The sequence below is a fragment of the Lygodium microphyllum genome, chromosome 12 (genome assembly GCF_053477565.2).
Source record: "Lygodium microphyllum isolate KBCC chromosome 12, Lygodium_microphyllum_v1.1.10, whole genome shotgun sequence".
Taxonomy (NCBI): domain Eukaryota; kingdom Viridiplantae; phylum Streptophyta; class Polypodiopsida; order Schizaeales; family Lygodiaceae; genus Lygodium; species Lygodium microphyllum.
The window spans coordinates 70,992,514-71,136,692 of NC_141146.1; the positions used below are offsets into that span (position 1 = coordinate 70,992,514).

The 144,179-nt window shown below is 41.6% G+C and overlaps 2 protein-coding genes across 3 annotated transcripts in view; both read left to right on the forward strand.

Annotated features, from left to right (window-relative positions):
* LOC148027896 (uncharacterized) overlaps window positions 1-210 on the forward strand; it is a 3,722-nt gene extending 3,512 nt beyond the window's left edge. The window contains exon 5 of the mRNA XM_087688963.1: window positions 1-210. This exon is cut by the window's left edge and continues 867 nt beyond it. The gene's annotated coding sequence lies outside the window, so the exon portion shown is untranslated.
* Window positions 211-44,843: 44,633 nt separating this feature from the next.
* LOC148027897 (importin beta-like SAD2) lies at window positions 44,844-110,204 on the forward strand. 2 transcript variants are annotated; one of them, XM_087689604.1, is made up of 22 exons: window positions 44,844-45,172; window positions 46,033-46,168; window positions 46,305-46,386; window positions 47,612-47,770; window positions 53,013-53,175; window positions 53,395-53,579; window positions 53,767-53,940; window positions 54,818-54,963; window positions 55,119-55,242; window positions 55,354-55,534; window positions 55,658-55,817; window positions 89,124-89,165; window positions 89,250-89,368; window positions 104,233-104,431; window positions 104,551-104,682; window positions 106,096-106,199; window positions 106,296-106,475; window positions 107,980-108,119; window positions 108,199-108,347; window positions 108,592-108,743; window positions 108,843-108,966; window positions 109,672-110,204. In XM_087689604.1, exons 1-22 carry the CDS (start codon window positions 45,083-45,085, stop codon window positions 109,833-109,835), a joined length of 3,105 nt encoding a protein of 1,034 aa, XP_087545730.1. In that variant the 5' UTR covers window positions 44,844-45,082; the 3' UTR covers window positions 109,836-110,204. The 2 variants fall into 2 exon arrangements, with proteins under 2 accessions (XP_087545730.1, XP_087545731.1); XM_087689605.1 differs by having other exon boundaries at window positions 46,039-46,168.
* The last annotated feature ends 33,975 nt before the right edge of the window (window positions 110,205-144,179 follow it).

A 144,179-nucleotide genomic window follows, 5' to 3' on the forward strand; every position in this document is an offset into this window, starting at 1 on the left:
CATTCTCATCTAAGAGTGACTCAAATAGGTTTTTAATTTACTGTATATTTGTGATCAAAGATGTATTACATAGCATAACCATGGTAGTAGGTCAAAATGTGGTGTTAATTTACAACCTATGTGTCATCTTTGTGAAGGTATAACCTTTCAATTGCCACTTATGGTTTTGGATTATCTTTCAAACCAAGTGGTGATGTCAACCTTTGATTATTGGGAACCACTATGTATGTGCAAACATGCAGTCCGTTCAAAATGCCTTTCATTTGTCGCCAAAAAGAAATTGACTCGTATGATCCTCATAAGTTGTGGCATGCGTCCACCACTTGCCCCTTGACGAAATGTCATAAGGAACATCTAAGGCTCCTCTCTCTCTCCCCCATATATATATATATATATATATATATGGTAGTATAAGGAACATTAGGCCGCGCTTGACAATCCATTTCTCCTTTTTGTTTTTACTTTTTTTCTTCTCTCTCTCTTGCTCTCTTTTATTTTTTACCTTTCTCTCTCTATAATGCTCCCTCTCTATGTTCATCATCTTCTTCTCTCTCTCTCTCTCTCTTTCTCTCCCTTTTTCTTCTGTTCCTTCTCTCTCTCTCTTTCTCTCCCTTTTTTTCTTCTCTCTCTTTCTTTTAAATTTAATCTTTTTTATCTATTTGTGCTCATATTCTCTCTCTCTCTCTCTCTCTCTCTCTCTCTCAAAGATTATGAAGAACTATGTTTTAATTTTTTTTTAATGACTTTTAAATATATTTACTTAACAATATTTACTTTAAAGGGCTTTTGAAATTATTCACTTAAAAGGGAAATATATTTTTTAAAAATGTTTTAAAATTAATGAGTTAAAAGAGGAGAAAAAATAGAGGAAAGTTTAAATTAAAAAGTTTAATCTAACTAAATGAGAGAGAGAAAGGAAAACTTTGGTTTTAAAAAGGAGGAGAAAGAGACGTCTCTCCCCTTTTTTTATCTTCGCGTCTCTCCCCTCTTTTCCTCTCTCTCTCTCTCTCTCTCTCCTCTTTTTCCTCTTCTTCTTCTTCTTCTTTCCTCTCTCTCTTCATTCTCTTTAAATTTTTTCTTCTCTCTTTTTGAAACTCTACCTTTTCTCTCTATAATTCTTTATTATTATTATAATTATTATTCTCTTTCCCCCTTTTCTTCTCTCTCCTCTCTTTTCCTTCTCTCTCTACTCTTTTTTTAATTCTCTTTTAAATTTGATCTCTCTCTCTCTCTCTTCTCTCTCTCTCTCTCTCAAAGCATGTGAAAAACAATGTTTAAAAATTTTAAATTAAAAAAGGCTTTTAAAAATGTTCACTCAAAAGAGAAAAAATTACGTTAAATGGGATTTTTAAAATATTTACTTAAAAGTTAAAAATTTTAAAAAGGGTTTTAAAAAATGGAGTTAAAAGAGGAGAAAAAAATATAGAGAAGTTTAAATTAAAAAGTTTAATCTAACTAAACAAGAGAGAGAGAGAGAGAGAGAGAGAGAGAGAGAGAGAGAGGAGGGAGAGAGGAAGAGGAAAACTTTTGATTTGAAAAAGGGAAGAAAGAGATGTCTCTCTCTCCTTTTCTTCTCTTTCCCTCTCTCCCCGCTTTTCCTCTCTCTCTCTCTCTCTCTCTCTCTCTCTCTCTCTCTCTCTCTCTCTCTCTCTCTCTCTCTCTCTATGTTTCCCCCTCTTTTTTTGCCTTTTATTTTAGTTTATTTTCTCTCATCTCCTTGTTTTCTCTTATTCTCTCGCATCAAACATAAATCTCTCTCTCTCTCTCTCTCTCTCTCTCTCTCTCTCTCTCTCTCTCTCTCTCTCTCTCTCTCTCTCTCTCTCTCTCTCTCTCTCTCTCTCTCTCTCTCTCTCAATATTTTTTAAATAGCTTTTAAAAATGTTTAATGAAAAGAGAAATAAAATTTAATTAAAAGAGGAGAAAAAATAAATTAATGAAAGTTAAAATTAAAAAGTTTAATCTAATAGAAGAGAGAAGAAAAGCAAGGAGAGAAGAAAATTGACTATGCTAATGGATTACATTTCACATAAACCATGCAAATTAGAAAACTCGAAAAAATCAATAGTTTATATTGAAAAAAATGAGAATCTATAAAAAAATAGTCAAATAAAGAAATTTTTTTAACAAAAAGTAGTTTTTGTGCATTAAAAAATCATGAAAATTTAGGAGAATGTTTATGAATGTATAATGAATGTAAAGCATGAGAGTTTCCTTATTTATATATTGAAGTACGTATTTTAAGGCTTGTTTCCAAGGAAAATTACCACAAAATCTCCCTACATTTGTGCAAGCAATCTAAATCTAAACCCTAGGAGTTGTGGGACTAAAATGGAAAGACATTTGATTAAGTTGCTGATTTCTTTGTATATCTTAGCATGTAGGCCATGATTCGTATAAGTTTTAAGAGGTTCAATAGCACAGGTTATCCCGATGTTGTCTCTTAGTAATGCAACATGATGCCAGTAGAGAGAAATCATAAAAAAGATTGTTTGTACACTTCATGTTGGCTAGTTTTTAGTTAAGTTGTTTGAGCACGGAATGCTATACACTTTGTATATGTAATTTAAATATGATATCAAAATATAAAATCACGAATGCATTGCAATCGTATGTTTAGGTGACAACCAATGTTGAGAGTGTAAGATTTCCCTTTGTTATAGGTTGGCATGATATCTTGGGAGAAATCGATTAGGTGAGGAATATATACAGTCTCTTGGATCTTTATATTTATATTCTGAGAGGACTTTGTTACGTTCGTGTTCTATGTGTATGATGGCGCATCCTAGGGCCAATCCCTGAGGTGTAGGAGAGCCATAAGAGCCACATCATTTGCTGGGGGGGAGCTCTTTGTGTATGTAAATCAAGATGTTGATCACTTGTATGTTGGGATACTCCCTTTGTTAGAGTTGGGAATGGAATAACGTTGGACTACAATTGATACAAATGCATGATTTATTTAGAGTAGTGTATAGCCACGGTGACACTCATGGTTGCAAGGCTATGAGGATGGTTTAGTGAGCATTGGAGGTCCACTTACTAGAGTCATAAAGGCAGTGTCAAATCCGTTTTAGGTCCCAACAAGTGGTGTATTTTCTGAGAGCCACTAATAAGTGGCGGTTTCCGAACCTTGGTTAACAGGGGCTAGTTGTTTAGTGTATACAAAAGAACATTGAAATAGATCAATTATTTCTTGATGATGGACACCATCAAGCCGAGTTTCAATGAAAAAAATGAGCTAAAAGGACTAGACGAAGAGCTAAAATTATTATGAGGTATTCTCCTAAGTATAGTAGTCCCATATCCTTGAGAAATAGACATCTTGTTTGACCCAATTAATATCCCAGTCGGCGGTCCATCAGGGTGAGAAGGAAGCTCTTGCGTTCCACTTTTCTCGAAAAGTCAATCTACTTCGAGTGGGAGTGTAACTCCACCGATAAAAACTCCTAGGGCAAACCCGATCGTCACGATGGTACAACCAATTGTAATACTTGCTTGTAGAAATGTTAGATTTTCCTGTCTTAGATTTCCCTCTATCCATCTTTAATGGGTTAGTAGAGGAAGACGCAAAACTTCACATTAGTAAGTTTTAGAAATTAATGTTCAATTGTTGAATTCAGGACGAAGGACATCTCATTATGTTTTTCAACATGACTCTGAAAGGATGAGCTGCAATGTGGTACCATGGCTTGGAAGTAGGGACCATAATCACGATCGATTTATTATTTGTGGCCTTTCAAAGAGAGTTTTCCCTTGAGAGAGGTAGACAATATGGCTACACGTTTTAAATGTGACACGTCAAGAACCTCATGAGAATGCTTGAGTTTCTGCCAAGAAACTGAAAGAGTTGTTTTGCAAATTGCAAACCTCTATTCATATTCCATCTATTGTCTGATCACAGTACTTTTTACATAGATTAGATTTCAATGTCCAAGTGCAGTTGAGTAGTGTTGCTCTTGTTGATATAGACATTGCTATTACACGAGCAAAGGAGATAGACTCCTACACATCTAAGGCAAACCTAAATTCAAGTCTAGGTTCTAGAAATAATTTGCATTAACCAATGGAAGGAAAGATGCAACTAGTACACCTATGACCAATTTGAATGGGAGAGGAAGTATAATGCAAAATGTGCCCATGCTATCGGCTCCTCTTAATGATACTATGTCGAAGGCTAGCCAAATTGTTCCACAAAATAATGGAAGCCAAATGATGAACCCTAATGTCATGACAATTAATCAATAACCAATTCCTAATCATGTGATTAGTCCAATTGAACAGCAAGCGAATGATCACAATTATGAGTCTAGTGCATCGAATGCTCTTTGCGAAGTCAAGGATATGTTGTGAAGCATTATATCAATATAATAATGAAACTATATAGACAAATATCCATAGATGTTAATTTCTTGAAGAAGCAGCAAAACTTAATAGAAGTCAATGTCTTGAAGAGGGTGGTCCATCAAGATTTAGAAGTAAGTGGTGTGGTGATCATCACTTTTTGAGGAGCTACCCTAATGTCAAATGCAACATATGTGGGAAGTCTGGCCATCTAGCTAGTACTTGCTGGAGTAAGATTAGCTCTCTTCAGCAAAGGAGTAAATAGCCATGTCTAATTAATCATCGAGCACAAGGAAATAACCTTAAGCAAGACGAATGACCAAAGCAAATATTGCAGAGAGAAAAAGCTATGGTAGAAGAGTTGCCTAGTGGTAGTGGTGCTAACCTGTTGAGATATCGAGCTCCACTCGTGATACGCCAGGGTGACCGTTGTGCATTTATGTCACCGACGTGTTAGTTGTAGATGCGGTTGGTACACCGCCCCTGAATAATAGCTACATGATAGCTATCCTTATCTACTCTAGTTCGTGGCTCAGTTAGTATGCCACCTTAGTTAGTTGAGTTTGGTTTGAGACCCATATCTAGGGTTCTTCTATTTTTTTGTACTTGAGTTCTTTTGGCTTACACAACTAAGAAGAGGAAAAACTGTTTTCAGCCTCCACCCTTGTGTGTCTTCCCCCATTGTGCAAGCAAGAAAGCTTCAAGCGAGACTCCTTCCTTCTCACCCACATTCTTGACATGGTATCAGAGCCTTGTTCGTGGTAAGGAGCTCAAGAAAGCAAGCCAAGCTCGCGGTGTTCTGGTAAGAGGAGCAGTGTTGCTTTCATTTTCTGTTTTGGGAGCAGATCTCTGCAGGTAGCACAGCCGGAAATTGCAGGAGTGCATTGTCTCAGGTTGAGACGCCCTTCGCGCTGAAGCAAGAGGGCAGTATATGCTGCGGGAAAGAGCTTTAGCTCTTGGCGACCCTATTTTTTTTATTTGAGGCCATTTCGGGGCCTGTTTTGGAGGCGGAAGTTTTCTGCACGCACTCAGGAAAAGGCTCAGTTTTATGCTGTGCAGCCACTGTTCTACAGATCGGTGAATAGTTACTGTAAAAATTGCATTGTATGCTTGTGCGCAGAGACATTGGGAGTTACAGAATCATCCCTGTTGCCTGTTGATGCAAAATCGTCACTAGGAAGTGACTGTGTGGTCAAATACCACTTTCGCCAGTTTTGCAGATTTTCCCTTGTGAGGGTGAAGCTGTGGTTTTTGCAGTGACAGAATTTTTTGCGGTATTCTGTAATGGCGTCTAATTCTCTTTCACAGATTGTCACTGAAAAGCTTGACAAGAACAACTTCCAGGCATGGAAGTTTAGAATGACGAATTTCCTTATGGGAAAAGGATATTGGGAATTTGTTGCAGGAAATGAAGAAGAACCAGTTCTTCCTGATGTTCCCAGTCAACAGCAAATGCAGGCATTCAAAGCATGGCATGAGAGAGCCAGGAAAGTTATGTACTGGCTGTCTATCAGTATTTCAGACTCTATGATTGTGCATATTCAGGATGCAAGTACGCCAAAGGAGGCATGGGATACTTTGTCAAAAATGTATAGCACAAATACGCAAGCCAGGAAAATGCAGCTCAAGCAAGAGTTGCATAATGTGCAAAGAGAAAATATGAGCATCAATGACTACCACATGAAGAAAGTTAAAGGGTTCAGTAGCACAAGTATGCTCGATGTTATCCCTATGCAACGCCGCAAGTACGCTAGTGGTATAAAATCATGAAAAGAATTGGCTGTGTACACCCACGGTACTGATTTGATTAAATAAATTGGATGTGCACTTGTGGGCATTCACCTTTGCACTACATTCCATATACATGGTATCAAATGAGTATTAGCTCTTGGATTTACATAGCACTTGGTTGCCTAAATGTTGACCTACGTTAAGAGCATGAAAAGTCCAAGTTGTAGGTTTAGTACATTCGTTTCTTTGAGGATTAATAAAGTAAGGATACAAAGTCTCTCCTGAAACAATTGATGATAAGAGAGGACAATGTGTCATACGTGTTAAATGTTTGAAGGGCGCGTCTTGGGGCCAATCCTCGAGGTGTAGGAGAGCCAAAGTGGGCCGTAGCAGCAGTCAACCGAGGGGTCCTCCTTGTGTATATGCTATGAGGTGTTGGGCACCATTATGTTTGGGTACTCCTTGTGAGGAATTGGGAAAGGATCCGTTGGACTATAAATAGTACAAGTGCATATATAAGTTAGATCAGTGTGTGTAGCCTCCTCTAGATGCCCCTGTCCATGTGGACATGGGTTGTTTTGATTGATCATAGAGGCCCAACTAGAGCCTTAGAGCCAGTGTTAGGCCCGCTTTTGGTCCTGGCAAGTGGTGTATTTGCTAGGAGCCACTAATAAGTAGCAATGTCCAAATCTTAGTCAAATAATGACTAGTTGATTAGTGTATGCCAAAAGGCAGTGAAATAGATCCAAAAGACCATCAAGCCGAGCTTCAAAAGCAAAAGCAAGCTGAAAGAGTTAGATGGCGAGCTGAAATAATTAGGAGATATTCTCCTCAACGGAGCAACCTCGTATCCCTACAAGGGAGGGGTCTTAGCAACCCTAGTTCTACGAGTAGTTCTTTAGGGGGAGGAGGAAGCTATAGTATTTCCTCTCTCCCAATCGGTCAACCCACTTTGAGTGGGGTAATAGTTCCAACAATTCAGAGACCCTTAGCAAATCTGATTGTCGTCATGGTGCAATCCATTGCAATCCCAACATGAACACCAAATTTGCCAGCGTTAGGATTTTCTTTGCCCATTTTTAATGGGTTAACAAAGGAAGATGCAAAGCTCTACATTAATGAGTTCCAAAATTTAATCTTTAATTGTCAAATCCAAGATGAAGGAGCATCTATTACCATTCCACCTATACTTCCCAACTGTAGTACTTCCTAAATGGATTAGATTTTATTATCCAATTGTAGTTGAGTAGCGTTCCTCTTGTTAATAAAGATACTACCATTACATGAGTGGAGGAGATAGAGTTGCAATTACAAGTTGCCTATGCATCTAGGGAAAACCTTTGTTCAAGTATGGGTCCTAGAAATTATTTGGCATTAACTACACCTATTGGAGATCAAGGTACAATAAGTATACACATGACTAACCCTAATGCAAGAGGAAGTGTGATACAAAAGGTACCTATGTTGCCAGCTTCTCCTAATGCCACTATGCAAATGGCTAGCTAAATGGCTTTGTTAAATAGCAGAAGCTACATGATGAATCCCAATGTTATGTCAACTAATCAATCACCAATACCTAACCAAGTGGTTAGGCCATCGGAATGCCAAGTAGATGATTACGATTATAAGTCTACTGCATCAAATGCTCTTGGTTGGGGAAGTCAAGGACATGATGAAGCATTCTATTGATATGATATTTGAATAATATAAATAAATAACCGTAGATGTAAACTTCCTGAAGAAGAAATAAAACTTAGTGAAAATTTGACACCCTGAAGAGGGTGGTCTGTCGTTGAGGTTTAACTATAAATGGTGTGGTGGTCACTTCCCTCAAAACTACCCTAATGTTAAATGTGACATATGCAAGAAGTCCAACAACTTAGCTAGCACTTACTAGAGCAAGATTAGTTCCCTTCAGCAAGGAAGTAGACATCTAGGTCCTATTAATCATCAAGGAAACAGTCTTTAGCAAGATGAGGGATCGAAACAAATTTTGTAGAAAGAAAAGGATATAGTGGAAGAACTACCTAGTAGTAATGATGTAAGTTTGATAGAAGTAGTGCATGTTAATGGCAGTAATGCTTCTAATTTACGAGTAATTATGAGAGGTCAAAAGACCAAAGAGGGAGATAAAGATAATGTAAAACCTGTTTAGAAAATCCCTAAGTGGGATTATAAGGGGAATACCAAAGCCATAACATACAAGGTGATCCTTTGAAGGCTAATAATGACAAAGAAGACCTAAATAAGGAGCCAAACGAAGAAGAAACTGAAGGCTAAGAAAGAGGTGCCTAAGGCTATGAAGCAACCAAGAGAGCAGATGGTTTGGTGAGAGAAGAGGACTATTGCTAAATTTTAGGAATTTGATCTAGCAAGTTCTCTTTGTGAGGTCAAGCTTAACGTTAATCTCTTGCAGTAACATCTTCGTTCAATATTTCCTAACTGACTAATTAAACTATCCCTTGGAGTGCATAAGGAGCTTAAGAAGATCCTTCACACTGGATATATTGTTGAACCCTTGGGTATAACTCATGCAGGTGATGACTGATTTGAGCATGTCGAAAAACATTGCCCAAGGATGCCAACTAATGTTGATAGTATATTGGAAAGATTCTCGACAATTCTAAGGATGGATTATGATAGTTTGAGACAACTAGAAGGTTGTATTACCAAGGTTTATGTAACCATTGTTAACATTGAATGTATCTTGGATTTTAGGGTTTTTAGGTCTACATGAAGAGTGCTATTAGGAAGGCCATGGATCTTACAATCTGACTGTCAAGTTGACATACTAGTTGGTTGTTTAATCTCTAGCAGAGGTGCTAGATGAGTTATAATCAATGGTTACCCAAAATCACCTCAAAGCGAGAGAGCATCCATATCCTCAATGGAATAAGATGTGCTAGAGGGGCCTTCTAGTAGTGAGACTTTGTCGAGTGATAAATCAAGAGAGGAGTGCACTACGAAAGATGTTTACCAAGTAACTCTAAATGGATCTATAGAAGCTCAGGATAGAATCCGAGATGCAAATGTGATAGAGATAGACCTTGGTATGTTGAATGATTCAAAACCAACCAAATTAGAATCTATACTCAGAATGGAAGAAATGAATGATTATGTGTCCTTTATCTAAGAATTTTGTAATATGTTTTCTTGGAAAAATTGAGAGGTATTCTTCTAGTTTAGTTGTGCATATTATTTCCCTAAAAGAAGAAAGTTGACTTGTATAGAAGGTGAGGTGCATACCTTTTGAGTTAAAGGATGGGCTATTCAAAGAGTTACAAAAATTATGTAAGGCTGACTTGATATTTCTCTTGCAGCACATGAACTAGTGCTCGTCACCAATGATCATCTGGGAAAATAATAATAATCAAATTGGGCTTTGCATTGATTTCAAAGAACTCAATAGACAAACAATTAAGGATTATTTTCCATTGCCATTCATTGATGAAATCTTAGATTTGCTAGTAGGTAGGGATATATACTCCTTTATGGATTGTTTTGTTGGCTATAATCAAATGGCCATCACAAAGGAGGACATGCCAAAGATGACATTCTTAACTATGTTTGGAACCTTTGTGTATGATGTCATGGCCTTTGGGTTATGTAACACACCTAGTTCTTGGCAACATACGATTGTTAAAACCTTTGATACCATTTTCCTAGAAGAGCTAAAAGTTTTCATTGATGATTTGAGGGTAGCCACCACTATGGAAAGGTAATTGATAATTTTACATGTAGTAAGCTTCCAGGGTTAATTCCAGCTGCTTGAGCTTGAAGAATTCATTCATCTTCAAAGTATGGTAGGTTGGCAGAAGGTATCATCCGCATACATCATCTTTCAGCTGATCCCAAGTGACAATGGCTTCAAAAATACCTTGATCTTTGCACCATTGCTTCCAGCATAACCGAGCCTGGCCAACTAACTTAAGTTTGGTTATCATTGCTTGATTGGTAGAGGCAGTTCGTGAAGCAGAGGAATAATCATCCATCGATTCAATCCATGTCTCTGCCTCTGCTGCGACATCTATCCCTTCTCCATCAAACTCGGGTACCTTAATTTGCTTAAGAAGAAATTTCTTCTCTTGCATGTGAGCATTTGTAGGTGCAGAAGGTGCCTGACAATCAAGCCATACCACTTAGATTATTCAGTTTAAGATATGTCTATGAACCATACATAAATCAATTGCATATCATTACGAAGTTTCGCTCCAATACCAACTGTAACGTGCCTGCATATCGGCTATCCAAGCATGTTTTTGTGGTCCATCGAGAAATGAATCTAAGTGTCGCCACCCGACACTCTATGGGAATGTTCCAGGGGTTTGTCGCCTAGGGTTTCCTGAGTCCGCCTCGCCACGGAACGTTCACACCCAAACCCACTAGGAACAACTTGAAATATGGATTCCTAGGGCCAAGGTCTCCTAACAGTATTCTAGTGTCGGGTTTTGGACATCCTACTTTATGCAAAGATGCCCACTTTGAAGTAGACCCATACCGCACTTGGTTCAAAGAGAATGGGAAACGAGAGGGATGTGCCACTCAACCTCTATGCCCGTAGGACATAGTCCCATTCTAGTCCCCTAAAACGGCATGAATCGGGTTCTAACTTAACAATACCCAAAGTTGAATGGTGATAAATCATTGTGAGAAGCCTCCCAGTTCTCTAGGACCACCCTGTCATAGGACAACCCGTCGGGGATTCCGTCCACCTGCTTCCCTTGATAGCTTTAGTTTTCTAATTAGATCCTATCACATTTATGTGTGACATTTAAAATCAGCTTCATTAATTAAGCCTTTTAGGGCACAGGGTTTGTTCGTGTAATTTACAACACAGACACGAAAACAAAACAAGTAGTCCTTTTGTCAAACAAGTTCCTTAACTTATCTTCAAGCTAATCTTTGTCTCCTTCCCATACAGGAGAATTATATATCCCTTCTGTCCAACAAAAGTACCTGGTCCAAATCACATGGCACCAAAATTTACATCCTTTATCTAGAATAGGATCTTCCAATGCCCTAGATGTTGGGCTCACGGCAGTCTACAATTCCGTTCGGGTCTGGCAACAAGGGGTGTCCAGAGCTCCACTGACCCCAAGTGACCTAGGAGTGAGACACAACTTCTGTGGTTGGCCTTTTCACCACTCGACCTTCGGCCCATGAATTGAGCAATGCCCTCTTGGGGTAATCCACGGTGCGATCTTGGAGATGATCCATCCATGCAAAATATCATTTCTTAATTAATCCAATTAAGAATCAAGCACGATCAAGGCAATGAGCCTAATATCATCCTCCAGTGAAACATTACCTTTATTTTCCATGGCTACTTGTCATTATTAACCCTTTCCATGCCTTTAACATCAAACACAATCACTTGGAATATTTATCCAAATCACAAATGCAACAATCACTTGATTGAAAAAAAAACATTTAGGGTGTTGTTCAATCAACCAACAAAACTAATTGTATTTTTTCCAAACAATACAAGAATAAACGTGATAATAATTCCATCACATATTCGCTCTCCCCCTTGGGATCAAAGAGCAATTCTATGCAAAATTTACTTAATACTTATATGCACAATTCCTAATGTTATTCTTTTTACAATTATGCTATTCATAACCCCTGACCAATTGCTCTATCAATGAATAAGCCATATGCAACTAAGTGCAATTAACTTCCCTTAATACATACACTTTGCAAACTCCATCTTTCAAATATGTGAGAAGAGGCCTATCCCTTCCCATAACCTATTCTCGTACATCATAGTATGGAGCCTAATGTATCTCATGTGAGAATCAAAGCAAGCATCTATCAATTTAGAAGTACATTACTTACGACCGGAACCGCAATTGGATTGACAGTGATGCCTTCGCCCAAAGCTTCATTTTGTTGGTTCTAGGATTGCCATCCGCACGCAACATTCCTCGCTTGGAAGCCATCCTCCTGCAAGTAGACTCAAGAGATTAAGAAGGTGGAATAGATTCGAGATGGAAGAGTGTAAGAGAAGATGGCTAAGTCGAAGATCGAGATAGAGGGAATTGAGCTAACTCTCCCCCTTGCAGCCTCTCGAGGTAGTTATTCTCTCTCTCTCTCTCTCTCTCTCTCTCTCTCTCTCTCTCTCTCTCTCTCTCTCTCTCTCTCTCTCTCTCTCTCTCTCTCTCTCTCTCTCTCTCTCTCTCTCTCTCTCTCTCTCTCTCTCTCGGAGGGGTATCCTTCTCTCTATCTCTGCCTCTCAAGGTTTCCTTATACTCCCTTGTGCCTCCCGATGCCTCATATTTATAATGAATTAGAGAAGAGGGGATGAGGCTGAGAACAAGAAAGGCATGGCCGCTTAATAGTTTGAGTGGGCTGTTGCGATACCTAGAAACCCAGAGACCTAGAGGTAACCCATCGAGCCGTAAAACCCTGATCAAGCCCAAAAGAAACGCCAAGGCAACGTAGCCGAGAGGCCCTAAATCCCTCCTAGACGGCCATAGAATCGATCTACCAAGCCTATCAGGCCGCCTGGTCCCTATGTGGCCCATCTACCGAGTGACGCTCCAGTCCACTACGTGGAAGAGCCAAATGAGGAAGAGACTTACTTGTACCCTTATGTCTCTCACGATGAAGAGGGTAACACCGTCCTCATGGACTATCGACCAGTACCAGTGATGGCATTAGGAAGGGGACGAGGTAGAGGCCTAGGGGAGCATACGCAAGATCCAATCATCTATTGGACCTATGGACATCCAGGCCATGTCTCATCGCATTGCCCAGAAAGGGAGCAGTAGAACAGAGACAAGGCTGACCTAAGGTGTGTAGAGTGTGGAATCACCCACCTCTTCATCGATTGCCCAAAGTGAAAATCTTCTACAAATTCAACTGAAGTACCATCTGTCCCATTGGGGTTGTTCGGCGTCGAGAACCTTGATGGGGAGGCCACGCCCATCCCATTGCGGGTCATGACCCGTGCCCAAACAAAGCAGGCCGGCATATCTCTACCGGGGTCTAGCAACCTTGATGCAGCCTTGACGGGAAAAAAGAGCCACAGGTGAAGGAAGAGGAGGCCAGAGGCTAAGATCGCACTGAAAGCTAAGAGTGCTACAACTCTACCTGTTGGAAAGAATGTCGAGGATGCAGAGATAGAAACTTCAGCCCCCAAGATGGTCAAAAAGGGGAGTGCCAAGGTAGGGGAGTATCCACATCCGAGGAACCAACTCGAGGCCATAGAGAAGGTGAGGGACTGGGTAAAAGAGGCACAAGTGCACTTAAGAGACATTGAGCCCATCCTAGAGGATGGGAGCGAGGATCTCATTAGCATGACCATGCAGACTCACCCCCTCAACCAAAGCCAGGAAGGGCAACTGCACCCCTTAGGGCAAGCCTTGATGCTGAAGGCCCACAAATTAGTCACGGCCATTGGCGAGGACAATTCGGCACAGGAGAGGGATAAGCAATCGACAACCTCTTCACCATGCTAGCGACCACCCCAGTGACGTTAAGCCTAGGAGACCTGCTTAAGCAGCACCCCATCCTATGGCGAAACCTCAAGCAGTGGGTCAAGGAGTCACTAGAACAGGCGACGGATCTGCAGGATCAGGACGCAGAAACACACATACCGAGTCTAACACTACACTCTGTGCCAAAATCCTTGCACATTAACACTTTCTAGGAAGGCACCGAGATGCATACAGTGTTACTAGTCCTAGCCTTAGGAGACACAATAAGAAAGGGGATCATAGACACGGGAGCTGGGGTTAGTGTGCTAAGCCATGCGGTATTGCAAACCTTGGAAAACCCACCCGTTGAGACCGCTCGGTTTAACAGCACGCTAGCAAATGACATGAGGGTGAGGCCATTCGGGGTACTTAAAAACTAGCCAGTAAAAATCGCAGGTGTCCAGTTCTCGGTCGACTTTATAGTCATGAAGGGGGTGGACTATGATGTCCTGTTAGACCGGCCCTAGATGCGCAATGCCAGAGTTATTGAAGATTGGGGTAACAGCTTGATATTCTTAGGCAATAGGACGAAAGCTGTGAGGGTGGAGATGGACACTTGGAAAACCTCGCCAGTCAACTTGGATGCAATCTCCTGGATGCTCAAGGGCAACAGTCAGGACAAGAAGTCTTATGGGCCCTTGACCAAGTATATCCCATGTCCTGAAGACGAGCAAGATTAGATGCATGTCCTTCCTTGCTACAATCGACTTGCCATTCTCGGACCAAGAAGCGCATGAGCAAGCCATCAAAATGATGGATGCAATCGACAGCATCCCCACTATACCAGTGTGCATGATGAAAGGAACCCATCTTGGGAGACCTAAGCCCGTCACCTTCCAAGTGCCACGCAATAAGAAAGAACTCCAAGAGGCCCTGGAATACTTAACAGACAAGCTGGCCTGACAACTCAGCAGCAAACCTCACACGTCTCTAGGACCTCTTAGGCGAATCCGAGTGGCAATGGACCAGAGTGCATGACTTGAACCTTATGTACAACTAGGCCTTAGTCCTGGATCAGCGACAAGAGAAGTACCAAGCCCTACGGGACGATGAACCGGCTAGTGCGGAGGACTCTGACAACGAGTGTGAAGACTGCCAACCCTTCGAGGATGAAAGTGAGGGGGAGGCGGATTTGATAGAGTACGACACGGAGGGACATGAAATAAAACAAATATGGGCGGATTCCAAGCCGCAAAAGAGAAGTATCTACAAGACAAAGCGAGGACTCATGCACATGAATTGTGACCGTGCCTAGTTAGAATACATAGCAGCCATAGACCTTGAGCAAGCAGGCCTAGCTCAACCAGGGACGACACAAGTGCTTAGAGCAGAATCACCATCTAAACTGCGACCACCATGGGAGACCCCCTCTTCTAGCGAAGATAGCGAGTTCGACTCCGAGTCAGAAGTGAGCTCGGATAGCGACCCAGAAATACCTAGGCTGCCCAGGACCCGACGCACTACCGAGGACTTACCTGTCCACCTAAGGCGCAAACGATTGAAGCAAGAAAAGGCGAACCAACCCAAGGACACCCGAATAGACGAGCAACGAAAACCACAGGACTTCCCGAAACGATTTACGAAATTCAAGAAAGGCGATAGTGTAGTGATCTTGATGGGTGCCAAATGGCAAGGGCAAACGAGCGAACCAATCGAGGGACCAGCCAAAGTCAAAGAGGTGAACTTAGCCCGGGAAGGGGAGACACCCCGAGCAGTCTTCGTTGCCGATGACTTGGCTGAGGACGAGGAGGCGAGTTTGGTCGCCCTCTTGCAAGAGTATGTGGACGTGTTCGCATGGTCCTTGGAAGAGCTTAAAGGGGTAGATCCGAGTGTGGTGACTCATAACATACCCATGACATCAGACACAGCACCGGTGAAGCAGCGACCGTACCCAATGAATCCTAAGCATGCTCATGCTGTCAAGGAAGAAATTGATAAGCTGATGAAAGCAGGATTCATTTACGAAATTGAGCACACAGAGACTGGGTATCACCCATAGTCATTGTGATGAAGAAAAATGAAAAAATTAGAGTGTGCGTCAATTATAAAAAGGTGAACGCTGCTACCAAGAGGGATAACTATCCATTGCCATACACCGAGCACATGCTTGAAAGAGTGGCAGGCAAGGAGGCCTACAGTTTCCTGGACAGCTTCTAAGGATACAACCAGGTGCAAGTGCATCCTGCCGATTAGGCGCTCAATCTCTTCTTGCTGCTCCTCCACGTCTTGCTTCCTTTTCTCCTCCCTGGCGTTGAGCTCAGCCACGAGCTCTCCAACTTTAGCAGCTTTTGTGAAGAGCTTCTGATATTGCGTTATCAGGAACTTATGCTCTCTTTGCATCTTTACCAGCTCCTGTGTTTCATTCTCGAGCTGCTGCCTCCATGCTCTTCTTTGTCATCCTTAACCTTTATTTTCTGCTTGAGATCTGCAATCTCCCTTTGTTGCATGGCTATCATCCTTGTTTTGTCAAGATGGAAGGTGGCTATTGATTCCTTCTCAGCTACCAACTCAGCCACCACTACCCTTCACTCCTCCTTAGCTCTCTCCGACTGCGAGAGTAGCTCGGCAATGTATTCGTCGTAATTGGCCGACGGCGTCATCGTTGTTTGAATGGGTGTTGTTGAGGCCTCCACCTTTTGTCGCTTAGAATCTTGCCTAGACTCGGCGTCTGTGGCTGGCCGCTTTTGTCCTGTAGCCGTCGTTTCAGTGCTCGTCCCCTGGGCTATCTCCTTGTTAATGAAATATTGCATCCATGCCACAAGATTTGATACATCTGCACTGGTGGGGATGCTGGGAGTGACAGTGGTCAACTCGGTGGGAGGCACCAATAGAGTAGGGATTGGGTGGATCGGGGCCTTACCCTTGCCCTCAGTGACAGCGGGCGGCACAATCTCCGGCACCTGTGAGCTTGACCTAGGCCTTTCTTCTTTGTGTGGGCTCAAACCCCCCAGTTCATCAGCTCTGCATTGCTGTTCTATGGACCGGCGTGTGGCTTCAGCCAGGTCCTCCTCCTCCTTCCTTCTTACTTCTTCATTAGCCTTTTTTCGCCTTTCCTCTTCTGCTTTTCTCTGCTCTTCCTTCTTTTCCTCTTTTTCTTCCTTTTCCTTACTTTTTCTCTCCTCTGCCTCCTGCTTCGATGCCTTCTTAGCCTTCTGTAGTTGCTCCCTTTCCTTTTCTTCTTCCTGTCTTTTCTTCTTCTCTCTCTCTTTGGCCTCCCTAAGGGACTCTCTCTTGGCCTTCTCCAAGTTTTCTTTCTCTTTCCTGCGGCCCTCGTTATTTCTTTTTCCTTTGCACTGCCTTCTTCTCGGTCTCCTTGACCTGCTTCTTACTTTTCTGTTCCTCCCCTTCTTCCTCGGTCTCAGTCCTATCACTGGACCTCTCCGGGTGTTGATGAGGAGGTGATCTGTCGGGTGTTTCCCCCTCCCCCTCTTCTGCTTCCTTCACAACCTCCTGGATAAGTGCCGTTAAGATGCCCCATAGGTGATGAACGAGGCTTTGGAGGAGGCTCTCTTTCTTTCTGCGGCCTTCGACACTGGGGATTCTCCTCCTGCTGGCATGCTTCCTAAGGCTAGTGCTCGAGCTGCCTGGTCGATGGTCTTGCACACGTAGCCGTTCCAGTCGACTTCGTGCAGGGTATGGGCCGCTACAATTTTCAGTATTGGTACGTTGATCCGGTGCATCAACCTGTTGTAGCACTGGCTGGAAAAGAGCGCATGTATGAGTTTCCCATGTAGCCTGGTCTCTGCATTGGGAATGTCTTGGATACTGATGCAGTCGTTTGTCAACACATCCTCCTTTCTCATCCCCAGCATGGCATATACGTCCCTCTTCTGCTTCTTTTCCACCTTTGGTTCCACTCCTAGTGCCTTCTCCACCAAGGCTGGGGTTAGACGAACCAATACTTGCTTAGCATTCTGTCCTCTTCCCACTGTGACAGTGCTGCATTCGCTGTCGAGGTTAGAAGGTGAAGGGCTTTCGGCATGGAGGTATAGGGGCTACTTGTGAAGGAGCCAAGTATAGAAATTGGGGTTGTATTCCAAATGGGCTTCGTGGTCCAGGTCAGAGGGTTTAATCCCCACTTGGGTGATGTATGTGAGAACATCAGTTAGGAAGTCGCCCGAGTTGACTTGGCTAGCAATGTGTAACTCCTCCTCGGTCAACAAGCGGTTGAGGTAGGGGTGTCCCTTGATGTGTTCTTCTATAGGACGGCCCCGCAGCATGGTTAATACTCGATATGAGGTTGGCGCGATGTATGTGGGGTCATACTCTACTGTTTTGATAGCACGTCGCTGCTCAGCGTTGGTCATTATTCGACATCCTTCAACTTCCCATTGCAGCCTAAGAGCGTACCAATGCCTTAAGAACTGGGATTTCGTCTCAGCAAGTTTTAACAGCTTTGCCACTTCTTGGTCAGTGATGGCAGAAGTGGTTCGCTGATCATACGATGTGATGAGGCATTGTTTGATTGCTTGCTCTTTTGAGATCTCACTACTGACAGCAACTTAACAGCGGAGGTAGCGGCTTTTGCAAATGCAAATTCAAACGTTTCCCAAGAACAAGGCATCGTTTGAACTTCGGCTGCGAAGGATTCATCCAATAGGCCTAAGTTGAGGCGATCATAGCTCAGAGCTAGCGACACAAAAGTAGTGTCCAGTCACTTAATGCAATCCACCACGTCATCCCCTGTTTCCTCAGCTAAATCAGCTACTAGTGAGAGAAAGGATTTCCTCTCATAAGAGGCCCTAAGGCTTGTGGGTGGTTGGGGTTTGATAGGTCTTGAGCCTTTGGCGACGGAAAGTTGCGGTGATGAGTGTTCTTGAGCTTGCGATTGGGTTGCTGGGACGGAGGCTATGTTAGTAGCGGCCTCGAGTGACGGCCTGTTGCTTTTAGGATGGATTTGGAAAGTTAGATCGTCTTCGGCGGGTGATGATTTTTGAGCTGGCAGTTGTTGCTTGGGTCGACAGGCTTGGGCGACTCACGTGGATTCGCGTGTGGATGCACTTGATGGTTGCAGGTCAGGGAAGCTCTGTGGCTTGTGGTTTAGAGGTTCTACGGTTTTTGGGATGATCAAGCTTGAGGCTGGCGTACGAGTGGTGCCTCTGGCCATGTGGGCCTTAGGTATCCATAGCCAAGCATTACCCTCATAGTAGCATTGTGCGCGCAAGAGGGCCTTGGGGACCCATCTTTGAGTGATTACACATCTATTCCTATAACTACGTTTGGGCCTCTTAGGTTTAGAGTTTCTGGTCTTATGAGGGTAGGAGCGTCAACTCCTAGACGGCTGTTGCGGTTGTTTAGGCATCCATTGAAGGCGAGGCTATGGGGCCTTAGCTTTGGCTGCTATGGGTTGCGATCTATGAAGCTCGGGGAGTGGCGACCGCGCACTATCCCCCTCCCTAGACTTGCCTATAGGTGTTTCTATCGGTGGCTTGGTGGCTCATGATGAGATTGCGCAGCCCTTCCTGAAAGTTGTAACAATGCGAGCATTGCCTATTGCGAGGTGGATGCGCTGCGACGCGTAGTCAACATTGCAGTGGGTCTGCTTTTTTGAAGGTGCGCCTCAGCAGTGACTCTGTGCCTGCGTTTTTAGCATTTGGCAATACGTAAAAAATCATTGCAACAGTCTCAGACTCGATAGAAACATCTACCTTGCACTTGCCGAGTAGTGCATAGGAATGGGCGGCTTAATTTGGCAGTGGTGGGTTGAAGTTGTGGTTTGCCAAGTTGAGCCCAATGATCGTGGGTTAAGACATTAAAGTCTGCTCCCTCGTCGATCAAGGCATTGAAAGCACATGTTTGTTTTGTCGTGACCGTGATACGGAGGTATGCAGGTTCTACGGCCTCCTTCTCGTCGATTTCAGTGATTGTGGCTACTCGTACTTTGACAGGCGGTTCTAACATCGATGGCTCATACAAAGGATGCATAGGGGCGTAGTACTTCTTGACATGGCTGCCATTGAAGAAGCCTATCCCTTCACCGTTTAGGGTCTCAAGTTCGACATTGCCCGTTTGGCTGATCGCACGAACTTTGAAGGGTCCAAGACCTCTAAACTTCATTTTTTGTTTATGCCCCTTAACTGAGTAGAGGAGCACTAGGTCACCCTACTCGAACTCGCGCTACTTGACGTGCTGGTCAAACCAGCTCTTGCGTCGGGCTTTCTCACAGATCAGTGCATGGGTGGCGAGAAGACGAGTCTCCGAGAGGTGTTCAAGCTCAACTAGTCGTTGCATCCCTGCCTCCTTCCCTTCCCATTGCTCTTGAAGTGCTATTCTCAAGCTAGGAACGAAGAACTCTAATGGTAGAATCGCTTCTGTTCCATATGTCAATCTAAAGGGGGTTTGACCAATAGTTGTTTTATAAGCGGTTCGGTAAGCCCACAAAGCTGCCATCAACTTGTTGTCCCAATCGCTGCGTGAAGCAGAGACAACCTTGGTTAGGACATTGACAAGAATCTTATTCATTGATTCGGCCTAGCCGTTTGCCTGAGGGTAGTATGGCGAGGATTTGCGATGGATGATGAGGAAGGTGGACAGGAGATGCGCAATCACTTCATTGATGAAGTGCATGCCTTGGTCACTGACCAGTTCGATGGGGCAACCGAATCGTGAAATCACTTGCTCCCATAAGAACTTAGCTATCGTTTTAGCATCGTTTTTTCATGTCGCTCGTGCTTCTGCCCATTTAGTGAGGTAATCCATGGCCACTATGATGTACTTGGCCTGCAAATACTGTGCCGCAGGACTGATGAGTCCAATGAAATCAATTTTCCATTTTTCGAAGGGCTGTCGTGGGGTTAATTCCATTTGATCTTTGCAAATTGGGACCTTCGTCCCACTGGCACTCGTCACAATGCTTAATGAATCATGCTGCATCACGAAAAAGCATGGGCCACCACAGTTGAGATTGCAACACTTTTCGTGATGTCGTGTCTCCGCTAAAGTGCCCTCCGGCAATGCCGTCGTGCGCTTCTGAGAGCACATCGTGCATCTCATATTCGCACATGCATCTGTGCAACAATCTGTCTTACCTCAGTCTATAGACTTGGCCTGCAATCAGCTGATAGGGCTGGATCTTAAGGATTAATCGCCTAAGTCGGGCTTTTTCTATTGGTCGGTCAGGTAGCCCGTGCTCAAGCACTTGGACTATGTCATCTGCCCAATATGGCATTAGATCAGCCTTAAATAGATCTCTCTCGTTGGAAAGGTTAAACAGATGGGCATCGGGCAATTCATCAATAACACCTTGTCCAGCGGCTTCTCCGGTGGGAATGCGCAACATGTGATCAGCCATGTAATGATGTTTTTCCTTCCGTACCACTACAAAGAAGTCAAACTCCAAAAGCAGAAGGAGCCATCGAGCTATGCGTTCTGTAGCACAAGGTTTGTTTACTAGATAGAGTAAATCCCTCTCTTTTTGTCGTCGAGTAATTCATTTCCATCTCAGTGAGTTGTCTGTAGCAAAGCTCACTGGATAGTCTAAATTGTATTTGCCAAGCTGGCACAACACTGCCCCCACGGCAAACTTAGAAGCATCGATATGCACGTGAAAGGTGATGGTCCAATCTGGGGCTCGTAGGATTGGTGCTATGGTTAGAGCCTTCTTCAACTCTTCGTATGCCTGTTGGCATGCTTCAGTCCATTCGAAGACAATAAACAGCTACCGCCGATAGTACCCAGTATGGCCTAGGAAGCATTGAACTCCCTTGTAGTTGCTCGGGGGTGAAAGGTCAACAATGAGCCTGACCTTCGAGAAGTCAGTGGCAATGCTGTTCTTCGACACCACGTGCCCTAGGATGCATCCATGCTTCACCCAAAACTAGCACTTTAAGGGGTTCAAGGAGAGACGATATAAACGACACTGCTTAAAGACTGCTTGGAGTTTTTCTAAGTGTTCGATCCAGGTCGAGTGGACACAGAGGTCGTCGATAAAGACTTCTAACTCCTTGCGAAGCATGTCCTTAAAGATGGTGCACATGACGTGTTGGAAAGTGGCAGGGGCATTAGTCAACTCGAAGGGCATGACAATGTAAGTAAAGACGCCCCACCCAGTGGCGAAGGCAGTCTTATGCCTATCCGCAGGATGCACTTGCACCTGGTTGTACCCTGAGAAGCCATCCAGAAAACTATAGGCTTCCTTGCCTGCCACTCTCTCAAGCATGTGCTCGGTGTACAACAATGGATAGTTGTCCCTCTTGGTGGCAGTGTTTACCTTCTTGTAATTGACGCACACTCGGATTTTTCCATTCTTCTTCATCACGATGACTATGGGCAATACCCAGTCTGTGTGCTCAATTTCATAAATGAATCCTGCTCTCATCAGCTTATCAATCTCTTCCTTGACAGCATGAGCATGTTTTGGATTCATAGGGTACGGTTGCTACTTGACCGGTATCGCGTCTAGCATCATGGGTATGTTGTGAGTCACGACACTCGGATCTACCCCCTTAAGCTCTTCTAAGGACCAAGCGAACACGTCTATGTACTCTCGCAAGAGAGCGACAAGACTCGTTTCTTCTTCATTAATCAAGTCATCAACAATGAAGACTGGTCGGGGTGGTTCCCCTTCTTGGGCTAGGTCCACCTCCTTGACCTTGGCTGGTCCCTCGATTGGTTCACTTGTCTGTGCTTGAGGTTTGGCACCTAACAGAACTACCACCCTATCCCCTTTTTTGAATTTCGTAAATTGTTTAGGAAGGTCCTGCGGTTTTCGTTGTTCTTCCGTTTGAGTATCCCTGGGTTGCTTTGCCTTTTCCTGTCTTAATCGTCTGCACCTCAGGTGGACAGGTAGGTCCCCCTTGGTGCGTCTGGTCGTGGGTGTTGAGATATTGAGCTCCACTCGTGATATGCTAGGGTGACCATTGTGCATTTATATCATCGACTTGTTAGCTGCAGATGCGATTGGTACACCGCCCATGAATAATAGCTAGATGACAGCTATCCTTATCTACTCTAGTTCGTGGCTCAGTTAGTATGCCACCTTAGTTAGTTGAGTTTGGTTTGAGACCCACATATAGGGTTCTTCTATTTCTTTTGTACTTGAGTTCTTTTGGCTTACACAACTAAGAAGAGGAAAACTGTTTTCAGCCTCCACCTGTGTATGTATTCCCCCATTGTGCAAGCAAGAAAGCTACAAGTGAGACTCCTTCCTTCTCTCCCACAATCTTGACAGTGGGCGGCCTAGGGATCTCTGGATCACTATCCGAACTAACCTTTGATTCAAAGTCGAATCCTCCACCTTCGCTAGAAGAGGTGGTCTCCTCTAGTGGGCGCACTTCAGATGGTGATTCAGTTTTAAATACTAATGTCATTCCTAGCTGGGCTAGTCCTGCTTGCTCAAGGTCTATGGCTCCTACGTGTTCCAACCAGGCACGGTCACATTCCACGCGCATGACTCCTCACTCCATCCTAAAGATATTCTTTCTTTGTGGCTTGGAGTCTGCTCGTATTTTCTCTATTTCTTGTCCTTCAGTGTCATATTCCACGGTATCTACCTCACCCTCACTTTCATCACTGAAGGATTGACAGTCTTCGTATTCGTCGTTAGAATTTTCTTCATCAGACTGCTCGTCGTCTCCTAGGGCTTGGTCTATCTCTGGTCGTTGGTCAGGAACCAGGACCCAGTTATACATGAGGTTTAAATCATGCACTCTGGTCCATTGCCACTTGGATTCATCTAAGAGATCCTAGAGTGGTTTGAGATTTGCAGTTGGGTTGCCAGCTAGCTTGTCCGATAGATATTCCAGTACCTCCTGGAGTTCCCTTTTGTTGGTTGGGACGTGGGAGTTGACGGACTTCGATTTCCCATGAAGGCTTCCTACCATCATGCAGACTGGTACGGAGGTGTGTCGTTAGCCTTGCCGATTGTTTTGATGGCTTGCTCATATGCCTCGTGATCAGAGAACGGCAGGTCGATTGTAGCAAGGACATGCATCCAATCCTGCTTGTCCTCTGGGCATGGGATATACTTGGTCAAGGGCCCATAGGACTTGTTGACCTGAGCATTACCCTTGAGTATAGCAGAGATGGTATCTAAGTCGACTGGTGAGGTCTTCCAGGTGTCCATCTCTACTCTCACGGCGTCCGTCCTATTGCCAAGGAAGATTAAGCCGTTACCCCAATCTTCAATGACTCTAGCATTGCGCATCCAGGGGCGGCCTAATAGGATGTCGTAGTCCACTCCCTTCATGACTATAAAGTCAACGGAGAACTGGACACCTGCGATCTCCACTGGCCAATTCTTAAGCACCCCGAATGGCTTGACTCTCATACCGTTTGCTAGTATGACATTAAACCTAGCAGTCTCAATGGGTTGATTTCCCCAAGTCTGAAGCACTGCGTGACTAAGCACACTAACCCCAGCCCCCGTGTCTACGATTCCCTTCCTAGTTGTATCGCCTAGGGCTAGGACCGGTAAGACTGCATGCATCTCGGAGCCTTCCCAAAAAGCATTGACGTGCAAGGATTTAGGCATAGGGTGTAGCGTCAAACTCAGTATTTGCGTTTCTACCTCATGGTCATGAGGGTCTGTCGTGACGTGCTCTTGTGACCCTTCAACCCACTGCTTAAGATCTTGCCATAGGGTAGGGTGCTGCCTAAGCAAATCTCCCAAGCTAAGTGTTACAGGGGTAGTCACCAACGTGGTTAGGAGATCATTGGGTGTTCATCTCTCTCCTAACCTGGATTGTCCTGGCCAGTGGTCATGACTGAACTGCGGCCCTGTAGCAACACCGAGGCTTGGCCTTAGCGGCAACGCTTGTGGTGCAGTTGCTTCTCTTGACTTTGGTTGTGGGGGCGAGGTTGGAGTACTTATACTGGAGAGATCATCAATCCCATCCTCTATGATGGGCTCAGCATCTTTTAGATGTTATTGGGCTTCCTTCACCCATTCTTTCACCTTTTCTATAGCCTCTAATTGTCGCTTCCGGTGTGGGTACTCCCCTACCTTAGCGCTTCCCTTTTCGGCCATCTTAGGGGCTGATGTCTTTGCCTCTGCATCAGAGACCTTCTTTCCAGCGGGCAGAGTTGTAGCACTCTCCGTTTTTAGTGCGATTTTAGCTTCCGACTTCCTCCTCCACCATCTACGGCTCTTTTTTCCTATCGAGGCTGCATTGAGATTGCTAGGTCCTGGCAGAGAGATGCTAGCCTGGTTTGTTTGGGCACGGGTCATGACCCGCAATGGGATAGGCGTGGCCTCCCCATCGTGGTTCTCGACACCAAACAGCTCCAATGGGACAGATGGCTCGTTGGCTGAGCTAGACAATGGCTTTTGCCTTGGGCAATCGACGAAGAGATGGGTGATTCCGCACTCAGCATACCTTTGGTCAGCCTTGTCTCTGTTTTGCTGCTCAATCTCAGGGCAGCGTGATGAGACATGACCTGGGTGGCCACAGGTCCAACAGGTGATTGGATCCTGCGTCTGCCCTCCTAGGCCTTTACCTCGTCCTCTTCCTAATGCCATCACCGGTACAAGGCGATAATCCATGAGGATAGCATTGCCCTCGTCGTCATGCGAGACATAAGGGCATATATAAGCATTCTCCTCGTTTGGTTCTTCCACATAGTGGACAAGAGCGTCACTCAATGGATGGGTTACGTAAGGACCAGGTAGTCTAGGAATGCCTGTAGGATTTATCTCCATCTAGGAACGGCTGGTTTGTTAGGCGCAAGGAGGGCCAATGGGGCTCCCCTTCCGTAAAATGGCTGCGGCCTGTTCACTAGGTAATGTTGGCCGTATGGTTGTGAGTATGGAAGTTTCCTTGGCAATCTACAATGCATGACGTCATGACCAAACCTACCACAGTTAGCGTAAGGTCTTGACCTAGGGTCTTGACACTCGGCTGGCAAGTGGTCACAGTACACGCATTGGACATGTGGGCGCATTGGTCATCTCAACATGTCTTGCAACTTGGCTAGTTCCATCCTAACGTCAGCCAAGTCTTGGTTCGTTTCGGTGGTTTTTCCCTTATCCTGGGATGATAGGGCTGATCGCTCACTCGAAGCTGACGCTCTTTCTGAGCTTCGTGAGTTGGTCTCTTCTAGGTTCGTGCTTCTGGAGCTCCATTCCTTCAGCTAATCGTCAACTCGGATGGCTTCCTCAAAGACCCTGGCTAGCACCTCTCGCTGCAAGCTCGAGTTGCCTGCCAAAGCCTTGTATAGTTCCTCGTTCTAAATCCCACTAATGAATATAGTTGATACTGCTCTTTCAGTCGATCGCTCTCCAGTAGGGATTCTCTTGAAGAGACTCTGCACATGGGTTACGTAATCGCGAATATCCTCCTTCTCTTTCTACTTGACGTTCATCAAGCGCACTAGTAGATTATCAAAGTACCTGGCCTCGGTAAATCTCTTAATGAAGAGATCCTTGAGGCCATCGAAGTTGGCTCACTCTGCATTATCTAAGCTCGTATACCACGTCCTACCCTTGTCGCCCAAGCAAAGCCCAAATGCTTGAGAGCGTTGAATCAGGTCGTTGAGGCCGTTGGCTTCGTAGACTTGCTCGAACTGCTCAACAAAGCTGTATGGATCGTCATGGGGTTGGTACTTATCGAGTTGCTTGGCAACAATAGGGATTTTAGCCTGGCTCTTTGAGCCCTGGTTTGCTCCTAATCCTACGAGCAGCGATGTCGCTAGAGCCGTGGCACTTTGCTCTACAGCCGTGTTATCGAGCAGTCGTTTCATGAGAAGCTCACTCAGCGTTAGGTCTCCTTCTAGAGCTCTCTCATGGTCCATTCGATTTCTGCCAGTCAAGTTCAGTACCCGCTGCACCTCTCACAACTCCATGCCTTGCCTTTGGCTCCTAGCCTGCTGATCCCTATTGTACTTAGCCATGCTTTGCAATGCTTTGTGGGCCAGCTTTCTCTCCTCTTCTAGATCTGTGATGATAGCGTCTATTATCCTACCGCAGTGCTCATGCCGAGCATGAGCATCGTAACTGGTGACCAGCTACTGAACAGCATCTAGAAAGGCTTCTAAGTTGAATTCCTCGTTAGATCTGCAGTCTGAACTTTCTTTTGCCATTGTCGAGTTGTCGTGCTCCACCAAGCTATCGATCAGGTTCAGTAGACTCGTCAGATCCACTTTGTCGGCGTCCCTTGCTTGGTCCTACTTTTGCGCGTTGATGGTTTGTCTATGTATTGGGTTCTCTCCTACTGGTGGGTTCCTTGAGTGGTTTATCTGGGTGAGTTTCTTCAGTTATTTAATACAGTCCTCAATTTATGGCTACTCAATGTGTCTATCCTTGTGCACTTGTGCTCAATCAGGCTTTCAGTTTCCTTAAGTGTGCTTCAAGTGCAAAAATTCAAGGTGAGTGCAGCAACCAATTCCTAGACATCTTACACACTCTCGCGTTGTTTTGGGCCGAATAGGCTTGTTGGTCAATTTCCTGGCCGTCTTGTCAGGGTTTAGGGTTTCTGTAAGGTGTTGCCTCGTTCGTTTTTTGTCTAATCAGGCCTTACAACTCAGCGGTTTGCGTCTAAGCCTCCGGGTCTCGCAACTACCCACTTCTAGCTGCTAAGCAGCGGTGCCCTACGATTTTGCCTATTCCGTGTGCCATAATCAAGTTCTGAGCACCCTACGGGCTTTTGACAATTTGAGTTGTTGAGTTCCAGCCAGGTCAGGTCAAATTTCTAAAAATCTGGTATACTCGGCCCAACTGGTCCGAATTGCAGGGTCCGAGTGGGTTACTCGGATGGGCCGAGGCGCATGGGCTGAGAGCTGAATTTGGGACTTGGACAGGGTGGACTTGGACGAAGTCACTCGGACGGAGTCAGTTAGACGGAGCCACTTGGACGGAGCCACTTGGACGGAGTCACTCGGACGGAGCCACTTGGACGGGCCGAGTGGTTGACTAGAATAAGGTTGCTCAGACGGGCCGAGGCACATGGACTGAGGGCCGAATTTGACACGTGGCAGAGGGCCGAATTTGTCCACGGTCTGAATGATAGACTCGGACGGGCCGATTAGGATTTTGGCCGGATGGGCCAAATGGTGAGGGGCCGAGGGCCGATTCTAGGACTCGGCCCAGAAGTGGCCGTTCGGACAGGCTGAGCGCGGCGCACGTAAACAGCGCGAGCTCGATTTCGATCGTTTCTCGTGCTTCACTCAATCATACCAGGCATAACCCTCAAGATCCTACCTAAGGGGGTAAGAGAAGGGATTCATATACCTGGATGGAGTGGCGGGCTCGTCGTTGGTGTGATCGAATCGAATCGGGCGGTAGCTCTCTCTCTCTCTCTTTCACACTGAAATAGTTGCAAATGAGTCCTTCCTAGGCCTCTTGGCTCTTATACCCCTTCCCGGGTATGGTGTTGATGCCCCCAATCACTCACTTGCTTATCTTAAGCATTGCAAGCGAGCTTTTTGCCATTTTTACATGATTTTTACCTTGTTTTACCCTATTTTGCAACAGTAAACCCTACTCTTCTCCGGTGCGATTTCCTAATCCTATCCTACTCTAAATGCAACAAGAATCGAAAGCAAAATACTGAAATGATTTCTCCATGTTTTCTAATCATCAAACGAACAAAATAACCCAAAATACTTACTTGTTTTGAAGATCAAAAGCACCCAAACTTCCTACCTATCTCAAGCTCCGTTGTGGGGATGAATCCCTTACTTCGATGCTCGATATGAGGCGTGCAAGTGCTCAAGCTTGAATCCGTTGGTCCTCACAACGGAACCAAAATGTCGGAGCTTTCGCTCAACCACCAAGACCCACGGACTGCTTATTGTTTCAAGCGTTCCAAGCGAGCTCTAATGGCTATCTCTCACCTAGCCGACGCGCCGTCGATCCTACGAGTGTAGTGAGCTCACCTTAGTGCCGATATGAGTTGCCTCCTCTCTCCCACACACCAGTAGCTCCACGATCCTAGATCCTAGCTCAAGCATCCTCAATCCCCCTCCACCTCCAAGCTCCATCCTCCATAGCCGTGCACACAAGAAGAGAGAAGGGAAGAGAAGAAGAGAAGAGGAGATGGTGAAGAGCTTCACCCTCTTGATCCCTCACTCTCACACACACTCACTCCCTCACACTCTCACACTCCCGAAACATCAGCCGAGAGTTGGGGATCCAAACCATAAATGTACTTGTGAAGCTTTGCATCGTCACTAATGGACTCCACATACATTATGAGATTGAGGAATTGGTTTGTGTAGTCACACACCATCATCCCACGTTGCTCTAAACCATACAATTGCCTTGCAAGCTTCTCCTTCTCAACCGGAGATACAAAGACTTGAATCATAAGGGCTTTGAATACATCCCAAGTGTCAACAAGCTACTGATTTTTCCTCTTTATGTACCACCACCATATGTGGGCAAAGCCGTCTAAGTGTATCATGGCAAAGTGTATCTTTTGATCGTCATTTCTTAGCATTATGTCAAAGTAGTCTTCAAGCTTCGAGAGCCATTCTTCTAATTCGGCCAGGGAGGACAACTGGCCATTGAACTTTGAGAAAATGACTTTGTCTCTCAACTCCCTTTCATGGTTGGGGGGTTGTCCCATATACCCAAAGTGGGGCTGATCTATTGGGCTACCAAGAAATGACCCATTGTTTGAGTGATTCCTTCCAAAAGACAGCTGAGTACACATAGGTGGCATGTGAGCGGGTGGTGGCTAAGAGTTACTCCTCATCCCATTTTTTATGGGCTCCTCATGCCTTTGTGAGGGCTCTCCTTGCTCAAACCTGATGTTGGGAATGCCCATTCTTCCCAAAATACCTTGGGTACTTGCATAGGCTGCATTCACGGATAGGATGGTCACTCTTTCAGCTCGCATGCTTGGTCTATCCTCTTTTTCCCTGCCTTTCATTTGGGAATCCATCCACATTGAGAACTTGGCTGCAAGTGCTTCCATGGTAGAGGTCATTTGGCTCATCTCCGTTACCATTTGAGCTTGACCTTCCATTACTTCCCTATGCCTCTCCGCATGTCTAGTCTCGTGTAAATTGAGGGTATGATTGAGTGCACTAAGACTTCCCATGGAGTGAGAGAGGTCTTCCTCTTCAACCTCAAAGTTGGTGTCATCCCTCGAGGTGCGCACATCCCTTATCTGTTGTTGCTGAACATCTTCATTTGCTTTGTTTTTCCCCATGTTACCCGTCATATCTAGGTGTAGTCCCGTGAGACCACCTGTCACTGTTTTGGCTATAACTAGAGCTAGACAACTCCAATTGACTTACTTTTTTGTTCAAAATGGAGGCAGCAATGCCCTCTTTGAGATGAGCATAGGTAGGCATCCCTAGGTTTTATACATAAATTTCTATAACCAGAAATGTGGGACTGTTCTGTGCAGTCCAACACCCTGTCCACACCTAGGAAAGGCCTGTTTTGGGCTGTATGTATTTGGTATGCTTCAAGTGGGTATCCAAAACTGAGTGGGGTTCTTGGTAAGGCCTGAAGGTACTCTCCAAGGTCAGCATCTCAATTCTTGGGAGAGCCAACACCTCTGAAAATGCAAGCAGTTTGTCTTTAGCACCCTAAAACAGTCACAAGAGGGCTGGAATTGGATTCTCCTTCTATTGCATTGTGGGATTCACTGTTTGCTTGGCATCATGCATCACTTGAGCACCCCTTAGCATGTTTGGCATCACTTCAGCATTACTGAGCACAAGAATAAGCATTCCCATGACCATATCAAATAAGATAGGTTCTCATACATGCATAATCACTGCCATTACTGCATATATGACTGCATAGGTGTATCCAATGATACATACATCCATCTTCAACCCAAGTAAGGCAATGCATTCCCATACATCACTGCATACATAGCTGCATGTGTATCTAAAGATACATTTGCTAAGGTACATCCATACATCCCATGCACACAAGAGTGTGTCATGCCATAGTCATTAAAATTCCATCATACCAAGTCAATTTCTCAATTTCCCAAGAAATACCTGCACCTGCAAACGAGTTTTGGGCTCTGGATCACCAGGAGATGGGCAAAGTTCCCCCAGGCCGGGTTGTGCACCCCTTCAGGGTCTTTGATGGCAAGGGGGGTCACCCCTCTTTTGTCTTGCCACCTCGCCTAGCATCGGGCTTTTCCTCACCCGGAATATACATGGCAGACATTTATTAATTAAACACTGTGGGAGCTTTCGCTCAACCGCCAAGATCCACAGACCGCTTATTGTTTCAAGCGTTTAGAGCCAAGCATTAATGGCTACCTCTCACATAGTCGATGCGCCATCCATAATGGCTACCTCCTCTCCCATGCACTCCGATAGCTCCACGATCCAAGTGCAAGCTTCAAGCAAGCTCCATCCTCAAGCTCCACGCTCCAAGCTCCATAGTCACGAGCAAGACAAGACAAGAGAAGAGAAGAGAAGAGAAGAAGAGAGGAGGAGATGGAGAGCTTCTCCTCCCCGGTCCCTCACCCTCACACAATCACTCCCTCACACTCTCACACTCCCTCTCTCAAGCACAAGCTCAAGCAAGCAAGAAGAAAAAGAAGAAGAAGAAGAGGAGAGCCACTTTTGGCCACACACAAGAATGAGCTTCTCATTTACTTTTCAACTTTATATACAAAACCTTAAATCCCTTTTGGGCGGTCATCCCCTTATCCCCTTTTTTACATGGCCGGCCATGGCCTAGGCCCTTTTTCCCATTGTCCTTCTATCTTCCTAGCTTCCTTTCCACCGTCCATCTGCATTTACAAATTGCACGGGTGAGAGCCCGGCGCTCCTTAAATTAAATCATGATGCGCTTGCGCTCTTTTATAAAAGTATTGACTTGCGCTTTTCCTTGTGCGTCTTTTTTCTTTATTTAGAAATTTTCTACATTTCTTGTACTTCCATATTTTTCTTGGCGTGCCTTCGTCTTCCATTTCACTTTTGCATTGGCTTTTGTCCTCCGCTTTAGATTTTCCATATTTTCCACCTTGTTTATCTGACGGTTAACATTACCCCCCTCCTAGATGAGTGCCAGTCCCATGGCACTCACCGTCGTAGGTAGCAGGCTTTAGCATGCACCGAAGACATGGGTGGCAAGGACGTCTGTGGTTGCCATGGAGGAGTGTTGGTAGTGGTGGGAAGGAAGGTCGTTGGGGGCACCTTGGTGGCCTAGGTGGCTGGTGGTAGGGCTATTGGAGTTGATGGTAGGGCTGTTCGTTGTGGGGATTGCAATGATGGAGTACAAGTGGCAATTTGTTAGGGATTCTGCACATGATGATTCTAGGCGGGCTTGCAGGATGATAAAGGATACGAATTCGGAGTTGAGTATCGATGAAGAGCGAACGACACTTTCGTTGGAGTCTTCAATACCTGCAATTGAAAACCTCTCATAGGTGGTCTCTCCCTAGGGGTAGTGCTAGTCTCCTCTATTGTGCACAAGACATAGTTCAATTAGTTTGGGAGACAGGCCGAACTCTAAGCAAGCTGAGAGTATTGTTCTGCACTTGAGCCAAACTGTGTATATACTTTGGTGCAGATATTATGTGAGTGCTCATGCATACTTAGATATTACGTAGCTAGAAGACCGTGGGCTAGTTTCTCGTAACAATGTGTGGATGAAGCAAAGTTGTCCATGTTGAGAAGAAGTACATGCGAAGGTGTATGAGACATCCTTTGCATTGTGACTGCACAACGCAGCCTAATTGAACACAAGGGCACCGCACTTTTGGTAGTTGGGAGCTATTGGACTTGCTTGATAAGGACGGTGTACTTTTCATGGCCATTCATGCGGTGCTTACCACAAGTGATTGCAATGGTATTAAGGCAGAGTGCAAGAGGGAATTATGCGAATGGGTCAGGGTGACAGGTCTAACCATAAGTGAGACAAGCTCCCTAGGTATGTCCTGCCCTTGATGTGCCCTGAACAATTGTGGGTGATGCTAAAGGGCTAGGGGACTAGGGATGGAGCCAGCCGACCAAGGTCACTGGACGTGCCTAATTTGAGGACCCCTAGGTGCTGTGCTGTGATCGTGGGTGCTTCGTATCTTTTTCTTTTTTTTTCTTTTTTTGTTTTCTTTTTTTTGTACTTTTTTCTTTCTTTCTTTCTTTCTTTCTTTTTTCTCTTTTTTTTTTGGACTTGCCTGAGTACAACCATTGCAATATGTTGAGGCTATCAGCCTTTCAATGGGTTGGGAAATGTCAAGCTTCGAAGGCTCAAGAAATGGATATTACAGCGATGATTGTGCCCTAGCCTCGTTGTTAGAGAAGCAGTTGAGAGGGGAGATACACTTGAGATATTGCAACCCTCTTTGCGATATTGGTACAATTAGGGTAATAGCTGCCGTGACTGCTCGGCACAGAGTGTAACCCAGAAAGAGAAAGTGGTTAAGATCATGCTTTGGGCCATGCGATGTAGGCACTCGCACGGGTGATTTTTGCTTTCGGCAGCGTGGTTTTGTCGCGACTCTTTGTGGGGTCGGTGGTCTTGCGGTGACTTGGGCGTTGAACACTTTCGTACAAAGACCTATGTCATCCTACATCCACTTGTCACTTCATGAGAGTACATGCACGACATATGCCACAACTATACTAAACTAATGCAACGCAAGGAGACATCACTTATCTGAATTCCATGTTGTTGACCTAGATACTTATCACCTACGCTTGATTAGCTTTTTCTCTTGCTAAAGACGTGAAATATATTAAACGCAAATGTGAAAAGTTTGTACAATCGGGGAGCATGTCAACACTTAACCATTTAAATACAAAAAGTCATGGCCAGGTAGTATTTGATAAGCCTTTTACATGACATGGGGCTACTCTATTTGTACGAGGCGAGGCGAGTCTGAGTGGTCAAGCGAGTGAGGCTCTACTGGTGAGGGGATCCTGTGAGGTTGGTCGGGGAAGATGTCGGCTGGGACCCAGATGGTATAGTCCCTGGCCGCAACTGTTTCCAATATGCTTTTAAACAATGCGTCAAATTCCTACTTGTCCCGAGCTGCCCTCTCCTCTTTCGAGCACCTGGTGCCTGAGCGTCTGGTGGGAGCCTACACGGCTGGTGTTGCCACATCATGTGTGCTCCCTTGAGCCCTCGTCCTCTTGGCTTGGAGGGTTTTTGGCCTACGTCCTAGGTGGTGGCGTTTAGGGCCTCTTTTCGGCGCGTACCTCTTTAGAGTAGGCACATAGCGTTTTGGTGGGGGCGCTTGTGCTGCATGCTCCCTTCGATGGCGAATAGCGTCCTTGCAAGCCAGCTGCATTGGGTACTCTATGTCGGCTATCTACCGTAGGGGAACCTGCAATATGCGAACCGAGGATTAGGCCTTGAGGTAGGATAAAATTGTTTGCATGAAAGGGATTATACAATGGGTTATCAAGTGCACATGACAAGAAGGGGAGAGGTGAGGCATGTAGTGTTTATTGTAGAGGGATGGCCCCCATGATGATGTTCATTTGGCCTCCAACCATTAGCAGATCTTGGCTCATGCTAAGTTGCATAGACTGGTTGTCATGGAGTGGGGTAGGGCTCATCCTCGGAAGGATAGACCGGAAAGGGGGAAAGGTGTATAGAAAGGGATGGTACCCTGTCTACACCATAAGAGATGTTGGTCAAGGCTTCCTATGTCAGTAATGAGGGTTGCATGCCCTCCCCTTGGAGGCGGGAATGGTCACACAACTTCTAAATGTGTGGTGAGAGGAGGACCTGAGGAGCTTAGCTTGTCAAACCCAACTCTTTTCCCTGCACTTGACTATCATTGCTTGTGTGTGCTGATATTGTCTATACAGGGTCACAAAATTCATTCTTTATTTATGTACATATTTACAAATCCATGTCACTTCACAAGGATAAAAGCCAATTGTAGAACTCCGGATTGTACTAGAGTGTGGCACATGCATCCAGTACTCGTGGCAGCTTACTCAATACCAATAGATATTTTGCAACATCGAGTAGCATGGAACCTTGTCCGAGTCTACTGGCAACATGCAACTCCTCCTCAGTGAGAACCTTATCAGACAGAGAGTTCTCTTGGCTAGCTTCAGCTAAGTCCCTACCCCGAATGGTAGTCAGCACTTGAAAGGAAGTTGGTGCCACATAGGTTGGGTCTCTTTGAGACCACCATTTGGCCAATCACTCCTCTGAGACTGTCATGATCTGAGCTCCTAGTTCGGCCATTGCAATGCGGTTTTCACACCAACGTTGTTCAAATTGACTTCACCCTCTAATTGTCGCTTTAGTTGCTCTATCTCTAAGAGATTTGGTTGGTAGAGCACATAATTGAATGTTACAGTTAAGCGTAGTTCGTCGGCTTCCTCGTCAGAGATAAGTCGCATGCATTCATGCAGGAGCCTGTTATAGTGCTCGTCAAGATGTTCTTGCTCTTCCCAAGATAAGGGAAATAGCATGCGACTTATCTCGTCAGAGATAAGTCGCATGCATTCATGCAGGAGCCTGTTATAGTGCTCGTCAAGATGTTCTTGCTCTTCCCAGGGTAAGGGAAATAGCAAGTATTCTTCAAGCTGCTCTTTAGGGAATGCGCCCATGTTCGCCAAGACATAGACACGTGCGAATACTTTGAGCTTAGCATCCAACTCAGTTAAGCATTCTGCGACACTTCTATGTTCAATGAGGGCTTGCTCGGTTGCTATCTCATGCAAGGTTCTAGGAGTTTGCCTAGACTTTAGCATAGCTGGGGGCTCAAGCCTAGACAAGCAAGATTGGTCAACGCTAGGATTTCTTATGCTCTTGGGTTTCCATGTTTCTCCTGAGGCTTTGCTATGGCGTCATGGTTCTCCTTGGATGTGACTGGTATAAATTTGTCACTCTGTTGTGATAGTGTTGTATCCACTCTTGATTGGTCAATGCAAGTTCTGTTGTCGGTGGATTGAGTATTGCAAGCAACCGTTGACGGTAACGACTGCTTTGATTTTTCAAAGCACACGGATGTGTCTGAGGTTTTACCGCTATTAGGAGAGACATCAATGGGTTCATTGGTGGATGGATTCGATGCTTTATTCCTCAGCTCTCCAACGCTCTTGGTCTCAATGTTCGTGGGGTTCATACCCACCTGTAACTGCTGTTATTTTCGTTGTTTTCTCCTCTTTTTCTTGGTTAGTGAAGGTGCATCCCTCAACGACTCAGGACCCTGGACTAGGTCAACCGTTGATGTGCTTGGTTGGGCCTTAGCATTCTCTTTCTCTAGTTGTCCTTATGGGACATAGCCGTGGCCTTCTGAATAGCCTCGCTAGGTTGTGAGGGTATAATTGCCTCCCTTTTTGGAGAGTCTAGCTCTTTCCCTCTGTTTAACTCCTCCAGCCTAGACTTTAGGCACTTGGGAAGTGTTGGAGTTGTCAATGAAGTTGATTGTGACACCTCCTCCACAGGTAAACTACTAAGGGCACGTTCTGCAAGGGGCATTGTCACGGCCAAGGGCTGTGACTATTGTGATCCCTGATTGGAAGTAGTAGCAGCTAGTTCAGTGGACTTGCTACTATTGGTGGATTGTGGTGTCAAGTCCTTAGGTCGATTGGAAGTGGTCGTGTCTTTTGTTTCCCTTAGAGCATTCACTTGCGTAGATCGAGTATCAGTTGAGCTAGCCTCGATGGATTGCACAGTCATATCCTTAGGTTGAGAGCTAAGGGTGGTGTCGTGTCCTGCCTCTTGGACATTTGGAAGCTCTGATGTAGGTAGAGATTGGGATTGAGTAGCCGCACTTAACGACTGTTGTGCTTCATGTGTCCGTTTAGGGGAAGAGGGTATCGGAGACTTGGGACTCCTAAGTGGCTTTGACACTGGCTGGGAGATTTGCTTGTGGTTGTTAGATAATTTTGCTATTTGCTTTGTTGAGCATTTAACCTTGCCATGAGCAATGTTGAGCCTATGATGCCTGCTATCCTCTTGGGGAATCAAAGGCTCCTTGGGCACTAGTGTCTTTTGCGTATCCTCAACAATTACATCTGATATCTGCTTGTCAAGCACGCTAGGCTGAGGATCTACCCTCCGATTGGTCCTGTTTGGCTTCTTGACTTCGACCATGAGGGACTCGATCACTCCATTGTTGTTGACTCGAGACTTGGTTTTTTGTTTAGATCTCCTCCTACGCTTCTTTGCTCTTGATACAATCTGGTTCAGTCGACAAGGGAGGTTTAGCAAGGGGTTTTGGCACCCAAATCCATCAGTTACCTGCGTAATACCCTTGAGCACGTAGCAATGCTTTGGATATCCATCGTGGCGTTGTGTTGACCCTCCATCGATGCCTTCGTCTATAAGGCTTGGGCTTCTTTTGGGGTCTTCTACGATATTTGTAAGTCCAAAGCCCATCCTTGGCATTGTCTCTTGACCTTCTTGTTTCAGGCATGGCCTCACTCACTGGTTCTCGTTGTTCGACATGTGCTTGTATCAACTCTTCCAACAAGTCCTTGCTCTCGTTAGTAGGCTTGACTGTAATGTTAGCACCCTCCTTGCCTTTCCCTCGAGGTTCGATGAGGTCACCCTTACTAAAGGTTGTGACTATCCCTACACCCGGTAGTGTCAGGTGTATTCTCTGTGCTACATAGTCAGCCTCACACTTGGTCGCCCTTTTCAAGGGTCTTCCTAGGACGGTTTCCTTCCCGTAATTAGCACTATTTGGAGGAACATGAAATAGGATAGGCAAGCTTTCATTTTTGATTGTCGCAAGGATTTTGCATTTCCCTATGAGTGCTTGTGGGTGTTCCCCCATAAGGGCTAAGAGTTGCATTAGTCGGTGTGAGCTCTGGATGGCCTAGTAGGGTCCATGATTCATAGGTTAAGATATTAAAATCTGCTCCTTCATCAATCAGAGCATCAATAGTATGCTCTCTTTTCGCGGTGAGTTTGACCCTAAGATAAGCAGGTGGTGCTATGTCTTTGTCTTCCGGGTCTTGGCTTGTAAATTTAAGCCTTCTGACAAATGCCCTTGAGTCCCCAACTGCATGACCAGATGTGGATTCTCCACTGATGTCTTGGATCGTCAGTGCAGTACTATTCAAGGAGCATCTATCATCAAGACTGTCATATCTAGTCCTCCTCGCAATTGTAGCTTTGTTGATTTCTGCTTTGACTAGATGCAATCCGTATACAATACATATGTGTTTTCGCAATGTGGCCTTTTTGCCCTTGTTGGATAGATTGGCCCATTGATGTTCTAGGGTCTCTGTTTCTCTCTGTTTGGGTAGGGGCTTTTGGTTGCTCTTTTGCAAGTGAGAATCCATGCTCATGTAGAGCCATTACTACACTAGGGTCCACTTTGGAGGACCTGTCACGACGTGCATTTTCTCTCCAACCTACTTGGGGGAGGTGCGGAGGGGGCAGCCCCATTTGCAGGGGTCCGAGGGGGGGCAGTCCCTCCTGGCCCGCAGGGCCATTACGGTAAACACTATGCGCAATTTGGAGGACCGTTTATAGCCAAATTTTGGACTACTTGCTCTAAGTTTCAGCCCAATGATGGATCTGTGATGTGCCTTTAGCTCTACATAGCCTTTGGGGTCAATTTTAGGGTTTAGATGCGTCAAAATTTGTGTTCTAGATACCTGTCTAATTTTGACAGTTTTTTGTCCGATTCTCAGATGTCCGATTTTCAGGAGTCCAATTATCAGAATTGGACGTCCAATTTTGGGTTGGTCCGATCGGCCTAGTGGTCCGATTTTGGTCACGTCCGATTTCTAAAATCGGACATTCGATTTTGACAGGCGTCTGATTCTGAGCTGTCCGATTCCTTGTGACCGATTTCCAGGGTCTGAGTGTCCAATTTTGAAGTCCGATTTTCAGTGTGTCCGATTTTCAAGGTCCGAGTGTCCGATTTTGAGATAGGGTCCGATTCTCGCAGTGGTTCAATTCTGGGAATCGGATCGGATAGGGTGGTCTAATTCTAGCTGTCAAACGGTCTGACCCCGAAATTGAATGGTCCGATTCTGGGAATCGGATGGACTGGTTTGACCGCGCGGACGACGGCCCGCGGGTTGCGAACGATGCCTCAAGGTCAACACCTACTCCACGGAATCATCCCGTGCCTTCCAAATAGGTGCAAAACAATAGAAAAAACTGTCAGGCATACCTGGAATCAATGTGGCGTTCGAATCGATCAGCACTTCAACAATCTCCCGGCAGCTCTCTCGCTCTCTCCCTGGCTCTCAAGCTCACTCTCTTCTCAGAAGGTAGGACGTCAAATGTGGTCTTTCCTGGTTCCTTGGGCCTCTTATTGCCCCATCCCAATCTACTGTGACATCAGAAGTTAGTCCCTCATACTCTTCCAGCCAGAAATCTGAATCTGTGCCCCTATTTCCCTGTTTCAGCCTATTATACAGCAACAGAAAACCCTACTGTTTGTTCCAATGTTTTGCTCCTATCCTTCCTAAATGCAAGAAAAAATTATAAGAAAAATACCTACACTACTCCATCATGCTTTCCCAAGTCCAAAACAACAAACACCTACTTGCTAAGGAGATCGAATACCTCTTCAAACTCCCTCGCTTCCTACCTATCTATCTCAAGCACCGGTTCGGGGAAAACCCTACTTCAATGCTCGATTCGAAGCGCGCAAGCGCTCAAGGCTTGAATCCATTGGTCCCAGCAAATAGAACCAAAATGTGGGAGCTTTTGCTCAACCGCTAAGACCCACAGACCGCTTATTGTTTCGAGTGTTCCAAGACGAGCACTAATGGCTACCTCTCATACAGCCGACGCACCATCCATATCTACGGGTGTAGTGAGCTTACTTCCATGCCGATCGAGTTACCTCCTCTCCTGTGCACTCCGGTAGCTCCACGATCCAAGTGCAAGCTTCAAGCAAGCTCCATCCTCAAGCTCCACGCTCCAAGCTCCATAGTTGCGAGCAAGACAAGAGAAGAGAAGAGAAGAGAAGAAGAGAGGAGGAGATGGAGAGCTTCTCCTCCCCAGTCCCTCACCTGCACACTCTCACACTCCCTCTCTCAAGCACAAGCTCAAGCAAGCAAGAAGAAGAAGAAGAAGAAGAAGAAGAAGAGGAGAGCCACTTTTGGCCACACACAAGAATGAGCTTCTCATTCACTTTTCAACTTTATATACAAAACCCTAAATCCCTTTTGGACGGTCATCCCCTTATCCCCTTTTTTACATGGCCGGCCATGGCCTAGGCCCTTTTTCCCATTGTCCTTCTATCTTCCTAGCTTCCTTTCCACCGCCCATCTACATTTACAAATTGCACGAGTGAGAGCCTAGCATTCCTTAAATTAAATCATGATGCGCTTGCGCTCTTTTACAAAAGTATTGACTTGCGCTTTTCCTTGTGCACCTTTTTCCTTTATTTAGGACTTTTCTGCATTTCTTGTGCTTCCATATTTTTCTTGGCACGCCTTCATCTTCCGTTTCACTTTTGCATTGGCCTTTGTCCTCCGCTTTAGATTTTCCACCTTGTTTATCTAACAGTTAACAAACACCCAACATGAGATGCATTTTAGGAATGGAAATTTTGGGCTTTTCATGAAGTGCATGGAATTGGAATTGGGAATAGGGATAGAGAGCTTACCGGCAATGACTCGCTGCCTACTCACCCTTATACAATGGATTTCTTAATCAATTCTTGGCTCAGCCCATTCACAAGAAGCCAAACGGGTTATGGGTAAGCAAAAAAATATAATCTCAATGAAGCTTCAACATGAATAAAATCCATTCCAATGCTATAAGATCAAATGGGAATGACTGAGATTGATATTCAGCATGCATCCAATGTTTGGGACTCCTGTTACCTACTTGGACTCGTGCATCCTCTCGAACAAGTGGATAGGATTCAACAAGAGGTTTAATGGGAGAGAATGAGAGCCAAGAATTAGTTACCTTGTGTTGTTTGATGAAGAATGCAGCCACTGGTGCCAGTTCAGTCCTTCATGAGAGCTCCAATTTGATCTCGCATACTCCATAGCTCCAAAATGGTTGTGCCCCGTCAAGAAGAGATGAATTCAAGCCTGGGGGAGAAGGATTCTTCCATGGGGGAAGGGCATTGCTTGCATAGACTGATCAAGAGAAGGATTCCTTCCAAATGGGCACTCCATAATGCCTTCTTGCTTCCGAGAAGCCTTCAAATCTTGAGAATGAGCTCCAATGTGGCTGTAGCTTGGAGATAGGATGGCTCAGGACCTTCCCATGAGGAGCTCTTGCTGAAATTGAAGCTCTACTTCCATAGCCATGGCTGCCCACAAGTGCATGTCTTTGAATCTTGCTTCTAATCTTCTTCACGTGCTTCTTGATGGCCAAATCTTGAGCTAGGCTTGAAGAGGGAACCCCTGGGACCAAGAAAATACCAAAATCTTCAAGATTCTTGAGCTTGATGCCAAGCTTTCATGGTTGCCATGGACTGCACATGATCAGGGTTTCTGAGGTGGAAGAGAAGTCCAAGAAGCTGAGAAAGGAGGCTTCATTCTTGCCTAAGGGACCTGCAAGAGGCTGGGTGTGAGAGCCAAGAAGGAGAGGAGGCCTAGGGTGCGGTCAATCTGGCCTGGAAGCAGCCTGCATTTTGCGCCAGATTTTACGGGGCTGCTCCTGGAGGGTTGAAGATGGTCACCACAGCCTAAGCATTGCTTGGTTGGTTGCTCTTGAGCTCCAGAAATGCAAGGAAGAGGGTTGACACTCCATGGAAGAGAAGGGAGCAAGATTTGGGCCTGATTTCCTCCATGGAAGCTTGCAAGGAGCTTGAGAAATGAGGAGAGAGAAGGCCCTCCCTGAAAAGTAACCCCAACTAGACTTTCTTCTAACTCATGTTACCACGGTTACTAACAGTTTACCTTCAAAATGGGCCAAAAATGACCCACGAGCTGCCAAAGTTGGTCTTCCTTCCTCCAAACTTGGTCCAAGCCGCCATTAATGCTCGTACCTGTAATCCTTGTGGTCCAGAAATCTTTGGAAACTCCCCTACTGCTCCCTGTACCTGTGTACCTGTGACTCAAAATTCCATGTGACTAGAAAGTTGTAACTGGGTAAAATGAAGGACTAACTAGACCAAGAACCTAGGCTTTGATACCAATTGTCAAGGAGAGGGACTGGGAGAGAGAAAGAACAGAGAGAAGACTGTAGAGAAGAAGAAGAAGAAGGGCAGAAGAGAGCGAAAGACAGTTACGAGGAGAGAGAAAGACTAGAAACGGAGAGAGAAAGACTAGAAGGGAGGGAGGGAAGACATGGAAGCTTGGAGAGCAAGGTGAAGGAGAAAGAAGACTTGTATAATTATCTGATAATGAAAAATTAAGTCTCTCTCACCTTATATACCGGCCAGTGTAGCTAGTATTTCCCCGTTATTAAATCCCCCTCTCTTACATACTCCTCCCCTTGCAAACACTTGCTCAAAAGCTTTAGAACCATACTCACCTTCATTACGGCTCTCAACCAATAACAACCAAATGTTGAAAGGTAGATAAGACATATGATCTGTTCTTAATAAGATAAGCTCACACCTTATGCAAATAATCATCAATGAATATAACAAAATATTCTATGCCACCCAATGACTAATAGAGCATGGGACCATAGGTATCAGAATGCACAAGAGTCAAAGGCTTACCCATGCATGTAATGCCAAACTTCTTATGATCACTATGTGTTTGCTTGCCACAAAGACAATGGTTATAAGAATTTAAAAAAATGAAATCAGGAGGTGGGAGATATTACAAATGAGTATGCATTTTTGTTTCCTTTAAAGACATGTGTCCAAGGTGATGATGCCATAAAGATGCATGTGGTATGCTAGCCATAGCCAAAACATGCTCAAGGGATCTAGTTACAAATAAAGAATAGAGGCTACTAGTACTGGTATCTTGAACAAAAAACAAGGTTCCCATGGGTAATCTTCCATGCAAAATGACCGAAAGATACATAATAGCCTACCTCATCCAATTGTCTAGCTAATAAAAGGGTTTTGGTCAAAGTCGGTACATGACATACATTATGTGGAGTAAAAGAGTGGCCTAAAGGAAACTGCATCTACACATTCCCAATACCAAGTCATTTTCTTGTTCTTAGCTTGAAGTGGTATGTATTGTCGTTCACTTTCTTCCCAACTTATTCTGGCATGTTCCAAGGTTTCATGTGGCTTGCCCAAGCACCTTAGAGTGCTTCTAAAGCCTCACCATCACCAATGTAATTAGCAATAAGAGGAGCTCCAAGTAGTGTGTTTGTGTCTAATGTCCCTGCTCCTCTTCTTGGCCCACCTGACCTCCTTCTCGGCTCCTAGATGCTCCTCTAAAGGTTTGCCATTAGTGATGACCACCCTTGGTACTAATACCCAACATTGAGCATTGGTTTTGAGTCATTAGATGGACAATAGAATAAATAGTTGGACAATAGTATGTAAGTCAACTAGGAGGGAATCTTTCAACAAAGAAGTTGATTCACATGTGAAGCAAGCAAACATATCTACTTCTTGACCAATGAGTCATTGAAATAGGAGCAACACTAACCATTATAGTGAGTGTGTGATTCAAGTGTCGTGCATTCCAAAAGAGAGTCTATTGACTTTACCTCATTAAGTCATTGATTTTATTGAGGACTATTGATTGGGCTATAATTAAACCATGTATGTAATGATTACAAGCATAGAAGAACATGAACCATTGATAAGAAAACATAGCTCAACATATTAAGAGATTATAACTTTTCCATTTATTAGCACAACTTATAAGGGCATGTAGTTGTAAAGTCAATGATTCATGTGCACTCATTGGTAAAGTCATTAAGTTGCATCAAGTTAACCTAAAGTTTATTGGCACAAATCTATGTTTTGTTATTTGTTTTTTTTTAAAGTTTATTTTTCTTTTATTTTTTAAATAAAAGCACAAGTAGTTACGTGCACTTTGAACATAATTGCATCGTTTGTAGTTCTCATTACTCACAACTTAAAAGTAAGCAATCACATTAAACTTGTCTTATGCAATGCAATTGCGCACCACCCAAATTGCATGGAAAATTTGAGCTTAGTGTGAAAGCAAATTCTAAATTTGAAAAGAAGGAATTAGCACTTTAGAGACAATGGATTTTTAAATCACAATATGAAAAAAACCCTTTAAAATCCCCTCCCCCCCCCACAAAAAAAAAAGCTTGAAGGCTTTCAAGTGTCAAATGAAGTACATAAATGGAAAATTTAACACCTTTTACAATGAATATGATAAGGTCTTAAGTTTTTATCTATATCATGAAAAAAATGGTAAATTGCAAAGCACTCAAGAGATCAAAAACTCCATAACTTGGAAGTTAGCTTAGTACTCTTTTAGTGGCAGTCATTAAGTTGAATGTTTTTGCATCTGCTTTGTAAAGTTGTTTCTATGGGCTAACTTGGAAGTTACCTAAGTGCCCTTATAGTCCTTTCCATTAGAGTAAGGGGGCCCGAGTTTGTGACTTGTATTGGTTCCCCCACAGCCTCTAACTCTTGCATAAGAATTGAGTGAATTACTTTCACACAATGTTTCAAATCATAAGCAAGGTTGGAAAAACCTGAAGCTTGAAATGAATAGTAGGGAAAGATTAAAAGATGGAGTGCCATCAGTGTTATGCAAAAAATAGACCACATAGTAGTTATAGCTTGGAGCCCATTTTAGAACACACAAAATAGAGTCGAATTTGAAAGTTCCTCCACTAAGGCATATAATACTGATTTGATATGGGACCTTGTCAATCATATTACGAGTAAAAATGCAAACTAAGGCTAGATTCATACTAGGTGGTAAAAGAAAGAGCAAAAGGGGGTGTGCCTTGGATGCTTCCCATTGCTTAGGTGAACATTTTCAGAGAAGTTTCCAAACCCACTAAAAACGTGGCGACCTTCTCCCCTTAGAAATTGGTGTTTGGTTTTAGTGATTAGCTATTGTGCGGTGTTAAATATAGGCTAGTAAGAACCAATTTGGATAGAAATTTTGCTACAAGGCTCATATGTATCTAGTTTCATGTACCATGGCATTGTTGCAATAAAGGGGATAGTCAATTTATATCAACTCCCTTAAAGCCATGTCATGCCCAAGGATATGGGCTTGTGAGTGTGTTGTGAGGGCTTTAGGTCATTATAGTCACAACAGAGGAGCCAAATTCATCAACTTGACTAGAGCTTTTGTGTGTAGAGAGAGAACACAAAAGGAGAATAGAGAAGGTCTTATTGACCAATCTCCAATTAATAGGTTCTATGAACTCCACCAAGTTCATGGGGTACCATCAATTATAGAGGGTACTCTCTCGACTCTATATGTGTTGATTGACAAGTTGCACTAGTTAAAGTGCGTCAGTCACACATGCTATAAATTCAACTCCCTAAGCCGGTGCAGGTAGAATTTACATGCATGTGTCGTGTCCTATCTATTACCCTAAGTGGCCCTCAAAAATGTTTCAATGCATGTAGTGCACCGCTTGCACCCTTGTTTATAAGTTATAAGCAAGGACGAGGAGAGATTAACCCAACCATGGTTAGATGAGAAATGGGAGCCTTCGATGACATTACTAGGCTTTGCGTATCTGCGGTGCTGTAAACTGCTTCGAGACGCCATAGCCAGCCGACAGCACAAGGCACCATTAAAGAACCAGCCTCCTTCCTCATCGACATTCACTGGAGAGGAAGCTTCCGATTGAAGGCCTCATCAGTGCATACAGAGGATCGGTGGCCTTTACCGGCATTGCGGCCATGGATCTGCCTACTCTTGCTTCCGTGCTTCAGCTGGTCCTCAGTCCTAATCCAGAGGATCGCAAAGCTGGCGAAGCTCGGCTCGCTCAGGTATGCTCTCCTGCTTCGCTCGATCACGCTAATCTTCGTTGATTTTACTCGAACAAAGTGTCATAGACATGCTTAATTCGGAAGAAGTATCATTTCCTCTCTGTCTCCGTTAATTCGTGGTCCCATGCAATCGTCTGTGCTTCAGTCAGAATCTGCTTGCATTAGCAACACAAAGCGATGTTACGATCGATTTAAATATGAGAATCAATGCCTTGAGAGACAGGAAACCATGTTAATGTCACAAAAAAAGCCGTAATGTTGGTGTGAACATATTGTGCAAGCTGAACTTAAGTGCCCGGATAATACCTCACAGATCAATGGATTCAGCGACTAAATTTGCTACTTTGAATCTGGATCACCTTCTAAGGAGCATTAAGCATTGGTGTCCTAGATGCTTTATGATTTTCAAGCGGTCCCACGTTTTTAAAACTTGCAAGCATATTGTGCAAGCTGAATTTAACTGCTAGGAGTATAATTTCAAAGATCAGTAGATTCAGCTACTGAAATTGCTAGTTGAATCAGAATCACATTTTAATGGGCATTAAGGAGCACTAAGCAATGATGACTTAGCTGGTTTATGATTTTCACACCATGTTGCATTTTTAAGACTTTCAGTTCCACTCTAAAATTCTCTTAGTACTACATTTTCTGGATGATTTGGAGTTGGTTCTAAACAGCATTTGGAGTTTCTTCTACCTTATGCAGCTGAATCAGAAGAGATAATAAGATGGCATACCTGAAGTACCACCTTAGGCATGTTTTGAATGTTAAAGCTAACTGTGTATGGTTCAATATGTCAGTGATGTCATTCTTTGTAACTGACTACCTAAACATTTGGACTTCTAATCATTGGTTTTCAGTATCAGCATGTACCTGGTCACCTCGTGGGTTTGCTTCAAGTTGTTGTGACACCAAGTGCAGACATTTCTGTACGTCAAGTTGCAAGTATACAGTTTAAGAACCTTATTGCGAGGCACTGGTCTCCCACTGATTCAGGTACTGCTCTTCTCAGGGCAGCTTCAAAGTTAAGAGTATCTTTATTTTTGGGCGACCTGAACCAAAGTCTTATTAACTCTGCTTAAGGGATGCAAAGTTAGAGGGATTCTATTGACTTTTCAATTCCTTATGCTAGCTGAAAGAATATCAGCCAATGACAAAAACACAGTTCGTGAGAGTCTTTTGGAAGCCATTGTTCACGCACCTCTGATACTTAGGTATGTTTTTCTTGGATAAATTTTACCTTTTTACAAGGTTACGTAGCTCATTGTCCAAATCAATCTTATATCATTCTCAAATTTTATAGGCTGTGTTTAAAGCTGGCAGTATTTGTTGCTTTAAAAAGAGCTTGAGTCTAGGCATTCAAGCAGCAGTGGTGTAAGTGTCCCCAGCTACTGGAGGCCTTGAGTTTGAGTTTGCGTAAAACCTTTCAAGCTCTTTACTTTTTTTGTATATTGCATTCTGTTTTCTGGGGATGCAAACCTTTTTGTGCTTCTAATTTCTCATTCTTTCTGAAATCCAAGTATCAACACATCTAGAAAGATACCGACAGATAGCTTTATCACTTTTTCCATTTTGATGGCTTTCAACTTGTGTAGCCTGTGATCACTTGTTTGAGAACTGCCACATCTGCAAGTGCCCTGTGTTACTCTTTTGACTCTTGTTTGTTCTCTCGCCTTTTCTGTTTATTTGGGCTGGGCTTGACAGTCCATTTTTCTGCATGTAGGCTGTTCTCTGGCAGCCTTTTCTGCCTTGGCAGAGTGATGCATTGGTGGTGCATTTACCCAATTTGTTAAATAGAGGCTGCATTATCTTGGATTGCCATCAAAATGTCTGCTGTTCTTCAATGCTGGTGAGCTGATTTTTATGCCAATCTTTCTGTTCTTTTGTTCTCTTTTGCGCAGCTTTTTCTTTATGCCAGATAATCTCAGTGTGCAACACCGGTGGATTGTTGTATGACAGGGATCACATCACCACAGCTAAAGGCTTTAGCAGATATCCAATCTGAGAAAACATACAATTCTAGCTACCAGGCAACAAACATTATAAGACCTCCAGTTCTGTAGGCTATCTAAAGTATCATCTTGTACACATGGACATGCAGTGCAGTAGTTTGATGATGACAAATGATGAATTTGACTTTAATTCAGCTTTGCTAGATGGTGATGATAGAGTGCCTTGCGCTGCAAATGCAAATGCTTTAATACTGACTGCCATTAGCAACCTATGTAGAAGTAGCTAGCTGGACAGTGAAAAGATCACAATGTTTGATAGCAAGCTACATAGATGTAAGCTGGTTGGTGAAAATATTACAAGATTCTATATGAAAGCAAAATATTGGCATTTTGTCTGCTAATTCATTTCATGGACTTTTTTGGTACATATATAGATAGCTGTATATTTCATCCTCATATGCTTTGTTACATTTATTGTATTTTGTAGGGTACAGCTTGGTGATGGGTTGAAAACAATTGTTCACAGCGATTACCCAGATCAATGGCCTTCTCTTCTCCCCAACATTGTTGCAAATTTGAGATCTCAGGATCAGCAACGTGTTTATGGTGCTTTGTATGCGCTGAGAATTCTTACAAGAAAATACGAGTATGTATAACTTCACTAAGTCTCTGAACAGCTTTTGCAAAGCATATTGAACTTACAAAGCATACAACAGCATTGTTTAGATTTGTTCTCATATGTTATTATGATCACAGAAAATTTGAGCTGAATCCATTGTGTTGGCACAGCTAATCACATGGACACATAAGCATTCAGATATTTAGCCTATTATTATATACATGCATGAATGCATTGTGCTTCTTGCTAGGCTCTAGCTACTCATTGAATGTAGTTAGCTGAGTGTTTATCATGTGCTTATTCCCATTTATGTCAGAAAATCATTAGGAACATGAATTTGCACCTTTTTTGGTGACAAAATTATAATACTTACCTGAATTCTATGGACTTCATTTCAATAAATGATTGAAGGAGCTGTTTTGCTAGTCATATTTTATTGGAGAGAATAAGCATCTATGTGTGTGCTTTCATTTAAATTCAATTCTTTTGGCTACTATGTGATTTCTTGCTCTCCTCTATCTCCAAGGATGGGTTCAGTGTCATGCTAGGATACATGGTTGTGCATGTGCCATATGCCATTCTGGGTGTAGTATGCTATAGGCAATTACTTTAGAGAGGCATAGGAGGACAATATGTTAGAGATGCTAGTTGGAGATGGAGACAAAGGAGCATTTACCTTTGTAGATGTCTGGACTCCTATCTACCTTGAGCTACCAGGGCATGCTACCACTACCTTTTCCATAGAGTTGTTTAACCCCCTTTGTAGAATCGTAGACTTCCTTGACTAGAGATGCCTTGGGATTTTATCTTCAAGAGCTCTGTAGATATTGAGATTCACTGAGACTGGCCCTCAAGGAGTGGCTGCGAGTACACATGGCAATAGACACAAACACTAACAAGCTTATTCTCTACTATCTAGTTTCTAGGATCTCACCACCATGGGTACAGGCTTCATGAATTGCCCCATTGAGTAAAGGACCATGTGAGGTGACCCTTGATAGAGCCACAAAGTTGCGTAGTGTAAGCATGGGAAAGAATGTGAGAATGACAATACTTTGAACATACCAACTTGATCAATTATCACCATGAAAGAGAGAGAGAGAGAGAGAGAGAGAGAGAGAGAGAGAGAGAGAGTCAACACCACATTGAGAGCGGAATCGGCCCTTCCCCCTTTACAGCAAGCTATTGAAACAAACCATGGGCACTGAGTGTCCGAACCATGTATAAAAGGCTGATTTGTTGCAATTTTGAAACTCTAATTTTTGCAAACTTCGAGCTGTAAGCCGATTTTCTTCTTTAGTGCTTGGATTAGATCAATCTATGTAGAAAGTGCTTCTTGGATGAGAGATAGATAGGAGAGTACAAAGCATGTGGCTAAAATTTCAGCATGAGAGCTTATTCTAAATGAAGAGAGAGACTTTCGATATATAGGTATGGGGCTTGGATGCTCAAAAGTGGAAAGTGGAGGCTGGAAATAATAAGTGTTCATTGAAAATGACAAGTGTAGAGACGATTGTCTCTTCAAAATGACACATATACTCTTCTAGATGTCACACGTTACTTTTCTAGAGAGAGAGAAGCTTTCCAAACCTTATACTCTAAAATCCTCTCAAGTGGTTAAGAATTTAATACAGCTACTGAAGATAAAATTGTTCCTTATGAGATTTTGGAGTCTTTGATGCAAACAAAATTTCCATTTGAGCAACTTCCAAAAATAGTAGTTTAGCTTTTGGAGATTTCGGAGCCTTCTCAAGCACCGCAGGATACTAGTACTCTAGAAGAGCACTGGCTGCGATACCATGCGAAGACATGCTAGGGTTTGCATTGAGAAAACGCATGTATGACCAAGACTAAAACATAAAGACTCAACCAGAGACAAGCAAAACTCAAACCCTAAAGGCAAAATACAAAAACTCAAAACTCAAAAACTCAAACTTAGAGAGAAGAAACTTTGAAGTGAATGAATGTAAGAGTGTATAGAATGCCCAAGGGTAGAGTAATGTAGTGTTAGAGAGTGATGTCTATCGGAGACAGATCCCAAGTGTAGTAACTACCTGTCAGAGATGAGAGAGTGTCGAGGCAGAGATGTGATAACAGGACATGCGTTTCTTGCTGTAGATGGCTTGCTAGACAACAAAAATTCACGTAGTGCAGCAGTTGTGTGATAGGAGAGATGGCAACAGCTTATTGCTTGGCATTAGGTGCTGAAAACGTAGGGTGATCAGGTGCTATGATGTAGTAGATGGAGACCTCTTAACAGCAGGGCGATGGTTGAAAACAGGCCCCCTAGGCTTGGATAGTGATGGGCTGCAGTTGATGATGGGTAGACAACAGATATTAGGTGGTTGATGGCTGAAATTTGCACGGTAGAGTGAGAAACTTGCACAAAAGGATGAGGCTGAATGGTGGGTAGCCTGTCTACTTATAGATATTGAAGGGTGTTCCAAAAATTAGGGTTTTGGGGAACCATTGAGATTCTCTCGAATTGTGTACCAAATTTGCATTTTTCATTAAATAAGCACGTTTTGGGGCTGTTTTAAAATGCTAATCAGTTGTAAAGCGCATTTTAGCTCAACACCTTTAAGAGTCCTCTCTTTTGGCGATGACACTGTGTGCGAGTGGCAATAGAAGAACATGAATATGGAGAGAGAAGGAAAGAGAAAGACTGCAATGAAAGAAGAGAATGAAAGAAGAAAACTTGCATTGAACTCTGAATGAAAGCTGAATGCAAGATGGACTGATTAGTGGCATGTAGCCCAAAGGCGCTAGTGAGGACACCGGATCAGACTAATAACAAAAGGCAGCACCATAAGACAAAGGAGAGTCTTAAATTTCTAAGTGTCTTGAAGGTGTAGAAGAATAATGGCAGCCAATTGGGGAGTATTATAAATAGTTTAAAAGGAGTGAAATTGACCGATTCCATTTTTGGGAATAAAATAATGCAAATTATGAGAGTGCGCAACGGAAAGAGGAAAGTGAACATGGAGAGGAGACAAAGAGAACGTAGGTGAGAGAAGGAACAATGTGATTGCAATGGTTGGATGTACAAGGCTGCAATAGTCAACCCCAACACGCAGCTCTAAACACCAATGTGGGCACTAGATGGTAGCAGGGGGATGAGAGAATGAGGAGGATTGGTTGATCTTGATGGATAAATGATGGCTAATTAGTTACAAGAGTGTGAGGGCAGCCACCTATATATAGGCAAATTGGGGCCAAAAATGGCCAGGCCCAAAATAGGGTGCCCAGGACAGCCAAAAGCGCCCAAAAGAAATGCATGAATGTGCCCTCCATCTAAAGTGTCTAAAACACAAAATAATAGACAAAGACAAAGTCAGAGCTCCTAATGTCCTTATCTGTCTCAAACTTAGGTTCACAGGAAGGAGATGACCACACAAGACGCACAACTGCTAACATCCCCTCTCAGGTCTAGGATGTGATGGAAGGATAAAGGAGATGTGGATTAGAGAGTGGTAGAAAGAGTGCCAATGCTGATGAAGCTCGTTGATGAAGAAAGCTAGCCATGAGAGAATGAGGAGGGTTGGTTGATCGCAAAGGATCAATGATGGATAATGAGAGTGGGAGGGCAGGCTGCCTATATATAGGCAAATTGGGGCCGAAAGTGGCCAGCCTAAAATAGGGCGTCTAGAAGTACCCAGAAAGAAATGCACTAATGTGGTGTCTAAAACACATAAAAGGACAGATAAGGACAATGTTAGAGCTCCTAATGTCCTCGTTTGACTCAGATTGAGGCTCATAGGCAAGGACACAAGACACACGTGACTGCTAACACAGGTGCCATCAAAAAATGCTAATCGCAATAAAATAATCCTGATCATCCCTGTTCAATGTGAATTGGCTCTCTAGCCACTGAAAAGAAATGCAAAGGGCTGGAAATGACCATCAGCCACTATGAACACACCTAAAACCGATTGAAAAAGAAATGCAAAGGGCTGGAAATGACCATCAGCCACTATGAACACACCTAAAATCGATTGGAAAAGAAATGCATGCTCTAAACAGAGCTGCCTCCTTTGTCAAAACACATGACAGATTGAGTGTTAAGAGGTCCTAATGGCCTCATTTGAGTTGGATTGAGGCTCACAGGTAGTAGATGATCGTGCAACTGCTAACAATTACATGTGCAATTGCCTAGCATACAAGATCAGCAATGGCTATAGTAGCCTCCATCGAAGGGTTTCCTTTTTACACTTGATGAGGTTGATAGACTAGCATCGGTTCAGACTTTACTTACTTAAGCTTCACAGGCATAGAGAATTCTAGCTGATGATCCGAAAGGAGAGGCCCACATAGAGAGTCCTCACAAACTTATTTTGTCTCACAGGGCTGCTGTCTAATTTCAGCCACAGTCAGGTGCCATTGGCTGCAGTTTCTTCTCCTTCAGAGTGAGATGAGCAAAGGCCTTCGCTCATGTCCCAGGAGGCACGTCACCATGGATGGGTCCAGGACTTTTGTTATGCACTTCACAAGGTGTCCTACTTGCCATCTTTGTGAGGACACATTCACCATGCTTCAGCGACCCATGGGGGCCATCCTTAGATGACAGACAATTCCGTACTTGAGCCAGTTTCTCCCCACAAGTCTTGTTTCCCCTTGGCATTGTTGTACTATGTATATGTACCTTGATATGAGCTATCATGATTGTAGATTCAGAGTATTTGAGCATGCTTTTATCAGTTTCAGCATTTTAGCTTTAGTTTAGTTTATTTTTTCTTTGTTTAGTCCACGTGATTTATGTATTGGAATCATGACATTGTAACTGTTTGATCTCATAGGCCACTCTGGCCTCTTTAGAGACATTTATATAATCTATCAATCTCTTCTCCTTCTTATTAGCCGCCCAATGGGACCACATTTCATATGTTCTGGAATTGTCTGCTTACATGGGTGATCCATCTCTGAGGCATCATTTGGATTGCCTGCTAGATTGGATGTTATTGTACAGTTCTTCTATTAGCTGTGCTTTTGGAAATTCTCTTCAAAAGAGATTTGGTTCTCTTCTGATAGTGGTCACAACAGGATTTAATGGAGCATCTCTAATGGATACAATTTCTCTTCACAAGAGCTTTGCACCAGTTCTTTCTGACAGTTGCTTTTGAGATCTCTAGGGCCATGCTTTTCTTCAATGTTAGCCACTTTAATACATTGATAATAAATTGAATAGTCTTTTCACCAAATAATGGGTGGGCATGCATTTTGATGGCACCAAAAAGAAAATAGTTTCACATTCATACATGCTTCTCTGTAGGTTCAAAGATGACGAAGAAAGGGTTCCTGTCTATCACATCATTGATACAACTTTTCCAACTTTGCTTGAAATATTTCGGTACCTTCTCTCAATGCCAAATGCACCAATTGAAGTTGCGGATCTGATTAAGCTCATATGTAAAATATTCTGGTCCTCAATATATGTAAGTCTCCATGTGCCTGTCTTGAGTCTCTCTTTCTTTCTTTGCTTTTCATCTCTTCATTTGTCAGCAAATTTAAAGCTGTCCTAATGTCAGATTTTGTTTCTTTTTGGGTTGAATGTGATTGTCAGTATGCTTATTATATTTTAGTGACTTACTATCATGCAAACTTGATGTCATGCCTTTTTTGAGACTTACTGTTGAGTAAACTTCTCCTTGTAGCTGGAGATTCCCAAACAGCTTCATAACCCAACTGTGTTTACTGGCTGGATGTCTTGCTTTCACAACCTTCTTGAGAGGCCAGTTCCACTTGAAGGTCAGCCAACTGACCCAGAACAACGTAAGGCATGGGGTTGGTGGAAAGTGAAGAAGTGGACTGTACATATTATGAATCGTCTCTACAATAGGTATGCTCTAGTTGTTTGTTCATATTTTTGTGTCTTAAGAGTTTAATCCGGTCAGCTTAATCAGTTCAGCTTAAGATGGTGCATAATTGTTCCTTAATTTCCTGAATTTAAGCTTAGCAGAGTGTCCCGTTTTTTCAGTCTGTAATTGTTCAAGCATTCTGTCTGATAGACTCATTCTACGTTGTAGATTCGGAGATCCCAAGATGTCCAAGCCAGAAAATAAAGCGTTTGCTCAAATGTTTCAGAAACAGTTTGCAGGAAAGTTTTTAGAATGTCATTTGAGTTTACTTGGCATCATCCAACAAGGTGGATACTTACCTGATCGTGTCTCCAATCTTGCGCTACAATATATAAGCACGAGGTGTGTCTTTTGATGTCCTATATCTTAACATTACAAATTGTTTAATCGGGGGGCTTTTGAAAGTTTTGTATGAATGAAGAAATTTGGAATATAACAGTAGATGATGTTAGGAGTTCATCACTGGACAGTCACAGAATGTAGTCTGTCCTTTTTTTTCGAATCACTGGAGAAAGTAGTGATTCTTCTGATCACATCATTACTTTTTTCCAGCATGTAAGCACCAAGTGTGTCCATGGAGGCACAAGGAGTCAATTATAACATAGTTTGATATGCTAGGGAAGAACAATAAATGACAGATCAGAATAAAATTTTAACTGTTATGTGGCCCCTATCTTGGCATTCCTCTCCAGATGTAGTCATGCCATAGATCTATTGGACATCTCCACAGTGGAGACTCTTCAGGATTTGGACAGATTGTCCATACTCTGTGTGGGAGATGGAGGGGATGCAGAGTTGTTTGGAGACTATGAGGACCAGGAGAGAGGCTTTTCTCAGGACTTGGGATTTTGGGACTTTCTTTCACTGTCAGCCACACATGGTTTGGCACTCCAGACTTCCTGATTGGTTATTCACTCATGCCTTATAATAGACTTTCACTTTGTTGTATATTTTTTGATTTGAAAGTTCCCTACAGGGTTATTAACAGTTGTCCTGGGGGGGTTCATTAATATAAATTTTTCCTCTAAAAGAGAGCAATGTAGGATATTGATTCAGAGCATCAATGCTAAATGCCACCATACACATAGCTGGTTTGTGTATACTGTAGCACAAATTTGAGAGCCGTGACAATCAAATTAAATGTGTGCTTTTCAAATGCCACAACCTTGGTGCACATTGCTATGTGATGTAAGTCTTCCGTTTTGTACTTCATTTCCAGCATTTCTAAATCAGTGACATACCAGCTGTTAAAGCCACGCCTTGATGCTGTCCTCTTTGAGATTATTTTTCCTCTTATGTGTTTCAACGACACGGATGACAAGCTCTGGCATGAAGACCCACATGAGTATGTCAGGAAAGGTTATGGTGAGTCTGGCATCTTGGCTGAGTTATTATTGCTCAAAAGTATGTGGCTAATTTTTTCTCAGGTCGTTTGGACTTCAGACTATTGATTCATACTGTTTACATTTTAGCTAGAAAGATGAGATCCCTGATTGCATTGGCTTTATTGGTTTGTGCAGACATAATTGAGGATATGTACAGTCCTCGTACTGCAGCAATCAATTTCTTAACAGAGCTGTTCAGGAAAAGAGGCAAAGAAAACCTGCAAAAGTTCCTATCTTTTATAGTTGGTGTTTTTAGAAGGTAGATTTAGTGTGTCTTATCTATGTAAATTTTGTTGTTTTTTTATAAAGTGACCAGATGAAATTTTCATGTGCCTTTGGGATCCAAAGTGACAGTGAGGTTATTGTGCAGTTATGATGAAGCACCTGTAGGTCAAAAGCCGTATAGACAAAAGGACGGTGCTCTATTGGCAGTTGGTGCACTAAGTGATAAGCTGAAGCAAACTGAGCCATATCAGTCACAGCTAGAGCAAATGCTTGTACAGCATGTCTACCCAGAGTTCTGCAGTCCTGCTGGCCATCTAAGAGCAAAAGTCTGTATGATTTTGAGCACACATCATCTTCACATAATATATGAAACTGCTGTTTCACATGAATTGTTGTCCTTTCTTGATGTCTTCTCTTTCTAGTTTCTTAGCATTCTTACTACATTGCAGGCAGCATGGGTGTCTGGCCAGTATGCCGGTATTGCTTTTTCAGATCAGCACAATTTTTACTCAGCCATGCAGAGTATTGTTGCAGCACTGAAAGATCCTGAGTTGCCTGTACGGGTAGATTCTGTCGTCGCACTTAGATCTTTTGTGGAGACTTGTACAGGTACTTCGTAACTGTTATCTTTAGAACACTATATTTCAGGTTGCAGCAGTACATAGAAGAGGTTGCAAATTATTGCTGCAATTAGGGTACTAAAAAAGTACAAGAGAAGCGATTCTCCTGTGAAGCTGTGCATCTGCTTTGATTACCACTTAAAACAAACCACATCTTTAACTCAAGAGATAAAGATAGTCATTTTCACCCAATGGACATATAATTGAAATTATGGGCACACGTTGCCTGTTTGAGGAAGTAGTTAGATTCCAAGCAGATGCATGAAGGGGACAACATGGATGCCTATCTTACATGGATTACAGATTCGCATGAGTAGTTGGTGAATGTTGATGAGGAGATATTTTAGAGCTATCTTGTCTCTACTGTGTTTGGTGTATTAGACATTTGCGACCGCCTTATGACTAGTTTCTTAGGGCAATGGGCAATAGTATTCTCTTCATGAGTTGACTGCGTTTTTGTTGCAGGAAGAGCAGAGTCATTTCAACCACTTTGCTACTGCCTTGGATAATTAGGTCTTGCCTTCTCTCATCATAGATACAAAGATTAGTTTTTTCATCTAGCCATTAGAAAGGCAAGAGTAACTCATTGTCTTTTTCTTCCCGCAAAGAAGGCGACAATCAGAAAAAGAAGAGATGTAACTATTGCCGCAAGCTAGGGGATGAGTTCTTTGAGTGTCACAAGCCCAAGCTTGTAGAGGAGATGAAGAAACAAGCCTTATTGGCTGTTATGACTACCATGTTTAGTGCTCCTAGTGGTGGGAAGGATGAGACAGCTCATCTTGTAGAAACTTTCAATTCATATGCTTTTGCAATGTCATGTTTTTGTGACCCCACCATACATGATGTATGTCTTTCAACAAAGGATAGTGAGCAGCATTGGTATTTTGATAGTGGTCACTGGTGCTAGCTGTAACCGGCCTGTTCACTGGGAAGGGCGGTAGTGTACAACCAAAATAAATAAATAAATACTTTCACCCAATTTACAATCGTCCACTTTACTTGAACTTAAAGACACAGAATCAAGAAGAAATACAGGAAGCTAGAATGTTCCTGTTGCCACACAGACACCCTGTTGGCCCCTAAGTCAGGCGCCCCTTGCGGTATTTCTTTATTTTTAAAGAGAGAAGGTACAATGGGCTGTCTTTCACCTATTCTGAGTGAAATTTGGCAGCATAACAATACAATTACTGACCCAAATCAAGTTGACCAGGAGGGGAAACTCTGCCCAAGTCTGAATCTTCTGGTTGGAGTGCAGAATTGACCATTTCAGCCTGCTGTATTTACTGGTTCAGACCTGTTCTGAAACCTGTTTACAACTCTTACTGTTCCCTGTACTGTTCAGCCCACTGTAATTACTGGTTCAGACCTGTTCTGACACCTGTTTTCAGCTCATTTTGTTCCCTGCACTGTCCTGCATCATCTGGGCCAAGTGCCCCCTGATTCTGACATCAATTGGGCTCTGAAATACCCTCTGAACAGTCCAGAATCAGTTCTGGTTTAGTGCTGTTTCAGGCACTTGCTTGGTGAGGTTACCACCCTCACCTGTCCCTGCTGGGAATTGCAAACAACTGCTCCTGTTCCTAGAGAAAGGAGGCTCTTGCCTCATGCAAAAACAGCATATTCCACACAGCTGTACCTGAATCAGAAGAAAGGCCCTTGATTCTGCAGCATAACCATACTGTTAGGGAGAGAGAGAGAGTAGGAAGCAAGCTCAGCCCTTTGTGCATCATAGACAGGGTAGACCAACTCTCAAGAGCTCTCCATCTGCAAAATGAGCCCCCCATGCATTGAAACTCGTTTTTGTGCTGCCCTCTCTCTCTCTTTTGGGAATTTATGCCCAAATTGTGACACATGGCATACATGTAACAATTTTCATGTTTAAACCTTTTGGTCTAAAATTCTCCATTCTCGGTTCAAAATTTGATCTCGACACAGACCAGAGGATTAATCCTCGTACAAAAACGAAGATAATGACGCGAACAGATTCTGGGGTCCAAAAATAGTAACTTTCTAAATTTTAGGAGTTGCTTCCATTGCATCCCTACTAGTCTTCTGACCATCTTTGCAGACTATGGCTACATCCAAATCTGTAATGTAGCTCAACTGAAAGTAAATTTCCACTAATGACCCCACATGGACTAATCTCTTGAAGATTTGTCCATCTTCACTTTGAACTAGTCTCTTCCAGGCTAGTTCTTCAACACACTTGTCCATATACACTTTCACAAGTCTCTTCCAGGCTTGTCAATCTACAGTGCCATCAGCCTCTTCCAGACTTATATTGGATCTTAACTGTCTAGTCTTGACTCACTAGACATTCCTGTCCGTTTCACAAACTGGCCATGCAACTCAGGCGTTTAGATTTCAAGAGGGATCCTTCCAAAAAGAAAAACCAAATAAAATATGTAATAAAGAAATCAACAAAAAGGTAATAGTTGTCACAGTCTTGTGACATACCTTCCTCTCGAAATCGCAAACGTCCTCGTTTGCATGAATGTTATACATGCTTCCAGCTAACCCAGTGAACAAGCACGCTCACTCATGCAAGCATCTTTTTATTTCCTTGATTGATGCTACTCAAGGGGGCACTGTCACATGTGTCGACAATGCTACTCAAACAATCAAATGTAAAAAATTACATGGCGCAACGAATAGATTTTGAGCAAGAGAAAGAGAAAGAGAGTACACAACTTATAATAGGAGAATAAAAATTTTCTTTAACTCCAAACAAGCTAATACAAAGATGGCTCTGCCTACTCGTGCGCTTTCAATGTGAAGCTTAGATGGTGATCTAGACAGAAGATAGGTGAAGAGCTTAAGGCTAGTTGATATAACTTTGATTGGGTGAAAGGATGGATCTTGAAAGTTGTGAAGGCGTTTACCTTTTATAGCCTGTGAAGGGGGTCATGATGGATGACCTTCCATATGCACCGGTGTGTCTGTTGACCTTCCATGTGTACATGTGTTTGTTGGCTATTCATGTGCACCTCCACTAGTTGGCTAGGGAATATTTCCTACTCCTAGCCAAGGGCTACTTCCGCGGCCCTCGGACCCAAAATAGGGGTCCTGGATAACTTTCTTACCTCGCAACTCGATGCTGTGTGCCTCGAGTTGCTATTAGCTTTAACTGCTTTGTCTAACGCAAAGGCTAGACTCGCAATGGTCACCTTTTGGCCATTCGATCACATAGACCTTATCTGACATACAAGTTAGGACCCACTAATATCCAAGCTCACACATGGCTTCTTCTCATAATGGGAGCCTTACAACTTTGAGCACCATGGATCATTGGTGGCTCCTTACGAGGGTAGGGCATTGAGCATATCTAACACCCCCTCTCAATGTCCACCCGTAGGTGAGCTAACTCCTTGGCCCAATGCTATGTCTCTGAAAATGAACTTGAAGCAGATTCTTTGAGAGTGCTTTGGTGAAGATATTTGCTTCATTCTTCTCTGTTGGACAATAGACCAACTCCACTATCCCATCTATCAAATCATGCATATAGTGATACTAGATCTCTATATGTTTTGTGCATGCATGAAACACTGGATTCTCGGGAATGGCGATGTAATTCTGATTGTCACACCTTAGCATAGTCGGGTCTTTATCTTGCACTCCTATATGCCATAAGATTCTCCTTAACCATACAACTTCATATGCAGCAAAACAATTGCCTTGTACTCTACTTTGGTAGGAGACAATGCCATTGTTGGAGGTTGCTTCTTATTGATCCAAGAGAAAATTCTTGAATCTAAAGAAAAACAATAACTAGAAATTGACTTTTTGGAATGACTGTCTCTTACCCAATTTAAGTCACAGTATCCCACAAAAGAAGTATCAGATGTGTATGTGATACCATAGTTAAGAGTTCCCTTCAAGTATCTGAGCACTTGCATTCTAGCCTTTCAATGACTCTCACGGGGTTTGTTTGAGAATCTGCTTAAAACTCTAATAGCAAAACTAATATCTGGCCTAGTGTTGCACAACTAGATCAAGCTGTCGATCAATCTTCTATAGACATACAAGTTAGCATTTGAGGCACATCTTTTGAAGTTTAAGCTTAAAAAGAACTTATCTATCCGTTGATACCATGCTCTATGGGCTTGTTTCAGCTCATACAATGCCTTCTTCAGCTTACACTCTTTGTTCTTAGAATGAGGGGCCTCAAACCATGGTGGCTAAACCACGTACACCTCCTCCTTGAGGTCACCATTCAAGAACGCCGATTTAACGTCCATTTGGTAAACTAGCCAGGTATTGTGGGCAGCCACTGCAAGTATTGTGCGAATAGTGGTTATTCTGGTAGTTGGAGCAAATGAATCATGTGGAATAGATTGGTCACCTATTAGCTCCTCAATGTTATCATTTAAGATTAGATTATCCATATCACCCAGCTTCTTTCTTAACTTACTTACATGAAAAATTAGTTTGTTTAGGCACCTTAAGATAGACCAATTCCCCTTCCTTAAAGGAGATGCCTCTTCAGTGAGGATCTGCATAAGCTCTAGCTTGATTTTGAGCTTCCTTAATATTTTCTTGAGCAAATTTTAACATACTATTCATATCCTCCAAAAAATCCTTTGCTGCCTGAACCTTTTCCTTATGCAGTCCTACTACATGAGGAGCTCTGGGCTGAAACCCATACATTAGCATAAATGGACTATATCCAGTAGAAGAGTGTTTGACACTATTATATGCAAACTCTGCTATCGGTAAATACTCTTTTCAATTAGTTTGCCTTTTACTTACATATGCACTCAATATATCTTCAAGGATTTGGTTAACCCTTTCAGTTTGCCCATCTGTTTGCGGGTGCTCCACCGTGCTCATGCTAGGTTTAGTATCCAATTTCCTAAATACAGCACGCTAAAATTGACTATTAAATTTTCTATCCTGATTAGAAACTATATTTGCCGGAAGGCCATACAATTGATATATGTTCTCTATGAACAATCTAGCCAATTCTGGTGTTTTAACATCAGTTGAAGTTTGGAATAAACTTAGCCATTTTGGTTAACCTATCCACTATCACCCACACAGAGTCGTGCCCCCTCTGTGTCCTGGGTAATGCGGCAATAAAGTCCATGGAGATACTCTCCCATTTTCCCGAAGGAATCTCTAATGGATGGAGAAGTCCTCCCATTTTTAATCTTTCAGCTTTATTAACCTGGCATTTATTACATTTGACCACATAGTCAAGGACGTCTTTATTCATTCTAGGCCAATAGAACTGCCTTTTAATAAGACTATAAGTCTTATTAACTCCTGAATGTCCCGCACTAGAGTTATCATGACACTCAAAGAGTATTTGACGCCTTATTTCTTTATCTTTCGGGACACATACCCTACCCTTGTAGAGTAAATAACCATTATCAATGGTAAAATTCTTCCACTTGAATCTCATTTGAGCAACCCGTGATGCTCCATTTTCTTGTTGAACATCCTCAGATGTTCCTTTCTCAGTGGAGGCTCTTCCATTTGGATCCCCATTTTCTATTGCTTCCTATATGTTGGAATATGCCGGATCAACCTGGCATTTCTCTTTTAAGGATTCAAGTAAATTGGAAGTGAACTGAGTAAAACTCAATTCATTTATGATGGGCATTTTGCTGAGTGCATCCGCCACTATATTATACTTTCCTTTTCTATACCTTATCTCATAGTCGAACTCTTGGAGGAGTTCGGCCCATTTGGCATTACGCCCTTGTAGATCCGGTTGGTCATTAAGCCACTTAATACTTTCATGATCCGACAAGATCAAAAGTTTGGCACCATATAGATAGTGCCTCCATTTCTTCATTGGCTCCCTCTCATAAACGGAATAATTCCGTTTTGCACAGTCTAATTTCTTGCTTTTAAAAGCAACCGGTCGACCTTCTTGTAATAAGACCGCACCTACTGCCCTATCACTGCTATCAGCTTCAACCACGAATGGTTTATTGGGATCCACAATTAATAGTATTGGAGTTGTAGCAATAGCTACCTTAAGTTTTTGAAAGCTTTCATTTTGGTCTGTTCCCCAATTAAAACTCTTCCTTTTCCCTTTAAGTTGGTCCGTCATTGGAACAACTATTTTGGCATAATCTCGAATGAATCTACCATAAAATCCAGATAAACCTAGGAAGATCTGTAGCTCTTACAGGTTCCTTGGAGATGGCCATTCAATAATTGCCCTTACTTTTTCTAGATCCATCTTGATTCCCTCTTTAGAGATAATATGTTCCAAATATTTGACCTCTTGTGCAAAGAATTCTCATTTAGTTTTCTTCGCATAAAGAGAATGGGTTCTTAACAATTGGAATATTAATTGTAAATGTTTCAAATGTTCTTCTCTTGATTTACTAAAGATCAAGATATCATCCAAGAAGACTACTACAAAGTGTCCTAGATAGGGCCATAACACACTATTCATCAGCTTCTTAAAAGTAGTTGGTGCATTAGTGAGACCAAAAGGCATCACCAAAAAATCATAGTGCCCGTATCTAGTACGAAATGCCGTCTTAGGAACATCCTGGACCTTAATTCTTACTTGGTGATAGCCTGATCTTAAATCAATCTTTGTGAAAAATTTTGCCCCTTGTAATTGATCAAAAAGATCTTCCATTCTGGGCATAGGAAATTTATTCTTTACTGTTATTTTATTAAGTGCTCTATAATCAATACAAAGTCGCATAGAACCATCTTTTTTCTTTACCAATAAAATTGGCGAAGCCCAAGGTGAATTGCTGGGTTGTATAAACCCTTTATTAGGGTAATCCTTAATTTGTCTTTCGACTTCTTGGTGTTGTGTTTCACTTAGCTTATAAGGTGGTTTAGAAACAGTGTATATCCCTAGCTATGTCAATTGGGTGATTTACATCACCCCTATTTGGTGGAAGGCCACTTGGTAAATCAGAAGGAAATACATATTTAAATTCATCTAACAAACCACTTAATTCATTATTTACATTCAACTCACAAACATAAGAAAATTGTTACTTTATATTACAAAAAGTAAAAGCGTTCTATACAGGAAGGGACCATAACATATATACCTCACAAGCTTCCTTCCTTATCAGCTTCTAAACTTCAAGGGAATACATCAAAGGCTTATCAGATACTTCATGTTCACCTTGAATCACAAAAGTCTTTCCATCCCTTTCAAATTCAGTGTATTATAATGATAACTACGCTTTAAGGATGGTTTCAATCCCCAGAGCCACTCCCTCCCTAAAGCAATATCGGCCCTTTCCATATTCATAATTTGGAAATCAAGCTTATCTTTATATCCTTGGATCTCGATTTCCAAATTGGATACCATTGTATCCCATATTTTATTATCCTGACCTTGCATCATATGAACAACATATTGATGCTCACTCTTTTGTTGTGAAAGTTTCAACTTTTTGATAAGTGCATAATTTATGAAATTGTGGGTGGCAGAGTCATCGATCATGACTCTAAACCTCTTTCCCGCTATCAATCCATGCACTCTAACTAAATCATGTGGCCCAAAGATAGGTTGCCACATAGAAGTTGACATACAACACCTGTGTTGTACATCCTTGTGCAAGACCTCTAAAGATTTATACTTTTCATTCCCCTTTAATTCCAAGGTCTGCACTACATGGATTTGTTTCTCTTTTTCCTTGCCCTTGTCCTTATCCTTTCGCCTTTTTTCTTTGAGGGCAATTCCAGGCAGCATGGTTAGGAGATAGATAGTTGAAACACATCCTTTCTTTTTTGGCCTTATCAAAGTCATCTTGACTTAACTTCGGCCTTACATATTGTTTCTTTTCAAAGGGTTGTTTCTTACCCTTTAGGAATTGCATTTTCCTTTTGTATTTGTCTACAAATTTTGAGGTCTCAAATTCCTTAGTTTTGGGCTCTGTATTAGTGAGACTAGTGAGTGCACCTGGACGCATATTATCTTCATTGATTAATGCAAATTTAATTGCCTCTTTAAGCGTCTTGGGTGAACTCCTTTTCACTTTCTTTTTACAGGCCTTATCTAGTCCCCTTATGAATCCTCTTGTCTTTTGAAATTCATCTATTCCTTCCAATTTGAGGATTATCTCACGATACTCCTCGAGATATGTCAGCAAAGGTCTTCCCTTTTGTTTGACAAAATCCCAATCTTCCCAATTTCTTTCCATTTCATTTTTAGGAAGGAATTCTTTCCAAAAGACCGATTCAAATTGAGCCCAAGTTTCAGGTATTTTATTTGCCTCCTTTAAAGTTCTCCACCATTTATATGCTTTTGGTCCCAAGGTTAGGCTGGCCTCCAGCGCTTGGAGATGTGGTGGAGTATTCTTTAATTTGTGCGAATCTTCCCATTTTTGGAGGAAATTAAAGATAGTATCTTTATTTCTGACTTCACCATTTGCACCAACAAAGGAAATAGTACCTGTGCTCGTAGCAAGGCATTTTGCATCGTTTTCAACCATCACAGTGATGGATTCTTGTAGAGGTTGCATAGAACTATATAGACCTTTCTTGTTGGTCATGTGACTGGATGTACCACTACACAATTTTACCTATTGATCTTGGACAATGCACACCCGATTGGCCCCAAAATTGGCATCCCTTTCGGTATTTCTTTGGCTTTATTGAAGAAAAAATTGATTTACAATGGGATTCTCCCGATCCCCTTCGAAATCCAAACTCCCCTTGCTGTCCAAAGTGACTAGTAAGTCTTCAATCTGAGTTGCCCCTTGATTCAGGCAATCAATTGGCCTTCACTTGCTTTGATGGAGATGGAAAATGCCCCAAATTCAATTATTTGCTGGTCCCTCTACTTGAATAGGCTAAAAGCAGCTTCAGCCCTATTGAATCCAAGTCTTGGAGCTTCCAATTTTTGACACACTTTCCAAGGCTACTGCTAAACTCTAATTTTTGCTACAGATTAGGATTTACAGCAAATAATTCTGGAATTTCTCAGCCTCCAAGGGTCCAAATGCTAAGATCTTCGGAGCAAGCTGTGAAATGGCTGGGAGATGAGAGGGAAAGTGGTAGAGAGAGAAAATTCAGAGTTTTGTCGTTAAGAATAACTAAAAATCAGTCAAATGCAGCTACTTCCTTGCCACAACAGCTTGTAGATGCAAAGAATTGAAGAAAATCAGTCATTTACAGTTGCTACCTTGTCTCAACAGCTTGTAGATGTTGCCTCCTGTTGTTGATTGGTCTTCTCCTGTCCTTGGCAGTCTCAGAAGGTCCTCCAATGGCTGCAAATCAGACCAGCAGCCTCTCCTTCCTCTCCCTTGCAGGCTGAATTTATAGAAATGCTTCTCTCTAGCCTCTAAAGACGTTTTTCAGCCTTGCATGGGCATTTTTGACAAGTGGCAGCCTTCCCAAATGGTTTTTTCAGTATTTTTCATAATTAATTATTAATTTTCAGTCTTTAAATATTAAAAAATAATCTAATAATTATTTCGGTGCCCTGAAAAAATAATATGATTGACCAATAATTAAATTGGCTAGGCAACTTCCATTCCCAAGTGTCTCTGCACCATTTTTGACCATCAAATTGGTGTTAGGTGCCATTAAACGCCACTTCTCTAGTGTCGCCAACTAACACTTATGGCCAAATGGATGACCTAGGCCAACAACTGGCACCAAATACCACCAAGTACTTGTGCGGCATAACCTTAGCAACTTTTACCTTCAGGATCTTGTGATTTCTTCAGGTTTTGGGCTCGTAAATTTACTTTAACTCCAGTTGCACCTCACATGTGCAACATTTACTTAATCATGTGATTAAAATTAATCCACATGTTAAGTGAGGTTTTCAAAAATACATGTCCTCATGACATTACCAATCCATCAAACTTGGATGGACAGACTTGAAGATACCTTTGAGCTAGCTTCTCGCTAGTCTTTTGTATCCTAGTGCTAGCCATGTGGTTGCCCAAATTCTTAATGCGAGTGATGAATGCTTCAGCCATCTCTCCTTTAGAAAACTTCTTTGTTGCTAGTTGATTCTCCGGGTTTTGAATTCTTGTTTGATTTCGTGTTTTGTACTAACTTCTTAGCATAGTCCATGCTTCTGATGCCTTGGTTGTATACTGAATCAAAGTCAAAACACTATTAAAATAGCCTGTAACTAAGGTACACAGTGCATCTGCGTTCCTTTGTTTCCAAGTTCATAGAAGATTTGCATTTAGAGGAATCATCATACTCGAATTTGATGGGTTGGGGATCAGTTGTGGTTTTGGGTCAGTCCCCAATACTGTCTCTAGGAGCTCATAAGAATCAAGGATTATAGTGATTTTAAACTTCCACAAAGTATAGTTTGTACCCTCTAACTTGCCTTCACTAAGGTTTGGTGGATGAATCCTAAGTGTTTGAATTTCCGGTACAGTAGCATTGCCTCTAGAACTGTTTCGTGATACGCTAGAACTTCTTGCGAAAGTCGACATCGCTCCTTCGTGCTATTGAAGCCTTTGCCTCTCGTGTACTCTTCGATCCCTAGGGTCCCTTGGGCTCCGATTCCGTGTAAAAAATCACATGGTGTAGCGAATAGAATTTGAGCAAGAGATAGAGAAAGAGAGTGCACAGTAGATAAGAGGAGAGTAAAAAATTTATTTTACTCCAAACAAGTTGATACAAAGATGGCTCTATCTATCCATGCGCTTCCAATGTGAAGCTCGGATGGTGATCTAGACAGAAGATAGGTGAAGATCTTGAGGCTAGATGGAATAACTCTGATTGGGTGAATGGATGGATCTTGAAAGCTGTGAAGGGGTCTACCTTTTATAGGTTGTGAAGGGGCTCATGATGGATGACCCTTCCATGTGCACGTGTCTGTTGACCTTCTATATGCCCATGTCTGGTGACTTTCCATATGCACCTCTACTTGTTGTCTAGGGAATATTCTGAAGGGGAGTGAGAGTACCCAGGTGGCATGTGGAGCGAGAATGGAGTGTATGTTCAGCAATAGAGAGTGCAAAGAGTGAAGACTTGAGTTGGGTGTATACTAGTGTGGTACACACAAAGAATAAAACAACATATTTGTACTTAGGGTACAATACACTCACACTTGCAAGGGTGTGGTCACATATACAAGTAAATATATACATGAGAAGTGTAGCGGATGGTTTTTACACCCAATAACTGCCCAGTTAAGGGTCCTGAGTGAACCTTTAACCAATTTCCACTAGTTGAATGCAATGCTCATGTTGAGCCTTTGCAAGACTCTTAGTGAGAACATTTGTAGGATTATCTTGTGTTTTGATCTTAGTTAGTGTGACTAGACCATCATCATAAACTTGTCTGATCAAGTGATACCACACATCAATATGTTTGGTATGTGCATGAAACATGGCATGCTTAGCCATGCATATAGCACTTTGGCTATCACATCCAAGTATAGGTGTTTTGGTGGGCAACCCAAAATCCTTGACTAAACGACCGAGCCAAATAGCTTCTTTCGAAGCTTCAGTGGTTGAAATATATTCGATCTCAATGGTAGAAAGTGCTATTATCTTTTGTAATCTAGAGCACTAGGAAAGGGTCCCACCAATCAAGGCAAATATGTACTTGCTAGTAGACTTGTGAGTATCCAAGTCACTTGCCTTGTTTGCATCACAATATCCTTGCAGATCTAACGTACCCTTTTCATAGCAAATGTATTTTCTTTGTGTTTCCTTAAGGTATTGGAAGTTGCATTTCAATGGCCCCCAATGTGCTTTGCTACAATTTGATATAAACGTGCTCATAGCTCCCACTGTATGAGCAATGTCGGGTCTAGTGGCAACCATAGCATACATGAGTGACCCACAAGTTGAAGCATAAGGAACACCTTTCATTGAGCTGGCTGCCTTATCATCTTTTGGGCAATTTGCTTTGCTAAGTTTAAGGTATGGTGGTAATGGAACACCAAGTGGCTTAGCATTTGCTATAGAAAAAATGACCAAGTACTTTGCTGATGTACTTTTCTTGTGAGAGAAATAAGAGTTATTGCTCTCTATCTCTCGTCACATGTATGTCCAAAATGTGTTCAATTGCACCCAAGTCCTTCATGGAAAAGGCTGAATTCAGTTGTTCTTTTAGTGCATTATATTGGCTCTTATGCTGATCGGCAATAACCATATCATCCATATAAAGCACAAGGAGAATAAGGCTTCCATCATCAACCTTCTTTGTATATAACCAGTGATCTGCATTGCTTTTTTTAAACCCATGTGAGTGCATGAAGGCATCAAATTTCTTATACCATTGTCTAGGAGTTTGTTTTAAACCATACAAGCTTCTCTTAAGCCTACACACCAAATGCTCCTTTCGTGGTATAACAAAGCCCTCTGGTTGTTTCATGTACAACTCTTCTTTTAAATTACCATGCAGGAATGCAGTTCTAATATCCATCTGATCAAGCTCAAGATCCATAGATCCTACAGTAGCAAACAATACTCGAAGAGTGGTCATTTTGACAATAGGTGAAAAGGCTTATTGAAAGTCAATCCCCTCTTTTTGTGTATAACCCTTAGCCACAAGCTAGGCTTTATATTTGGGTTTGCCATCCACACACTTGATTTTATAGACCCATTTGTTAGGAATAGCTTTCCTATCTTTAGGCAATGTGATCAAATCCCAAGTATCATTTTGATATAATGACTTCATTTCTTCTTGCATAGCTGGCTCCCACTTTTCCTTTAACTCGCATGATGAGGCCTCTTTATATTTGAGAGGCTCACCCTCATTTGTGAGTAAAATGCAGTCCAAAGAGGGATCAAACCTCTGTATAGGTCTCCTAACATGTGTAGACCTTCTCACCCAATGATCTGTATTATCAAGCAATGGATCTACGTTCAAAGGAATGCTAATGACGTCAATATTTGGTTGCTGAATTGCATTTTCAAGTTGCTGTTATACATTTTCAGGCTACTGTAATTCATTTTCAGCATGCTGATTTTGTTACCTAAGCTGACTTTCAGTGTCCCTTTGCTGCCCATTTTCATTTGTCTCAACAATGACACGCTGATTGTCAAAACCAGCATCAAATGGAGTCGAATCTTTAGTGTGGCTGATGGCAGTTTAAGTGGTTGATCATGCTGGAATTTCACTTTCTTTTTGTCTAAATCACTAGATGTGGCATTTTTCAACAGCTTTGATTCATTAAATACTCCATCTCAACTGCGTAGCACTTTTTTCATGCTTGAAACCCAAACTCTATAACCCATTTCACCTTCATCTCCATAACCATGAAGATGCCTGTGAGGGATTTTATGTCAAGTTTTGTTCGGATATCAATAGGTACATGTACATAGCATTTGCAGCCAAGGATCCTTAAGTGGTCATATGAAGCAGGTTTGCCATACCTAACCTCTTCAGGGATGACACTTTCAAGTGCATGATGTGGAGATCGGTTGCAAATATGCATCCGGTTTGTAAGTGTCTCTTCCCAAAACGATTGCAGAAGATTAGCTGTGGATAGCATTTACCAAATCTTCTCACATAAAGTGTGATTCATTCTCTCAGCCACACCATTAGATGATGGATCATAAGGGGCTGTAAGCTCTTGTTTAATCCCATCTACATCACAAAACTTATTGAATTCTTTAGATACATACTCTCCCCCATTGTTCGTTCTTATGCATTTTAGTTTTAAGCCTTGTTGAGTACTAACAAATGCATGAAACCTTTTAAAGGCATCCAACGCCTCGCTTTTCTACTTAAGCAAGTAAACCCATAGCTTTCTAGAGTGGTCATCAATAAAAGACATAAAATAATAAAAACTACTATGAGTTTTCATTGGCATGGCACATACATTAGAATGGACTAAATCCAAAATACATGTCTACTTAGAGGCTCCATGAGAGTGTGAACTCTATATGTTTTTCTGAAACATAGCCATCACAAAAGTCAAGCTTTGAGTTTTTCACATCAACTCTTTCAAGTGAGAAAAGTGTTTGCAAGCCCTTTTGGCTCGTGTCCAAGATGCTTGTGCCATAGCTCCATGTGTGACTGCACTTCTGCAACTGCAACAAACTTTCCAGGAGGTGCTTTGTAGTGAAGATAATACAAAGTTCCCTTTTTACCGCCTCTAGTGACAAGCATGGATACTTTATATATCTTCCACATTCCATCACCAAAGGTAGTGAAGTAACCCTTGTTGTCTAACTGCCTAACAGAAAGCAAGCTCTTCTTAATACCAGGTACATACCCAACATCATGAAGAATCAATTCTTGGCCATTTTGAAGAGCCAGGTGTATATTGCCTACTCCTTCAATATCACATGTGTGGTTATTCCCTAGGTAAACTTTCCCAAGGTTACTTGTTGCATAAGAAGAAAAACACTCCAAAGATGGAGTTATATGAAATGAAGTATCACTGTCAACAATCCACGATTGTGAGACAAACCATCATGAGTAGACAACAAGGCATCTATTACATCCCTTTTAGTGATATACATGTTTTCCGCTATCATAGCATATGGATCTAAAGATGCAACAAGAAAATCGGCATCTTTATTTTCTTCTACCTCCTCAATGACAACATTAGATAGCACATTTGCCTTCTTTGTTTCTTTAGGGATAGAACTGCCATCCTTCTCATTCTTTTTGCCTTTTACATTAGCCTGCTTCTTGCATTCTTACTCCTTTTTATAGTACTTGCAATCGGGTTTTTTATACCCTTTGCGTCCACATTGATAGCAAGTGACATCTTGCTTCTTTTCCTTGCTTTTCCTGTGACTTTTGTTCTTATTTGCAGTATTTGACCTCTTTTCAGTTTGTCCTCTTACATTGTAGACTGATCCACTATTTTCTCCACTTGCCTTGCATCTGATCTCCTCATTGAGAATAGAACCATGCAAACCATCAAATGTCAAGTTGGGGTTGTTGCTCAATGGCACAACCAATGCTTCCCATGAATCTGGTAAAGTCACGAGCAAGAAGATAGCCTTTAGCGTAGGATCAAAAGCTGGCAAGTTTGCATCTTGTAACTAACTACAAATACTAGTGAATGCATTTAAGTGTTCTAAGGTGGGCTTAGACTCATCAAGCTTTAAGTTGACCAACTTTCGCATGAGATGGACTTGATTGACAAGAGTCGTATTCTCATTTGTAGCCTTGAGTTTCTCCCAAACTGCATATGTAGCGGTGAGTCCCTTGATATCAACCAAGTTATCATCTGTGACTGCCATTTTGATGTAAGTAATGGCTTTCTTATTCATTTTAGCCCAATCCTCACCTAACAAAGCAACATGCTTATGTTTTGCCAAAGCATCATCACAATCCTTCGGAAAAAATATACATTGCATACAATCTTTCCAAAGATCAAAGCCATTGCCGTCAAGTTTGCAAATCTCAAAGATTCTTTGTATTAGATGTAGATGCACTACGAGTGAATTTCAGCAATAAAAAGGAATTGCAATAAAATACTGAATACTTTCAGCCAATAGCAATGTTTGTGAATATAGCAACAAGTACATAAACTTGCACTTCCAAAAGTGCCCAAGAAGTAGATATTTTGCTGTAACTTAGTTCCAAGGGCTGATTACAGCATATAGATAAACTAAATTTGATTCGTATGCATAAAAGACAACTCCTACTTGAATAATACATCACCATAACACCCAAATGCAATAACCCAAGTGCTGTATGTATCACTGTTTCATTGCATAATGAGCATTCAACAATACATATACCGAGAGAAGCTGGCAAGCCAATAAATAGCTCAAGTAAGCTCCGAGAATCCAAGGTCAAGCCAAGACCGAGCTCCAATAGCAATAGGCTCCAAACAATGTAACTAGCATGTAGTAATGGCATAGGCTAAGCATGCCAAGACCGGTTAGACATAAGCAACATACATGCCATAAGTACATCCAAGATGGAGCATCCAAATGCTTTGCAAAGCGAGCTCAAGCTCAACCAATGATCCCGAATCAAAACCAAGCTCTATGTTGAGCCCCAAGTGTCAATACATCACCATATATGCCCGAAACATAGCCCGAAAAGCATAGGCATAAGTATACATGAGTAAAATGACTTCAGCCCAATTGTGTACAGCAGTGATTTACTGTTCAAAACTGAGAATTTTAGCACCAAAATCAGCTCCAAATGGTTGCCAAACAATAGGCATACATTCCCCTAACATTCGGGCATCAAACGGGACCAACCGGGCATCAAATGACAATGTCAAACAAGCTGTAGCATCAAATGTCAGTGTAACACTGTCATAAACTGCATGTGGACTATTATGACAGTCCCAAAACAATGTTAAATCAGTCCAAATGCTATGCCAACACATCAACCATCAAAATCAAGCAACCCGAAATGAGCCTTTCCAAGTGCCAATGGAGGGGGAGAGCTGTTGTTGTGACTGTCAATGCTGAAGACACATATGGGAGGGCCACGTGATTCCGCCAACTGTAAATGCTGGTCCTGGGGCTGCAAAAAATGGTGGCCAAGCTTTGGAGGGGTCCGGTTAAAGCCAAGGAATACCTCAAACAAGCTCCAGCAAATCTTGTTCAAAGGCAAGTGAGATATGAAGCAAGGGAGCTTCAATGGTGGGCCAAGTTCAATGGTCAATCATCTTTACCATCTGATTTAGAGGAGTGGATCTCCAAAATGGAATCTTACTTTGACATATTTCCTACAACTGATGACATGAAGATTCATTTTGCTTCCTTGCACTTGGAGGGATTTGCACATACTTGGTGGAGGTATATAAGAAAAGAGAACATACTTGTAGAGAATTGGGAACCGATGCAAAAAGCCCCAAATTTTTTGCAATAAATCTGCCCCAATTGCATTAATACATCATATTGAGTGTCAAATACGGGCAAATATTGCTGAAATTTCACAGATTCTGCAAAACCCCAAATTTCAGGGTCTAAATATGCACAAATTTTAGTGAAATTGGCTCAATTCAGCAAAATTTCACTTGTAGATGAAAAACCCCAAAATTTTTGGAGCAAATGCGCACAATGTCTACAATTTTTGGATCACATGTCTTTGTTTTGCATGAACAACATCAAATTCGGGAAAAGCCCCAAATTTTAGGCACAAATGTGAGAGTTGTGTTTACGCATGCGAACCCTCGTCAATAAGCAAGGGTTCTACTACAAAAATTTAAAAAGAAAATTGACGAAAAATGCTTGAAATGTGTCAAAAATGTTGTCGCTATCCTACCAACAGCCTCCTGTGACTTGCACTTGCTTGCCGACGACTTGTCAGACCTGCGCCTTGCTTGTCCTTGCTGCCGCTTGGCTGTCGCCTGCTGCAAACTGTGAATGAGGCTAGAAAACTGACAACCTGACCTGTGGGAGGTGATGACTTGCTGAATTGTGTATGCAAAAACTGACCCGTACGGTTCTCAAGAAGTGTGTACACCTTAGCCAAAGCTCTGATACCGGTTTTAAGAGGAGTGAGAGTGCCCAGGTGGTATGTGGAGCGAGAATGGAGCGTATGTTTAGCAGTAGAGAGTGCAGAGAGAATGAAGACTTGAGTTGGGTATGTACTTGTTATGGGAACACTAGACTGTGCTCAATAGACTAGACTAGATGCAAGATTTGATACAATAATTTTGATTATAAGATAATCCTATGTAGGGGCGCAAGGTACAATAATAACTTAACAAGATATGGAAAATCCCACAACTCGGGACTGTAGGCATAGACAACAGGACACAATAAGATATGAAGGATGCCACAAATCGGGTCCGTAGGTATGGATACAAGATGTCAGAATTACAAGATCTTCCTCAAAGGGGATGAACAATATGCAAGACAAGGTCTCGTACTACGAGATTACAAGGTGACAAGACAACAGGGGTATAATGGAAGATAAGACAAAACTATATACCATGACTAGACAGGAACTAGAACTGGAACTCGAAGTTATTTACTTGGAGGTCTCAACTCCTTGAGCTCCCAAGACCGGCATTGGCAAGACTGAGAAGCTCTATAGCAAGGTGTTGGAGGGTGACTAAAGATCTTCTAGAATGTTCCACTAAAGATCTTCTAGAATGTTCCGTGATGACATCATCGATGATGCAACCAATGACATGGCATATCTTTTAGAAGATTCTATGATGACATGGCAAGGGTGGGTTCACATTGTTTGCTCGAGGATGTCTTGTTAAGGGTGCATTCGCATGGATTGTGGATTTATATGGCATGAGCAAGAATTAATCCGTACACTTGATCATGGCATGTTCGTGACAATATGAGTGTGGTACACACAAATAATAAAAGAATGTATTTATAATTAGGTATGGCACACTCACACTCGCAAGGGTGTGGTCACATGTACAAGTAAATATAAACATGGAAAGTGTAGTGGAAGGCTTTTACAACCAACATATTTTAGGAAGTATTCCCTATCCCTATCCCTATCCCTAGCCAAGGGCTATTTCCATGGCCCTTTGACTCAAAATAAGGATCCTTGATAACTTCCTTACCTCACGACTTGATGCGGTGTGCCTCGAGTTGCTACTAGCTTTAACTACTCTGTCTAACCCAAAGGCTAGATCTGCAATGGTTACCTTTTGGCCATCCGGTCACATAGACCTCATATGACATACAAGTTAGGAACCACCAATGTCCAGGCTCACACATGGCTTCTTCTCATAATGGGGGCCTTACAACTTTGAGCACCATGGATCATTGGTGGCACCTTATGAGTGTAGGGTATTGAGCATATCTAACATCAAAGACATTGTGAAAATCCTTATCAATGCAACGATGAGTGGGGATGTTGTCACCTTAATCGATATTTTGTATGTACTCGGTATTTAGAAGAATGTGCTATCAATGTTAGTCATTGCTACTAGTGTCTTTGAAGTTCACTTTATTGGGCCACGATGTGTGGTTAAGGACACATGATGATGATGTGATTGTCATCAAGTTGCATAGTGACATCATTGATGATTGCATACATTATTCTTTCCTAGCTAAGAGTTAATTCTTGTAAGTCTATTGGAAAGATTTGTTTCTAATAGCCTTCTTGGCCCAAATAATAGGCAAAGGATAATTTAGATAGGATAAGTAGAATAGATACTCTAGATAGGATAGATGGGATAAATGGGCAAGGTGGTACTCACTCTAAAATGACAGAAGACGAAACAATTTGAAGCACATAACAAGTCTGGGATTACAAGGTTTCAAGACATTTGATACTTATGAAGACCATGATTACGACAAAATATTTGAAGGTTAAAGATTGCAAGGCAAAGAAACATTTGAAACTTAAATAATAAGTCTAGGATTGCAAGAAATATTAAGAAAATACCAAGATTAAAAACATCTTGCTATTATAATGATGGGAAACAATCAGTGGTGATTGGATTGGAGTATAATCTATAGGGGAAATCTTCACCAAGAACTCATGTGCCATACAACTTTCAATGATCCAATAGGAAATTTGAGTAGTCTTCCTTATCTAAGCTGATATTTCTCCATTTTTTCTGAGCTTCCAAAGCTTTCAGCCTCTCTTGCTTCGTTATAAACTTTGTAGTCCATTTCTTCGTGATGTATTTCATCATCTTCTTCTTGAGGTGCTTTGCATTTGTGGACTCCATTAAGCTTGTCATTTTGAAAGAGTAAGAAGTAGGGAGTAACTAGAGTATAGTTGGATAATAAATAACTTTTGAAAGAGTTTTAATCCACTCAAAAGTATCGGTAAGTGAGAGAAATGAGAGAATAGAAGCTTTTGTAAAGCTTGTCTATGGCTGCCACTAGACAATGTTTGAGCAATTAGATAGTAGGATATGATAGTTTCAGAGCACTCTTGAGTAAAGTCAAGGAACTATATAGACTATAAAAGCCTTAAGGTTAGCGCTTCGGATTATCCACACCATGGATAGCTAGATTAGCTCAAATCTCTACTGGTGAAAACTACGGGCGATTGGAAGAAAATGCAATGCCACCTTGTGTATGTACCAAACCTATTACTTTTTATGATGGAGAGGTGTCAAAAGATGACGTACCAACGAGACAGTAGGGCTTGCAGGAAGGAACAAGGAGTGAACTTGGCAACCATGGAGAAGAGAAGAGAAGAGAGAAGAAACTCTGATGAATGTAATGATGAAGTTTTAAATCATGGAGTGAATGTGATACAAGGGAACAAGGGTGTCGTAGCACAAGGAAGATGATGAAGACATCCACGAACCACGAACCGCAATGTCCTCCTGAAGGGGTGTGTTGGTAGTGGAGAGGCTGGAGAGAAGAGGTGACTGACTGAATGAATGAGCCGTAAGGAATGAATGAGAGAGTGGCCTATAAATAGGCACAGTCAGTCTAGGGTGGTGCCCCTTTTTGGGATTGCAAACCCTAAACGCAAAATGCAGAAACGCAAAAACGCAAACTGCGGGTGAAGGGTTTCTCAACACCGCCTCTCAGGCCCAAAAAGGGGAACAAGAGAAGAGTGAGGTGGAGATGCAATGCTACATGTTGAAGAATGTTCATGCAGCAGGTGCCAATTGGAGAATGTCCCTCATGGGGAAATGGTTCACTTGCCCAAGCGCCCCTAGTACAAAGATGATGAAAACATGCAATACATAGGAGGAATGTCAGACTTTGTGTGGTGCCGAGAACCATAAGGATATGCCCGTACTCGATCTTGGGAGTTGGTTCCATGCTGACCAAGAGACGAAGAAGATCCACCATGTAATTTGAGAATACCACGTGAAAGGAGACCTTTGAAGATAGCTAGGAGACTGGATGAGCTGTAGAACCCGAAACTCAACCTTAGGAGAGAAGCTACTAGCTCCGTTACTCCATGCTGGAAGGAATACGAAGGCCTAGCCACCAAGTCGCTACTGAAGACCCAAGGCCTCGATCTAGGTGGATTCTCTAGATCCTAGGTATGAGTAGAGGAAATGATTGCTCAAAGTAGAGCCACTCCTCCAAAGTGAAAGGTGGTGGTATGTGAAGAATTTCATGGCACATAGGGTCCCTCTCTGAATTGGAAGGAGTAGAAGTAGGAGCCGGAGCCCCCTGTGAAGCTGAAGAAGAATTGGAAGGCCCCTCTAAGGGTGAAGTAAGAAAATCCCCCTTTGAATCCCAATCTGAGAGAGAAAGGGAATCCAACTACTCATGGCTCACACACTGTGAAGGAGCTGATGACGAAGGAAGTGCCGCCGATTGTGCAAAAGAAGGTATTTGGGGCTTGGAAGAAGAAGCCGGAAAGCACCCAAAAGTGGCCTCTCGAGCCTGAGTGGAAGAGGGTAGGGAAGGAGGCTTAGGATGAGCCAAGGGTGGGGAACAGTCACGGGCTTTGAGGAGAGCGGACTGTGGAGGAGATGTGGGCCATGGAAGCCATTGCACCCGGAATTGGGTGGGGAAAACCTCTGCGCTGTGGGGTGGTCTCCAAGAGGACTTATCACCTCGTAAGGTCTTAAGGCCTTCGTGTGCTCGAAAGGACTTAGTGCATGTCGGGTACAACTTATTGCCTTGAGCATAATATTCTGATAGCCGATGCTGAATGATCTCTGTGGCCCAAAAAGGAGAGGTTACACAAGGAGTGCGTGGTGGAAGACGCATATACTCTAGAGGGGTGGGGAGCAAAGGTCGATGTTGATAGTCTTCGGTGAGATAATTGTTCGTGCCGTAGTAGTAACACCCAGTAGAAGGACAATCTGTTGGTGGAGACACCATGGTACCGGTGTGGCAAACTGGAGAAGGAAGGGTGGGTGGGAGAAAAAGGATATCTCCCAATGCGTAGCGGAAATGATAGAGAAATCAAATGTTGATGCCGAACTCGCCACCGGTCTTTGTCTTCTCTGATGAGGAGGATCTTTGTGGGTAAACACATCGAAGGAAGGCTGGATCTGATGCAAACGACAGTGCAAGAGAGAGAAAGACTAAAAACGCAGGTGAGGAGAGAGAAATACTAAAAACACAAGCTGTAGGAGAGAGAAAGACTAAAAACGCAGGAAAAACCAGCAATAGCAATCGATATGCTGAAATCAGCTCCTAACAGTGTGTGGTAGGTTGGAAACATGCACTAGACTATAGATGATAGCAAGGGACAGCTGAGATTGCGATGTCCTTTGCGAAAGGGGTGTGGGCAGCAAGCTGAAAACACTCGAAACTTGCAAAAACGAGATTTTGATGCAGCGGAAGAAGAAGAGAAGTGGATGCCGAACCCGCCACCGGTCTTTGCCGTCACTGGAATGGAGGATCTTTGCCGTTGTTTGAGTAGATCCAGCTCTGATACCATGTCAAAAGATGACGTACCAGTGAGACAGTAGGGCTTGCAGGGAGGAACAAGGAGTGAACTTAGCAACCGTGGAGAAGAGAAGAGAAGAGAGAAGAAAATCTGATGAATGTAATGATGAAGTTTTGAATCATAGAGTGAATGTGATACAAGGGAACAAGGGTGTCGTAGCACAAGGAAGATGATGAAGACAGCCATGAACCACGAACTGCAATGTCCTCTTGAAGGGGTGTGAAGGTAGTGGAGAGGCTGGAGAGAAGAGGTGATGGATCGAATGAATCAGCCGTGAGGAATGAATGAGAGAGTGGCCTATAAATAGGCACAATCAGCCTAGGGTGGCGCCCCTTTTTTGGGCTGCAAACCCTAAACGCAAAAACGCAAACTGCGGGTGAAGGGTTTCTTAACAGAGATGCCCTCTGATATGGGTAAGATGCTTGTAAAGCCTTGTCTCAATTGGTTTGGTGGATGGGGAGAATCAAGCCCTCCAAGTAGGGGTGGTAGTTGGTTGCCCATTCTTGGGATTGAAAAAGTAATCTGACTATGTTTCACTTCTTTCCACTATAGTGTAATTAGTGCTAATGTTGTTCAATGCAATGAGGATCCATGTTTCCAATATGGTATCAGAGCAAGTTCATCTTAGGAGCATGCATTTGCATTATCTATCTAGTTCATATCTAGGAAAAGTAATCTCTTGATCAGTTGATTAGTCCAAGAATACACAACCAACTATCCCTCCTAGCTAAAGGGTTTGATTCTCTCCACTCACCAAACCATTTGAAGTGAGATATTATCGGGACTTAGAGCACATCGAGGTACCCCTCACCAGTACAAGAATTAGCGCCATTACTTCGTGCACTAGGTGGCATTTTGAAATTTTCTAAATTTGGCGCAGATTTTGCCATCAGAGATTGAACCTGATCTTGGAGTCCATAGAGGGGATAATCTTGCAAGCTATCATAGGGCTTTTGAAGCCTATGTAGTCTATTAACTCTAGCCAAAAGGGCTCTGAGAAATTCTTATCCTACTTGTTGCAATAGTAAAACACACAATCATTGTCTACTGGCATCCATAGCAAAGCTTCTCAAAAGCTTTATCTCTTTCATTTCTACCACTTGTTGACGATTTCCGGTTGATAAAAAAGCCATTTCTAATCCATCTATATTGTGATTACTCTCTCTCTCTCTCATTTCTTAAAAATACCAAGCTCAATGGATTCCACAAATATAAAACATCTCAAGAAGCAAAAAGTGAAAGAGGCAAAACAACTTTGGAAGCTTGAAAGAAATGGAGAAATGACAACTCGGACAAGGAAGACTACTCTAATTTCCTACTAGAATAATGGAAGCTGTGTGACATAGGAGTTTCTAGTGAAGATTTTCCTTATGGATCATGCTCCAATCTAGTCACTATCGACATTTTTATCATTGTAATGGCTAGTTTTTTTTCTCTCTCCTTAACATATCTTATAATCCTGGACTTCATCAATAAGTTCTAGATGTTTCTATCCTTCGTAATCTTGGATCTCCAGTTTTGATTTTGTGTAATCCTAGACTTCATAAGTAAGTGTCAGATGTCTTAAATTCGTGTAATCCTAGAATTCATAGAGATGTCTTGTCTTTTGTCATTTAGGAGTGAGTAATACCTAGCCAATCTATCAAATCTATCCCATTTTATCTATCTTATCTTTTGCTTGTTATTTGGGCCAAGAAGGTATTTGGAAACAGACCCTTTCAATAGGCTCACAAGAACCAGCTCCTAGTCAGAGAAGAATATTGTATACAATCATTTAGTGATGTCACTATGCAACTTGCCTTGCAACTTGTAGTGGCCTATACAAGAGGCTTTGCATCTCTAGTTTGTATAAGAGCTACATGACCTAGAGTGCATCAGTCTTGCTTTTTCTAGCTTGAGAAACAGCTAATTACCCACTGTATCTTCTTGTCATTAATATGATTTCTATTTAGCACATCTCTTCATCTTATTTAAGTTGCATGTCTTATCCATGTTTCCAAATATGGGTCCTCATTGTACTAAACCACACTAATACTAGCTACAATTATGGTGGAAAAAAGTGAAGCTTAGTTATAATTGAGAAGAAATGTAACTAAATTGAAATGAAGAGATGTGCTAAATGAAAAACATATTGATGATTGGAGAAGATACAACGAATGAGCTCTTTGTCAAGGTGGAAGTTGCAAGATTGATGTACTAGCTCATATCTCTAGCTCTCATATAGCTATGTTATAAAGTGAGGATCCATAGGCCCTTTTATAGGCCATCACAAGTTGCATAGTGATGTCATTGAGGATTGCATGCATTGTTCTCCCTTAGTTAAGAGTTGGTTCTTGTGAGCCTATTGAAAGGGTATGTTTCCAATTCCTCCCCTGGCCCAAATAGTAGGCAAAGGACAATATAGATAGGATAAGTAGGATAGATACTTTAGATAGGATAGATGGACTAGGTTCTACTAATTCTAAAATGGGCTAGTTGGTACTTACTCTAAAATGGGATAAATGAGCTAGGTGGTGTTGGAAATGGAGGCACACAAAGAGAGAGAGAGAGAGAGAGAGAGAGAGAGAGAGAGAGAGAGAACAAGACAGTGAGCAAGAGTAGGGAGTAGTTCCGTACTCAAAAGATGCAAGTACTAGAATGATAGAATGAAAGAACAATAGGTCTTAGGTATGTTAGACCTATCCCTAACTCAACTAGAGTTAGTTTAACTCTAGAACTAAATCTAGAAGCGGTGACACAACTTATCAATGTAGTTGTGTTTACAATACAAACCAACAAACTAAAACATTCGGCAATGTCCATAGAATTGGCAAATTCTAATACCCAAATTCTAATACCCTCTTGCTGTGTGAATGTGGTAGAAGTATAGGAAGATCAATCACGAAACGGTAGCAAGTTCAAGGAATTTCTACAACATTCTCATGTGTAGGGACACACATCAAATTGATCTCTCTTGTATAGCATCTCTCTCTGACCTAATGGTAGTGTACCTCAATGTGTTTCGTGAGAGCATGAAACATAGGATTGCGTGCCACTGCAATAGTACTCTGATTGCCAGAAAGAATGGGTGTAGAACCCTTAAAAGAAATTTGTAGATCAACCAACAATCTACACAGCCATACACATTCCACTCTTGCAGTGAAGGTTGCCTTGTACTTAGCCTCACAAGATGAGGTAGCCACTGTTGGTTGTTTCTTACTTAGCCATGAAATGTATGAATGGGCCAAAAAGAAATAGTGTTCTCTAGTAGACTACCTAATGTCTAAATCACCAACCCAATTTGAATTGTTGTAAGCCTGTTAGTGTAAGTTTTCCTTGGGAAATAATAAGGTATATGACTAAGTATCTTGCAAATATTTGAAGATTTGCTTAATAGCTTGCCAATGTATGGTTCGTGGGTTGTGCATATATGTGCTCACTTGAGATATTGCATATTGAATGTTAGGGTGTGTGTTGCAAAGATAAATAAGGTAGTCAACTAGCTGTAAATTGCAACATTGGACATCTCTTCACCATGATGCATGGACAGCTTTAAGCTTGGCTCCATGGGAATGCACATAGGTTTGCAATCTTGCAATCTTGCATGTTAAACCTATGTAAAAGCTTGTCCATATACTATGACTATGATATGATGATACCATTTAGATTTTTGGTAAACTAAATCCCCAAATAGTAGTATAGGCAGCCTATATCTGATATAGCAAATGTATGTTTCAATTCAGCCTTGAAATTTGCAATTTTATTCTCTTTAGGTCTAGTGAGTAGCATGCCATCCATATAAAGAATGATAATCAATAAGGTTCCCCTTCCTTCTTAATGTAGTGAGTGGAAGCAGTTAGACTATTTTTGAACCCTTTGTTGGCCAAATATGCGTCAATTTTAGAATACCATGCATGAGGAGCCTATTTAAGACCATAAAGAGCCTTATGCAACTTGCAAACCATGTGCTCTTTTCCCTTGATCACAAACCTTGGATGTTGTGATATATAAACATTTCTCATGTAGATCCCCATTTAGAAATGCAGTCTTAATGTCCAACTGATGTACTTTCTAGTTGTAATTTGCAGCCATAGCAATTACATATCTCACTATACTCATATGGGATGTAGGGGCAAAAGTTTTCTCATAATCTATGCCTTTCTTCTGTGCATAGCCTTTTGCTATCAACCGTGCTTTGTACTTGTCAATAGTGCCATCAGCCTTGCGTTTGAGTTTAAAAATCCATTTTGTGCCAATGGCCTTCTTACCAGGTGGAAAATCCACAGATCGCCCCTTTTGACAAATACGTTTTTCATATGTAGGTCAGCAAGCAATAGCCCTTGCTCTCTGAATTGTATATATTAAGTATGCATTTAACATCAAGGCTGTCCACAAAGCTCTTTCAGAACATGTGCATAGGCTATGCGTCCAAACCTCCAAAGTAGTTTACTTTGGGTTTCCAGCTCCACAAATGTAAGAGGCTATTGCACCCCCCTCAAAGACAACATTAAAGAGGTGTGAAAACCAAGATATGATGCAAGAAGAGAGTTCAGTCTGATGTTTACCAATTCTGCATCTTGAATGACCTCATCAATATTAAGTAGTTGCTCACGCAAATCTTATATGTGTGTAAGGTATTCTGTCATACTATCACCCGCATCCATGTTCACATTAGCTAGCTGTCTGCCGAGATAAGATATCTTGGTCTCATTACGTGCTACAAATATGTGCTTAAGTACATCTCAAGTAGCTTTTGAGGTCTTGTAAGAACGAATGTGTGGAATAATAGTCCTTTTCACTAACAAGGCAATTAAAGATAGTACTTGTGCATCCTTTGAGTCTCATCTCCATTGATCCTCAATAGGAGGAGGAGGAGGGGTAGCAGCAGCAACTTGTCTTTGAGCATTACACTGAGGTGTTTGAGGTGTAAGACCTCTTGGTCATTGCAAATCACTAGTGACATGGTCCCACGAGTCCTTTGCACTAGAAGGTTGCGCACCATGAAACTCCACAATAGGTAGTTTGTGCCATCAAGCTTGTTCTCTTGAGTAAGTACACCAAGGATGTTGTTTTGATCATTATGCCCTTGACGTGCCATGTTGTCAATTATGCACAAAAATCAGCAGCCAAATCCTTCAATGCTGAAGTATAGAATGTACTACCAAAAATCTCCATGAGGTTAGAATGCAAGTACCAAACTCTCACAAATCTTGCCAAATGTGCCCAATGTCACACAAATCAGCATTCAGCCTGCAAATGACAGCAATGCACTGTTGTACCGTATTTGCCTTGAAATGTGTATCAAAAAAATAGTTTACAGTAATTTAATGCTGAGTCTCACCAAATTTTACTGAATATTTTCAAATTTTGTTGCCAAATCTGAGTGTCATAACAAATTTATGTTGTTGTACCACCTGTTATGTCTTGGAATGTGTGTGGAGTAAAAGCCCCAAATTTCTTCACAAAATTTCACAAAAATTGAAGAAATTTATACCTTACAATCCAAATTTTTGTAGAAATGTTGGCTTGGGACATGTGGTGATAGTAACTAGTAGCTATAGTGTGCCTCATGATGCGTATTAGAGCCATAAAATTAAAAAGCTCCAAATTTCATGCACTCATGTCAAAGAAATTGTACAATGTTGGCAATTTTGGTGGAGATTCACATACGAGAACTTCAACGGGGCAAAAGCTCCATATTTATTTGAAAATTTTTTGAGAAATATAAGAAATTGGGAAAGTTGGTCAAAAATCTCTAAGCTTTTTGGCATCGAGCGTGAGAAATTGAAAATTTCTTCGAAATTGGGTATGAGACGAGCAAGATGGATGACAAATTATAGAAATTTCGAAAAATCCCCAAGTATAGAAAATTAGGATTTTTGCTTTTTTTTTTTCTCAGATTTGCGAAAAATGGCAAGCAAGGCTGCGAAAACGGTGTGAGCAAGGCTGAGAATGATGGACAAGGTTGAGAATATCATGAGCAGGGTTGCGAGAGGCTATGTGTGTAGGGCTGCGTACAAGATTGTGTATGGGACTTCATGCAGGCTGAAAATAATAGCAACACCTTCTCCAAAACTTCTTCTCTTGAAAACTCCTCCTCCCTCCAAAGCAACAGTTCCTCTTCCTTTGTTGGTTGAGTGGACTTTGCATGGATGGCAACGACTAATTGGTGGAGAGATAGAACCCACGTGTCTAGCTTTGATACCAGATGTTGGAAACGGAGAAAGAGAGAGAGTGAACACAGACAGTGAGTAAGAGTGGGCAGCAGTTCCACGCTTAAAAGATGCAAGTGCTAGAATGATAGAATAAAAGTACAATAGGTCTAAAGTAAGTTAGACTAACTAACTCAACTAGAGCTAATTTAACTCTAGAACTAACTGTAGAAGTGGTGACACAACTTATTAATGCAGTGTTCACATTACAAATCAACTAACTAAAACATTGGGCACTGCCCATAGAATTGACAAATTCTAACATGTGGTATTGACTCTAAAATAATAGAAGATAAAACATTTGGAAACTTACGTAACAAGTCCAAAATTACAAGGTTTCAAAACATCTAATAGTTATATAAACTAGAATTACTACAAAACATCTAGAGGTCCAGGATTTCAAGGGAAAGAGACATTTGGAACTTAAATAACAAGTTGAGAATTACAAGAAATATTGGGGAGATACCAAGAACAAAAAACCTAGCCGTTTTAATGATGGGAATCAGCCCAAGATTGCAAGGGAAAGAAACATCTAGAACTTAGAAAACAACTCGAGAATTACAAGAAATATTGAGGAGATACCAAGAACAAAAAAACCTAGCCATTTTAATGATGGGAATCCGTCAATGGTGACTTGATTGGAGCATGAACCATAGGAAAAATCCTCATTGAGAACTCCTGTGCTAGATATGTTTGAATGGTCCAATAGGAAATCTGAGTAGTCTCCCTTCTTTGGGTGGTCATTCCTCAATTTCTTTTGGGTTTCCAAAGCTTTTAGTCTTATTTACTTTCTTGTGAACTCTGGTGTTCATTTCTTGATGTTATACTTCTTGTTTTCCTTATTGAGGTGCTTTGCATTTGTAGACTTCATTGAGCTTGGCATTTTGAAGAAGTAAGAAGTAGGGAGTAATCAAAGTATAGCTGGATTAGAAAGAGCTGTTGAAAGAGTTTTTATACATTGGAAAGCACTAGTAAGTGATAGAAATGAGAGAAAAGAAGCATTCGGAAAACTTAGCCATGGCTGCCACTGGACAATATTCAGGTAATTTGACTGTAGCACATAGTTGAAGAGCAATTTTCCAAAGTCCTCTTGGATGAAGTCAAGGGATTTAGGCTACAAAATCCCTAGGATAGTTCTTTGGGATTATCCAGACCATGGATAGCTAGATTAGTTTGAAGCTTTGTTGGTGAAAACTACGCCTGATTTGGGAAAATGCAATGTCACCCTTTGCGTATACCAAACCTATAGATTTTCATGATGGACAGGGGTGCCAAGCCTTGCCTCAAATGGTTTTATAGATGGAGAGAATCAAGCTCTCCAAGTGGGGGTGGTAGCTGGCTGCCTATTCTTGGGCTTGAAAAAGTTAAGTATAAATGCTAAGTGGGTGGATAGAGATTCCTTTTCTTAAATGCTATTTGCAAATGCATGCTTTTGGAATGATTCTACTCTAATACCATATTGGAAACATGGATCCTCATTGCACTAAACCACACTTGACACTGGTTACAATTATGGTGGAAAGAAATGAAACTTAGTCATAACTGATAAAACATGCAACTAAATTGAAATGATGAGATGTGCTAAATGAAAAACATGTTTATGATTGGAGAAGATATTATGGACGAGATCTATGTTAAGCTGGAAGTTGCAAGACTGATGGAGTAGCTCAGAGTTGGTTCTTGTGAGCTTGTTGGAAGGGCCTGTTTCCATGTTGGGAACATGGATCCTCATTGCACTAAACCACACTAACACTTGTTATAGTTATGGTGGAAAGAAATGAAGCTTAGGCATAAGTGAGAAGACATGCAACTAAATTGAAATGAAGAGACGTGCTAAATGAAAAACATGTTAATGACTGGAGAAGATACAATGGATGAGCTCTTTGTCAAGTTGGAAGTTGCAAGATTGATGCACTAGCTCACACCTTTAGCTCTCATAGGCCATTACAAAGTGAGGATCCATAGGCTCTTTTATAAGCCATTACAAGTCACAAGGCAAGTTGCATAGTGACATCATTGATGATTGCATACATTATTCTCCCCTAGCATCAAACCCTTTGAGCTAGTAACCAAAGCTATAGTGTGGTGTTTGTTTATATTTGGTAGTGCCCTTGGAAAGCTTTTTGGTGGTGGTTCCTATTATGCATCACATTGTAACTTGTGACCATGAGGTTAAACATGCAAGTACGATGGAGATAGACCATGCCACTTGGTCAGATCTGAAATCTGCATTTGACGTGCCTAGGATGGACATTGTTGATGCAAGCAAAAGGACTGATGGATACTGATGCTAGGTCTCTGAATGCACTTGTCTGACTTTGACTAAGGCTTAGAGCATAACATGAAATGATATGATTTCTAACACAATGTTCACTGTTTTTAGCTTGATGAACTCTTGACAACTGACTCCAATGGTCACTATCAATATTCACGACAATGTTCACTGCATTTAAGATTGCATTCTAGCGAACAAGTCTGCTCTTACTGCATTCATGATTCGATTCCAGTGATTCATGAGTGCATTCGGTGCATTCATTGAGTATCATACACATGGCTAGTTCAATACTTGTGCAACTCAGCATCAACTGCTTTCAGCATCATGTGACGAGTAGTATCTCTTTTATGTGACCAACAGCATCCTCTCATGTGACCTGCAGCATAAAAAGAAAGGAAAAACGAAAGATATATTAACGTTTTTTGAGGCCAAAAATGACCCATGGAACATAACCATGTACCATGTACAATGATAATTGTCACTAGACATCAAAGTGTGACGTGCAAAATGATAATTAGTGATATACAGTGCAAAGTAAAGGTCAAGGAATAGAAAGTGGTGTACAATACAATGCCCATATAGGGATACAACTAGAAGGTTGGGGAGGGGGGGTGTATGGAGCAATACATGGCTAGGTATATGAGTGAGTAATGCTACATTGATGACTAGTTCCATCTAGTCAAGATTGCTGGGTATAGTATGCTGTACATCCCTAATGGGTAGCATCTGAATTGATCAACTTTGTGAGGTATTGCTTGTGTCGTTAGTGGATTCCCCTCATTTGTCTTTGGTGTAGCCTCAGTGCTTGGTATCCTTGTACCCTTGGTTGTCATGCCACTATGATCTCCTCAGCCCTCTGGGCTATCACTGCTCTTTGTGTGGGTGCAGTGTGTGTGGTCACTATTTGGAAAAAAATCAGTGACATTAGATTGTTTGCCCTCTCTTTGAAGAGTGCGAACTTGGAGTAGTGATGCATGGAGCCTTTGAATCTCAATTGGCGCAAACTATTTGGAAAAAAATCAGTGAGCTGTGACTGTTTGCCCTCTCTTTGAAGGGTGCCAACTTGGAATAGTGATGTGTGGAGCCTTTGAATCTCAATCAGCCCAAATGTTATTAGTTTGGAGACTCCATGACTAGTTTGAGGGGCGTGTCTCCAGAGTATCTGTCTTCTTGGATTGTATTGTAGTCCCTGCATTTGTAGATGTAGTTCTCCTCACTATCCACCTCCTCTTGGCATAGTTTGTAAGTTCTCATGTCTCTAGGACGCGGCCTACCTTCCTAACTTAATCTCGAGTTGACGAGAGGAGACCCTAAGCTACTTGCATCTCATATGGCACGTATATATGTAGGTATCTATGTCTCTCAATGAAGCCATTTGCTGTAGTCCTCATAAAGCAGTCCATGTACTATGACATTTGTTGGGGAAGGGGCAATTGGGTAGAGATTCTTGTACGTTGCATGTTGCGGTCGGTAGAGATTCCGTTGCATAACCAGGTTTCTCTTAATGCGAGAGGGGTGTATGGAGGGGGAGTCAAGTTCATATTGGAAAGGGGGGAGGTGGTCCGGGTTGATCCCATATCCTCTGATGCATACCATGAGCTCTCATGTCATGTTTGTGCTAGTTGCTTGGAATCCTTGAAAGCTCTCCTAGACAATTTGTTTGGATGCATCTCGCGTACTCTTATGTTTGAAGCTGATGGTTTGTAGGTCTCCATCATCATGGGAGTGCAATAAACTCTGTTGCAATGATCTCATGTGGTACTGATAGTTTGCTGTATCATCCATGGGAGCATGGCGATGTAGGGTCTCTCAATGTGTGTCCCTAGATTTGTAGCTAGGCTAAGCTAGGCTAAGGTCCAAACAGGTGCTCTATACGTCTTGGCTGGTGTGACTAATGTGTCAAATAGCCATCTCCGTGTATGATGCTCATGGAAGTGCACTTGATGGCATTCTCTCTCCAGTATAGCTAACACTGCATATCCTCCTGTAACTTGGACTTTGGCTGCCTGTGCCATGGTGAATGTCTCAGTGGATGAAGTAAATGTGACCCCCAAGTAAACATATAAATCTTCTATCCTCATCTATCCTTCTCCACCAGTGAAGATTGAACTCCTATGTGTAACATACTAGGCCTGATGTGCGGAAGATGAGGATCTTCGTTTTCGCAAGATTAATTGTCAATCCATGTTGTGCGCTGAAGTTGTGTAGGGCATGGAGATTTTGCAGTAGACCCTCTTGTGGCTCAAAGACCAAGACAATATCATCATCATAATGCATAATAGAGACCAATGTACTTGCTATGTCCACATTGTCCCCTTCTTGTCTTGTGATGCGGTCCTTTATTGTGTTGATGTAGAGTCCAAAGAGTGTAGAGGAGAGAGGGCATCCCTGCTTCATGCCAATGGTGCTGGGGACCACATTTGAAAGTGCTCATGGACAGCTGACTTAGTGCACACCCTCCTGTACAGGGCATAGATGCCACAAATCATGTGTGATGGGATCCCAAGTGTTTGCAGCCACTGTAGTAGCTACTCAGCTCTGCCTCCATCACTGCTCCATATTATCTTGGCCAAAACTGGGGGGCGGGGGACAACACAGAGAGAGAGAGAGAGAGAGAGAGAGAGAGAGAGAGAGAGAGAGAGGTGTCTCTGATATGCCGGACATTATGCATGAGCAGATCTCAATGAGCTTCGCCCAATCTTACCACAACTTCTTGATGGTGGGTCTACCAGTAATATTAGGTCTATTTTTCTAATTTAATTGTGCCTTCTCTTGATGTTAATGAACGTCGTACTTGATGCAGAATTTTTTAAATTAATGGATGAGGTTGAAAATGAAGACTTGGTTTTCACTTTGGAGACCATTGTTGACAAATTTGGCGAAGAAATGGAACCTTACGCCTTGGGTCTCTGTCAAAATCTGGTATGCATTATCATAAGCTAAACAATTTGAAAGTGCAATACCAGTTTATAGGTGACTCGGAATACTTCAAAGCATGATTGAGGTTGTTGAACTTCTGTCTTAACACAATTTAAGGGTTGAGCCTGGTATGGATAGGCTGTTAAACAGCGTATGGAGTGGTTTGTGGAGGCTAATGGACATCAGTAGAATCTCAGATAGGCCTCTATGTTAGACACATTCCTCCTCTTCAAATAGATATTCTCCACACCCTGTCATGGTGGTTTTCAAAAAAGTGGGGCATATTAGATAGATGGGGATTACGTAGTGGAGTCAGAGACAGTTAACACATGAATGAGACATCCAAGAGAAGTGCTCATAAAGATTTATTACATTGCCCAAAAATTGTTTCTTCTCGTGGTGGTATAGGTCTGCATGTATCATGGACAAGGTGATGGACATTGTAGTCCATTCAAGGAATTTGTGGTATCATCTCTATCTGGGATATCATGTTTAGAACAAACACATCCATCTTCACCACCTATGCTTTACTTACTGTACATGAACATAAGTGGACATATCCTGCCAGAAGCAACTATTCTTTACTTCCATGGAGAGTTGTGCACACAAAAAGTTTGTTTGCCTCATGTATACTGCTGTTTGCAGGCTTCAAATGTGCAGTATTACTTTTTCACTGTTTTCATTTTCAAAGCACTATGCCTGCAGTGGTATTTTTGGGCAAATTCATGTTTCCAAGAATATATCTACGTTCTAGCTGAATTTGGGGACACACTCCTCCGTCTTTCCTTTTTTTACCTCTTCGGTGTAAAGGACTTCAGGCAGATTCCTGTCTCTAAACTCTCTCCACCTCCCCCTCCTGTTTCTCGGTCTAAGCACTTTTACTTGTTGGTTCTCCTGTACTCTCTTCACTCTTTTCCATAAAGAAATCCTTTAGCCCCCTCTAAAAATAACCATCAGTTTCATCTCTAATGCGTATTTGTTCACAAAGGCAGCCCTTAACCTCCTTAACATATAAGCATCAGATTCATATTGCTAAACTTTTAATGCTTTGTATTCCTCTCTGTCATTTTGGTGTGAGAGCGCCTCATCTGCACTTCTAACCTTGTCTCACACGACTCATTCTAGCTTACTGAAAGTATACACAAATGATTGCTTGTCTATGTTCTTGGTCTCATTTTCCCCGTCAGACGCTTTCCTGCTTAAGTGTGTATCCAACCTTTTGGTATCACAGTAGAGGAACCTACATGTGCACTTGTTGCCTCGAACTCTCACTGCTGTGCATCTTCTTGATGTTTTGTAGCATCTGATTTCAAAGTGAGGAGGAGGAGGAGGACAAGGGAAAGAAGAGGAGAAGAGGAAATGGGCTGCAGAAATGGGCAACTTATTGAGTTGGCATTCATTTGTCCTCTGGTTGGCTGCTACTGCGTGTTTGTGTGAACTCAAGTGAGTGTGCATAGATTCATGCAGTACATGTGCAATGCTGCCAGAGTTGAACACTGTTGACCCTCTTGTTGTTATCATTCATTTTACTAGAGCAGGCCTGTCAACAACACCCATCCCATCCATATCCAGCTTTATTGAAACCTTTAATCTGGGCCTGCAGGACTACTTCCTGCAGTTTCTACACAGACCACCCTTAAGTTGGTAAATCATGTTTCTGTTTTTTCAGCCTTGTTTTTCTTCCATGTATGTCGGGCATGCAGAAGACTTTTTGAGCGTTGTTGAGATATATAAAAGCAAAATACAGCCAGAAAATGGCTATAAATGATTCATTGGCAACATAGGCTCATTAAAATAGTTGAGGACACAAGTTATTTTATATATGAATGCATGATGAAGTCTGTGTTGTGACCAAGGGGCTTTGGGATGTTGTTGATACTATTGATGTATGCCCTCCAAGAGAAATGTGCATCTGTGTTTGGCCAAGTGGAAGTTATATCCTCTTTGCAAATACCATTATATGGATGGAAAGGACACACATACACTTCCTTCATTTCCTTTGAAGTGCATATTTGTTCGTAAGCTCAGTCGTGCAAGATTCAATCATTTTTGCAACGCATGTGTTGCTTATTTATGCAAGCAATTGGATTCAGAAAAATTTGTGGAGGTGTAATAGTATAAATGCATCTTATGTGCATTCAAAATTAAAACCAGCACCTTGTCAATATAGAGAGATTGTTGTTGAGGGTTTACTGCTATATCAAGCTTAGTTGCCAAAGGTATTGCCAGCTTGTTTACCTACGACTGAGCTGGTGGTCTACTGCAAAGGAAGAGCAGAGCTGCAATAATCACATTGCATCCATGGCAAGTGATCTGGCATTTCTCATATTCCATGAAGGAAAGACAAGCCAGTTTTTGATCTCATTAATTGATGGCAGTTGTGAATGCTGTGAAAAGTAACAAATCTGGATTGTCAGTCTTAAAGGCTTTTCCTGGTGCTGCTTAAAAGATGCGCTCAGTGATTGGGCATGCTATTAGGAAACAACGCACTCTCCACTTGCGATGTTGGAAATGATAGAGGGTAGAATCGGTGTTTTTACTCATGCTTCTAAGCACATTACCTCTTGCAGGTAGTTATTTGTTTCTTTGGCAGCTTAACTGGGCATTGAATTTGCGTGAATAATTTAATGTCATTCTCTTTGCTGGCAGTTTATGCTATTGGTTACTCAGATTGAATGCTTATAATAGAAATCCACATTGTGATACATTGGTCTTTGATGCATTGATTGCAGTCAATTGGGAGTTATGGTACGCACACTTTGGTCATGAGAGCTTTAGTCATGGACAAGATTTGGACATGTGTGAGGGATGCTTGCCGAGATAGATGCATTGATAGTTCTGTATGGAAGAAATTTGGCTAACAAAAGTGTTTTCAAAAAGTTGAAGATTATTACATGGGAATTGCTTTGATAGTAGGATCTCAGAGCTATTCGTATTTTGGAATAATTCAAGGTCTTGTGGGAAGCTGAAAAATGATAACTCAAAAGGCTGAATGCAAAGGCAAAAGTTGGAGATTGAAGCATAGGATGCTGAAACCGGTATTCAATGAGGCAGCCACAATCCATCTTAGAGATTTCCACTTCATTGTTTTTGTTAGGACTGCATTAATAGCCCATTCCAACCTATGCCGATGTTGTTCAGAGCTTCCTCACAGCCAAGCAACATCATTTGCTGCCAATCCCATCATCTAGGAGGGTCTTCCATTGTATTTCATGGCAGAACCAGTGTTATCAGCTTTGCTTTGCTGGTTGAGGCTGGTTTTTGCATTCTTTTCATCAGATGAGGCTTTCTTGGCTTTTTTGTACAAAGGCAAGGCTGATCCACTCCTATTTAGCCGTCTTGGAAGGGGAGCGAGAGAGAGGGGTAGGGGCTGTGTGAGTCTTCTTGGTTGTTGAATATCATAGGGGAAGGCAAGGAGAGGGAGGCCAACCATGGGCTATCATGTGTGCCCTCTTGCATGTAGTGACTGGGAGAGCAAGGATAGAGATAATCAATGGCTGTTAGCAGCAGAGAGATGTTGGGAATAAAGGCCCTTGTGCTTTTAAATGTGCTCGGGTGTGAACACACCCTTAGCACTTGTACTTACATATATATATTTATCTAAAAACCTAAAGTGGTACACTCATCATTGTACCCACAAATCGTGCACACTCTGTACTCTGCTCTCTCTGACTCTCTCTGTCTCTCCGCGTGTAAGGAACAACGATTGTCTCAATCTTCGTGCCTCTCGGTCACTACAAACTGGTATCAGAGCTGCGGTTGAGGCGTTTTGTACTTTTCGGAGTTCGTGCAGGTCAACAAGTCGTCACGTCTCTGTTAGGCGACAGTTCCAGGGTGGAGGTGCAGGACAAAAATGTCTTCTTTAGACAAACAACAAGTCGTTTCGTGACCTGGCAAGCAGGCGTGAATCAGGCGGCATTTTTTTTGCAACGCGATTGTAGGCGACTGGTGGGAGCTGTAGGTGTGAATCAGGCGGCACTTTTTTTTTTGCAACGCGACTGCAGGCGACGGGCGGGAGCTGTAGGCATGGCATCAGGCAACACTTTTTCTGCAACGTGACTGCAAGGCGACAGGTCACGACGATTGCGGCTGGTCAATGGGAGCAGATCCGTCATTTTCCCTTGCAAAATTTTAATTTTTCAAAGGTTTCCTGCAAACAAGCCCTTTGCCCACTGACGGGTGTTCGTGCGTGTAGGCACGGTCAAGATTTTGGGCAGATTTAGGCCCAGAAATTTGGGGCTTTTCTCGAATTTGGGGATCTTAACACAGAATTGAACAATCTGACTCAGAAATTACAAAGTCGGTGCACATTTGCTCGGGAATTTTGGGGCTTTTCACATTTTAGTGAAATTCTTTCAATTTCACTGAATTTAGTGCACATAGGACTTGGAAAATTTGGGGATTTTTCTAGATTTGGTGCGAGCAAGATAGAATAGTGATATCTGTCTAAGAAATTGCAGGAATTTGTGAGATTTTGCCTCCGACATTTGGGGCTTGTCATGTACATGCAAAAATTGGGTGGAAATTTACCAAATTTCTCGACATTGATGCACATTGGACCCCTTGCAATTTGGGGCTTTTTCAGTTTGGGCAAAACTTGTGTGCCATTTGGTCATTTTATGTACATGCAGGTTCAATTCCATGTAATTTGGACATCCAACACTTGGAAAATTTGGGGGTTTTGCTGAAATTGCTCTATTTTGTCAGGTACATGTACAACAGAAATTGCAGCTAACATTTGGGATTTCTCATGTAATGTGATGTATATGCCCTTGGAACAGTTGTAATCAATTGTGGAATGCTGTAGCACATGGTCTTGTGCTTCTGAAAATTTAATTTCAGATCTGAAATCTTTGCTTCTACGTGGTCATTTATTGCTGGTTGATACTTGTTTGTACCTTGGTCATTTGGGTGACAGTTTGGGCCTGCATTTGCTGATTTTTTGGTCACATTTGGGCTGAAAATCATGGCTGGCAGAAGTGAAGCAGTAATCTCATGCACATAAAGAAGCTTGAAGGAGCACATAACTTTGTAGTTTGGCAAAAATAGTGCTACAATATCCTGTTTGCAAAAGAAGCAGGCAAAGCGGATTAAAACCAAAAGGGCAAAGCCTGCGGACATGGAACAAGAAGATTGGGATGAGTTAAATGAGCTTGCATGCTCAACCATCGAGCTTCTTTGTGCCTTTGAGGTGTCTCATAATACCTTTCGCTGCTTCCCAATGCTTTTTACCAGGGTTTGCCATGTATTTGCTAACCACTCCCACTGCAAATGCAATGTTAATACGTGTAGCAACCATAGCATACATGAAACTGCCAACAACTAAAGCATATGGTATCTTGGCCATTTCAGCCGTCTCATCATCGGATGTAGGGCTGTCCTCTGCACTGAGTTTCACATATGGAGGCAATGGAACCCCAATTGCTTTCTCCCCTCCATATTGAAACGTTGCAAAACCTTGGAGATATACTCGTACTGAGATAGATAGAGCAATCCTTTCGACCTATCTTTGAGTATTCGCATGTCAAGAATGTGATTTGCATCACCATGATCCTTCATGTCAAAGCTGCCATGAAGACTTTGCTTTAGTGAGTCCAAGATATGAGTATCCTTGCCAGCAATTAGCATGCCATCAACATACAGAACCAAGATAATCAGGTTGCCATTTGTTGCCTTCTTGGTGTACAAGCAGTGATCCACTTGACTTCTATGGAAACCTTGAGACTACATGAATGTATCAAACTTATGATACCATTCTTTTGGTGCTTGTTTCAACCCATACAAACTTTTTTTGAGTTTACGTATCATCTTTTCTTTTCCTTTTTTCACAAATCCTTCAGGCTGCTGCATATATATGTTTTCATGCAGATCACCATGTAAGAATGCAGTTTTTACATCCATCTGTATGAGCTCCATATCTTCAGCTGTAACCAAGCCCAAAATAGTTCTCAAGGTAGTCATCTTGACTACAGGAGAGAAGATCTCATCAAAGTCAATTCCATATTCCTGCTTGCACCCCTTCGCAACCAATCTTGCTTTGTACTTTGGTGAGGAACTAGAAGTGACCTTCATCTTATAAACCCATTTGCATGGAAGTGTTTTTTGCTCTTTAGGCAACTGCACCAAGTCCCAAGTGCCATTTTTCTCAAGAGATTCCATTTCTGACAACATGGCTTTATACCATTTCTTGCTGTCCTGTATGTCCATTGCTTCCTTGTTCACCACAGTCTATCAAGATGACATAATCAGCCACATTGTTTGCACGAGGAATGAATCTATCAGGTTGTCTAGTAGCCCTAGACGATCTCCTAACCCAATGATCATTGTTTGCTGGTTGATGAGCATTTTCAGCTTGCTGTCCTGGCATTTCAGCCTGCAAATCAGCGTTAACAGCTTGCTGTCTTGATTGTTTCTGCACATTTAGTGGCTCATTATCATAGGCAATAGCTGGCTGATCATTTCCAGTATTGTTTTCTACATTTACAGGTTCATTTACAGCAGGTATTTGCTGCTGTACAACGGGCACATTTTATTGTCCAAAAGGTATTTCTTCCCGGAATAAAACCCTAAGGACCTCCTCAATCCTTTCGGGCTATTTATGCATGCCATCTTCCCGGAAGATAACATCATTGCTGCATACTACTTTCCTTTTCATGGGATCCCACAGTCTATACCCCATTTCACCCTCGTTACCATATCCTAGGAAAATGCATTTATAGGACTTTGGCTCAAGTTTGTTGCGTTTTTCTTTACGAATGTGCACAAAAGCCTCGCAGCCAAACACTTTCAAGTGAGAATATGAAGGTGGCTTGCGCGACCACGCTTCTTGGGGAACTCCCCTCTCCAAAGACCTGTTTGGTGACCGATTAATCAAGTGTACGACTATCATAGCAGCCTCTGCCCAAAAACCATGGGGTAATGTAGCATGAGATAGCATCATACGGACCTTATCTTGTATGGTCCGATTCATATGCTATGCAACTCCATTTTGGGGTGGATTATGAGGGGCAGTGAGCTCTCTCTTGATCCCTTTGTTGTCACAAAATGCCTGAAAGGCTTTGGACACATATTCTCCACCATTGTTAGAGCGAAGATACTTGAGTGTCTTATCAGTTTGATTTTCAACCAATGCCAAGATTTTTTTAAATTTGTCAAGTATTTCATCCTTGCTACGAATAGGGTAAACCCATACCTTTCGTGTAGCATCATCGACAAATGTGACAAAATATTTTTTCCCCCTAAAGATAATCCTGTCATTTGACATATATCGGAATGTACTAACTCTAGAGGAGAAGATTTCAATGAAAGAGACTTTTTATGAGACGTCTGTGCATGTTTACCATAAACACAATGATAACAAGGTAAGTAACCCAAACGAGAGAGCACTTTCATTCCAGTTTGACTCATGTTTCCCAACCGGCCATGCCACAAAGAAACACTTGGTTGCTTGGTCATGACAACAACATGATCACTCACACTAGATACATGGAGAGGATACAAGGTATCACTTTTACAACCTGTGGCAATCACTCTAGATCCCTTACAGATCTTCCATTTCCCATCACTAAAGGTGGTATGAGATCCATCATCATCTAGCTGTCCTGTGCTAATCAAGCTCTTCTTGAACTGAGGTACATGCTGAAGTGTGAAGACAGAACCATGCTGAAATTGCAATTGCACACTGCCAATACCTGCAATGTCACATGCATGGTTGTCTCCAAGATGGACAACACCGTGTCGACCCCCTGTATAGGCAAAGAACCACTCACGATGAGGGGTGACATGAAAGGAAGCACCTGAATCGAGAATCCAGGTATGCATGTCATCATCTGTATCTGCAAGTAAAGCATGTGCATCAAAGTGTGAAGAGACAAAGAGTACGTCATTCCCACTGTCACTGTTATGAGTGATTATATTCACCTCTTCAACTTTGACACTACTCTTCTTAGGTTGACCCTCTTTCTTCTCTTCCTTGCTATCATCTGTCTTCTTGCCCTTTCCTTTCTCTTTCTTCCATTTGTAGCAGTCATGTTTAAAATGACCCTTCTTGCCACAATGATGACATTCAACATCTTTGCCACGTGATTTATTGCGTCCCTTGCTATCAGATTTGCCTTTCTACTGTGATCTGCCCCTAGTGTACAAAGCATTAGAAGACTTACTAGATGTATTGTTCTGCCGATTCATTTCTTCCATGAGTAGAGTACTCTTTACATCAGCATACAAAAGAATTGCATTAGAATTGCTCATAGCAGTGTTGAATGTATCCCAACTCTCTGGAAGAGTGCACAGCAAGAACATAGCCTTAAAATTCTTCAGCAATCAAGAACTTCAAGGCAACCAGCTGGCTGAAAATAGAGTTAAACTCACTCAAGTGAGTAGACATTGCTGTACCCTCTTTCATACGCAAATCCATAAGCTTTTTTAGCCAATACACTTTGCTTGTGACACTCTTTTGTGCATACAATGCTTCCAGTCTAGTCCACATAGCATATGCAGAATCCAAACCTTCAATGTCAAACAACAAGGCATCAGAAATCGATAGCTTGATGGTTGAGCGTGCAAGCTCATTTAACTGATCCCAATCGTCTTGTTCCATATCTGCGGGTTTTTCTCCTTTGTCTTAATCGGCTTTGCGTGCTTCTTTTGTAACAGGATATTGTAGCACTGTTTTTGCCAAACTGCAAAGTAATGTGCTCTTTCAAGCTTCTTTATGTGCATGAGATTACTGCTGTCACTACTCCCAGCCATGATTTTCAGCCCAAATGTGACAAAAAAAAATCAGCAAATGCAGGCCCAAACTGTCACACAAGTGACCAAGGTACAAACAAGTACCAACCAACAATAAATGACCACGTAGAAGTAGAAATTTCAGATCTGTAAGTAAATTTTTAAAAGCACCAAACCATGTGCTACAGCATTCCACAACTGATTACAGCTGTTCCAAGGGCAAATACATCACATTACATGAGAAGTCCCAAATGTTAGCTGCAATTTCTATTGTACATGTATCCATGGGCATAAAATTTGACACGCACAGTTAAAAGCCCCAAAATTTTTGTGCTCAAAGCATTAACCATACATCTGAATTGTCTTTGACATGCATAGAATAGACCAATTTTGCCAAAATAGAGCAATTTCAGCAAAACCCCCAATTTTCACTGACCAATCTGTCCCAATTGCATTAATACATGTTCCCAAAAGCATAAAACGGGCAAAATTAGCAAAATTTCACAAACTTTTGCAAAAGCCCCAAATTTCTTGGGTCCAAAAGTCCACCAATGTCAACCAAATTGACTCAGCTGAACAGAATTTCTCCAATACAGTAAAAGCCCCAAATTTTATGGGTCCAATGTTGAGAAATTTCACTTAGATGAGCAAAATTTCAATAAGTTTGGTAAAATCCCCAATTGGAATGCACACAATGTCTGTAATTTCTGACACAGATGCCTCAATTTTGCATGAACAGTATTCAGTCTGGAGAAGCCCCAAATTTCTGGGCTTAGATTGCACGAAATTTGGAAGCTGTGCCTCCACGCATGAACCCTCAGTAGGGGAAGAGGAATTTCAAAAAAGTTTCGAAGAAAAAAAAAAGGATGATGGGTGATGGACCCATCAGTTGGCACCCGTGAGCCCCGTTGGTCCCATCCGTGCGCTCGTCAGTCACCACACTGCCACGTTGGTCATGTCATGGTCGCGTGTGCCTGGTCACTTGCAGCTGCGCGTCACACTTGCTGCTGCTCACTGTTGTCCGTTGGTCCATGTTGGACCTGTCGCCTGGTCCACGCTGGACATGCCGTGATCTTGCTTGATTGTCAGTGTCGCCTGTGTGACTGTTTTTGCTCTCTTGTCTGCTGACGGACACACCCAATAGCTGTACGCGAGCTGCCTTTATCTAGGGAAGCGTGCACTCTGTGCTCTGATACCAGTTTGTAGTGACTGGGAGAGCAAGGATAGAGACAGTCAGTGACTGTTAGTAGCAGAGAGAGAGATAGAGAGTGAGAGTGAGCGATCTTTTCGGGTACAATGACGAGCGTACCACTTTAGGTTTTTAGATAGATATATATATGAAAGTACAAGTGCTAAGGGTGAGTTCACACCCGAGCACATTTAAAAGGCACGAGGGTCTTTATTCCCAACATTGCATTTGGTCATGTGGACATGTTTGAATAGATAATAGGTGCCAAAGTTCTCATAGGATAGGCAAACTAGAAACGGCTATATTTATGGTGCATTGAACAATTCAATTAGTCCCTTGTACCTACTTGGAAGTCTTGGAAAGACTTTGTGTTATATCCTTGGACATTCAAGATGGTTGCCCACAACATTGGTCACAACCTTTGGTCATGAGTCACTTGGTATGAATGCACTAAGGGCACTTTAGGGTTAGTGTAACTGAGCCCTATAAATAGAACTCAAGGCCCATTTGTGCACATTGCTTATTCACTACATGATCACTATGCTTGGACTCTAGACCCAAAGGTCGTTGCACCCATACACTTTGACAGGATGAGTTGGTGGGATGGGATACCAATTGTTGGCTTGTGAGTGTTTCTTGATATGTTGTTGGGCCTAGGCTTGGGATTGAGCTCGTTTGGCTTTATGGTTGGAGATGAGGTTGATGTCCAATTCCTTATTATTTCCATGTTGTGAGTATAGCTTGTGTTGTCTTATGTGTAGGTTGGATTGTGGGGGGGCATTTCATGGGGAAAGTGCTACATCCTTGAAAATCAAGGATGGCTGCTCACAACTTTGGTCTGTTAGAAGTGGGTGGAACAATGGGAGTGTAGAAGATTGCTGTAATAGATTGCACAACAAAAGAGAGAACAGAAAACACAAGAACAAAGAAACATTGCAAAGAGAGAACCAAGAGATATGCTCAGAAAATGAAATCCATGTACCAAACATGAGATAATCGTATACTACAGTGAGTCATTGGCATGAGATATGCTCGGGAAGTGAAATCTATGTACCAAACATGAGATAATCGTGTATTATAGTGAGTCATTGGCATCGGCTCCCTCTCTCCAACAAGACATGTGAATGCTAATTAAGTAGAAGGGAGTCCACAAATAAATAGGCATAAAATAATACCTAAATTGCATCAAGTTGGCCAACATCATAATGGCCTAAAAATACAATCGGTCAGCCAAGAAATTCTAGAAATCATAAAAATAAGCACTAGAAAAATGCCTAAAATAAATTGCTGTGCCCAGCCCACAAATGCACATGCATAGAATCACTCACGAGTTTACTAATTTGCCAATATCCTCTCTCAGATCATGGGTGATTTGATACAATACGATGATACAATGATAATAACTCATCATAGTTCATACAACAAAGACTATCATAATAGAACCATGGATACCTTTGAGGTTCTTTTGATGATTTCTAGTTGTGTGTCCACACCTCAATTGGAGGGCATGCATTGTTTGTGTTTTATGTGGATGATCTCATCTTGACAGGTGACCATGTCAGAATGTCAAGCAAACAAAGGAGGCACTAAACAAGATGTTTGAGATGACGGATATGGGTCTTCTCCACTTCTTTCTATGTCATGAGATTTGGTAGACTCCGAGGGGGATTTTCATCTCCCAACAGTGGTATGTGTTGGAGCTTTTGACTATGTTTGAGATGGAGGGGTGTAAGGCTCTTTCTACTCCCATGGATCAGAACTGGAAGGCTATAGCCCATGCAGATTCACTAGTAGCGGATGCTACCCACTAAAGGTAGTTGATTGGGTGGTTGATATGACTTCTTAATACTCAGATTGATTGTTGTTTTCTTGTAGGTTTACTTGGAGTGTTCAGGAGTGAACCCAAGCTAGTTCATTGGCAGGTTGCTATGAGGATTTTGCAGTTTTTGAGGGGGATCCTTGACCTAGGTATTTATTATCCAGCAGGTACAAGAGATTCAGCCTTGATTCTATAAGGTTGGATGGGGTTGGAGATGTTGACCATGAGAGGTCAACAACAAGATATTGCTTCACTTTTGAGTGTAGGTGCTACCCCTTGGAGTAGCAAGAAGCAACCCATTGTTGCCTCTATCATCTATAGAGGCGGAGTACCAAGCAGTGCTTTCTACCACGTGAGACATCATGGCTTCGACGATTGTTAGGAGTGCTTGATTGTCCTCAATGTCCTATTGCATTGCATTGTGACAATGAGAGTTGTAGGCACGAAATCTCGTATTCCATGCTAGGTTTAAGCACATTGAGATACAATACCATTTCATTTGGGAGAAGATCTTGGATGAGACCATTGATGTGTTTATTGCAAGACAGAGGATAACTTGGCAAATTTGTTTATGAAGGCTCTTCCTCTGACCGTTCTTTTACAACATTGTAGATCCTTGAGCCATATGCCTCGTCCAAGATCTGAGAGGGGGTGTTAGAGATTTATTCATCCCTTGGATAGGCATTGATAGGATACTGTGTTACAATTAGCACTCTTGGGATAGTTACACATATCCTATTTTTCAGGTCGGATAGTTTGATGCAACATTGTAGATCCTTGAGCCTTATGCCTTGTCCAAGCTCTGAGAGGCGGTGTTAGAGATTTATTCATCCCTTGGACAGGCATTGATAGGATACTGTGGTACAATTAGCACTCTTGGCCATAGTTATACATATCCTATTTTTCAGGTCGGATAGTTTGATGTATTCCACAGGCCATTTCCAGCTTTATTGGATAGTTGGGCATGCTAGGCATTTGTGCAGGATGCCATGTGGCAGTTCCACTTTATTCCGCAGCATTTTAGTCATTATTTTATTCAGCGATTGTGATTTTGGCAGCAGTTGGCCAGTTTTTACTGGCTGACCTGATTATTTTATTACTATTTTTGATCCCTATTTGTAGGCAGCCTGCCCTGGTCATCATTCACTTGTTATTTCAGGTGGTCAGAGAGATTGGCTCGTGGAGATACACTGGCAAATTTCTGTGTTCTACTGTCTCTTCTCTCTCTCACTCTTCTCTCGTGTTCATTTTCTTAATGTCTGGTGATACGCTTCGCCATTTGCTGCACTCTGACATCATCGAATTGGCTGTCCCAAATTTGTGGCTACAGATCAGTGCAGTTCTGGTGAACAGGTTGGATTTTGGTTGCTGCATTTTGCATCACCATAACACAGCAATTGTGATTGGCCAAGATGCTGATCTGGCTTCGTTTAGACCTGAATTCAGCAGTTCTGTTTGTTTACCCAGCATTGTGTGTTGTATACTCCATATTGGGTGTATTTATGGCTGTCTTGTTTACTCTGTTGAGATTGTAAGCAATAGCTTATACATAATGTGTAAAACCCATATGTGGGAATGAAAGTGCATGAGTATGTTTTTGTGTTGGGGGGATGGGGGAGCAAACATGCTTATCCTCAATATAGCCATGATCAAGATTCTGGTGCATTCGTATCATGTTGGTGAGCTCAAGAGATTACTTTATATAGCATTTCTTGAGAGTAGTTAATAGAGTAACAGTTATAAATCTTTGTGTGCAATTCAATGGAAAATTATTAGGCAGTAGTTAGTCAGCCAAGATTGGAGGATTGAGATTGGCACGTGTACAAAAGTCGAAGAAAAGCAAGAATGCTTGTGACATAGAAACATGGGACAATAATGGAGGATGGCCATACCCATGGAGCAAGGACTGGAGGGACAGCATACAAGAGACATACAAAAATGTGATTTATGTATTCATAATTAATCATGAAATTCATATAGGTGAAAGGCTGTATACAAGAAAGAATATCTTTGACTTAAAAAATCAATATGTGTGTGTATCTGAGTAAATGAAGGTCTATGAAAAGGGAAAGGGAGCTAATGTGAGCATGCGTGCATGTGTGTGTATCTGAGTAAATGAATGCCTATGAAAAGCGAAAGGGAGCTAATTTGAGAATCACTCAGCTGTCTCCTAGTTGTTCCCTTCTTTAGGATGGGACAGGGTGGTGCCCCCGAAGTTTCAGGTGTGCCCTTGAAACATTTCTGCTTCAAGATGTTGTTTTGGCATTTCTCGGGCCAGTGCCCTCTGTCAGAGTCACCATGGTCTGTTGATAAGTTCCTTGTAGACTAATAAAAGGGAAACAAGGACAATTACATGCATACAGAACACTTGTAAGTGCAGCCTTCATCTCTACTCCCTCCCCTTCTCTTCCTCTCCCTACTTTTTCACCTCTTTCTCTCTTTCACTGATTCATCACGGGACCTCCGTTTCTATTCCTTGACCATCTCTGCTTTGAAGGTCATTGATTTCCAAGCATGACTATTCTTCATATTTCTCCTCACCAATAACTTGTAGGAATATGTTCTCTTGCTTGGGATCCTTTCATCTGTGGTTTTTTATTTATACTTGGGGAGTTTTTATCATATGTGCTTTTGAAACTCAACGGTTGGTATTTTTCTCATAATCATAGGGGGTGAGAGAATTTGCGATGATTATACTGGGAATGGCTATCTGTGGTATTTAATTTGTTCTGTAACTTTGCTTTGCTTTGCTTTGAACCTACACATCTGGTACTTGTGTTGATGCGTTGTTCCTCTTCAAATCAGAGTGTTAAGTTTTTGAAAGCCTTTAAAAAAATACATTGACAAGTGTGAACAATTGGCTCCACAATTTCAATAATTGCCATGTATTTTTTGAAAGCATGCCATCCTTTGAAACTTATGAGAACCAGGTTAATACACATGCACATCCAGCCTATTCTTCTGCATGTTTAGTTTCTGGGAAAAGCAGATGTTTGGAACCTTGTGGCAGTTTGTTTATTTGTTGAATAAATAGTGTTCAGCTTGCATTTGTCTTGATAAAGTGTACTGCAAACTTGATGTGCATTCAGCTAGGCCTAGTCTCATTTTGTACCACCTTTATTTATGAAGGCTGCAGCTTTTTGGAAATGCATCCGGTCTTCTGAAGCAGAAGAGGATGAGGATGATTCAGGAGCATTGGCTGCTGTTGGGTGTCTCAGAGCTATAAGCACCATCTTGGAGTCAGTAAGCAGACTGCCATATTTGTTTCCTCAAGTAGAACCCACATTGCTTCCAATCATGCAACGGATGTTAACCACAGATGGACAAGGTATATGTTCTTAGTGATGCTTCTTAAGTTCTAATTTTAGTTGGTTCTAGTATTTTATTCAACACTAATGCAGTTTTTGTCTCATAATATTTTGGCCATCTCCTGTTCACTGTTTGTAGATGTTTTTGAAGAGATACTGGAAATAGTATCATACTTGACATACTTCTCTCCAAGCATATCATTGAACATGTGGACATTGTGGCCACTCATGGTCTCAGCTTTGGAGGAATGGGCTATTGACTTTTTTGAAAGTAAGACCTCTTTGCTTTCATGTCCTTTCTGTGTGGAATTGTATATCTTGCTATATCAGTTGGTTTTTTGATAACCAAGCGATGTTCTATGGTGTTGGGATGCCAATAACCCTACACCTTTTGCACATATAATTACTGTTTTTTATATTAGGTCTGTTACCTTTTCAAAGGTTTAGTATTGGTTGTGAAAGCTTGTGGAAAGAATTAGAAAGGCATGGGTTTAAGTGTGTTTGGTAAACAGTAGGTGCCATAACCACTTGGTTGAAACACATTGGCAGTTTTTTTTGGACAAGGTTGACAATGTCAAAAATTTCAGAGCATGTCCGAAAAGAATTGATGAGCACCATTGGTCTCAAGAGACTTGCTGTAACTTAGCTAAGGACAAAGTCAATGGACTTGCAACAGTTTAAGGCTCAGCCAATGGGTGTATACATGGGTGTGTGAGTTCAAAGCTTGGTGCATCCTTGAGGCATCTTTCAAGGTTCAAGTCTTCTCGAGAAAAAAATCCACATTTGTAACTAATATCTTATATGTTTCTTAGAGTGGCAGGCTGGTCATGTAAGCAGCTCATTGTACATGGTCCTCTAGTTTAATTATCTGATTTAGGTGTGGAGAATAGACATGCATTGATATTTCAGTCAGTTGTTGAATTTCTAAGAATTAGTGAAGGGTGGCAACTTGTAATTAGTAGTGTCCTGTATACTAATTAGCAATGACTATGTGCTAATTAGCAGTTGCCTGTGTGCTAAACCAAAGGTAATATTCACACCTTAGAGAACAATTTGACACCTTCCCTCAAGTTTAGCAGCATCTTTGAATACAATCTCTTTGCTCCTTTTTTCTTGCATGTCGTAGTTTCTTGTATGCTAGCTAACAATTCTAGTTAATAGTGTCAGTTAACAGTGCTTGTTAACATGCATTATATGATGAGCCTTCCCTTAATCCTCAAACACCTTCCCTTTTAAGGACCACCTCCATCATACCAAGTCCTCTACATTTGAAGAAGAGCTCTTTTCCTAGAGCTTTAGTAAAAATGTTAGCAACATTTTTCTTACCATTGTAGCGATATTTTATTATATTACCACTATGCACTTTTTATATGATTGAGTGTTCTCTCACTTCGATATGCTTGGTCCTTTGATGCATGATCATGAGTAGTAGTAGAATACAAAACCCTCATGGCAAGTGTGAGAAGGTAGAGCTTTTCATAGAGACTCATGGATCTTTCTAGAAACATAACTCAGAAAACAACATACCATACATGCACATGTTTGTGTGTACACATATGTGCATGTATATGCATACACAATGATTGTACACATGCATACAAGCCTGCATGAGATGCACAGGTGTACATACTACAGACAAGTGCATGCAAGTATACATGCTGAATTATGTGTATGTCTCCTACAGATATTCTTGTGCCATTAGACAACTACATATCAAGGAGTACAGACCACTTTCTCTCCTGTAAAGATCCAGATTATCAGCAAAGCTTGTACAAGATGATTTCACAGGTGAATGAGCTTCATTAAACATCAACTGATACGCCACAGGTATCGGTTCCTTAAATTTTCTTTCTGTCATGGGGCTCAATTTGAAGATGCTGGTAGGTGCTTGCGGACCCCAATTTTGAGGATGGTGATATAGAACCTGCACCAAAGCTCATAGAAGCAGTATTACAAAATTGCAAGGGGAGAGTTGATGAATGGGTTGAACCTTACTTGAGAATCACCATTGCCAGACTCCAAAGAACCAGGAAAAATCATGTCAAGGACTTGCTTATGGAAGTGGTAAGTCTTATTGTGCTTGTTTTGTTGATTTAATTTAATCTGTTGTGTTCAATATTTATCTGACCTGCTTGACACATCTATCTGGAATCATGCAGTAGAGATGCCATCTGATTGAATGGCAGGGCACATTAGGTGGTTTGAGTGTCCAATAATCGCTGTAAGAAGTTTTTGCTCTATAGTTTCCAAGAGAGCTATATAGATGTGAGAAACCACTGGTTTGCATAGGATGGTAGATAATAGATTCAAGTCTACGGACACTCTTGAGGCTGAAAATGCTGTGGGGCTGGCTGCTCTGAGCTAAGCAACACGTGTGTAATGTTGGCTGTGTCAGAATGGATGGAGGTTTTACACTGTTTCTACAACTTGTTATAAAAGCCCAAAACTACAATCTTGTAAATCCAGAGATGCAACAAAGCTTGGTTAGAAGAGCACAGCCTGGTCACAAGATGACATATGAGGTTGTGAGTTCAAGTTCTCATTCTATCGATTAATGCTAAATTTAACTGCCACCATACTGATATCAAATGTGAAGCAAAAAAGTTCACTAAGGTTCAATCATTGCCTTCACACTTTGAGAGGCATGGTTTCAAGCAAATTGTGCATCTTTCAATGGATTAAGGGTAGCAACTTTTCTCAAACTTTGAGGTTAATGACATTTATGGATATCCAAGTGGGCTATTGAGGCAGTTGATGAGAACAAGCTAAAGTTTTGTACCTTGGCATAGCATATGCAACTATGCCTTCGCAAGATCTCTCAGAGCATACATGTATACCATATCTTCAAAGTATGTACTTAATAATGCCTGTAATGTACTTGTTTTCCCATTATGGTTGGTGGAATGTTTTTCTGCATGAATGAAACACAACCGAGTATTCCGGTTGGGAAACATCTGGGTGTATGGTGGCAGATAATTGCAATGTACAAAGGATGGAGTTTTTGAATCAGTGCAGTACTTGGTACTTTCACACAAGCTGATGCAGCAGTCATGTATTGTGATGGCTGAAAACCAAGGGCTTTATGTGCACATAATTATGTCTGAGTTAAATTGTTATGGTGAGATTTTATGCTAGACTTAGTGAAGTGCCACTATTCCAGTGTTGCAAGTGCTTGGGAGATTGATAGCATGATCTCCACCAACAGTTCCTTATACAAGAATTATACTCGAATGTAATTTATGTTTCATGTAGTTTAAAATCTTTCAAAGCATGATGAGGAGACTTGAAATGCCAGTTACTTCAGTGACTACAGTACAATGCTTTTTGTGCCCTTAATCTTCACCTCCACCTGGGAATGTGAAGCATTTCCTGTTCTGCATTTAACCTTCCCCTGTGTGGGTAACTTGGATTTGTGAAGCTCTATTTGTCAACTAGGTAGCCTGCTGGATACCGACCAGATTGACAATTTTAGGAACGTGGAGGAAATTTTTATAACATGTGTGAGTCCAGTAGTTCTCTAAACTATAAACATGAGATGTTCAACAAGTGTCTTTCATGCAATGTACAGGTGGCAAATGCCCTGTATTACAATGGAGGGTTGGCCCTGAGTATACTGCAGCGGATTGGGGCTACGACGGAGATATTTCGTTCTTGGTTTAGCATGCTGTATGAGTCAAAGAAAAGTGGTCAGCCTGTCCATTTTCGCAGGTACTCAGCCAAAATTTCCATAAGTGTCAGATTTTGCATTTGATCATACTAAAATTTATAGTTATGCCTTTGTTTACAGGGAGCATGACAAGAAAGTGTGTATTCTCGGCCTGGTTTCTGTACTTCCTGTTCCTGCTGATTTAATGCCACAGGAGTTGCAGTCTGGTCTTGATCAGGTTTTTAAAGCTATATTGAAGTTGTTGGTTGCGTACAAAGAACAGTTGGAAGGTAAAATGCACTTTTCTTCTGCAATGTTGTGAGAATTGGTAGTTCCTGAAGGAAAATGAATAAACTCAAATGATATTCTTGGGCTTTGTATTTTATCTCTATATACAAAGTGCTTTCTGGACATTTCTGGTGATGCATTTAACATAATTGGAAGTTGGCGCGATGATTGTGATTGGGTGTTTTATTCAAGTGTTGATTTTTTCTGTTTTTGGCTACATGATCAAGTTGGATTTGCTTATACCAGAGTCGGCCAAGAAAGATGATGATTCGAAGGATGCTGCGGAGCTTGAAGGCTTAGTTTCAGATGAGGATGAGAACTTCGAGAAAGAGATTGGGGATGATGACGACGATGATGATGCAGTGGATACTCAAAAATTACAGAAATTAGCTGCTCAGGTGTGATTTCACTGCAGCATTTGCAACACTTTTAATAACTGTACAGTTATCCTTTTGCTATTTTTTCTGATATATTTTGTTAATGTTTCAAAATGCTAGGCAAGTTCATTCTATAGGTCAGCAGAAGATGATGATAGTGATGATGACTTTGCGGATGATGAGGAGTTTCAGTCACCCATAGACAGTATTGATCCTTTCGTCTTCTTTGCTGATATGATGAACGGTATACCCTGTTTCCTTGTTTTGACTGTAGTTAGTCAATTTCAATTGAGTTGTAATAGCTTATCCCTGCGTTAGCAGATATGATGAATGGTACATTCTTTGGTTTCTTGTTCGCTGGCTTTGTTAAACTGAGCTGTCCCATAGCTTTATTCCCAAGTAGTGATTCAAGTCGCATTGGATTTGACTGTGTTTCATGGTGCTCTGTTAATTGCATGTTGAGTTGTATGTTGCTTAGCCCCCATTAGCTGATATGATGGATTGTCGCTTTGTGGTTTCTTGTTTGTTGTACACTCTTTGGTTTCTTGTTTCCAGACTTCTATTAAAATATGAGGGATTTATAACTTGTCCCCGGGTAGTCATCTAAGTTGTGTATTGGATGTGCTGTATAATTCTCTTGAAGGTTACTAATCATTTTGTAATCTTTCGAAAAGAGGGTGACATTTTTAACCAAGTTATGCTGCATGCCTCTGCTAATACTTAACAGAGTTTGAATGCAGGATAGAACCAAACACTAGGTTAATTGGGATTCACCCAGTAGCAGGATCTCATTATTTTCTAGTATATATGCATCGTTTGTTACCTTTTTGCATTAGCTATTATGTAAGTGATTCCTCAGCTGTTTAAGTATCATAAATGTGGTTGTAAGGTGTTGTAACATTTTTCCCCAGCAAATAGGGACGTTTGATTAGGTGATCTTTTCATGCAGGGATGTCTGCAACGGACCCTTCTAGGTTTCAGGCTTTGACACAATCTTTAGATTTTCAGCAGCAAGCAATGGCTCATGGTCTTGTACAGCATGCTGAAGAGAGGAGAAAAGCATTGCAGAGGGAGATGGAGGAGAAAAATGCTGCTCCTCATGCGGGGCAATGATTGCATCTTTCATGACAAGGGTTTTACTGTTTACTGATTTTATCCTTTCTTAGGTCCCAATACCACTTCATAGGCATATATATATTCTTTCATACAAGATTTGTTCATTCGATTGGGTCCCTTTTTGCAAGGGGAAGGGGTGGGGGGTAATTTTCTCCCGGAGTGTTTCTTGTGGGATTGCAACCCCATAGGTGTTTTGTCTAGTGATTGTAAAAATCCAGTTGCTTTTTGGTGACTGAGATGAGTCTGGAACATTTTTTGTTCCATGAGCTGCAGCAATAAGTGCCGGCTGTTGTAACAAAAGCAAGGGATGCTTTCTCATATTTTGTGACGAGTATGTATAATATGAAGAGGTTCCAAGGTTCCGAACTCCTCGTCTCTGTTAAGATTCCCAATTTGACCTCATCTATATTTACTTCTATTTTCAGTCTCATTTTCATTTTCTCACCCATACACAAAAGTTTCTTATTTTTTTGGTTTATCTTCCTTTTGTACTACTTGGTGAGGAACGATATATATGAGATTTTGGGATTTGTAGGTAGAGTGTGGGTTTTTTTTTTGGGGGGGGGGGGGGGGGGGGGTTTTGGGGGGGGGGGGGGGGAGAGCTTGGTGAGGAATAATATTTATAAGGTTTTGGGACTTGTAGGTAGTGGGTGTGGGATTTTTAATTTTTTAAATTGTTTTTGGGGGGGTGGGGTATGGAGGACACACACACACACACACACACACACACACACACATATATATATATATATATATATATATATATAGAGAGAGAGAGAGAGAGAGAGAGAGAGAGAGAGAGAGAGAGAGAGAGAGAATTTTCCCAAATTACACTTTGGTTCGTACCTTGTGTCGTATGCTTAATGTTGATTAGCCCATACTACTGAAATCCTCCCTACAATTGACTAATCTTGTGCATGCATGGTTGCAAGGCGGTCTCTTTCCAATAGTTTCAACTCCTTTTAGTAAGGATTGTCATGTGGGTTATATTCTATTTGTTTTAATAGTTCTACAAGGCTAGACAAAGAATGGTGAGCTTCTCACTAGATAAAACTAGAGGAGAGTAGGCAAAGGATGATGAACTTCTTCCCAAGACAACCTATTAGTCAAACTTAATATATCCACTCACCTTGAGACTAGACATTAAGTTGTATTATTTGTTTGTGGCTCCATTTGGGCTTCTTTCATTTGAAAAGCCTTTTAAGATTCTAATATCATATCGAGACTATTGACACTTCACCAATTTCTATGTCTAAGATGTTGAGTACTAAAAACATTGCTAAAAGGGATATACCATCTCACACAACCGTTGAGAAACATTCGACCAAGGAACTCAAATATCTAAATGCATTATTTTCAAAAAGTTTTCTTTCCCTTAGAAAGAATACAATATGGTCATTATGCAAGTGGACACAATGGTTGTTATGTATTAAGAGGTAAATTATTATTTATGAGAGACAGAGCGCAAGTGGAAGCACACAAGCATAAGCAATAGCAAAGCAAGAGCTATGGTTAATGGAGCAAGAGAGAGAGACACCATATGTGGGATCTTCATCAGTCAATCTTTGTCAATCTTTTTTAATTCTAGTCACTAAAAGAATAAATAATAAAGTGATAGTAATGGGCATTTGTCACATGCGGAGTGTACAAGCGTGATTATAGTGTGAAGTAAATATTGGGTGGCATAGGCACATGTGTCTAATCTTTAATAACCTCTCATTTAAATGTGAATTTGTCTCTAGGAGGAAAAGAAAAAGTGATGAAGTACAAATGTACATAAATTACAATAGGATGAGGAATAGACATCATCTCATCCTATGCTCATAATCTTTCCAAGGAAGGCGAAATGTTTTGTTGAGACTTTTAGTGAGTAGATCTACATGATTCTCATCAGTTGAGATCTCGACAAAAGCTCAATAGACTTATCCTCTATTACCACCTTGATGAAGTGATGGTGCACCTTGATATGCTTTGTCTTCAAACCATGAAGACCTCAAATTCTTATCCAATTAAATAGCACTCATAGAATGTGAATGAAGTGGAGTAATAGTAATACCAATGTTTTAGATGGCCTAACCATAGGGTCTTCTTGGAAGGCTCAGTAGTTGTAACATACTGTCTCTTGGTAGTAGATAAGGCCATACATTTTTATACTATGGATATCCAAGAAACACCTTCAGCAAAAGTAAAGACAAACTTAGAGGTGGACTTCTTACTATTTGCATATCTTGCATAGTCGTAGTCAGTGTAATCCACAACTATAATCAGGGTAGGGTAGTCATCTTAACAACGTGAGAGAAGACCTTATCAAAGTCAACACCATGGTCTTGTTTAAAACCCTTTGTAACCAATTTGGCCTTATATGTTAGCTTGGGGTGTCTAGGGATGCTCTTAAACTTGTACATCCACTTTTATGGCGAAGCATGCTTTTTACTAGGCAAAGGAACCAAATCCTACATATGATTTTTCTACAATGAGTCATACTCTGACTGCATGGCTCTCTCTAAGAGTGACTATCACCTCTCCATATGGCCTCATCATAAATAAGAGGCTCACCATTATTTGTCACCATAACATAGTCCATGGAGGGCACAAATTGATCATGCTGATGTCTATCTCTAGTAGGCCATTGCAAAATAGGTTGTAGGGCATGCACATCCTGTCCAACATCACGATCATGGGCCACTTGAATATCAGCTACAAGCTGTCTAGTTGGTTGTACGGTAATAGGAGGCTCCTTCTGAAATATCACTCTACGTATCTCAACTACATGGTCATGTTGCTTATGCATCTTCTTCTCATGGAAAATAACATTATGTCTACAGATGACCTTCCTAGCTTGCGGATCCCATAGGGAGGATCACCCATGCACATAATACTAAACTTCTTATGAGAATTATGCGTTTATTTACTATAAAGACAATGATCACATGAATCGAATATTTGTAGTGTAGGGGTGGAAGATACTACAAACAAGAAAGCATTTTCATTCCATTTAAGGATGTGTCCATTGTGACAATGCCATAAAGATACATGTGGTATATTAGCCATAGCCAAAATATGGTCAATAGACCCAAATACAAGCAAGGGATAAGAGGTTGCTAGTCTCGGCACCTTAAGCAAAGACAAGATTCCTACAACTAATCTTCCACGCGGAATCACCAAAAGATATAAGATACCCTCCATAATCCAATTGTCCACTAGAGAGTAGGCTTTTGGTCAAAGCTAGAACATGGCATGTATCATGCAAAACAAAAGTTCTACCTAAAGCAAACTGCAGTTTAACATCACTAATGCCAAGAATATCCAATGCCAAGTCATTTTCTAGTCTTTAAGAATCTGTCATGCTGTGATAGGAATGAAAACAATCCTTATGCACGGTAACATGAAAAGAAGCCCTTGAGTCAAGTAGCTAATACTAAGAAAAAACGAACGAGGCATCAGCCAATTGACTAGCATCAAGAGAATAAGCTACCAAGTTATAATCATCATCAAACTCAGGCTCCAAGGCGTTTATCTCCTCAATTTTCATGTTGGACTTGCTATGAACAATACTATGATCATCAAACTTATTGTGCACTTTACCATGGCCTTTCTCCTTGTGCTTATCATCGCATACCTTATGCTAGTGTGGCCTAATATGACCCTGCTTTTCATAATAATGGCATGTAAGAGATGCCTTATGATGTGGGCACTTATTGGGAGACTGCGCGAGACTGAGATATCTATGAGTCTCTATCATGGCAGTCATTACCGCTCTTACCATCCTGTTTGTCCCTAACAATCATGCACGAGAAGTACTGGTTGCATCCACATTCTTTCCATTTATCTCCTTTGTGAGTAAGGCACCCTCAACATCGTGGAGTTTCAAACCATCCTTACGTATATTAGAATACATGGCAATATGAAAAGTGTCCCATGACTTATAAAGTGTCACAAGCAAGAACATAGGAGGAAGATTATCCTTAAACTCAATGCCCTGTGAAGTCAGCTGGCTAAAAATCAAGTGAAACTCATTCAAATGCAAGGACATACTAGTCCCTTCCTTTATGTGAAGGTCCATGAGTTGTTTCAACAAATACATATGTGAAGTAGGACTTTGCTTGTCATAAAAATTACATGTCTTCTCCTGTAACCACCACATTAGGGAGAATATGGACTCAAAAAGGGCCCCCATATTCTTGCAGCAATAGCCACCTAGTATCCAATTGCTCTCTTTCTTCCATGGTCGAGAGTGGGATTTTAAGCCAGATAAAGGGCCAAAAGTATATCAAAATTCTTCATTTTAAAGAGGAAATGTGGGCCCAGTGGAAGCGACAGAGGTAGATCCAGTCATTTTAAGCATCCATAAAATACTTGCTTTAAAGTTGCATCTAAAGATGAACCCTGTAGTGATTCTGGATTTGTATAATTTTTTTTCGAGCAATAGGATCGATAATGTCAAGTATCGGGTAGTGTGGGAGTCCTAGATGATCAAGTAGAAGTTTTTGTACTTCAGTTTTTTGATGCCAAACATGAAATTTATGACTTAAGTTTTGATCTTGGATGTGGGAGTCCTAGATGATCAAGCAGAAAGTTTTGGACTTTAGTTTTGATTCCGGAGGTGAAAGTTGTGGATACCCATGTGAGAGGCCAAGAAAAGGTCAAAGTTTGAAAAGGTTTGGGGTGTGACTCTTGGGCCTCCCCCTCCCCTCAAAATTTTCATGTGATGGGGGGGGGGGGGGGGGGGGAGGGGGGCATAGAACTACGAGAGGAGGAGATTGAGGGGAGGAGGGGCCATGGCAGCCTATAAAGGCCCATATTAATCGACAACGTGACATTTGTCCTCATTTTACACACTTCACATCACTTGAGAATATCATCCAAACGCTCTTGGTTGTGAGGCCATGGGGGTTGTTTGTGTGTAGAAGCTCGGTTAGAGCCAAGAAGTAACAATTTTTGGACCTTCGCTAATAGAACAATCAAGAAAGAGCTGAAAGGGCTAGACGCAAAGCAGAGATCCCAAGGAGGTATTCTTCTAAGCGTAGCAGTCCAATATCCCTGAGAGGGAGAGGTCTTCTTGACCCTACTACCCCTGTTAGTCCATTATTAGGAGGAGGAAGCTCTAGAATTTCTCTTTTCCGAAAAATTCATCCTACTTTGAGTGAAAGTGTAACCCCCTTGATATAAATCCCTAGAGCAAACCCGGTTGTTATTATGATGTAAATGCTTGCGATATCTATAGCAATACTAGATTTGTCAACCCTTGGTTTTCCTCTCCATTTTTAATGGGTTAGTAAAAGAGAATGTAGAGCTCCATATTAGCGAGTCCCAAAAGTTAATGTTTAATTGTTGAATTTAAGATGAATGATATCTCATACTATTTTTTAATATGACTTTGAAAGGAAGAGATACGGTGTGGTATCATGGCTTGGAAACCAAAATGATAACTATGATAGATCTATTTTGTGTGGCTTTTCGAAGATATTTTGCTCCTGAGACAGGTGGTCAATATTGGTTGTATGTTTTGAATGTAACACATTAAGAGCCTCATGAGAATGCTTGAGCTTATGCTAAGAAATGGAAAGAGGTGTTTCGTAAATTGTAAGCCTCTATTCCCATTCCACCTCTTGCCCATGTCAGGACCTAAAACGAACCCGACACTAGCTATAGGCACTAGCTAGGCCTCTCTAACACTCACAAGACAGCCCCCCACGGCCTCGTGACCAAGAGCATCCAAGGGACACATTGCCCTAATCTCTATTGTAGATATTGCATTTGTAATGGAATATAGTCCAACAATTGTCCTTCCTTACTCCTCAGAGGGAGATCCCACACATCCTGGTGTAGTACACCAACATAATACAAACATAAAGGAGACACCCCTCTGGTTGAATGCTGTGGCCCCACTGCAGCTCGCTTACACCTCGGGGATTGGCTCCTCAATGTGCTACTCGAACATAAAAAACATACGAATAATCTTCACTCTTATATATTTTGAACGATCCAGGAGATTTGATATTTTCTTACCAAGCTTTCCCCAAGAAACCATTCATCTACCCTACAGCTCAGGTTTCCTTACACACTCCACGTAAGTCAATGTTTGGAAAATAATTGCGTCCATGTTTGATACCATGTTATGCTCAATGCAAGTGTGGATGACCATTGCGCTCAAGTATTTTATCATTAGAAACCATCTAAGTGGAGTGCAAAAATAACCCTTAAATGATTTTCTAACTAATCGTACGTGCGGCGTTGATAGAGACTAGCACCAAATTTCTTCGTGCTACTAGTCTCTTTAACTCAAATAATAGTCCATCCTATATGTTATGCATAGAAAAATAGATCATAATTTGAATCATTTTCAACAACTAACCACTTTCACAAACCCTTTTTTCCATACCGTTTAGGCTTTGCATTCATTGGGTAGGTGTAATGTTCATTTTTATGTAAAAATCGATAAAAACATACTCTAACGTAGAAAAAAGGCTTGATTGAGGCTTGATCCTCATGTTCCAACCTTGTTATACATTCATAAATATAGAATATATTTTTTTCTAATTTTCAAGGCACAGTAACTATTTTTTTAAATTTTCTCTATTTTTTCATTTATTTGTTCATAAAAATGTGCTATTTTATGATTTATGTGTCTTGACTAATTATATTGATTGAAAACTAAATTTCATCAGTTTTTTAATCCCATATGAATTCCATTTTCTAACCCAAAACAGAAAAAATCTTCATTTTTTTCATTTAAGACGCATTTCGGGTTTTAAATTATTAAATACGATTATGTATGACTACGGGTTCTTCATTTTATCATATACAACCCTCAAACATACTTCAGACATGATTCATAAAAATTTTCTTTCCATGCGCACATAATTATGAAATGGTTTCGGACAGCCAACAGACTCCTAATCAGTTCCTTGACCGCACTAGACATTGCCTCTCATCCTCCTTTTGATCTTGGAGCAATTTGGTCCATGCCGGACACAAGCATCCTTCATCACATCCTCTTCTTGATTTTTTGTGTGCGATTAGCCCCTTAGAGGAGAGAGGAGGAGAGAGAAATACTGAGTTTTGATCTCAGCAACTAGGCAACCATTGCACGAACAGAGATGGCCGTTGGAGAGCAAGAAATCAGAGAAGTTCATTGCCAAGATCAGATTGGGGGGTTGCTTTTAACACCTGATAATGCCCCCATGAGAAATTCATCGCTTGGGGGGGGGGTGTTCCCCTCTCCCCGCCATAATCACAATTATTTTTTAAATAAGAGGGCCTCAAGGTCCCCCCAATGCCCATGCCCAAATTTTTTTCCCTTTTGGCTCTTTTGTGGACTTCATTATGCCCACATCACAAATCTTACCCGTTTGACCTCCGTTTCGACCTCTGAAAATTTTTGCTTGCTCGGCTTGGGGTTCTACACTATTGATCGCTTGATGTAACTCAATCCAACATTTGGAAAAATTATGAAAAACCCACAAGTGCTCTTCGAAATCGCTTTGAAATCCTGCCTTCTGCGACTCGTAAAAATTGCCAAATCCATCTTTACTGCTTTCGACAAGGTCGAATTTTGCCTTAAATTTACTCTTCTCCTTGTCTTTCTTGCACTTTAACATGCTTTAAATGCTGCTCTCATTGGCAACTATGAGATAGGGTGACTCAGCTCGTCAAATTCCACGAATAGATCTACACAAACATAACCATACAAAGCATCAAGTTGATATAAAAAGTATATTACAAAACACTCAAGAGCTCTCACCCTACCCCTTGACAAAATGAAGGAATGAAAATCCACTAGGGATAGGCCCAGGATAATCTAACATAAATCTAGAGTGAGCCTCTAACCAATTGCGCGAACATGGACTGGCTGAAAAGCCTATCAAAGAGGTCATCCTAGTGGTGGTCTGAACTACCTAACTAACTTATTAGGACAACTAGACCAAGATTTCCTACTAGGTGAGGACTCCTATAGCATGGGCATCATATTTTTCTTGTAACACATTGTCTTCTCAAGGTTTCCATACTCGAGCGTGAAAAAGGAGGGAGTTGAGTGTAGGATGACCCAAGGAGAATATGGCATTGATCTCAGGTCAGTCTTAGGTTCTGTCTCGGTACCCAAGAACCTACCAAGCACTCGCGAGGCATCACTTAATTCTTTTTTATCACTCACTTTTATTTTCGCTCCAACCTTCCTTTCGTGTCTTTTCTGCTAGATGCTATGCCTAGGAAGACAAGGCATCGGCTTGACTCTTCCCCAGAAACCTACCAAGCCTTTGCAAGGTGATACTCAACTGCTTGTAGGAATTTTCTTTCTTTTGCTTTTTCTTTTCTTATTGAGGGATTAGAACCCTTTTTACACATCTCTGTAAGTTTTATTTGTAGATAGATTCAGGACTTGCTCTTATCTTTAATACTTTGGCAGGCTTCTCTAACTGCCTCACACAAGCAGGGACTTCTAGGACAATTGCCTAGCAAGCATGTAGGACAGGGTCACAAGGACCACCCTCTATCACAGGTCTGTATCACTTGAAAATGTCCTAATAGGAGAGGTAGACAACTGCTCAAATCTCCCCTAGATATACCTAACCAACCCTAAAACTTCATGCCTTGATTGTTGGTCCCCAACAAATGAAAAGAAATTAACCCCTACATACACATATAACATTATCTGCTTAAGAGAAAACTTAGAAAGGGGATGATACCACCTGAAATGGCCACAAGAAACTCCTCGACATAGCAAATGCTCCCTCTAGTGACTTCGTCAACCTGTGTGATGCAATCACTAAAACAGAAAACCATTAAATGTACATGTACCAAACAGATATGTGACCTTCTTCTTCGCTCAAGGAAATATCATAGTTCACACTTAACAAACTAGCCCGCATGGCCTAAAAAAATAAAGAATTTAAACTCGACAAAAATTGGCCCTCTTGGCCTAAGGAAATCAAGCATTAAAACCCTAAAAAGAACCGGCCCTCTTGGCCTAATGGAATAAAACAAAACAGTTCGTATATATCCCCCCTTTTGAAATCCTGTTAATATACAACAAGATGCTTCGTCCCAAGGAGCAAATAGGGCTCCTACCCTATACTAAATGCATCAGATTGTGACCCATGCCTCCTGCATAAATAGCAAGAGGTGTATGCATAACGTGTTGTTTGGGTACTGAAGGCTCTATCCCATCTTCTTCATTGAATATAACAGGGATGCTTGTCAAAATTCGTAAGCAGTGATGACCAAAGACTTTGATTTCCCAGACAAATGATCCATTCTCTTGCTCAATCACTTTATCTCCTTTACTCCACTAAATAAGCTTTCTCAGATGATATCACTACTCCAGGTATGGGTGTTCCAAGTAAGGAATAAGCCGCCCCATCAACTAATATTTTCTCTTGCAGGTTTTTGATCAGCCCCGCATTGATCTGCAAGGTATTTATTTCGTTAATGTATTTAGAGATAATAAGGTTTAATCTCATTAAGATTAACCTTATTTTCAAACTCCTCTCCCTCAAGTTCAACTAGTAATGCCATGGACTTATTTTTTCCTATTCTTACAATCTTGTAGGGACCGTCCCATTTGGGCTCAAGTTTTCATAGACATAGCTCTCGTTGTGCATCATAATACAAAACTAATTGTCCATTCTTAAATGTATATTTCTTTACTTTTAAATCATGCAACTACATGCGAGGCTTGGCCACTTCCTGGTGCAACAGACTCTACAATTTGAGCTCATCCAAGTGGGCCAAAGTCGTAAAGTGTTCAAAGAGTGCATCCTTGTCACCCAAAGAATGATTGATTGTGAATCTTATAGTCGGAAACTCAATCTGTAAGGGAAAAACACACTCCTTCCTATAAAATAACTCAAGGTACCAATTGATCGTATCCAGGAGTGTACCATACCTCACTTTACTTTCCCCTTAGACCCAACGCCTAGCCTACAGCTTGGACAACCTTACTCACTCAACGTTGGTCATGTCTCTAGAAAGCAATTGCCATGCATCTAGGAGGTATTGTCTGATACTTTTTAAATCTTATGCTTCATGCAAATTGTGAGTGTCCATGTGCTCAAAAAATTAAGAAAATCAGCATTGGTGCTACATGTGGAAAAGATTTCTTTCAATGATTTCAACTATCGCTCGTATGCGGCGTTGCATGAACCTAGCACCGAGAAACCCTCATGCTACTAGGTTTTTAATCTTTAATTATCGACCAACCTAAATTGATGCCAGGAGGTATATTCCATGGTGGATTCCGTGAGGTTTTACGGTGGATTCCGTAAACTTAGATGACCGGGGCTCATACGCAAAGAGGATTCTTTGTGCGAGAAGTTGATGGGGACGCCTGTCCTTTTCGGGCGTTTCATTAATTTAGTGTGTACATGGGTGATTCCATAGCGGGTGATTCCGCAAAATGCATATTAAATTAATAAACGTTTATGAGTTTAGAGTGCGCACTCGTAATAAATTAAGGTTAGGATTTATTTCTAACCAGTTGATTTATTTATGTAGCTGAAGACTGCTAGGTATTCACTTTTGTCGGTTTAATTGTGTTATTTTACTAACGATTGTGAATGCTTCAGTTGATGTGTAGAGATAGCAGTAGTGGCGGAGGAAAGCATTGGAGTCTAGCGGGTTTTCGATCTTTCGACTATATTTTGATAGGCGCCACGCCTATATTTTGATTATGTCTATAGAGACATCGACTATTTATTATTATTTTGTATGCGCTTATGCGCCTGGATATGTTATTTTTATTTGGACATTGAGATTGGGCGTGCCAGACTCTTTGGGCACCGTCCATTAGCTTTATTTTCCTATTTTTGGTAGAAAGCAAACTCAAAAGCTAAAAGCTTGTCATATTTTTGTAATTGGGCTATTTTTGAGCAAAAAGATTGGAAATATATATTAAATACATGCTTTGTGAAGCGCTCACACAAGGCATGGGGGAGATTCAACCCAATTTGTCTCTTGTCTCATGTCGTGCTTGCTTTCACATTGGTTTTTGTGCTAAAAAGTAGAGTGCTTTGTTCTTGGGGACCTTTGGGAATTCACTACGTGAGCTACCTGCATCCGATCTGCGCACCAGTGGTATCAGAGCGGAGCAGAGATCAAGGGCTTCCAATCGCTACCAATCTCGGGCGAAGGCGGAGCTCCAGGAACAAACGGCCTCTACAGTCAATCTCGTCGCGAACCGTCGATACAGGCAGACTTCTGGCGATCAAGAACCCCTATTTCCACTGTCAGATCGCGAAGGACCACTCTCTGTCGGCGGAGGACCACTCCTACATCCTCACATACAAGTCGTGAAGAAACAGTGAGAAAAATTTCATATCTCTTTTCTCTTTCAAGTTTAAGCTTGACTTAAGCTTTAGAAGAAAGCTTAACTATTTCAAAAATTCATCACGAGGTGTATGAGGGGGTCCGAAAATTCCGCGACGGCATCAAATCCATATTCATGTCCTCCACGAATTGCGCCGTTTTGTGACGGATCTTTCTCCATAATAAGCTTAAGTTATTAAGCTTAAATCCTTAAGCTTTCATCAAGTCTGACAAGACACACAAGTCCACAAACTCCGGGTCCTGCGCATCAGAAGTCAAGTTTCGCAAATCGACACTAAACAAGTACTGCAAGTCCTGCAAATCGGCTAAGTCCAGCAAGTCAACAACCCTGCAAGTCTGTTAAGTCTGCAACTCTGCAAGTCAGACTAAATCAGAAACTGACTAGTGCTTAAAACTCCTAGAAGACTTGTTCGTTTGCAAAAACTCAGAACTGGAAAGTTGTTCGCAGCAAGCTGTTTTACCTATCTGCAAGTTCGTTGAAGTAATTTCAGCAAACGGAGACAGAAATATTTCAGAATTTCTGAAAATTGAAGAAGAAAATACCCAAAAATACATAGCCTTGTAACCCCAAATTTGAGCTACGCTCATCCCGCTAACTGATTTTGAGTGAGAAAGGTTTGTTGAGTTTTACAGGATGACTACCCCACTTATGGATGATCCTATGGCTGAAGACGACCTACCCGAGCCTACCATGGAACAAAAGCTGGATCTTATCATGTTACAATTGGACGAAGAGCGAAGAGCTAAGCAAGCCTTGCAAGCGCAATTGACAAAGCTACAAGGAGCGTCCACTGATAAAGAAGAACCTCAAGCTGAAGATCTGATTCGCCGTACCATCGATGCCACTCTTGAAGCACAAACCATTCGCAAGGAATCCAAGATAAGTAAACGAAGTTTCAAGTTTCGCACTTTCAATGGCATTAGAGAAGGAAAGACTGTTTTATCATTCATTAGCCAGTTTGATGACTATTTCCATGAGGAAACTTATCCTGAGAAAGATAAAATCAAGTGTGTTACTAATCATCTGATAGATAGAGCATCACTTTGGTGGACTGTCGTCCGCAAGAGCATAGAATGTCCTGCTACATGGGAAGATTTCAAGAAGAAGTTCATGCAAAATTTTCTACCACCGCAATTTCATGAGAAGGCTATCAAGCAATGGGATTTACTCCAACAGCGTGACCGTGAGCCTATTCCACAGTATACAAAGCGTTTTTGGAATGCACTTTTACAACTACGCATGCTTGAAGACGTACCAGAGACGACCCATAAGCGGAAGTATATGTCTGGACTTCTTGGACATTACTACGCTGAGGTGAATATGTTCAAGCCTGCTACTCTTGAAGATGCTATCTTCTTAGCTCACGACACTGAAGATAAGTTACGCGGAAGAGATCGACGACCACAGCCATTCCAAGCAAACGGTAATTATGGATCTAAACAATTCAATTCAAATTTCAGAAGGTTTAATCCAGGTCGTTTTTCATCACCATCTTTCCGTAAGAATTGGCCTAAACCACCTGCATTACCATCCACTATCAATCCAAATCCTAAGCCTATCCAACAAGCAAATCCAAATATACCCAGACTCCCAGCCATTGCAAATAATGTGACCAAAGCCAAGCCTATCGTATGCTACAAGTGTCACCAGCCAGGCCATCTCGCAGCAAATTGTCATTCAAAGAAGCCATCAGCACATATCAACTACCTTGGAGCTATGGACGAAGACGAGCATGAGGATATGCCGGATTTCACTGAAGAAGAAGATGATCCTACTACTACTTCCGACACTTTACCAGGTATGCCTACTTTACATTCATTGTTGACTATGAAATGTATGGTGCATGGAAAAGAAAGAACTATCTTGCATGATGACGGTAGTACGCATGACTTTATTTCAGCAAAATTGGTAAAGGAATTGAAATTGCATACAGTACCTACGCATTATCGCATAAAAGCTGCATTTTTAGGTACTAGGTACAATGGCACACAAGAAGTTCAAAATTTAGAAATTCAAATTGGTCCATATATTGAAAGAAGAAATTTCTTAGTTGTCCCATTACAATCTAGCGACATTATTCTAGGAATGCCATGGAGACACCAACATAATCCCAATATAGATTATTCCACACACACAATGAATATTAATTTTCAAGGAAAATCTATTACATTATTTGGTATGCATGCATCTCATATGTTTCCACTGCTTTCGCATACTCAAGCAAAACGTGCACTACGCAAGAATACTAAATCATATCTCATTTGGGTGAATGAATTGCACGCAAAAGAAACTCATATGCACCCTAGGCATAAGGAATTTCTTGCATATTTTAAGGATTGTTTTGCAGAAGACCTACCACCAGGTTTACCTCCATCACGTCCAGAAGACCATAAGATTGACCTAATACCTGGCACACAACCACCTTGCAAAGCCCCATATAGGCACAATCAAATAGAGCAAAAAGAAATCCAGAGTCAAGTAGAAGAATTACTCAATAGAGGTTTAATTCGACCTAGCAGTTCTCCATTCGGTGCACCTGTGCTCCTAGTCAAGAAAAAGAATAATACTTATCGGATGTGTATTGACTACCGAGCATTAAACAAGATCACTGTAAAGAATAGGTATCCTATACCTAGAGTTGATGACCTTATGGATAAACTGCAAGGATCTTCTATATTTAGTAAAATTGACCTTAAATCTGGATATCATCAGGTGAGGTTAGATAGATCTGACATATTTAAGACTGCATTCAGGACACAGTTTGGCCATTACGAATTCTTAGTTATGCCATTCGGATTAACTAATGCACCTGCTACTTTTAGTAGAATGATGAACCGTATTTTTCTAAAATATCAGTATTGTGTGATTGTTTTCTTTGATGATATTTTAGTGTTCAGTCAAAGTGAAAAAGAGCATTACGAGCATTTATCATTAGTTTTTCAATTACTGAAAGAAAATCAATTGTTTGCAAATCCTGACAAGAGTGAATTCTTTAAGACAGAAATAGAATATCTAGGTCATATTGTATCAGAAGAAGGAATAAAAGTTGATCCTAAGAAAATTGACGCAATATTGCATTGGCCTATTCCTAAAAATGTACATGAATTACGCTCATTCCTTGGTCTTGCTAGTTTCTATAGGAAGTTTGTACGTAATTTCTCATTACTTGCTTTACCACTGACCAAACTTCTTAAGAAAGGCATTGTTTATCAATGGACTGAAAACCAGCAGAAATCCTTTGATTTACTTAAACGTGCATTGACCAATGCCCCTGTCCTACAATTGCCTGACTTTAACAGACCATTCTTTTTAGTTGTGACTGATGCTAGCGGATCAGGAATAGGAGTCGTGTTAATGCAAGATAACCATCCAATAGCATATTCTAGTTCTAAGCTGAAACCCTCTAAGCTTAAATATTCCACCTATGACAAGGAACTCTTAGCAGTTGTTCAAGCATTGAAACAATGGAAGCATTATTTAATGGGTTCAGAATTCATGATAAAGACCGACCAGCAAAGCATTAGACATCTACTTAGCCAACCCCAAATTTCTGACCGTCATATCAAATGGGCTTCATTCATTCAAAGTTTCCATCCTATCATTCAATACCAACCTGGAAAAGAAAATGTAGTTGCCGATGCATTAAGTAGAAGACCTGCAATTCATAACATTTCTATCATATCTTTTGATTCTTTGATTGCTATGAAAGACACATATCACCAGGATATTACTTTTCATTCTGATTGGCAAAAATTAGTTCAAAATAATTTCATTCCTGTTGATTCATTGTCATATAATGATGGATTCATGTTCTTTGAAAAGAGACTGTGTGTTACTATTCCATTCCGATCTTTTGTTTTAAATGAAATTCATTGTCCCCCATATCAAGGTCATAGAGGTATCATTTCTACATTACGCATGTTAACTGAAGATTTTTATTGGCCGCATATGGATGTAGATGTGTCTAATTTTGTTTCTGAATGTTTGATTTGTCAAAGAATAAAAAGACATCATGGTAAACAGTATGGGTTATTAATGCCTTTATCTATTTGATGCCAGGAGGCATATTCCACGGTGGATTCCGTGAGGTTTTACGGTGGATTCCGTAAACTTAGATGACCGGGGCTCATACGCAAAGAGGATTCTTTGTGCGAGAAGTTGATGGGGACGCCTGTCCTTTTCGGGCGTTTCATTAATTTAGTGTGTACATGGGTGATTCCATAGCGGGTGATTCCGCAAAATGCATATTAAATTAATAAACGTTTATGAGTTTAGAGTGCGCACTCGTAATAAATTAAGGTTAGGATTTATTTCTAACCAGTTGATTTATTTATGTAGCTGAAGACTGCTAGGTATTTACTTTTGTCGGTTTAATTGTGTTATTTTACTAACGATTGTGAATGCTTCAGTTGATGTGTAGAGATAGCAGCAGTGGCGGAGGAAAGCATTGGAGTCTAGCGGGTTTTCGACCTTTGGATTATATTTTGATAGGCGCCACGTCTATATTTTGATTATGTCTATAGAGACATCGACTATTTATTATTATTTTGTATGCGCTTATGCGCCTGGATATGTTATTTTTATTTGGACATTGAGATTGGGCGTGCCAGACTCTTTGGGCACCGTCCATTAGCTTTATTTTCCTATTTTTGGTAGAAAGCAAACTCAAAAGCTAAAAGCTTGTCATATTTTTGTAATTGGGCTATTTTTGAGGAAAAAGATTGGAAATATATATTAAATACATGCTTTGTGAAGCGCTTACACAAGGCATGGGGGAGATTCAACCCAATTTGTCTCTTGTCTCATGTCGTGCTTGCTTTCTCATTGGTTTTTGTGCTAAAAAGTAGAGTGCTTTGTTCTTGGGGACCTTTGGGAATTCACTACGTGAGCTACCTGCGTCCGATCTGCGCACCAGTGGTATCAGAGCGGAGCAGAGATCAAGGGCTTCCAATCGCTACCAATCTCGGGCGAAGGCGGAGCTCCAGGAACAAACGGCCTCTACAGTCAATCTCGTCGCGAACCGTCGATACAGGCAGACTTCTGGCGATCAAGAACCCCTATTTCCACTGTCAGATCGCGAAGGACCACTCTCTGTCGACGGAGGACCACTCCCTCAACTCCATGAACAAGTCGTGAAGAAACAGTGAGAAAATTTCATCTCTCTCTTCTCTCTCAAGTTTAAGCTTGACTTAAGCTTTAGAAGAAAGCTTAATCACTTAAGAAATTCATCACGAGGTGTATGAGGGGGCCCGAAAATTCCGCGACGGCCTGAAACGTCTACCCACGTCCTAATCTACTGCGCCGTTTTTTCTTCAATTAATTCCCCCCTCCATAGCTTAAACTATTAAGCTTAAATCCTTAAGCTCTCATCAAGTTGTACAAGACACACAGATCTGACAAGTCCGCAAACTCCGGGTCCTGTGCATCAGAAGTCAAGTTTCGCAAGTCGACACTAATCAAGTACTGCAAGTTCTGTAAGTCGGCTAAGTCCAGCAAGTCAACAACCCTGCAAGTCTGTTAAGTCTGCAACTCTGCAAGTCAGACTAAATCAGAACTGACTAACGCTCGAAACTCCTAGAAGACTTGTTCGTATGCAAAAACTTTGAACTGGAAAGTTGTTCGCAGCAAGCTGTTTTACCTATCTACAAGTTCGTTGAAGTACTTTCAGCAAACGGAGACAGAAATATTTCAGAATTTCTGAAAATTGAAGAAGAAAATACCCAAAAATACATAGCCTTGTAACCCCAAATTTGAGCTACGCTCATCCCGCTAACTGATTTTGAGTGAGAAAGGTTTGTTGAGTTTTACAGGATGACTACCCCACTTATGGATGATCCTATGGCTGAAGACGACCTACCCGAGCCTACCATGGAACAAAAGCTGGATCTTATCATGTTACAATTGGACGAAGAGCGAAGAGCTAGGCAAGCCTTGCAAGCGCAATTGACAAAGCTACAAGGAGCGTCCACTGATAAAGAAGAACCTCAAGCTGAAGATCTGATTCGCCGTACCATCGACGCCACTCTTGAAGCACAAACCATTCGCAAGGAATCCAAGATAAGTAAACGAAGTTTCAAGTTTCGCACTTTCAATGGCATAAGAGAAGGAAAGACTGTTTTATCATTCATTAGCCAGTTTGATGACTATTTCCATGAGGAAACTTATCCTGAGAAAGATAAAATCAAGTGTGTTACTAATCATCTGATAGATAGAGCATCACTTTGGTGGACTGTCGTCCGCAAGAGCATAGAATGTCCTGCTACATGGGAAGATTTCAAGAAGAAGTTCATGCAAAATTTCCTTCCACCGCAATTTCATGAGAAGGCTATCAAGCAATGGGATTTACTTCAACAACGCGACCGTGAGCCTATTCCACAGTATACAGAGCGTTTTTGGAATGCACTTCTACAGCTACGCATGCTTGAAGACGTACCAGAGACGACACATAAGCGGAAGTACATGTCTGGACTTCTTGGACATTACTACGCTGAGGTGAATATGTTCAAGCCTGCTACCCTTGAAGATGCCATCTCCTTAGCTCACGACACTGAAGATAAGTTACGTGGAAGAGATCGACGACCACAGCCATTCCAAGCAAACGGTAATTATGGATCTAAACAATTCAATTCCAATTTCAGAAGGTTTAATCCAGGTCGTTTCTCATCACCACCTTTCTGTAAGAATTGGCCTAAACCACCCGCATTACCAACCACTGTCAATCCAAATCCTAAGCCTATCCAACAAGCAAATCCAAATATACCCAGACTCCCAGCCATTGCAAATAATGTGACCAAAGCCAAGCCCATCGTATGTTACAAGTGTCACCAGCCAGGCCATCTCGCAGCAAATTGTCATTCAAAGAAGCCATCAGCACATATCAACTACCTTGGAGCTATGGACGAAGACGAGCATGAGGATATGCCGGACTTCACTGAAGAAGAAGATGATCCTACTACTAATTCCGACACTTTACCAGGTATGCCTACTTTACATTCATTGTTGACTATGAAATGTATGGTGCATGGAAAAGAAAGAACTGTATTGCATGATGATGGTAGTACGCATGACTTTATTTCAGCAAAATTGGTAAATGAATTGAAATTGCATACAGTACCTACGCATTATCGCATAAAAGCAGCATTTTTAGGTACTAGGTACAATGGCACACAAGAAGTTCAAGATTTAGAAATTCAAATTGGTCCATATATTGAAAGAAGAAATTTCTTAGTTGTCCCATTACAGTCTAGCGACATTATTCTAGGAATGCCATGGAGACACCAACATAATCCCAATATAGATTATTCCACGCACACAATGAATATAAATTTTCAAGGAAAATCTATTACATTATTTGGTATGCATGCATCTCATATGTTTCCACTGCTTTCGCATACTCAAGCAAAACGTGCACTACGCAAGAATACTAAATCATATCTCATTTGGGTGAATGAATTGCACGCAAAAGAAACTCATATGCACCCTAGGCATAAGGAATTTCTTGCATATTTTAAGGATTGTTTTGCAGAAGACCTACCACCAGGTTTACCTCCATCACGACCAGAAGACCATAAGATTGACCTAATACCTGGCACACAACCACCTTGCAAAGCCCCATATAGACACAATCAAATAGAGCAAAAAGAAATCCAGACTCAAGTAGAAGAATTACTAAATAGAGGTTTAATTCGACCTAGCAGTTCTCCATTCGGTGCACCTGTGCTCTTAGTCAAGAAAAAGAATAATACTTATCGGATGTGTATTGACTACCGAGCATTAAACAAGATCACTGTAAAGAATAGGTATCCTATACCTAGAGTTGATGACCTTATGGACAAACTGCAAGGATCTTCTATATTTAGTAAAATTGACCTTAAATCTGGATATCATCAGGTGAGGTTAGATAGATCTGACATATTTAAGACTGCATTCAGGACACAGTTTGGCCATTACGAATTCTTAGTTATGCCATTCGGATTAACTAATGCACCTGCCACTTTCAGTAGAATGATGAACCGTATTTTTCTAAAATATCAATATTGTGTGATTGTTTTCTTTGATGATATTTTAGTGTTCAGTCAAAGTGAAAAAGCGCATTATGAGCATTTATCATTAGTTTTTCAATTACTGAAAGAAAATCAATTGTTTGCAAATCCTGACAAGAGTGAATTCTTTAAGACAGAAATAGAATATCTAGGTCATATTGTATCAGAAGAAGGAATAAAAGTTGATCCTAAGAAAATTGACGCAATATTGCATTGGCCTATTCCTAAAAATGTACATGAATTACGCTCATTCCTTGGTCTTGCTAGTTTCTATAGGAAGTTTGTACGTAATTTCTCATTACTTGCTTTACCACTGACCAAACTTCTTAAGAAAGGTATTGTTTATCAATGGACTGAAAACCAGCAGAAATCCTTTGATTTACTTAAACGTGCATTGACCAATGCCCCTGTCCTATAATTGCCTGACTTTAATAGACCATTCTTTCTAGTTGTGACTGATGCTAGCGGATCAGGAATAGGAGCCGTGCTAATGCAAGATAACCATCCAATAGCATATTCTAGTTCTAAGCTGAAACCCTCTGAGCTCAAATATTCCACTTATGACAAGGAACTCTTAGCAGTTGTCCAAGCATTGAAACAATGGAAGCATTATTTAATGGGTTCAGAATTCATGATAAAGACTGACCAGCAAAGCATTAGACATCTACTTAGCCAACCCCAAATTTCTGACCGCCATATCAAATGGGCTTCATTCATTCAAAGTTTCCATCCTATCATTCAATACCAACCTGGAAAAGAAAATGTAGTTGCCGATGCATTGAGTAGAAGACCTGCAATTCATAACATTTCTATCATATCTTTTGATTCTTTGATTGCTATGAAAGACACATATCACCAGGATATTACTTTTCATTCTGATTGGCAAAAATTAGTTCAAAATAATTTCATTCCTGTTGATTCATTATCATATAATGATGGATTCATGTTCTTTGAAAAGAGACTGTGTGTTACTATTCCATTCCGATCTTTTGTATTAAATGAAATTCATTGTCCCCCATATCAAGGTCATAGAGGTATCATTTCTACATTACGCATGTTAACTGAAGATTTTTATTGGCCGCATATGGATGCAGATGTGTCTAATTTTGTTTCTGAATGTTTGATTTGTCAAAGAATAAAGAGACACCACGGTAAACAGTATGGGTTATTAATGCCTTTATCTATTCCATCTAAACCTTGGGAACATATATCTATGGATTTCATTACTGGTTTACCAAATACTAAATCTAATCATGACATGATTTGGACAATTGTAGATAGATTTAGTAAGCAAGCATATTTCATTGCATGTAAGAAAACTTTAACAGCATCACAAGCAGCACAGTTATTTTTGAAAACTGTTTTTACTAACCATGGATTGCCAAAAGTGATTATTTCAGATAGAGATTCTAGATTTTGTAATAATTTCTGGATTACACTGTTTGCAAATCTAGGCACAAACATTGATTTCTCATCTGCATTTCATCCAGAAACAAATGGACAAACAGAAGCCACAAATAGCACTATTTTAGATCTTTTACGTGCATACACTATCTCTAAACCTCAAACATGGGATACTCATTTACATTTATTACAGTTTGCATATAACAATACACCGCACACATCTACAAAGAAAGCACCTTTTGAAGTTATTTATGGATATAGATTATCTACACCTGTTGCATCTTTATCTAATAGAATACAAAGTGCCGATGATATTGCTGTTATGCATAACACTATTTTTGATGAAGTAAAGGATATGATTGCTAAAGCCCAACAATCATATACCAAACAAGCCAACAAGAAAAGACAAGCCATGAATTTCAAAGTTGATGATTATGTTTGGCTTAGAATAGAGAAACGTAGACTGCAAAGTGTGGATAGACATCCAGTTGTCAAATTAGCCCCTAGATTCTACGGACCATTTAGAATCATTCATAAAATTAATGACAATGCATTCAAGTTAGAACTGCCATCACATTGGAAAATTCATAATACCTTCCATATTAGTTTATTGAGACCATTTAGAGGACAATTACCTATCCACCCTGTCTATGAAAACCCACCTTTACTAGAGGAAGAGACTGAAATACTTGAACCAGAAGCCATCATAGACACTGATTACATGACCACTAGAACAGGCCGAAGGTACTCTAGATATCTTGTGAAATTTAAGAACCATCCTGTAGAAGAAGCACAATGGATGCACGCTAGAGACCTAAATGCTTTCCCCACTCTGTTAGCTCCACATTGAGCTAATAGCAATTGAGGTCAATTGCTATCCCACCCCGGGGGTATGATGCCAGGAGGCATATTCCACGGTGGATTCCGTGAGGTTTTACGGTGGATTCCGTAAACTTAGATGACCGGGGCTCATACGCAAAGAGGATTCTTTGTGCGAGAAGTTGATGGGGACGCCTGTCCTTTTCGGGCGTTTCATTAATTTAGTGTGTACATGGGTGATTCCATAGCGGGTGATTCCGCAAAATGCATATTAAATTAATAAACGTTTATGAGTTTAGAGTGCGCACTCGTAATAAATTAAGGTTAGGATTTATTTCTAACCAGTTGATTTATTTATGTAGCTGAAGACTGCTAGGTATTCACTTTTGTCGGTTTAATTGTGTTATTTTACTAACGATTGTGAATGCTTCAGTTGATGTGTAGAGATAGCAGCAGTGGCGGAGGAAAGCATTGGAGTCTAGCGGGTTTTCGACCTTTGGATTATATTTTGATAGGCGCCACGTCTATATTTTGATTATGTCTATAGAGACATCGACTATTTATTATTATTTTGTATGCGCTTATGCGCCTGGATATGTTATTTTTATTTGGACATTGAGATTGGGCGTGCCAGACTCTTTGGGCACCGTCCATTAGCTTTATTTTCCTATTTTTGGTAGAAAGCAAACTCAAAAGCTAAAAGCTTGTCATATTTTTGTAATTGGGCTATTTTTGAGGAAAAAGATTGGAAATATATATTAAATACATGCTTTGTGAAGCGCTCACACAAGGCATGGGGGAGATTCAACCCAATTTGTCTCTTGTCTCATGTCGTGCTTGCTTTCTCATTGGTTTTTGTGCTAAAAAGTAGAGTGCTTTGTTCTTGGGGACCTTTGGGAATTCACTACGTGAGCTACCTGCGTCCGATCTGCGCACCACTATTCCATCTAAACCTTGGGAACATATATCTATGGATTTCATTACTGGATTACCAAATACTAAATCTAATCATGACATGATTTGGACAATTGTAGATAGATTTAGTAAGCAAGCATATTTCATTGCATGTAAGAAAACTTTAACAGCATCACAAGCAGCACAATTATTTTTGAAAACTGTTTTTACTAACCATGGATTGCCGAAAGTGATTATTTCAGATAGAGATTCTAGATTTTGTAATAATTTCTGGATTACACTGTTTTCAAATCTAGGCACAAAGATTGATTTTTCATCTGCATTTCATCCAGAAACAAATGGACAAACAGAAGCCACAAATAGCACTATTTTAGATATTTTACGTGCATACACTATCTCTAAACCTCAGACATGGGATACTCATTTGCATTTATTACAGTTTGCTTACAATAATACACCTCACACATCTACAAAGAAAGCACCTTTTGAAGTTATTTATGGACATAGATTATCTACACCTGTTGCATCTTTGTCTAATAGAATACAAAGTGCCGATGATATTGCTGTTATGCATAACACTATTTTTGATGAGGTAAAGGATATGATTGCTAAAGCCCAACAATCATATACCAAACAAGCCAACAAGAAAAGACAAGCCATGAATTTCAAAGTTGATGATTATGTTTGGCTTAGAATAGAAAAGCGTAGACTGCAAAGTGTAGATAGACATCCAGTTGTTAAATTAGCCCCTAGATTCTACGGACCATTTAGAATCATTCATAAGATTAATGACAATGCATTCAAGTTAGAATTGCCATCTCATTGGAAAATTCATAATACCTTTCATATTAGTTTATTGAGACCATTTAGAGGACAATTACCTATCCACCCTGTCTATGAAAACCCACCTTTATTAGAAGAAGAGACTGAAATCCTTGAACCAGAAGCCATTATAGACACTGATTACATGACCACTAGAACTGGCCGAAGGTACTCTAGATATCTCGTGAAATTTAAGAATCATCCTATAGAAGAAGCACAATGGATGCACGCTAGAGACCTAAATGCTTTCCCCACTCTGTTAGCTCCACATTGAGCTAATAGCAATTGAGGTCAATTGCTATCCCACCTCGGGGGTATGATGCCAGGAGGCATATTCCACGGTGGATTCCGTGAGGTTTTACGGTGGATTCCGTAAACTTAGATGACCGGGGCTCATACGCAAAGAGGATTCTTTGTGCGAGAAGTTGATGGGGACGCCTGTCCTTTTCGGGCGTTTCATTAATTTAGTGTGTACATGGGTGATTCCATAGCGGGTGATTCCGCAAAATGCATATTAAATTAATAAATATTTATGAGTTTAGAGTGCGCACTCGTAATAAATTAAGGTTAGGATTTATTTCTAACCAGTTGATTTATTTATGTAGCTGAAGACTGCTAGGTATTCACTTTTGTCGGTTTAATTGTGTTATTTTACTAACGATTGTGAATGCTTCAGTTGATGTGTAGAGATAGCAGTAGTGGCGGAGGAAAGCATTGGAGTCTAGCGGGTTTTCGATCTTTCGACTATATTTTGATAGGCGCCACGCCTATATTTTGATTATGTCTATAGAGACATCGACTATTTATTATTATTTTGTATGCGCTTATGCGCCTGGATATGTTATTTTTATTTGGACATTGAGATTGGGCGTGCCAGACTCTTTGGGCACCGTCCATTAGCTTTATTTTCCTATTTTTGGTAGAAAGCAAACTCAAAAGCTAAAAGCTTGTCATATTTTTGTAATTGGGCTATTTTTGAGCAAAAAGATTGGAAATATATATTAAATACATGCTTTGTGAAGCGCTCACACAAGGCATGGGGGAGATTCAACCCAATTTGTCTCTTGTCTCATGTCGTGCTTGCTTTCACATTGGTTTTTGTGCTAAAAAGTAGAGTGCTTTGTTCTTGGGGACCTTTGGGAATTCACTACGTGAGCTACCTGCATCCGATCTGCGCACCATAAATGGTATGCATAAAAACCAACAAGCTTTTCATCATTTCATTCAGCATTTAAACACCTTTCATACACTCTATCCCCTCACCCGTTTAGGTTGTGCATGGTGGATAGGTTTAGGGTTCATTTTCCACATTTTTATTGTATAAAAAGCCATAAAAACTCACTAGAACATAAAGGTAGGGCTGAACTGAGACTAAACCTCATACTTCAGACCCCCCATATATCCACAACCATGAATCTTATTTTTCCTTAATTTTCGACACTCAAAATCCATTTTTCCCCTATTTTTTTCCTATTTTTTTCCCATATTTCCTATTTTTCTTGTATTTTTTTGTAATATTAAATGACTGAAAATAAAAAATGAGTTGTGGGCTGTGGCCCTTAGGTTCATTTGCAGCAAAAACACAAGTTTAGTTGGTGTGTCTTATTATATTTTCCATTGATATCTCAAAAATACCTAATTTTTCTATATTTCATGTGTTTTACGGGTTTTACACTATTAATTTCATTCACAACACTTATGATTTTCTGATTTTTTGATTTCAAACAGTTGAAAGACATTGCAAACAACATTATAATGCATAATCATCCCATGGGAACAAGTATTCATGAAGCAACTTGCATAAAACATCAATTTCCTTTGTAAAAATAAGATTACCGTTCTTTGCGGGTTGAGGGTTTTTATTTGCCATATCTCGGGACTGATTTCCATCCACCATTAATGCTCATGATAGTCCACAACCATGCAATCTTCCTTCCTCTTGCACCACGGAGCAATCTGGTCTTCATTGGACAAGCATCCGGCCGTCATCCATTCTTCTTCTTCTTCTTCACCACATGAATCTGCCTTTAGGGGAGAGAGAAATACTGAAATCAGAATTCTTCACAGAGACCACCATTTCTCGGGCGAGAGGCGGTGATATGATCAACAGGGAGAAGGTAGACAAGGCCAATGATCATTTGCATAGGTTGTGTGCAGCAGGCAAGTTGCCTCTCCATCCTCCATGGCGCATTTTTCAGCGCCTGTTGATGGTGCCTTCTTCTCCCTCATCCCATGATTTTTCCTTTTCTATTTGCATGCCTTTTGGTTGGGGGGTTAAAATTCCCCCAAAGGGCACCCCCCTTTGGTCCATGTTGTGGCCATTCTTTCAAATCTTGACCATTTCTTGGTCATTTCCCAGTCCGGACTCAGAATTGAGCTCTGAAAAATCCTGGACGTCCGGCTTGGTACCCCACATTGGTCGGTAACTCGTGTTAACCCGCACGACTGTCTGAAAAATTATGAAAAATCAACAAGTGTCGCTCGGGCGCCTTTAAAGCACTTTGGCGCTTAAAATCGTCCTAGATCGAGCCGCCGCCTTCGATGTTGAATATTTTTCCCTTGATATTCATAATTTTTAGCTATTTTTAATTACTTCTCGGCACCAAAATTCCGCTCTCATTGGCGACTACGGGATAGGGCGACTCAGCCCGTCGAATCCCACAATAGATCTGCACAAAAACAACCAAAGGAATTATCAAGCTGATACAAAATAGATACATATTAAACACAGCACAATGCTCACCCTACCCCTCGACAAAACCAAGGCATGACATCCACAAGGAGTAGGCCTAGCATCATTTGATAGAAGATCCGAAGCTAGTCACTAACCAACCGCTCCAACACGGCCAAACTAAAAAACCTATCAAAGAGGTTGCCCTAAGTGGTGGTCTGAACTACCTACCTAACTAAGGACAACACAACTAGGAGATCCTACTAGGCGAGGACTCCTATAGCCTGATCAAGAAGTATTTTCTTTCAGCACACTTCTTCTTTTAGGGTTGTTATTTTATTGTCATACTTGGGCATGTAAAAAGGAGGGAGCTAAGCGTAGTGACCCAAGGAGGACAGGGCGTTGGCCTCAGGTCCTGTCTCGGTACCCAAGAACCTACCAAGCCCTCGCAAGGCGACACTTATTCCTTTTTTGATGCTCACTTTTATTTTCGCTCCAACATTCCTTTATTTTTTTTTCAGCAAGATGCCACCCCTAGGAAGACAAGGCATCGGCCCTGGGTCTGACTCGTCCCCAGGAATATACCAGGCCTTCGCAAGGCGATGATCAACTGCTTATAAGATTGTCTTTCTTTTCTTTTTTATTTTTATAGGGGTAGAACCCCTTTTTACACACCTTCATATTTATATTTATTATCTTGTCAGATATTCAGGGTTTTTTCCCTTTATCATCTTTATTTTCCTTCTGCAGGCCTCTCTAACTGCCTCACAACTAACAAGAATCCCTAGAACAGCTGCCTAACAGGCTAGCAGAACAGGGTCACTAGGCCTTCCGTCTAAAACAGGTCTTTCAATGCCTAGCAATGTCATTGAAGGAGGTGACGACTACTCAGACCTCCCTCAAACATACTGAACCTAAACCTCGGACTTCATGCCTTGGACGTCGGTCCCCAAAAAGAAACGAAAAAAACCCCCTTTAACAAGTACACAAACATATATAACATGAAAACCACAGTACTCATAAAGGAAAGATATCACCTGGATAGGGCCACAAGAAGCTTCCATGCAACAAAAGGCTCCTTCCAGCTCCACGTAATCTGTTAAGCACAAGACTCAAACAAGAAACCATTAACCGCACCTGCACTAAACAGACAACTGGCCCTCTTGGCCTAATGAAATAAAGCATTCAAAACCTCGCAACACTGGTCCTCTTGGCCTAACGAGATCAAACAAAATAACACCTACATCCCTCCCTGGAAGAATCCAGATATACAATCATAAGCTCCTTTCCAAGGAGGAAAAACAGGCTCGTAGCCCTAAACTAAATGCATGAGGTTATGACCCATCCCTCCTGCATAGATAGCAAGAGGCGTATGCATAATATGTTGTCTAATCAGCCTATGGGTCCCAGATAATAACGGTGGATTGGTCTCGGCTACTCTTTGCATCACCCATATCAACCATCGTCTGCCATATATTGCATGTTCTGATAACATACCCCACAAGTGACCGGGTCCTGTTTCATCATTGATACCAATATCCAGACTAGGACCACAATTAAAAAAGAGGTCTTCTTCATAAATAAGATTTGCTAATGAATCCGCAAACTGATTCTAGTAACGTGGAATCAGCTGAAAAGACACTCGCTCAAACTCCTCAAGTAGGGTCATAGTAGTCCGATGATACATACAAAGAATGGGATTCCGCACTGTGTATGTCCCATCTAGCTGATTTAGGATCAACTAGGAATCCCCTTTTACTAACAATCGACGAATACCACCTTGCTTGGCAATATGCAGTCCCGTAATCAAGGCTTTATACTCCGTCATATTGTTAGTGAATCCTACCCTGAGATAAGCAGCTAACTTCATCGCAACTCTACGTCGGGGATCTCGGATTACTACTCCAACACTTCCTTTTTTATTAGGGCCCCTGGATGCTCCATCAAAATATAATGTATACGTCCACAATGGGTTTACACAGTCGGCCATCACGAACTCCTCTATTCGTAATTATGGTAATCAAAGTTTAGCATGTTGAGAGGATGAATTGACGGCTCCATCCCACCTTCTTCATTGAACTCAATAGGGATACTCGTCAACAGTCGTAAACAGTGATGGCAGAAGACTTTAATCTCTCACACAAAGGTTCCGTCTTCTTGCTCAATCACGTTGTATCCTTTGCTCCACCAGATAAGTTTCCCCTGATGGTATCTCTGCTCCAGATATGGGTGCTCCAAATAAGGGATTAACGGACCCATCAACCAGCTTTAAACTCTTTCGTAGGTCTCAGATCATTCCTAGCATGGACCTGCAATGCATTTCTCTTATATATTAGCATACTTAGAAGTAATAAGGTTTAATCTTATTAAGATTAACCTTATTCTTAAATTCTACTCCCTGTAGATAAGCTAATAGGGCTGTAGACCTATTCTTCCCTAACCTAACAATCTTGTAGGGCCCATCCCATTTAGGTTCCAGTTTCCCTGGGAATAAATCCCTACGTGCATCGTAATACAAAACCAGTTGCCCCTTCTTAAAGGTATACTTCTTCGCGTTTAGGTCATGCAACTGTTTCATGTGACGTTTAGCCACCTCCTGATGTAATAAGCTTTGCAACTTAAGTTCATCTAGGTGTGCTAAGGTCGTAAATCGCTCTAATAGTGCGTTCTCACTACCCAAAGAATGGTTTATTGCGAATCTAATGGTCGGCAACTCAATTTCTAAGGGTAAAGCGCACTCTTCACCATAAACTAGTTTGAACGGCGTGTGGCTAGTGGCTCGCTTGAATGTGGTATTATATGCCCATACCGCCACATATAGCTTCTTATCCCAGTCACGTTTCTTTTCAGATACGACTTTCGATAGGATACCCAGAAGCTGCTTGTTGGTACTTTCAACTTGCCCATTTGCCTGCGGATTATAAGGAGTCGTTTTATTGTGCTTGATTCCCCAAGCCTCTGTCAAACTTTTAATCACTTTGTTCAGGAAATGGGTTCCACGGTCCGACACTAATTCTTTCGGTGGACCAAAACGGCATATTATTTGCTCTAAAAGGAAACTAGCAGTTTCTTTAGCATCATCTTTCCTTGTTGCACGTGCTTCTGACCACTTTGTGAAGTAGTCAGTTGCTACAATAATATACCTCTTTTGCGCAGTCGACGACGGAGTAATAGGACCCACAAAGTCTATTCCCCACTTCTCAAATGGAAGCATCACCATAATAGGGGTGAGTGGTCTTTTCCTATTCTCTCGACTATCATGTCATTGACAAATATCGCATCTCTTAACATACGCAAACGCATCCTGGAAGATGGTAGGCCACCAGTAACCTGCTCTTAAAGCCTTTTGTGCTGTAAGCCGTCCAGCAAAATGACCTCCACAAGCGGAATCATGACACTCTTCCAAAATGAATGGCACCTCGTCAGGCATCACACATCGGCGATAGATGTCATCAACCCCTTGCCGATATAATGTACCTGCAATCAAGGCAAACTTTAATGCCTGCTGCTTAATTTTCCTTCTCTCAGCTTTAGAAAGTTCGAGTCCAGCCTCTCCTGTCGATAAATAATGCGTTATTGCAGCATACCAGGAGGGAATAGACGCCGTATCTATTTTAAATAACAACTCCATGTCACTACCTTCAGCCCACAGATTCTTTCGGCTCCCCAAAGTCCACAAGACATTCCACAATACCCTGTAACCTTGGTGGCTTACTCCTGATTTCATAATCAAACTCTTGCAAAGTGATTAACCACTTCACTAGACGATCAGGCGGCTGTAGCTTATTCATCAATAATCGAAGCCCCTCCGCGTTCGTATAAAGCACAACTTTCTCATAGAGAATATAATGCCTGAATTTCTTGGTCCCAAAGACCATCGCAAGACACAACTTCTCCATGTAAGTATAATTGATCTCGGATACCCCCAGCTTCCGGCTAGCAAAAGCAATCGGGTGATACCACTTTTCTTTCCAAATTTGGGCTAAACAGCAACTGATACTATGCATGGTGGCTGCTGAAAATATATAGAACACCTCACCTATTTTAGGTGTCTTTAAAACGGGAGCTTTTACTAGCTCCTGCTTCACATCCTCGAAAGCTACCTTACAAGGGTCACTCCATACAAACAAACAGCTAAAGGACAAAAGATTTGTAAGCGGCAACGTTCTTTCTGCCAAGGCGTTTATAAATCTACGGTAATAACCAACCGAAGACAGGAAGCTATGAACTTCTTTTGGAGTGCGTGGTGGACCCATGGCAACTATGACTTTGACCTTCTCGGGATCTATCGCAATTCCTACTGAACTGACCACATGGCCTAGCAAGAGCCCATAAGGTACACCAAAAACACACTTCCGTGGGTTTAGAGCGATGCAAAATTGTCTGCAACGCTCAAAGCATTTTCTTAAAATGCTCAACTGCCTTTCTCTCACGGTGGCGGCCCCTAAGTCATCAATAAACACCTTCAACTCTTCAGGGGATATGTCACCGAATGTCTTATCTGCTGTTCGTTGCCACGAACCAGGCGCATTACATAAACCAAAGGCCATCACATGGTACGCAAAAGTACCAAAGACAGTAATAAAAGTTTTTTTCAACTTGTCCTCTTCTGCAATTGCCATCTGGTTATATCCTGCAAAGCAATCCATAAACGAATATATCTCCCTACCCGCTAATTGATCCAAAAACTGGTCAATAAACGGCAACGGGTAGTAATCCTTAACTGTCTGCTTATTCAGCTCTCTAAAATCTACACATAATCGGATTTGATTATTTTTCTTTTTCCTGATAACAACTGGTGAATACCATTCCGTGTGTTGAATAGGGAAGATTAAACCAGCTTTTCTCAGCTTCTGTAACTCCTCAAACAGCCCGTCCCTTAGTTCAAAAGGCATACGCCTTACTTTCTGACGCACAAGACGATTGCCCCCTTTTACAGGAATAGTATAAACAGCCAGGCTGGGAGGAATGCCTCTCAGCTCATCATAACTCCAGGCAAAGATATCGCAGAATTCTTGAATTAGGGACACATAGTCCTCTCTTTCTGCTGAGCTGAGCATAGAACCTAATTTGATTGGCTGCGAATCATCAGGCGTACCAAGGTCTAGCTCGATAAGATCTGCATCTCTTATACGATCTTGGGCCTCTATCGGCTCGTTCAAAGTGATCTGATAGATGTCTTCCGTAGTGGATCCCTCTTTGGACTCATCACTCGATGATGTCTCACTGGCAGATAAATCCTCTAATGTCTCCAATTCTGTAGAAGATAGAGGAGCTCTCTCACTCTGCAGGGACTCAAGATAGGCATCAATCACCACGCGCTGAGCATCTCTACCGAATATCAGCCGACTGGCGGGTATATCCACTTGGCAGTTCGCTTGCAAGATCCAAGGTCGTCCAAGTAATACTTGGTAACTTGGACGCCCTGCAAAACGAATCACCCTAAAGTCCAATAGGCATTCTACATTTGCAATAGTGACATGGACCTTAGTAATGCAGCCTTCCGGATGTCTCAAACTATCATCCGCCATTCTGAGAATTGTGGAGGTATCTTTCTGGATTGCAAGACCCAATCTTTCCATCAGTTCAGAACTCATAATGTTAACAGATGATCCCGTGTCGACAATGGCATAATCTACTAATATCCCATCGACATAGGCTGCAACCCTTGGGCAATGCTTCTCAGCATGCTCGAACTAGTCATCACCAACTCGCGCAATACCCAAGGGTTCTACGATATACCCGGTACACATGATCTTTCTAAATTCCTTGCGTACTCCTGGGGAAAGCTTAATAAGCTGTAGAAGGTTCACATCCGGCTTGACTTTGCAAAGAGAGCTCGCCAAATCGAATTCATGGTAGTTCGGTAGAGTTCGCTTTTCATGCCAAACCATCCGCTCTTTAGGTCGCTGAACCGGCTTTATTGCCTCTTTTTTAACTTTCACCTTCTTCCTCGGTGGTTCCTTATCCTTCTTAACATCGGCTTTACTGTCCACGGGCTTCAGAGGTCCCCCTTCCATGGCAGGATCTAGAACTTGTGTTCCTTTGTCGCCATGCTTAGGGTTTCCGTCGACAGGCTTATCCTTGTCTGCCTCTCTACCCTTTTGACCTCTTGTAAGGATAGCTCGCAGATTAGAGGTTTCAGCGTCACTAACGTGCACAACCTCAATCAAACTAACCCCACTACCACTAGGCAGCTCCTCCACTGTAGTCTTTGGTCGCTGGAGTATTTGTTTAGGCCCGTCTTCTCACTGGGAATCATTTCCTTGCGCACGATGATTAACAGGCCCTGGTTGCCGACTACCTCGCTGGAGGGAACTAATCTTACTCCAGCAAGTGGCTGCTAAATGGCTGGATTTTCCACAGATGTCGCACTTGACATTTGGGCAATTTCGTGGATAATGTTGCCCACCACACCATTTGCAGCTAAACCTCGAAGGTGCACCCTCATCTGGGTATCTACTTCCTATCAAATTTTATTGTTTTTTAAGAAAGTTGACATCAACGGCTATTTGTCGGTACTGCTCCGTAATCATGGCGGTATAATGCTTCATCATGTCCTTAACCTCGCCAAGAACATTGGAAACGCTCGACTCGTAGCCTTGATCATTACCCTGTCTTCCATCGGCCTAACAATTCGATTAGGCATTGCTTGTTGAACCACATGCATGGTATTAGAATTAACTGCCTAGCCTCCACCATTTGGAGCCATTTGACTGCTCGTAGGCATCGACATGCTAGGTAGAGCTGGTAATAAAGGCACATTCTGTATCATGTTCCCTCTCCCATTAGGATTAGCCATCGCTATCCCTTGGCTACTACTGCCATTGGCCATCGCCATATTGTTTCACAATGCTAGACCCATATTCGAATTGCCTCGAGAGGCATAGGCTGCTTGTAGTCGGGATTCCACTTCTTGTGCTCGTGTAATGGTAGTGTCTATGTCCCCCAAAGGGACACTACTCAACTACAACTGGATATTAAAGTCCAAGCCACGTAGAAAATATTGCAATTGGGTAGCTGCGGGGATAGGAATAGAGGTGCCCAACTTACGGAAAACCTCTTTTAGTTTCTTCGCATAAGCACGAATATCCTCGTGTGGTTCTTGGCGGATCACGTTAAGTACATGCAACCAATATTGCCCACCCCTTTCAGGGGCAAACTCCCTTTGAAAAGTTCCATAAAATGAATCAATATTCAATATGGTTCCGGCTTCTAAACCATGATACCATATGGCAGCTTTTCCTTTGAGAGTCATGTTGATGAACATCATTAAATGTCTTTCTTCTTGGATGCGACAGTTAAACATCAGCTTTTGAAACTCCCTGATGTGGAGTTCCGCATCTTCCTTAACTAGCCCATTAAAAATGGGTAACGGGTAACCTAGAGCCGGCAAATCCATCGTTCCTGCAGGAATTGCAATAGGCTGCGCCATGACGGAAATTGGATTTGCACTAGAAATAGGGGACGGTGGGGTTACACCTCCCGCACTTGATGTAGACTGCCTTATGGAAGAAAGGGGAGCATTAGAGCTTCCACCTTCTCCTAACTTAGTGCTTATGGCACCAAGACCACTAGATCCACTCCCTCGTAAGGGTTCAGCACCGCTATGCTTAGGGGAGTATCTCCTAAGAATTTCAGCACGTCGCCTAGCTCTTTCGTCTCTCTCTTGCTTTTGGAATTCGGCTAGACGATGCTTATCGATGCATAATGGATCAATCTCAGTATCCTTTGGCATAAACTGCTAACTGGTCCCTAGACAACCAGGATTCGAGGACTGCCACTTCTTAGTGGCTCCCGGCAGATGCACCACTGATGGGACCTAAAACAGGCCGGCACTGGCTCATGCACTAGCTAGACCTCTATCATGCGCTCAACAACCCCACGACCTCGCGGCTAGGAGCGTGGATGACACATACATCATCTTCCTAAACATCTTGTGTTTGTATCACGTCTCGTAGTCTAACTCTAACCCAATTAACACTCCTCAGAGGGAGTCCCAGTACATTACCAAATAGCACGAAGCACAAACATAGGAGGTCCTTCCACGGCTGACTGCCGCTACCTCACTGCGACTCTCCTATATCTTGGGGATTGGCCCCTCGATGTGTCGCTAAACATATATAACACAACATCGCACACATTTCCACTCAAGGTACCAATTGATCGTATCCAAGAATATACCATACCTCACTTTACTTTCCCCTTAGACCCAACGCCTAGCCTACAGCTTGGACAACCTTACTGACTCACCATTGGTCACGTCTCTAGAAAGCAATTGCCATGCATCCGAGATGTATTGTCTGATACTTTTTAAATCTTATGCTTTATGCAAATTGTGA

Coding starts and splice junctions, on each gene's coding strand:
- LOC148027897 (XM_087689604.1), top strand. CDS start 45,083: ATGGATCTGCCTACTCTTGCTTCCGTGCTTCAGCTGGTCCTCAGTCCT. Junction 47,771..53,012: donor ATTCTTACAAGAAAATACGA/GTATGTATAACT, acceptor GCTTCTCTGTAG/GTTCAAAGATGACGAAGAAA. Junction 53,580..53,766: donor ATGAATCGTCTCTACAATAG/GTATGCTCTAGT, acceptor TCTACGTTGTAG/ATTCGGAGATCCCAAGATGT.